Source organism: Myotis nattereri (genome assembly GCF_964212035.1).
Source record: "Myotis nattereri genome assembly, chromosome: 6".
Classification (NCBI taxonomy): Eukaryota; Metazoa; Chordata; class Mammalia; order Chiroptera; family Vespertilionidae; genus Myotis; species Myotis nattereri.
Genome location: NC_138081.1, coordinates 21,497,700 through 21,627,696, shown reverse-complemented (window position 1 = coordinate 21,627,696; position 129,997 = coordinate 21,497,700). Strand labels below are relative to the sequence as shown.

The 129,997-nt window shown below is 40.7% G+C and overlaps 1 protein-coding gene across 1 annotated transcript; it reads right to left on the bottom strand.

The window, feature by feature from the left end:
- Positions 1 to 47,891: 47,891 nt before the first annotated feature.
- Positions 47,892 to 99,807, bottom strand: TFAP2D (transcription factor AP-2 delta; the record flags this gene model as incomplete). The annotated part of the gene is made up of 7 exons (XM_081093593.1): positions 47,892 to 49,228; positions 67,483 to 67,596; positions 72,045 to 72,186; positions 85,398 to 85,516; positions 85,685 to 85,850; positions 95,714 to 95,774; positions 99,259 to 99,807. The coding sequence occupies 7 exons, from the start codon at positions 99,805 to 99,807 to the stop codon at positions 49,009 to 49,011; spliced, it is 1,371 nt and encodes a 456-aa protein (XP_080949719.1). The 3' UTR covers positions 47,892 to 49,008.
- Between the last annotated feature and the right edge of the window lie 30,190 nt (positions 99,808 to 129,997).

Below are 129,997 nucleotides of genomic sequence, written 5' to 3'. Positions count from 1 at the left end.
GAGGAAGGGAGAAAGAAAAAGAACAGAAAAAATAGAGAAATCTTCTAAGTTAGCCAGATTTCAACCTTCAAGTCCCTTCTCAGAATAGCGAAGTCTCCCCCAGCCAGCTTTTCTAAAAGTTAAGAGAAAGCTGAGAAAACCGACCGGAAATCTGCGAGGAAAACAGCTTTTAAAAAAAAAAACAACACAACACAAATATATCAGTTGGGGTGTCAAGAAGCTCAAATTGTCTATCTGCAAAAAGTCTAAGATGCACCGGGGGTGTCCGCTCACCTCATAGATATCTTCGTACTTGACATTCTCCACGAGCTTCCAGAGCATGATGGCAGCCTGGTCTCTAGGAGGTGAGTGCATTCATGTGAGGAGCAGATGTCTGGCTTCTCAGGACTCCGCTGTCTGTAATGATCCATCTATAATTGGAAATGGGGGATACACACCAAATCCGACGCTCCTCTCCCATCGCAACTTATATCTGCTGCCTCAAACAATAGGCTGGACAAGTCAGCCTCAGCAGAGAGGAAAGACATGATTACACACTCAGGAGTTAGATGCAACCCACAGACAGATATATATATATATTATAAAAATCATAAACACGGGTTTACACCCAGATGCCCACATTTAGTTATGTAAGCACCCCCTGGGTCACGCAGTCCACAGACGCTACCCATGCATTTTAAAGGAGAAAAGATGGTTGATTCGTGTGATTAATATAAATATACACATTTTAAAAGCCTCTCTATTGAAAATGATGAATCATGGTAGCCACTAACGAAAGACTTTAAAATTCATAATGAGAAACCAGGGGGCCAACAGCCCCCCCCCCCATTTTTCTATCTAGATTTTAAAAGGGAGATCATTAGAGAGATTTTTAAACACAAAAGCTCCTATTCCTCTGTGTTTCGCAGGAGGGGATTTTTAAAGCTGGATTTTGGGATTTTAAGGGTGATCTCTCTGTGTGGATGGCTATGTAACTTTTTTTAAAAAAACTGTACCTCTGTCACTGTAGAACAAAAAGCCAGCTCACCGGAGTGACTGTTTCTAACATTTTTTTTTGGTCATTTTGATGAACACAATGGGTAACTTAAATGCTATATGAACACCTCAGTCCACAATGTTTGTCATTTTATCGGTTGTTTGTATTTTCAACAGATCCCATGAGCCATTTTTTTTTTCTTGGCTGGAGTCTCCATTTTATGAAGTTATTTTTTTCTTTTTTCAGATCTTGGGAGCAACATAAGAACATGCACCCATCTACACAATGAGTGAATTTGGAGCCTTCTTTGCGGAAAGGAGACAGTACATTTTCCATTTACAGCTGTTTGTCTATAACTAACTTTTAAGTGGTTTTAATCACGGAGAATCAAAAACAGTCACCTAACCCTCTGGAAGGTTTGAGCAGAATGCTCTTTTAAGGCATCCTGAAAAATATTTGGGGGTTTGTGGGTTTTTGTTTTGATGTATTTTTTCCTAGTAAGGTGATTTGTATAGTGTTTTTTTTTTTTTCTTGTCTTAATAAGGACAACGTAAACAACGATAACAACGAAGTTCCCCAAACCTGGAGCACGGGAGCCCTTTAAGGCACAGGGACTCTGAATTTCATCACAAGGTGAAGATGCACCTCATTCCCCTCTTTCCCACCCCCTCTATTTTTTTTCCTATTCCCTTTCAGGGTGCGGAAGGATCCCCACAGCCAGAAGGGAAGTCCAGTGGAGGATCCCCGCCTCTGGGGCAGAAATTAAATGACAGGAGGGAATGAGGAGGGACCAGGGCAATTTGGGGTGGAAGTTATTAAACCTGATAAGGATGAATCTGCAAAGGGCGGCTGTCCGTAAGTCTCAGGACTGCGGCAGCGGCCGCGCTGGAGCAGGGACGCCCCGAGGAGAGGGCTCCGGACACCCGCGGTGGACACGGCTCCAGAAAAGCCCAGGGATGCTCCATATAGCGTAGAACGAACAATTCAGCAGATTTTAAGTTGAAATTTTTAAAATGATAGGTGAAATGAAAGGAACACAGAGAAGTGCTTCAAAAGGAACTTTAGAAATAAACCCTACCTTAGTGTCCAGTTTTAATGTTTATGCTTTGCCTTTCTGTCCTCCCTCCCTCCCTCCCTCCTTTCTTCCCTCCCTCCTGTCCTTCCTTCCTTCCTTCCTTCCTTCCTTCCTTCCTTCCTTCCTTCCTTCCTTCCTTCCTTCCTTCCTTCCTTCCTCCCTCCTTTCCTCTGCTTTAATACTAACACCTTAAATTATACAAAATCTATTCAGATTTTCCACTAGAAACATGAGCAAAGATTTATCTTCTTGGCCCCCAGAGCTGGTTTAAATATTCTTCCTCATTTTATTGTGTGGTGGGACTGGAAACAGGGTTTACCCTCCCTTTCCACCCTTTCCAGCCCTACCACCAGTCCCAGATCAATAGTTTGCAAGATAAAGATTATAGATTTGGAAATTCAGATTCTAGACACAGTTTTATTGATGGGAATAATTGTCTTCTCACTTTCAAATCAATACCTCCATTATCTTTTTTTAAATCCAAAGATCATTCTTACCCAAAATGAAAAGCATTTGGAACGGTCTTAATTTTTTTCAAATGCTTTAAACAGATTTTTCATTTCTTTTTTTTGGTATATCATTGATTAGCCTAAAATAAATAGACTCTAAGGGTTAAACCAAAAAAACCCTGAGAGAAATACTTCATAATAAAACTATTTAAAAAATACATTGGCATAAATGCTGTATAGCCTTATTCATGCATAATTTCAAATTTTGCACATGCAAAATTTGGGTGGGTGTTTTTAAAATTAGAAAGGTCTTGAAATATTTCACTAAAATATATATAAATTCTTTAGGAAAACTGAAAAATAACCAATCTAGTTTTATTAAGAATGAAACATAAATTTAAAAATATATACAAACATATAAAGAGATAGCCAAAGAAATACATAACAATAATTAAAACCGAGTCAATTTTTCAACCTGGGCATTATTCAAAAAATCTGAGAAATTGCAAGGGAAATCGTTCCTAGGGAGCCTCCTCTGTCATTGAACGGGCAACAGCGCCCTCTGTCGGGATTTTGTACAAGCACATCATGCAAGGTTGTTTCTACAGCAATTTTCTTTCCGTTCTTGAAAACCTGTTATTGCTAAGAGCATTTGAGTTGAATTCTATTATATCTACTACTTTTAGAAACGATTGTTTCGGCATCTAAAAAGCTTAAACGCCTTTAAAAATGTACAAATAAAAGCTCAATCTCTACTGAGAACATTTTCCTAATTTGAGCCAACTTTTCTTGCCCTTAACTTTCTGTTGTATTTCGCTTTAACCTTCAATCACATAATGTAAGAAAAGATTCCCCCAAGAACTCAATTAATGCAAACGCATATGCGAAACAAACTCTGGTTTCGAAGTGAAATTAGGAGACTAATATGCATTTTCACCATCATTTCGTTTTTTCATGTCTTCTTGTTTTGTGCCCGTATTTTATTTTATTTTTATTTTTTAGGGCACGCACAGGCTTGCATAAGTCCAAGCGTGCTGGAGAATCCTAGGCACTTATATTCGTCTTTTCACTTTCACTTATATTTATGTCCGTTTATAACAGCGGACGGGAGAGTTAATAAATACCTTCCTTTTCTCAGCCTCGGATAGAGGGAATATTTTAGGATGAATGTCAAAGACACTGATGGAAAGCGATACGCTAGCATAGTGCCCTCTGCTGGCGATTCTTGGAGTAGGTTTTAAATAACAAAAAGTTACCGAAAAATATCTTACATTCAAACAAGGCCAACTATTAGCACTGCCATGTCTGATTTCTTATTTCTTCTAAAAATATAATTATGGAAAAAGAATAACTGGAAGGGAAGGGCCAATTTAGATGGAGTTCGTTGAGGAAGCCACATTGATGCTGATACCTGACTATTGAGATTGAGATGCAAACTGTCATGCAAAGAGATTTGGAAGATGCCTGGCCAGTGTAGGTCAGCTGGTTGGAACGTCATCCCGGTCACCAAAAGGTTGCCGGTGTGATTCCCGGTCAGGACACATGCCTAAACTGTGGGGACTTAAAAAAAGAATTCAAGCCCAGCCAATGTGGCTCGGTGGTTGAGCATTCCACCAATGAACCAAGAGGTTATGGGTTCGATTCCTGATCAGGGTACATGCCCAGGCTGGGTTGCAGGCTCAGTCCCCAGAAGGGGGCTTGCAGGAGGTAGGAGATCGATGTTACTCTTTCATCGATGTTTCTATCTCTATCCCTCTCCCTTGCTCTCTCTCTCAAATCAATAAAAACATACATTTTTTAAAAAATTAAAAAAATAAATAATTTAAAAATATAAAACTAATTATGAATTACCCAAATTTCTCAGACTTCCTTTCCCTATTCCTATGAGGTAAAGCTTCATAAACTATCTCCCTTTGAGGTTGCCTGATGGACTGCCTTTTCTTTTATACATTACATGCTTGGCCAGGGTTTCCCTTTTTTATCTTCCCCAAATATAAAAATAATAAAATAGCCAAAAAAAAAAAAACACCCCCAAGACTTAGAATTAGGATTATTGTGTCAAGTCCGGACGCTGCTCCTTCTCATGCTCAGGGGGGATAGGGCAAGCCTCTTAATAGCATGAACTTCAATGTACTGAGCTATGCACTGGGCATGCTTGTGAGAATTCACCGAAACAATGCTTGAGAACGACTATGATACTGTCACTTTGCACAACAGTTTAACTTCTCAGCATTGACATGAGACACTGGAGCTGGGTGTCAGCAAAGTGAAAACTTCCTCAGTCAGGGAACTTGCTAAGTTATCCTGGGGAATCCCATTTGAGGTCTTTCCACTGTGCACTCGGCAATTCCCCCACAGCATCAGGGTGCTGTCTGCCTGCCTTCATTCTGAAATTAAGAGGACAATCTTTGACCCTGCTGGTGTGGCTCAGTTGGTTGAGTCTTGTCCCATGCACTGAGATCACCAGTTCGATTCCCAGTTAGGGCACATGCCTGGGTGGTGGGCTCCATTCAGAAGGAGGTATGCAGGACGTAGGCCAGGTGTTTCTACATCAATGAAAGCATATTAAAAAATGGAGGCAGCATTTAGGGAATATAAGGTTTTTCCAAAGTTATTTCCCCTTTTCCCTGGATCTATAAACAAGCAAAGGAAGAGAGAAAGGGGAGCACTGACTTCTTCAACTTACCCAGACACTACGTCCACCTCTTACCCATCAGAAACATTATTGTCCACTGAGTTGATTAATAAGACATGACAGCTGCACTTTTTATTGTGATGACCTGACTCTATATTTCTCCCATCTTGACCTGACTCTATGTTTCTCCCATCTTTCTAAGATCAAGGTTTTTCATCATGTTTTGGGGGAATCTTGGTTACGTATTTTTATCATCAATTTGGAAAAATTACTGTTGAATGTGTGAAACTCCAATTCAAGCACCTGCGCTTGGATTTATAGGGCTTGGCTACCACAGAGGTTTTAGTGATCTGGGTTTGAGGAAACAAAATAGGAGCAACTCCTTGCCTTATCCGTGTTTAAAAAATTAAACGACGGTGGGCATCTCTAGATTGATTCTTCATGATCATACAGACGGAGGCAAACACTGCAAAGGAAATCACATTTCTTTCTTTAACCATAGGATTTAATCAATGAATTTGCAAAGCGGAAATCACTCGTGAGAATGAAAATCATTGTGACTATGGAACTCCTACTTTCTCTTGGACTTTTGGGGAGCAGGAGTAATTTTACCACATATTTGGGGTGTTCTGAAGTGCTTAGGTTTTTCTGTTTAATCGTGGGGTATACAATTGCCAAGTGGACAGTTTTAAAATTTCTGCTTCCTGGCGATAAGAAGGTTAAGGAATAGAAGATTGGAAGGGGGGAGGGTTGGTTAAGTGATGCAAACAGCCACAGAACAGTGGTTTCCAATACCAATGGATGCTTGACATACAAAATGTGAGAGGTGCGCTTCTCTCCCGGCGTGACTAATGCAGGCGGACAGGTGTGTTCATCACTGTGGACATTTCCATGTTATTGCTTTAAGAAGAAGCAATCTCAAAGGGTGAGAACACTAAACAATCTGGTTTCAAAATGCAACCAATAGACCAATACATATCCGTGAGGAAAAATTTGCAAATAAAGACGTCGGAAGATGTAGAGCAGAAATATAACCTTTAAAGCATGAATAAACACATACAATGTACAACACCAGAGCTGAAGCGTCTCTTAAGTACAAGGGACGTTTAGGAGAAATTAGCGTTATATTGGAACTACTTCCTAAAACTCACATCTGTGAATTTTGATAAAAATAGAGAATGATACTCACTTTATGACCCTTTTTGTTTCTTTAACATTAGACGATTCTTTCCCTTACCAGCTATGTTATGTTGGGCAAGTCCTTTGGCCTTTCCAGGACTCACTTTTTCATCTATAAAATGAGGTTGGTTTACTAGCTGATATCCAAGATTTTTCCTTAGAAATGGACTTGATGAGTCTTATGAAAGCATCAAATAGAAAATAATGAAAAGTTTAAAACAGAGGTGTTGCTTTTTAAATTTTTTTTATTGATGAGAGAGAGAAAGAGAGAGGGAGAGAGAGAGAAGGAGAGAGAGAGAGAGAGAGAGAGAGAGAGAGAGAGAGAGAGAGAGAGAGAAACATCGATATAAGAGAGAAACATCTATCAGCTGCCTCTCCCCTGTGAACCCGCAGCCTGGGTGTGTGCCCTGAACAGGAAACGAACCTGCTACAATTTGGTATAAGGGATGCGGCTCCAACCAACCGAGCCACACAGGCCAGGGCAACGTGTTCCTTTCTGAACATGTTGTCGCAAAATCTCAGCTCTCTGGGCCCCTCGGTGGTGGTGGTGGGTGGGTGGGGGGGGGGGGGCAAGCAGTTTAAGAGAATTGACTCCCATCTTTTGGTAAATGCTAATCACACACAAAAAGTTTTTAGGAATAGCATCATAGAAGAAAGCAAACAAAGGAAAGATAAGAATACAGCTTGAGGGAAGAGGATATCATTTTAACAGTTAGTACCTCATAGGCACTTTAAAGAAGTCAAAGCATCTAAGTCTAGAAGAATGACATCCTATTGCAGTAAGAGGGTTTGCAGTTTTGATCTTGACATTATGGTCAGTAACCTTTGATAAAGTATGTGAAAGGGAGAAATGTCTACTAGCAGAGGCTGGAAAACACTTCATTTTCGGAAAGAAGGGAAAAGATGGGAACTGGAAACAACAGATGAGGAGTCATGCTGTTGCGCCACGCCCCTCCCAAATGATAATGTAGGTTGTCAAAGGGGTTAGTCCTGCACTCTGGGAGGGAGGGAGGAGATGCCTGGACACCAGCCTGGACCCAGGAAGAACAGACCATCCGTGTTCTCCTTTCCTTTTGTTTTGGATTTACTAGGCAGGGGACACACTAGGCAGGGGACACTACGTCCCTGTGGATCATGAAGACTCTTCAAAAATGTCTCTCCGGCCCTAACCAGTTTGGCTCAGTGAATAGAGCGTCGGCCTGTGGACTCAAGGGTCCCAGGTTCGATTCCAGTCAAGGGCATGTACCTTGGTTGCGGGCACATCCCCAGTAGGAGGTGTGTAGGAGGCAGCTGATCAATGTTTCTCTCTCATCTATGTTTCTAACTCTCTATCATCCCTCTCCCTTCTTCTCTGTAAAAAAAAAAATCAATAAAATATATTTTAAAAAGTCTCTCTGGCTCCCAGCTGAATGATAACATTTGGGAGCAGTCTGCCTTTTGACCAAGGACAAGAGCTTTGGAGTGGACAGATGGGTGTGAATTCCAGATCTGTCACTTACTCTCCTGGACATTTGGGAAATTACTGAACCTCAATTTCCTTATATGAAACATTTGAAACATATTTCCATATATGAGACATCTTTACTATATGAAATATGTACACAGCAATAACCATTGCATGGGGTGGTCATAATCCTATCTAATAATAGACCAACAGGGTAATTGACCATACCTTCGCTATGCCTCCCATTGGCTAATCAGCACGATATGCAAATTAACCACCAACAAAGATGGTGGTTAATTTGCATATGTAGGCTCCAAGCGGTGGAGCCAAGACTGAAGGCAAGCCAGAGCAGCCAAGATGGAAGATGGAAGGCGGCTCTGACCAGAGCGAAGGCCTGGGTCCCGGGTGCCGGAGGAAAACCAGTGCCTGCAGCCAGGAGAAGGGAAGGCCTATTGCGCGAATCTCTTTGTGCAACAGGCCTCTAGTGAGGAGATAATACCAATGAAATGCTTACCACTGCCTCCAGCATAAGGAAACCACTCAGTATATTGAATCTACTGTTACTATCACAGATTTGCAGCTATTTGAATAATACTCCCCCCCCCCCAATAAGTTGACTGATTAATAAAAACAGATTTGAAGCAATTGCTTTAATAGTTTACCATGGAACTCTGTTCTTAGTCTTATTCTTTTTTATAATATTAAAAAAAAAAGGTGCCTCAAAAGAAGAATTAAAAGATGTGTTCATTATTTTTCAGGTGCTAAACATTGGCGGGCAATAGTCAGTACACTGGATTACAGAATGAAGATTCAAAAATATTTTGACAGGCTAATACTCTGGAACAAATCCCCAAATCTAATTTAACAAAGATACAAGCAACAAAAACATAACTAAAAGGGAGGACTCCAGACTGGCAGAGAAAGACATGAAAATACCTACAGTTTTCCACTGCTCAGGGTTCTTATTGTTTCTGGAACACAATACTGTAGTCACATCCGCTTCATACACAGCAACTTGTTGAGACTGATAAGCACAGCTAGTGAGTGAAATCCCAGGTTGCATTAGTAAGGATTGTATGTTCAGGTCCAGATAAGTTGCAATCCCACAGTCAGACTGGATTTCTGGCATTGTGCTCAGTTGGGTGGCCTGCTTTAGACTGTCCCTGATAAACCAAAAGGTCTCTAAAAGAAAGTGACAGGATTAAAGAAAGTCCTAGAGGCCATGTCAAGGGAGAAAGGGTTTAGAAAACTGGAATAGTTATCCTAGAACAGAGAAAACTTGGGGATGTGAACTCTGTCTTCTACTACTTGGGGTTAATCTTGGGGAAGACAGAGTAGAGGAAAAAATTAGCGTCTGTCTTATTCACTGCTATATTGCCTGCATAGAGCAAAGCGGCTAGCCCAAATTCAATCAAGTCATTTTAGCTAAAATCATTCTCTTTCCCTCTAAAGCAGGGGTGGGGGACTACTGGCCCAAAGGCCATGTAAGGCCCGAGAAATCATTTGGTCTGGTCTTGCCAAGGCATTAGGGGTGAGTTAATTAAATGTTTGACCAAATATAGCAGGCTAATGTTTAAGTTGATAATTTTGTACGGCCCACAAATGATGTTATATGTAAATATCCAAATGGTGCTTGGCAGAAAAAAGGCCCCCCACCCCTGCTTTAAAGATAGAGGATAAAGATCAACAGAGAGAAGTTATTAGGAGGCTGATTTAACTCAGTGGGAGAAAATAATTTTCTAAAAATGTGAAGGACTGGACAGGCAGCTTTGATTGAGGTCTTCCAGGATGCCAGCAGAGCCTGGGAGGCCTCTGTCTGGAGTGGGGTAGCGCTGGGCAGGAGGTCCTTTACAACACCATTTTGAGGTTAGCAGATTAGTAATGGTAAAGGACTGGCATTGAGATGTGAGATCCCATTATTTCTGCATCTGTATAAGTATTATCTGTTTGGGGAATTGTGCAATTGCTGAGCCCATGTCTTCATGTACTGCATGTACTATCTGATTCCTATTAGTAGAAATAACATCACACAGTAATTATACTCAATAGCCTTACTGGTCTGTCAGTTTCTGATTGTTTTGCTTCTGTCATTATCACTTTTTCCCATATTTAATAGGATTTCTGTGGGTGGCTTTATAGAATGAAAAAAAGGGACATTTATTTATTTAGGGTATGGATGAAGGGCCTTTTAGGCTTTCATTTGCAATCATTTTTGAGGGGCATTTGTTTGATTTCTAAAAGAAATAAATGAAATAAATCTCTTGCAGAAGATATGTCCAATGATCACAATCCAAGCCAGACTTCCTTTGAGCAAGTTTCAAAAATCTTTAAACTATTAGCTAGAGCTTTGTCACTCTAAACAATGAACAATAACTTTGATTTCTGGGTTCTTTTGTATAAACAGACATATTTGCTCCTTATACTACAGTAATACTGTGTCACTACAACTCACAGAAAGGTATGTTAAATAAATAATTTTAAAACAACAAAATTTTTTTAGGAGATTTAATAAGTGCACAATTAACAGAAAAGCAATTCTTTCTAAATCTTTTCTTTTTTAAAAAATACATTTTATTGATTTCAGAGAGGAAGGGAGAGGGAGAAAGAGATAGAAACATCAACGATGAAAGAGAATCATTGATTGGCTGCCTCCTGCATGCCCCCCACGGGGGATTGAGCCCGCAACTCAGGTATGTGCCCTTGACTGGAATTGAACCTGGGACCCTTCAGTCCCCAGGCTGATGCTCTATCCACTGAACCAAACCAGCTGGGGCTCTAAATCTTTTCTTAACTGCAAGGAAAGGTAAAGATTCTTTATTAAACTTTCACTATTATTTATAAAGAAATTGTGAAGTATTCTGTATTGTAAAATATTTTTATTAACTCTACCATCACAACCTAAACATAGAGTGAAAAAATATTTTAAGACCCAAATAAGCATGGGCAGTCAGTTTGAGTTTTTTAAAATATGTTTTCATTGATTATTTTTATAGAGAGAGGGAAGGAGAGAGAGAGAGAGAGAGAGAGAGAGAGAGAGAGAGAGAGAGAAACATAGATGAGAGAGAAACATCTATTGGCTGCCTCCTGCACAGCCCTTACTGGGGATTGAGCCCATAACCCAGGCCTGTGCCCTGACTTGGAATCAAACCAGTGACCTCTTGGTATATGGGACAGTGCTCAACCAACTGAGCAACACCAGCTGGGCAACAGTCAGATTTTTTTAAAATATATTTTTATTGATTTCAGAGAGGAAGGGAAAGGGAGGGAGAGGTAGAAACATCAACGATGAGAGAGAATCATTGATCTGCTGTGTCCTGCATGCCCCCTACCTGGGAATGAGCCTGCAACCTGAGCATGTGCCCTTGACCAGAATCAAACTCAAGACCCTTCAGTCCTCAGGCAGATGCTCTATTCACTGAGCCAAGCCAGCTAGGACAACAGTCAGCTTTTAGTCTTCTTTGTTTCATCAGTTTCCTTCAGAATTTTGATTAATATATGAAATGTGGAATTTTCAGCATGAGACTATATGAAAGCCTCTAAGGAACTGAAATGAGAACTTGACTTAGGACATATTTACAGCTTCTGAAGCCACCTGATGCTTTTGTGGGGCTCATTCTTTCAATAAATACTTAGTAAGAGCCTATTTTTTGCAATGTATTATGCAAACATAAGGATAAATCAGAAAAGAAAATTTCTTAGAAAGATTCTGTTGTCTTAGTAATGGAAATGAAATATAGGATGAGAAGAGTTTGTGATCTTGAGTATGAAACTATATTAAGTGGAATTTTAGTTTCTAAGTTAAATGTTAAGTAACATCACATTCTATCTAATGTTTAGAGATCCTAATACTAACAAATGTTACTTTTTAGGTTAGGAGTTTTGTTTTATTTTAAATAAAAAACATGATTAGTGATTGGTATATGAAATGCACAGGTATGTGTATGTGTGTGTGGGAGGGTCTATGTCAGTGATGGCAAACCTATGACACGCGTGTCAGAGGTGACATGCGAACTCATTTTTTTGGGTTGATTTTTCTTTGTTAAATGGCATTTACATATATAAAATAAATATTGAAAATATAAATCTTTGTTTTACTATGGTTGTGAATATCAAAAAATTTCTATAGGTGACACGGCACCAGAGTTAAGTTAGGGTTTTTCAAAATGCTGACACGCCGAGCTCAAAAGGTTTGCCATCACTGGTCTATGTGTTTCCTATCAGGCTGTAAGGTTTCTCAAACTTTAAAAAATTATATTTACGGGGCTGACATTTGTTAATAACATTATATAAGTTTCAAGTGTACAATGCTACAATACATTAACTGTGTATTGCATTGTGTGCTCCTCACCCCAAGTCTAGTCTCCTTTTGTCACCATATATTCACTCTGATAATCATCATACTGTTGTCTGTGTTAGACTTTATTTGTTTTGTTTGTTAATTTCTTGCTTTCTGTTTTCTATCCTACATATGAGTGAAGTCATATGGTTCTTGTCCTTTTTGGTTTGATTTATTTCACCTAGCATGATACTCTCAAAATCTATCCATGTTGTGGTAAATGGCAGTATTTCATTCTTATGGCTGAGTAGTATTCCATTGTATATATGTACCACATCTTTTTAAAAAATGGTTTTTATCAATTTGAGAGAGAGAGAGAGAAAGGGAGAGGGAGAGACAGAGGAACATTGATTGTCTGCCTCCTGCATGCCCCCCAGTGGAGATTGAGCCCACAGCCTGGGCACGTGCCCTGACCAGGAATCAAACCTGTGATCTCTTGGTGCATGGGACTATGCCTAACCAACTGAGCCACACTGGCCAGGGCCACATCTTTATCCAATCATCCATCAAAGGTTTTTTTCATGTCTTGGCCACTGTGAATAATGCTACAAAGAACTTAAGGGTACATAGATATTTAAGAATAAGTGTTTTCACATTTTGGGGGTAGATACCCAGAAAAGGGATTGCTGGATCATATAGTAATTCTATTTTGAATTTTTTTGAGGAACTTCCATACTGCTTTCCATAGTGGCTGTACTAGTTTACGTTCCCACCACCAGTGAATAGGGTTGTTTTTTTCTCTACATCCTCTTCAACATTTGTGATTTCTTCAGACTTTTCATTTCTTCCATATTCTGCCAGTGGTGACTTTGTGCAATAAAGTCTCACTCTAAGCATTCCCAGGACTGGATTTACAACATTAGCAATGAAAGCCTATCTTCATGGCTACCTCTCTTATCGTTTCAGTAGCTCTTGGCTCTTGGCCCAAGGAAAACAAAGATCATTCTATTGTGCACTGATGAGGAGGCTAGACTTGGCCTGAACCCCAATGTACTTTCTGGCCTTGGCCGGTCTTTTACCTCCCTAGGTCTCAGAATCCAGGATCAGGATGGTGTGAGTGGGTGTGCCCATGTTTTGAATGACAACTCTTGGGGAAAACCCGTCTTGGCAGCAAGTAGTCCATTACTTATAGCTGCTAAAAAGGATCTGTCCCAGAGCTATGAGGCAGAAACCTTCCCGATTCTCACAAATCTATAGTGCAAGTCTGACCATGATTTATTCTTAACCTGGTATCTAGGAGCAACTACTCTCTTTTATTAATGTTATTTTTGCAAATACTTTTCATTTCAGTTCTAGTTATGGGGACAGTACTGAAAAATGAGGAACACAATTTTAAACCATGTGACGATGTTGGCTGCAATGTGACCTTTTAAATGACTTCGAAGAAACAAAGGATGTTGGCTACCCAGAGAGACCAGAGGCCTAATAAATCAGGATGTTTTAAGTTTTTTCTCTAAACATGATTTGGTGAGTTAAACTATTGTTTCCAGCTAACAATTTTTGTCTTCAATAAAAGAAGGGAGCCATTATTTTGGAATGAATATTATACAGGGTGGGGCAACAGTAGGTTTACAGTTGAGTACACAAAACACAGAGTATACTCTTATATTACTTGTTATTAATTATTATACTATTTTCATTCGAACAACTGTAAACCTACTTTTGCCTTACCCTGTATTAATATATTCTAGTACCACTGACTTATATTTGAGAATGAATGCAGTTGTTCCTATATTAAAAGTCATATTACAGACACTTTGATTAAATTAGCAGGTTTCTTAATTTAAGACTAGAGGCCCGGTGCACAAAAATTTGTGCACTCGGGAGGGTCCCTCAGCCCGGCCTGTGCCCTCTCGCAGTCTGGGACCTCTCTGGGAATGACTACCTGCTGGCTTAGGCCCGCTCCCCAGGGGATTGGGCCTAAGCTGGCAGTCAGACATCCCTCTGGCAGCGCAGGAGCCCTTGGTGGATATCCACCTGCCAGCAGGGAGCAGGCCTAAGCTGCAGTCAGACATCCTTAGTGCTGCTGAGGAGGCGGGAGAGGCTCCCACCACCACCGCTGTACTGGCAGCCTGTCAGCCTGGCTTGTGGCTGAGCAGAGCTCCCACTGTGGGAGCACACTGACCACCAGGGGGCAGCTCCTGCATTAAGCGTCTGCCCCCTGGTGGTCAGTGTATGTCATAGTGACCAGTGATTCCCAGTCATTCTGCTGTTAGGGTCAATTTGCATATTTCCCTTTTATTATATAGGACTAGGGGCCCGGTGCACGAAATTCGTGCACTGGGTGTGTGTGGGGGGGGGGGGGGACTGTCCCTCAGCCCAGCCTGCCCCCTCTCACATACTGGGAGCCCTCAGGCGTTGACCCCCATCACCCTCCGATCGCCTGATCGGCCCCTTGCCCAGGGCTGACGCCTCCGCCAGAGGTGTCAGGCTTGGACAGGGGACCCCCATCTCCCCCCGATCACTGGCTCTGGCCCCCGCCCAGGCCTGAGGCCTCTGGCCCAGGAATCATGCCTGGGCAGGGGACTCCCATCTCCCTCTGATCGCTTGCTCCACCCCCCGCCCAAGCCTGATGCCTCTGACCCAGGCTTCAGGCCTGGGCAAGGGGACCATCATATCCCCCCAATCCCCGACTCCGCCCCCCACCCAGGCCTGATGCCTCAGCCAGAGGAGTTGACCCTCATCACCCTCCGATCACCAATCACCGGATCGGCCCCTTGACCAGGCCTGAGGCCTCCGGCAGAGGTGTCAGGCCTGGGCAGGGGACCCCCAGCTCCCCGCGGTTGCAGGCTCCGCCCCTGCCCAGGCCTGACACCTCTGGCCTAGGCATCCGGCCCGGGCAGCGGGGACCTGCAGTGGCAGCGGGGGGCGCCGCGATCGTGGGCTTCGCTTTAGGCCCAGGCAAGGGACCCCTAGCTCCTGGGACTGCCAGCTTCGACCATGCCCAGCTCCCATCGCTGGCTCCACCCCTACTTCCTGCTATCACTGGCCAGGGCGGCAAAGGCGCCTGATTCTCTGATCATGGCTGGGGGGCAGGGCAAAGGCGGCCCCTTTGCCCTGCCCCCCAGCTCTTAGCTCCCCCCTGGGTTTCCGATCACTGTCAGTGGCAGGGGGCTTCTTCCTGCTTTCCCTTTCGCCTCCCTGCATTGTGCCTACATATGCAAATTAGCCGCCATCTTGTTGGCAGTTAACTGCCAATCTTAGTTGGCAGTTAACTGCCAATCTTAGTTGGCAGTTAATTTGCATATAGCCCTGATTAGCCAATGAAAAAGGTATTGCCGTACGCCAATTACCATTTTTCTCTTTTATTAGTGTAGATGGCAGAAAGACTCAAAAGACAACCATTATTCACTTTGCTCTTTATGTTACATTTATTTTCTTTAGACTAGTAGATTCTACCTGTTTTGACAACTAACAATAATAATGCTTTCATTTCTATTATAAGCTCTTCTTAAAATCTCTTCACTGTGACTAGTATAGCTTCCTTTTTTTAGTAACCTAGTATTCTTAAACAATACTTCTCACCTGTTGAAACTTACCATTCCCATGCCCTATGCTAAGCACATTAAATTTATTAGCTCACTTAATTTTTAAAAAATATTTTATTGATTTCAAAGAGGAAGGGAGAGGGAGATAGAAACATCAATGATGAGAGAGAATCATTGGTCAACTGCCTCCTGCATGCCCCACGCTGGGGACCAAGCCTGGTTCATAGGTCGATGCTCAACCACTGAGCCATGCTGGCTGGGCATTAATTCACTTAATTTAATCTTCAAAAGGTCTATGAAGAAGGTGTTATTCCCCTAGTTTTTTAAATGAGAAGATCAAGGCCCAAAGAGATTAAGCAACTTTTCCAAACTGTCATAGGACCGATAACTGACAGAAATAGGATCTGAGCCTGACTTTGACTTCCAAGTTGTTCCCTTAGCCTTATAGCCATTCTATGGGTGTTCATCCGATTCAGCTATTTTTTAACTTATACGGGCCAGTGGTTTGGACAATGACAAAGCAAAATCACATATAGTAGAGTCAGAAAACTGGAGAGCATTATGCTAAGTGAAATAAGCCAGTCAGAGAAAGATAAATACCACATGATCTCACTCATTTGTGGATTATAGAGAACAACATAGACTGATGAAAAAGGACAGACCCAAAGACCGAGAAACAGCGATCAGGCTATCAATCCCCAGAAGGAAAGTAGGGGAGGGCGGGAGTAAGGGGAAGAGATCAACAGAAGGACTTGTATACATGTATATAAGCCAAACCAATGGACATGGACAACGGGGGGATGGGAGCATGAGTTTGTGTGTGGGGGGGGGAGGTTGGGGGTTAAAGGGGGGGATGAGGACACATTTGTAATACCTTAACTAATAATAAAAAAAAAAGTTAAATTAAAAAAAAAAAAAAGAATATCAGAAAGAGAAAAAAGAAATCAAACACAGGAAAGGAAAGAAAGATGAATGGAGAGAGAAAATGGGCAGAAAGGAAAGAAAACAGATGCAGCATGTGGTGAGGTATTGAGTTTCTCCAGGCGTCCTCAAACTACAGCCCGTGGGCCACATGCGGCCCGCCAAAAACATTTATCCGGCCCGCCGGGTGTTTTTGCCGCCGCTGCCTGTCCTGCTTAGCAGCCGACTCGTCCTGGGCCCGCAGGGCGCATGTGTGGAATGTCTGAGGGACAGTGAACTTGCCCCCTGTTTAAAAAGTTTAAGGACCTCTGGCTTTAGGCAGTGGTCCTCAACGTGGGGATGGTCTTGATCCCCAGAAGGCATTTTTAAATGTCTGGAAACATTTTTTAATTGTTACAATTTGGGGTGTGGGGAATGATACTGGCATCTACTAGCTAGAGACCAGTAATGCTGCTAGACATTAAACAATGCATAGGACAGCACTTCAACAAATAATTATCAACATAACAATGGTGCAATTATGGTTTGCTGGTTCAATGATTAAGATGGGACATTCGGAATAACCTTGTAATTTTCTAAGGGAATTTAAATCATAATCCTCAAACAAGTCTGTGGTACGCAAAACAGAGAAGACTTACCTGTTGAAACCATGCACCATGCCCTATGCTAAGCACATTAAATGTATTAGCTCACTTAATTTTTAAAAAATATTTTTATTGATTTCAAAGAGGAAGGGAGATAGAAACATCAGTGATGAGAGAGAATCACTGATCAGCTGCCTCCAAATGCATCTCCCCCCCCCCACAATATTTGAGAGAAAAAGACTGAATAATGTTTTAGAATAATACATTTTATATTTTTAATATAAATAGAAAAATACATTATTTAATACATAGTTCAATTCAACTAAATTCAGTCAACTCTATAAAAACAGAACTGGGTTGAACAATCAATTCTACTTGTTCTGTGTGAGGACTTTCGAAGACCAGTGTTAGAACTGGGAGCTATTATGCCAGGCCCACCCTTTTACAGAGAAGGAAGATAAGGCTCAGAAAGGTGAAATGATTTGCCTAAGGTCATACATGGGTCAGAACAAAACCCCAGCTCTTCTACCTTCTAATTTTCAGGGTTTTTTTTCCCTCCACCAAGTTTGCTCCTGCAATTCACTACTACCTCTCACTGTGGAAACAACTCAAACATGTTTCTCTTTAATTCCTCAGGTCTATTGGTTACAAGCACATACCCTAACATACACATATTAACATTTAAGGACCCTCTTAAAAGTTTTGTGATGAGTGACAAAATATTTGCTCTGTCTTCTGAGAATAGAAATGAAAGAATAATGAAGCACTGCATTTGATAGAACCAGATTATAGTTTTGCTATGAGGGTGTTTGTAAACTTTTATAACATACAGTAACTAAGGAAAACACTACTAATTCACTATTTCTCTTCCTTTAATGCAGTTTTCAGATGTATCTAACTTTCTTTTTTTTTTTTAATATATTTTATTGATTTTTCACAGAGAGGAAGGGAGAGAGACAGAGAGTTAGAAACATCGATGAGAGAGGAACGTCGATCAGCTGCCTCCTGCACATCTCCCACTGGGGGATGTGCCCGCAACCCAGGTACATGCCCTTGACCGGAATCGAACCTGGGACCCTTCAGTCCGCAGGCCGACGCTCTATCCACTGAGCCAAACCGGTTTCGGCTATCTAACTTTCTTATCAGCATAACTTAACCATGGAAGAATGGAGCACAACAATGAAAACTAAATACATAAATAAACCATGCACTAATATACAAACATTTGTTCGGTGCCTGTTTCTTGTCTTTAGCACTTTAGGTGATGATAGTGATGCTAACACTTAATAGGTCAGGCAAAGTTCTAAGTGCATTTGTTGTATGTGCTATCTCATGTACTAGCCCACTGTACCATCTGGAGATGAGAAGAAATTGAAATAATTTCCTTTGACTATGTATTTAATCAGGGAAGCGATGTATACAAGGCTAAAACCCACTTATATATGGAAACTAGAGGCCCGGTGCACAAAATTTCTGCACTTGGGGGAGGTCTCTCAGCTGGGCCTGCGCTGTCTCGCAGTTCAGGAGCCACCGAGGGAATGTCCGACTGACAGCTTAGGCCCGTAAGCCAGCAGTAGGATATCCTTAGTGCTGCCGCGGAGGTGGGAGAGGCTCCTGCCACTGCCGCTGTGCTGGCCAGCTGTGAGCCCAGCTCAGGGCTTCTGGCTGAGTGGTGCTCCCCCTATGGGAGCACACTGACCACAAAGGGGCAGCTCCTGAGTTGAGCATCTGGCCCCTAGTGGTCAGTGCACATCATAGCAACTGGTTGTTTGCATATTAGCCTTTTATTATATAGGATAGGATACCTGACTTAGTCTAACAATGAAATGGATAGAAGGGAAAGGCAGTACTAGTTGGAACATGACTTTAATCAGAGAGAGTTTCCAATCAGAAAAGGTGGGTGTACAGCTAAACTTAAGGAAAGCAGAGAAGGAAAAACACAGAGACACAGGAGGAATGGGTGCCAGGCATTGTGAAAATGTAAAGAAACCTCCTCCCAGCTGCAACTGGAAAATCATGTTAATGATATTGGAAGGTGCATTTGACTGATAGATATTTGCCCATGGTTATAGTTGAAGGTGGAGTTCTAAAGCCAATGAAATGACTCAAGAGGAATTGGATGCAACTTGACCCTCCTGAACCTGGTACATGAAGATTTTGTGAGAAGCCAGCCAGAGCTAGGTGGGGCTCTGAGCAGAGGATCTCTCCTGGGAATGAATGAAATTTTCCTTGGTGCTAAGGAGTCCGTCCACACCTCCACATGCATCTAGTAGTTTGTTTCTTCACCCAGCCAACAATCTCACTCAGGGGAGTAAAAAAGAAAAGAAGATTAATTTCCTGGTGACAGAGATGTGCAAAGGATGGTGGATAAATTGGTTCACTTACCTAGTCAAATATTTTTGTTCAGATGTGTAATTCATTTAAATATCATATAGAATGAATTAACTAAAAACAAAAAAGCAGAAATAACACCACCTTTGTTTTACTAACAGTACTTTAAAACAATATTTTAGAGAAATTGTAACAAAATACTAAAGGCTAGGTACAAAATTTCATTATGTGGTTCATTAAAAATATGTTAAGAACATATGCTAATTTACCATAATAATTTGGTGGTGGTGGGGGGCTACCTCTAGTTGAACAATACAGGGAGGCCTGGTTATTACCTTTGGTATATAGGGAAATAGGGTCAAAGGATAAGGTTAAGAGACCATCCTGAGTCCGTGCAGTGAGTGAGAGACATCGCTTGAATCATTAGGGAGTAGATGATTCTGTTTTGAAAGCAAGTCCTGCCCTATTTTCACTTACTGATTTTATGTTTGCTTTTACCTCTTTGATTTTTTTCCTCAGTGGTTTTCATTTGCCCTGTTCCTTGGATCATTACTCATGTAATCTTTAAAAGGAGGTTATTAGAAACTGTTGATACTCCCTGTCCACAGGATTTGATGTTAGAAATAAATTATATTAAAAATCATATCTTAAAAGTTTTACATAAAGGGGATCTGTAATTAAAAGCACACATTCCAGATTAACCCCTGATACAAAATGAAACCAATAAAATGAATGAGATATGGTAAAGGAAGATCAATAACAAATGCTGATAAAGAAAACATGTTTCTTTTCATTACCATGTAACTTGGCTTTCATAAGGAATGAATCCTCTTCTGGCTCTGACAAATTTTAATTTTGGCATTGGTTGCTATTAGACAACGGGGGGAAATATAGCTTTCATTCTCTATGCAAATAATTGCAATATTATACTTTGGACATTCATGGGACAGGAGACAGAAAATTTATCTTAACAATACTTTAAAATATATTTTTTATGATATTTTGATCTGAGTGAAGAAGCCTAAACCAAATTTAGGAATTGTTTAAAAAAATAACACAGTGAGCAATATTGTTCTCTCTTTCACATTCTGCAACATTGGATGGGAACTAAATTTTCCTTTTAAATTTCCAGATTCTGAGTCTACATTTCTATACACAAAGGAATAGTGAACTATTGTGTATCTAACATAATTAGTTTGATACAAAGGATGAAGGAAGTTATAGAAATCCAGATGTGACCATGAGTAAAAATAATGTACTTGGTACTCTAGAGCACTCATCCTCTTTCGCGAACTATTTAGATCTTGAACAAATAAGGTGGTTGACCTCAGTACTTACGATTATAAACACACATGGTTCATCATGTAATTAAAACAGATAGATGAGGGAAGTGTGGAAGCCATTTTTGAATGTTTTTTCATGTTACAAGATATAAAAGAATTAAATTAGACTTGGCAGGACAAGCATAGAAATGGTATGTTCTCATTGTATCATGTCAGAAGGCAAATGATGGCAATCTGTCATGGTTGGTGATACTGATGGATGGCTTGGCTCAAATAGTGTCTGCCAGGTGTCTCCTCTCTAAAGCCACTCTTTTCCCCTTATGAGGAGGAAACACTGGAGAAATGCAGTTTGGTTGATAGACTATGAAATAATTGCTCGTATCATAAAAGACTGAGCAATTGGTCTATGTTAAAGGAGATTAAAGAGATATGCCAACTGAATGCAATGCATGACCTGGTATTTTTGCTATAAAAGATGTTATTGGTATGATTGCGAAAACCTATATAAAATGATGGATTATAAGTAGTATTTTCTCAATACTAAGTTCTTGATTTTGAAAATCACGTGTGGTGATATAAGAGAATGTCTTGGCATTTGGGAAACACACATGGGAATATTTCGGATGTATATGAGGCGAGAGGTAGAATGTTAATATTTGGAGAATCTGAGTGAGTGTAAGTTAACACATTTCAGCAATCTCTAAGGCAGAGTACTAGGCTCGCTCAGTTTTGGCAGCTGGTCCTTCTTCTGATTTCCTGTCTAATCCTGAGCAACATACTTAGACAATCTTGGTCTTTACCTACCTCAGCCATCACTCTCAATATTTTTCACTTTGTTCTGTTTTCATTTGGAAAGGCTTTGTATTCAGACTTTGAAATGCAGTTGCTTTATAGCCTTAGTGGGCTCGGTTTTATAGACCTGCTAACAGGCTGTCTTTCCCAGCCTCTGATGGTCATAGAGTCGTATGGCCGGGAGCCCTCTGTGCAGTGTAGTGGGAGACTTCAGGAAGGGCGCTCGAAGAGAGCCTATGCAACTGGGAAAGGCACATTTATACTTTCTCAAGTCCCTTCCCTCTTCCTCTTGCCTGCATCGTGGGTCTGATGGCAGTCACCCTGGACCACGATTTGAATCTTAAAGAGGGAAGCCAGGGTTTGGATGGTGGAGCTAAAGGATAGAAAGAGCCTGAACCATTGACAACTGGAGTCACTACAGCAACGCCAGGCTGCCTACCTCTGGGTGGTTTTTTTGGTGTTGTTTGTTTGTTTTGTTTTTATATATGAGAGAAGTAAACTTTCATCTTACTTAAGCCATTTATACTTTGAATTTTCTGCTGAACCTTTTCCTATCTGATTCGCCAAATTACTTTGAGATTCTCAAGAGCAGTCTCTCCAGTCATTCACTATATTAAGGAATCAAACCTATATTAATTAGATTTTCACCAGTCTTTCAGTTTGCCACATCTTACGAGTATATGGCTGAAGGCTACAGAACTCTTCTTTAGCTTGATAGAGGAAGGTTGAGTTGAAACCTTTGTTTCACTATTTGGATCTTCCCAAATAGGTATAGGTGGAGGACCAGAGGTATATTGATGATAGTTTTCTTCTGGGACACAGGGGTACATATGTTTCTTCCCTTCTTCCAAAATTTCAGAATTTTTACTAGATCTGGAAAGTGAAGGATTCTGATCACTGGGAGAGGCTGAAAATATGAGGACATGCTTATTCTTAAGAGAAAATTATGGTAGAATCAGCATCCAGCACAGACCTTCCTAAGACAACATCTCTCCTTTATGAGTATTTGACTAGCTCTCTATTGCATCAAACCCTCTTCTGGACTTTAAGAATTCCAAAATATTTTCCATTCCTTTTATTTGGTTGATTATTTTTCTCAATCTCATCAAGCCATTTTCACCATCGTGCATCCATCTCATCATCCCAATGTCCATCTCTAGACTTTTCTAACTTTCTAATTGTAATATTACCTCGGACCCAATCCAAGTTCCAACTTCTTCCAGAATCATCCTCCTGTTAGTTGAGTTTTACTGATTCCTCCAATTGCAGTTAGAGTCATCTGTATACAGTTTGGTAATTAGTCATCATTATCTCTTTCTTGACCTAGCATCTCCTTGGGCAAGATGGACACTTTTTTGAGGCTAGACAACTTGGCATATCCCTCAGTATGCCCCATAGGTGCCTCTTACATTCTTTTGTCTGCATAACTTCTTGTATCCATGCTGTTTTATTAAATTTCAAAACAGTTAAATGAGGTGCTTAAAAGATATGTTAAGCCAGGTGGGTGTGGCTCAGTGGTTGAGCATCAACCCATGAACCGGGAGATTGTGGCTCAATTTCTGGTCACGGCACATGCCCAGGTTTTGGGCTTGATCCCCATTAGGGGGTGTGCAAGAGGCAGCCGATTGATGATTCACTTTAATCATTGATGTTTCTCTCTCTCTCTCTCTCTCTCTCTCTCTCTCTCTCTCTCTCTCTCTCCCTTCCTCTTTCTGAAATCAATAAAAAGCATATTTTTTAAAAAGATATTTTAAAAACAATAATCTAATAGGAAGAACAGCTGTGAGGCTAGGAAAAGTGAAATGTTTAAATTGGAAAATAAGGATTAGAACCCAAACCTCTTATTTCCTAGATCTTTTTTTTCCATTACATAACACAAGTTAGAATGTAAGCACCGTGAGGATAGCAACATCAGGCTTTTAAAAAAATGTGCTGCAATTCACCATAGCTAAGATCTGGAAACAGCCTAAGTGCCCATCAGTAGATGAATGGATTAGAAAACTGTGGTACATCTACACGATGGAATACTATGCTGCTGTCAAAAAGAAGGAACTCTTACCATTTGCAATGTCATGGATGGAACTGGAGAGCATTATGCTAAGTGAAATAAGCCAGTCAATGAAGGAAAAATACCACATGATCTCACTCATTCATGGATAATAGAGACCATTATAAACTTTTGAACAATAATAGATACAGAGGCAGAGCTGCCTCAAACAGATTGTCAAACGACAGCGGGAAGCCTGGGGAGGGTTGCGGGGCAGGAGGGAGGGGGGTAAGAGATCAACTGAAGGACTTGTATGCATGCATATAAGCATAACCAATGGACATAAGACACTGGGGGGTAGGGGAAGCCAGGGGATTGTCAAGGGCGGAAAAAAAAAAAAGAGACACATATGTAATACCCTTTGTAATACTTTAAGCAATAATAAATAAATAAATAAATAATAAAAAAATGTGCTGGTATATCCCCAGTGTCTAGAATGTCTGGTCTTCAATAAACATTTATTGATTAACTGAATGGGGATTTTTGAGCCTAGACAATAATTTTTTTTTTAAAAAAAAGGAGCATAGAAATATAACTGAGAAGTTAAGTCTATCTGATTGTAGGAAGAAAAAATATATAAGGCATATTTATGACAAAGAAAAATATGCATAAAATATACAAAGCATCTATTTCTTTCAGGTTCTTAATTAGCTAATAAAATGAGCCTTCCATAAATAGGTTATTAAAATTGTTATTTTTTATGTTTGTGAAATAAAGCCTATATTTTTAAAATAGTTGAAGAGATCATTTATAAAAAAGAAAATTGATAATGTATTTTGAGAAGTGAAGAATTCTCTATAGATTGGGACTTTATTACTATATAAATTTGTGCATACATGTGACAGGTTTGCTTGAAGTATGGCAAACTGATAATGTGGGAGTGAGGACCAGATTTTTTTTACCTGTCAACCTTCTACAAATATTACACCTGTACTAATCATTCCTCATTACTGACAGATGGTGGGATTCCTAGGTGGAAATGTTTACAGGAGTAAAAATGTATGTGTTTTTTTTTTTTTAAAGAGAGATATCCCATGCCGCTGAAATGTCCTAATTAGTACCATGGAATCTAACCTGAAGTTACACGGAAACCCCCTCAAAATTTTCAACTTAGAATCATAAAAGCCTCTTTTACCAGAGGGTTTATGAGCGAACCATATAATTTTGCGGCTCACAAGTAAGGTGTAGTAATGACGCCTTTCCATTTGTTATTTACTTATACAGGTTAGAGCAGCAGACACATGAGGAAAGATCTGAAGAATAACATTGCGATCTTTTGGAGAAACCACATCAATGGTCCAGGCAACCAGGGAGTGTAAACACTCTATACGGGAGGAGACATTATGGAATGGTTCAGGGAGTAATCAGGGCTGAAGACATGCTGCAAGGGAGCAAAAGACATCTCTCCTGAAACCTGGAGACGGCGGGGAGGACACCTGTGTTGCCTCATGATGCTCTAGAGTCAGGAACGGCAACTCTGCGCTCTCTCTCCTGCGGTCTCTGGGTTGGACATTACTTCTAAATAATGACTCATGAGAATACATTGATTTCCACCTATCCTGTGCATCTTGGACTTGCAGATGCTTATAGTAACTAATTAGTTCAAATAGAGTGGGCTGGTCCAGATCTCGGTAAATTATGAAATTGCATCCATCATTAAGTCAATCATGTTGAAGCTGTGAGTGCAGGAGGTAGAAGGATGCCGCCTTCATAGCCACCCTGATTGTGTACAAAATGTCAGTTAGGTGGGGGAAGTGCTGTGTCTACCCAACCTGGTCATGGATGGGTAAGGGGACAGGAAAGTGAGGGAAGCCATAGGGCATGGGAAAGAAGGGTGTTTTCCTCCCCCTTCCCAATGCTCCATGCGCACTGAATTTTCTCCCAGCTGGCCACACCTCATGGGTCTCCACCACCTTCTCAATTAGCATTTCCATGTCCCGGCCCCCATCTTTCTTTTAGCGTGGACTCTCTGGCAGTGTTTGAGCTACCTGAGGAAGACAGGAGTGCTTTTCTGTGCTGCTTCTCCTCGGATTCATTTTCTCAACACACTGGCCAGAGAGGAGTCCTTGAAACCTGCTGACCCTACAAAGTCCTGAGATGACCTTATTCTGGGTGATTAACTCACCTGGAGCTGCCTAGTGATTTCCATGGAGATTTGGCCAGTTTTAGAAAGGAATTATGATTTTGAATCTAAATATGTTGCTATAGCCCTAGCTGGTTTGGCTCAGTGGGTAGAGTGTTGGCCTGCGGACTAAAGGGTCCCAGGTTTGATTCCGGCTAAGGGCACATGCCTGGGGTTGTGGGCTCGATCCCCTCCCCAGTAGGGGATATGCAGGAGGCAGCCAATCAATGATTCTCTCTCATCATTGATGTTTCTGTCTCTCTCCCTTCCTCTCTGAAATCAATAAAAAATATATTTTAAAAATATTTAAAAAATAAAAATGTTGCCATAAATTAAGAAATGTGATTAAAATCAACAATCCTAGCACACACTTATATACATCCATAAATACTGCTCTGAAATTCATAGACATCTAACCTACATAGATCCTATTTTTGCCAAGAAGGGGAAAGGCAAATAGGAGAGAGAGAGACACTATGGTGGGAGGAGGTGGAGAAGAGGTAGGAGCAGAGAAGAAAGTTGGGGAAGCCAGATTTCTCAGTCCTGGGAATGCAGGCTTCAGAGGTGTACTATACTGCCCCCTATGTTTGACTTTAGTTATCTGCTCTAAGGTGGTAATTTTCAGACTTTTAGGTGCTTTAGAGGGGAGTGCACAGTTAATAGAAATTCTCAGGCTCCACTCTTAAAATATTGATTTGGCAAATTAGGAGTGAGGCCTAAGAATTTTCCTTTAAAAAAAGGCTTCAGAAAATGTAGGTTCAGGTGGTCCTATGAAACTTTTGAGAGAGAGAGAGAGAGAGAGAGAGAGAGAGAGAGAGAGAGAGAGAGAATGTGTATGTGAAATGAAACTTCCTTTGAATAAATGTGATCATACTGGAAATTCAGGGTTAAGTTATTTTGATAGAGGAGAAAGAAAGGATGTCTGAATCAAGGAAGGAAAGGGGAAACCTTTATCTATGAGATGCCATGAGGTCTAAAACCTAACAGGGGAGATGTCCTGTCATTATTTTTCTGTTGCGCTTCTTTAACTGACACGTGTGGTTTGATTAGCTTTAAGATCTGACCCAAAACAGGGCGGTCTAGCCATCCTCACAAGACTTTCAGAGGTGGGGATATTCAGACAGCAATCTCTACCGGGGGAAACACAGAGCGACAGAAACCACACACCAACCTGACAATGAGGAGGTCCAGGGTCCGGTTTCGATGCTTCTTGGGACAAACCTTTTATGTTCTCTAGGCATCATTATTCTTTCCTCTAAGATGAAGGCTCCGGGAAAGATGGTCTGGGTTCTTTTCCAGGGCTGCATTCTGCAGGAAGGCCTGGTAATAGCCTTACTGAGTGAATCATTGCCGTTAAAAACTGGATAAATGTCAGGTCGTCTATAAGCACCAAGTCATCAAGGGACAAAATACTAGCAACAACATTATTCAGTTCCTCCTGGAAACCAGGATTGGTGTTTCATACTTTATGTGTGTTTTTCCCAGTCTGCCCCCAAACGCAGCAAGCTGAGTTTCTTTACTATCATTTTATACATGAAGAAAATAAGAGTCAGAGAAAAGAGGTGGCATAATATTAGGGCTTAAGAGCAAGGATTCCAGACCCTTGAGCCACGGGCTTGAATCCTGACTGCACCACTTTCTAGCCCTGTGAGTTACATGTGTGAAAGTTACTGAGCACTCCTTGTGCCTTAGTTTCCTTATTGGTAAATGAGGATGATGAGGGGCCCCTCCCTTGTGGGCTCGTCTACATGGTACATATTAGGCAAGTGTTTGCTCCGACAGTCATTACATGTTTTCTTAGAGCAGAAATTCAAACCCAAGTTTGTTTGAATCTGAAACCCATGCTAGTTCCTTGCTCAACAATTGGAATAACATTGCTGAGCCAGCGTTCAAGCCCAAACACAACCCCAGTGAGTCAAGATGCCTCATTCAGACATGAAAGAGAATGTCAACAGTACCTGGAAAGGGAGGTTACAACATGTTCTCAATCTAGGAGCCATTAAACTTTAAGCCATTATATTTCACATACATCTTCTGCAAACTTTGAATTTAACCTAAGGTTCAAATAAAATGATGAAATTAAATATAGCATGTATTTTAAGAAAATTCACACGCACGCACACACACCTGTTTGTCACCCTCAGTAAACTTGTAATGTTGGAATAAAACTTTTTCTTTAAAGGTGGATGAACTAAGGCACAGAGCAATGCAATGAGTTACTGAATGTTGTTATTAAATGCTCTTATGGACTTCATAGTTCAGTAGGGCTCATAGTGAGTAGAGAAACATAATGAAGAATTATACGGCTGCCCTGGCAGAGTGGCTCAGTGGTTGAGCTTCGACCTATGAACCAGGAGGTCATGGTTCAATTCCCAGTCAGGGAAATGCCCGGGTTGCAGGCTGGATCCCCAATGTGAAGCGTGCAGGAGGCAGATGATCAATGATTCTCTTTCATCATTGATGTTTCTATCTCTCTCTCCTTCTCTGAAATAAATAAAAATATATTTTAAAAAAGAATTATACAGTTGTGATAAGTCTCCTTTACTCATCCATTTATTCTTTATTGATTTGACATCAATTTCCTGTTTTAACATAGATCTTTCCCCTCTACTGAGCAGCTTCAGTTCATCAATTATCTGCACATAGGTTAAAATCAACTCCTTCCACATTCCCTACTTGTCAAATGCTTATGATTTTTAAAGGAGTATACTAATTTTATTTTTCAATCTTGTTGAAGTTTAACTTAGTTCTGTGAATAATCTAATATAATCTAATATAAATTGCAGTCTTGTCTCTGAATATTCTATTATCTATCATCTATATATCATCTATCTATCAACCATTGTCATAATATCTATCATAATATCTATCATAATATCTATCATCATATATCTATCATTTATAATAGGTGGTACATTGGCTGTCAGGTGATATGTAACTATTTGAATGAATTATGGAGAGAGCAGCCATTTCTTCCTCTTGCTCTAGCAATCTAGTTGATGGGTGATAACTCTCCATCTTCCAGCAGAGGGCAGTAGAATACACTCTCTAGTTTACCAAGGCCTTCAGAGTCACTGTTGATATTTTGAAAGGAAGTACCGTGTTCAGAAGAAAGCCTAATATGAGAGTTTTGGGTGAAAAAAAAAAGTGGGGGTTACATTGATCCCTTTTATGAATCAAAATAAAAAATTATTTCTCATTGTAACTATTTTCTTCTTCAGCAAAGTGGCAATTGGTGTGTGACTCAAAAGCATTCATCCCCATATAATCTTATACTTTTTTTAAGTATCTTTGTTAATTATCTTTAAATAATATCCTATCCATATTCTATTTCCTCATGAAAGGGCCAATAAATCTGCCCCTATGGTTACTTATTTATTTAGAAAGGTAAGTCTGTACCTTTTGGCTACTAAAAATATTTAATAGTCAGATATCTGTGCTCTATAATTATTAGTTTATTTATTAGTCATTCAAGAAACATTTTAATGTAACTTTAAAACACTTTTAGGGCAGAGATCCTTTTCCACAGCCCCTTTTCCACAGACAGTTTTTTTTTTTTTTGCAAAACTTGTTTGTTTCTGGCACATCTATCAACATGTTAGGATATGCAGAAAGTTCTCCCAATCCTCGCCCTTTGATCATACAAGCTGTTTGATCATTTTTTTCATCCCCTGTCACTCCCATGTACACATCTCTGTTAGCCACAAACATCCACACTGCTCTGTCCCTCCTTCCACTGTGGTTATCACTGTCTGTGCCAGTTTTCAATTAAGAAGATAGAAAGTAAAGGGAGTGCGAAAATCTAAATGTTCCTTCAGATCGCAACTCCTCCAGGTGTCCTGGTGCTGGAAATTCTCAGCTGCTTAGTAGGCATGATGAAGTGGAAACTGGAATTTGGAGAAACAACAGCTAGTGGAGTAAAAATGGGTCACAACAGAAGCAATAGGAAGAGTTTGCTGAGCAAATTCACATACATGGTTTTTGTTTTTGTTTTTAAGATTGTTTTTATTGATTTTTTAAGAGAGCTAAGAAGGGAGAGGGAGAGAGAGAGTAACATCAATGTGAGAGCAGAGCATCTGTTGGCTGCCTCCTGCATGACCCCTACTGCAAACTTTCCCCCCTCCCCACCTCCCAGAACACGTGCCAGGACCAGGAATAGATCAGGAAATCCCTCATTGCAGAGTACTGAGCCACATTGGCCAGGGCTACACGGCATTTTTAAATAGCTGTACTGGATAACATTTAAAGTCTATATCATCTCAAATATTGTATTAATTCTTATTTTTAGGGCTAAGAAACTGGATTGTATTGCATCTTTGGTTCATTTCAACTCCAAATTCTCTCAATAGTTCCTCTTACCTGAGTGTTCGTCTGAGTGGTTTGATGTAACAATCTTTTAAATATATATATATTAGAGAGGAAGAGAGAGAGATAGAAACATCAATGATGAGAGAGAATCATTGATTGGCTGCCTCCTGCAAGCTCCACACTGGGGATTGAGCCTACAACCTGGGCATGTACCCTGACCAGGAATCGAACCATGACCTCCTGGTTCGTAGGTTGACACTCAACCACTGAGCCAAGCCAGCTGGGCTGATGTAGCAATCTCTCTCTTTTTTAAAAAATTTATTTTTATTGATTTCAGAGAGGAAGGAAAAGGGAGAGAGAGAGAGAGAGACAGAAACATCAATGATGAGAGAGAATCATTGATCAGTTGCCTCCTGCATGCCCCCTACTGGGGATCGAGCCCAAAACCCAGGCTTATGCCCTTGACTGGAATCGAACCTACGACTCTTCAGTCGGCAGGCCAACGCTCTATCCACTGAGCCAAGCCGGATAGGGCTTTGCAATCTTTATCAACAACTTTTTCTGCTGTCCCAGACATTGTAAGAATAAAATAGATGAGATCTCTTCTCTTGTGGACTTTATAGTCTTGTAGAGCTCATAAATGAAAGGAGAAATGTAATAAAGAGTTATAATGTCCCTCCATTTAGCCTTTGTTTATTTGAGTAGTACTTATTGATGACCTACTCTGTGTCACGTACCCTACTCCCATGAAGGCAGGAAATAAATCACTAAACAAATGAATAAGATAATTTCTGAGAGTGATAAATGCTAGGGAAGAAGTACGCAGAGTAATACAGTGTGGAGTGAATGGGAGAACAGTGTGCTCTGACTGAATCTAACCCGGGTTTAGATGGCAGTTTTGGTCGTTGTGCGGGACACCACAGAATGTTCACCAAAGGGTGTGATATGTAAACTAAGACCAGTGGGTTCATAGGCGTGAGAGGTAAAGGGGAAGCTGGTGGGTGGAGAGCATTACAGTATGTGCCAGATCTAGACAGTATGACTTGCCCTCTCAGGTTGTTGAAATAGTTCAGAATCTTCCCAGGAGCTCTGAGTGAATGTGGTGAGGCTGGAGAGAGGCTAATGGGGCATGCATAAATAAATAAATAAATAAATAAATAAATAAATAAATAAATAAAATTAAAGGGGCCCTATGCCTTGTTAAGGTATTTGGACTTTGTCACCAAAGTAGTGGGAAACTAATATTCATTTAAATGGAATTGCTTAAAGTTTTAAGAAATATTTTCTGAATATGCTTTGGTACAGGGTGACATTTTTCTACTTTGTAAACTCTTACATATGGAATAACAGAATTTTTTTTTTGTAAGGACCCTGTATTAAACATGTGTTGTCCAAAGAATACTTTTAATTTCATTCATTTATTTATCAACTAGAAGCCCGGTGAACGAATTCGTGCATGGGTGGGGTCCCTCAGGGTGGACTGCAGAGATTGGGCCTCAGCTCATGCCCCCCAGCCTCACAGCCCTGCAACCCCGCCTTGCACCCCACCTTGGCCTGGCACTGCCCCCTGACCTGCTCTACCATCCCACCTGTAGAGCGATCGATCAGGGCCAGGGCCCCCCTCCTGGCTCCTTCAGTGACTGGGAGCCCGATGGTGGCTCCACCCTGCACCATGGCTGCTGGTTGCCATCTGCGGGGCGATCGGCAGGGCGATCAGGTCCCTGCTCTCACCTGCCTTGACGTGGTGCCGCCCACTCACCTGCTCCACCATTCCGCCATGGTCCCGCTCTTGTTGGGTCACATAGGGGCCAGTAGTGCCTCCATTGCTGCCCGGAGCCAGCACCACATTGCCGAAGCCCGCCATGTTCCATGCCGCCCCCTGGTGGTCAGTGCAAATCATAGCAAGCAGTCAAACTCCCAGCCAAACAACCGCCCGAGGGGATAATTTGCATATTAGGCTTTTATTATATAGGATATTTAAGTGAACACTTTATGTCAGGCACTGTTTCGAGTGATGAGGATATGTCTGAAAAAACAGATTAAATTTCCCCACTATTGGAGGTTCATTTAAAGGCATAAATTAGAAGAGAATTCCTTAAGGGGTGGTTTTGTCAAGAACTGTGAAGAGTCTGAGATTTTACCTTACTTGCAAGCTAACAAGTTGTCCTGCTGAAGCTGTTGGAAGACATGAGACTCCTAGGTCAGGGACAAAGGAGTTTATTACTCATGGTAATAGCAATAGCTAGAGTTTAAACATCTGCCCAGTTCCCACAGGACAATGTGAAGAGAGCCAGATGATACCTATACATACAGCAGGTTGTGTTAGAAGAGAGGAAACCTGAGCTTATGGAACATAAATCTTTAATTAAGGGCAGTAAACAGAAGCATGACTGTTCCCTGCTCCAGAGGTAGATATCATCTCTACCTTCCACGGTGGCTTACCACATAAACGTCCTTGAGGAGATCATTCAGACCAAAGTAGTCAGTGCAAAAGACATGTAGACACAATAGAGACCCGCGGAAAATTGTCTCCTGACAGGTTGATCTTTGTTTTACTCACACATGGGCCATAAAATCATTACATGGCCAAAATGAGACAGAAACTTCTTTTATTAGAAACAATATATCTGGATATATGCTTAGTGGGTCTGCAAGGTGAACTTTTGTAAATAGTTGGCCTCAGTGTATTTGATCTGTAAGTTTGGTTCTGTCTACAGATATGTACTCTCAGTGGCTGGGAGGCTTGAGGATATGATGCACTACCTTTTATGACTGCTTGAAGTTTGTTTTACCTTTTAGGACACTTCAGAGCTGCCATTTTTGTTTATGTTGAACTTATATAAACACTAGAGGCCCGGTGCACAAATTCATGCACAGGTGGGGTCTGGCTGGCCTGCCTTGATTGGGGCCTATTGGGCCAGGCCCACCAGGGGGAGGGGCCATGGGCAGTTGGCCAGCTGGCCCCACCCCCTGGTCGAACTCCCGTTTGAACTTCCCCCGGTCAAACTCCTGGTCGAGGGAACAATTTGCATATTAGCCTTTTATTATATAGGATTATTAAATAGGATAAGCATATGAAAACTTACCGTATTTTTCCGTGTATAAGATGCTATTATTTTCTAAAATCGTTAGACTGAAAATCAAGGGGCATCTTATACATGGAAGTTAGCCAAGGAGGGAGCCCCCCCTGTGCATAGCTGCACATACCTTGTCAAACAGGCTTCCTCCAGTCACGAACCTTATTGTTACTGACGTCAGCTGATGCCGTAATTGGAGGTGGAGGTGGAGAGTGCGCAGATGCAACAGGGACAGGAGCATTCTGAGCCCATAAAGGTGTCAAAAAATAAAAAGACAAATACCGGTAAGCGATTGTCTTACTCTGCAAAATTCAAATTGAATGTAATCAGCTATGCAAAAGAGCATGGAAATAGAGTGGTAGAGAGATAATTTGGATCTCCTCCCACTGAGTTTAGAATCAGACAGTGGAAAAAACAGGAAAAACAACTCCTTAAGATGCCAAAAAAAAAAAAAAAAAAAAGGCCTTAAGAGTGAAACCAGCAAAATGTTTAAAGTATTGATTTCTTTTTTTTAAAATATATTTTTTTTTTTATTTTTTACAGAGAGGAAGGGAGAGGGAGAGTTAAAACATCCATGAGAGAGAAACATCGATCAGCTGCCTTCTGCACACTCCCCACTGGGGATGTGCCCGCAACCAAGGTACATGCCCTTGACCGGAATCGAACCTGGGACCTTTCAGTCCGCAGGCCGATGCTCAATCCATTGAGCCAAACCGGTTAGTATTGATTTCTTAATTTTGGGTTGAAAAAGTGGGGGGCATCTTGTATATGGGGACGTCTTATACATGGAAAAATATGGTCTATAAGTATATATAAAAAGGTAAGAACCAGGTTTAATAAAATATAGTCAGAAATAAATTTCTCCTCAAAAATTAATTTGTAGCCCTAGCCAGGTGGCTCAACTGATTAGAGCATCGTCCCATACACCAAAAGGTTGTGGATTTAATTCTTGGTCAGGGCACATACTCAGGTTGTGGGTTTGACTAAGTGAAGCAACTGATTAATGTTTCTCTCTTCCTCTCTTACTAAAATCAGTAAAACATATACATAGGTGAAGATTAAAAAATAATTTAATTTGTAAAACTATCAAGGTTGTAGCACTTAAGAAATTGTCACAGAATTTTTTGGCCAAAATTGAGGATCCTTTTTGGTGACTACTTGCCAGTGACTTTAAGGGATTTTCAATCACATAAACAATATTTTAATTATTACTTATTACTTTGAACCCTAGTTAATTTGAAATTTAATATTAAAATATTTTCACAGAAAATATATTTAGTTCCTTATGTAATGATTACTATGAATTTTTAAAATGAGAAATGCTTGTCAAACATTCAAAAACATCCAATTTTGGGGTAGCATGGATAAAAAAATTTTCAAAATAGCAGTGGAGATAAGACCAATGGCAATGCTTAGGTAGGCATAAGATTTTTTAGAAAATAAATCACACTTGAAGGATTTACTTTGTTTATTGATTAATCCAAAACAACATTCAATTTCACATAGTGATTTTCCTTAAAATTCCATGTGTTCTCTCTCTTTGGGAAAAATAAAATTACCTGGTAATTATATCACTTTTACCTCAAGGATTTAAATGGAAATAACTTTTTCCATTCTCCTCTAAAGGATGATAAGGTTGGCATTTTTACACAGATGTCATCAATATTTATATTTCTTGATATCATCGGAATGTTCATAGTTCTAAAAACTAATATATCGTGGGATGGAGTTCCTTAAGGCCGTCTCAGAGTTTTCATGTTTATTTTGCACACCAATTATAGTAACAACCTCATTCATGTGAAAACTTTACCTGAGCCCTGTGTTCTTGAAAAATAGCAACAGTTAAATTCTTTCATTCTTCTGTGATTGGCTAACTGCAAAGAAACATCTTCTCCATAGGACTTAGATAAGACCCAGATGCCCTCTTTCTGACCTATGACAATGACAGATGCACACCCTCCCAAACCCCATTCCTTATCTCATAAATGATTAGTTGACTTGTTTGTACTTACTAACTAATCTGAACCAAACAGCTGACTTGGCCAAACTGAACTTAAGCTGTCTCCTTCCCCTTCATCCCTGAACTTGAATTCACTCTCCTCAGGAGCCAGTGTACAACCCTTTCTCAATGACCATCTGAGAATGGCTGACCAAAAAGGCAAGCCATTCCTGGGTATGTCCTGTTTCTCTACCCACTCTCCCACCCAGATTCTTTCTAGCTTTGTTTACCTCTCCATATTAAAAAGTCCTTTTCTGCTTGACCTTTGAGACCCTACAGGTTTTACATGTGGATTATTCTCCCTATTGCAATAGGATCTCTCCCCTTCTTGCAATGACCCCTTTGAGTGGAGTTTCCCCATAATTAAGCTCAGGTTAGTTTTTATTTAACACACTAGAAGCCTGGTGCACAAATTCGTGCACCAGTGAGGTCCCTTGGCCTGGCCTGTGGAATCGGGCTGAAACCAGCTCTCCAACATCCCCCGAGAGGTCCCAGATTGAGAGAGGGTGCAGGCCAGGCCAAGAGACCCCACCAGTGCATGATTGGGGCCAAGGAAGGATGCAGGAGGTCGGCCAGCTGGGGAGGGATTGTGGGAGGGCTCCAGGGCATGTCTAGCCCATCTCACTTAGTCCCGATAGGCCAGACTCCAGCAGCAAGCTAACCTACCAGTTGGAGTGTCTGCCCCCTGGTGGTCAGTGTACATCACAGCGAGCGGTTGAGCAACCTTAGAATTCATTAGCATATTATGTTTTGATTGGTTGAATGGATGACCGGACACTTCGCATATTAGGCTTTTATTATATAGGATGTTAACAGTATGTTAACATACTGTCCTTTTCACCACTTTGCAAGAAAACTGGTGATCTTGCCTGTATGGAAAATTAAGTTCAGCTCACAGTTCAGTTCAAAACACTTAACTAGACTTATTATGATTATTTCTCAACATAAACAAATATCTAGTCATTATGCTGTATACCTGAAACTAATAGAATGTTACATGTTGATTATGACTCAATAGAAAAACAACAGCACATGACTATTGTTTTCTCAAATGCTTGGCACACTTCTAAAATGTCAGGTTCACTTTCAAAAGAATCCACACTGAAGATAAAACATGACACAGGTAATGTGTGAGAATCAATTGGTTGTGAGGTCCACTATCAACCTCTTTCCAGGCAACTAGAAACCTTGGGCACTGAAGGAGTGGCTCCATGGTGATCTTTGCTTGGGTGTCTTCACTGAGGGCGTCAGCAACCCTTGCTTTTGAAGATGAGGTTTATCATGCTCACCTCTGTGGCTGAAGTTCAGGGTGGGTGCTGGGAGCAAAACAAGGTCTAGAGCCTCCCCTCAGGATCTTGCCAACACTCCTTGTCTACCTGGTCATCTTGGCACACACCTGGTTCCTAATAAGATATTTTGCATTTGCCTTATAGCTGGTGAAGTTGAGCAACTTCCTAATAAGATTTTAAAACATTTATTTCCAAGCTTCCCAAATCACCCTCCTGTCCCTCAACTAGAACAGAGCCTGAAGGGGAAAAAAAAAGGAGTGGAACAAGAAGTCTAAAGGTCAGATCTTAAGCGGTATTAAGGACTGAAAACCCCTAATATTTCATCACTCTCTGAATTAAAACCCTCATTGACTCCCTATTGCATTTACAATAAAATATAGGATTGACTACATGATCTGAAATATTTCTGCAGCTTCATCTCTACCATCATCCTTGGCTCAACTGCTCCTGACTCATTGTATGGCAACCTCACTGACCTCTGACAAGTCCTACGAGCTCCAAGCTCTCTCCTTCCTCAGGGGCTCAACACATGCTGTTCCTTCACCAGGAATGCTCTTCCCTTTCTCCTAAGACTGGTTAAATACTACTCATCTTTCAGGTCATTCTCCCTTTTATTAGAGAGGTTTGCCCTACCTCGCCTTGTCTAAATTAAATCTCTGTCATTTTGTCTTCATAATTGCCCTTATAATTTGTGTTTTTGTTAATTAATTTAAATAAAATTATAGATAAAGAATGAGTATTTACTGTGAGTCAGGCATATGCTAAGTACTTTACATGGTTTTATCTTCTTTAATTTCCTATTTAATTTATTCTACTTTCCGCAAGTTTTAGAGAAGTTGAAGAAAGCAGTTGAGCCCAAATTCCAACTGAAGCAGCTTGACTCCAGCATCTTCTCGGATCCCGACTCTTTCCAAAACTGCCTCTAAAATGACTTGCTCTGTGCTAGGCGATCTGGTAAGCAATTTGCATGAACTCATTCAGGTAAACCTTACAACAAACCTGGAAGGTAGTGCTGTTAGCATAACCATCCTCATTTTACAGACATAAAAAACAAGACATGGAGAGCAATTTGCTTAAGGTTATACCCAATTTGCAAGTACATATTTGCGCAACTAAGGGACACACTGGAAAGTGACCGAGTCAAGACCACCACCCAAGCAACTTGATCCCAGTCTTTGCTTTAAACCAGCCTTGCACATGGTCCCAGTGCTGCTCTCCTGTCTGGGGCCATGTACAAGGCTGGTTTAACACTCCATATCCAGCACAGTGCTAAGGCACCATGAACGAATCCATGTACGTTTGTCCTGTGAAGGAAGACAACACTGGTCTTTTCTATTGTGGCTGAAAATTTTGTTTGCTCAAATAAAAATATTTTATCATCAGAAATTATTCTCCAAAAACTTACTAATACATTTGTCATATTAAGCTGTGAGCCACTTTTCCTCCTTTGATCACTGGTCCAATGCTTTTTTTTTTTTGCGGGAGGGGGCGGGGTATGTGGGGAGGGGGGATCAAGCCTCAACCTGGGCATGTATCCTTGATCGGAATCAAACCTGGGTCCCTTCAGTCCGCAGGCCGATGCTCTATCCACTGAGCCAAACCAGCTAGGGCTGGTCCAGTGGTTTTGATGACTATTGGGAGCATTTTCTGCAGACAGAGTCAGCTCACTCAGAGCAAAGGTGAGAAATCCTACATTGGCCCCTCAGTTTTTCAAGAGGATGTCAACCTGTTTCAGTATGCCAGTGGTTAATTGGCACCTGTGTCAGTTAGATATTGCTAGGTAACAGACCACCCAAAACTTAGTGGATGTAAACGGCAACCATTTGTTATTTTTTGTAAGTATAAGGTTGCATGGGCTGTTCTGCTGATCTGGGTTCGGCTGTGCTGTGCTGGATTAGTCTTGCTCACGCATCTATCTCGAGTGGTTGGCATGCGCAGACGATCACTGGATTATTGGCTGATAACTCATCTCTTTTCCATGAAGTCCCTTCTCCTCCCACAGGCTAGCCTGGATTTGTCCTCTTGGCAAAGGCAGGAAGAGGGAGAGAGGAGGTAATGAAAGGAGAAAAAAGCCTCTGCTTGCATCAAGTTTGTTACTTTTCCATTGGCTAAAGAAAGCCACATGGCTAAACTCAAGAGTTGGTGTGGGAGGGCACTATCAAAGGGTGTGGGTTGTGACAGGAAGGTGGGAAATTAGGGCAATCACTTCAATCAAAAGCAACTGGGAACAGTATTTACCTAGAAGGACCATCTGTGTTTTTTTAAATTTTAATTTAAATTCTTTATTGTTGGAAGTATTACATATATCTCCTGTTTTCCCCATTGACCTCTCCCCGGCCGCTCCATAAGGACAATTTTGAAGTTACTGCAATCCAGTACCGATCAAAAGTTTACCTAAGAGGAACAGTCTTCTTAAAGTCCTGACTGATTCATATCAGTTTGTTTCTCTAAATATAACCCAGAATTGTTAGGACAGTAGCAGACTGAGTAACTGGACTCTTGTTCTGACCCAAAAGAGCCTTGTTTTCACTGAACTGTGTTTTGCTATAAAGGCATTTATTTAAGCCACGGTGTTTCTCCTTGATGGATCTACTCCAGTGTTCTTAATGGGCAGGGCACAGTTGAGGTGGTGTGAGATTTTAGCTTCCAGGAGACATTTAGCGATGTCTGAAGGCATTTTTGATTGTCACAGCTGGGGGAGGGTGCTACCATTATCTAGTGGAGAGAGTCCAAGAGTTACTGTTCCAGACCCTACAATACACAGGACATCCCCTCCACAGCAAAGGGTTACCCAGCCAATACGTCAAAGGTGCAGAGGTTTAGAAACTCTAATCTACTGAAAGAATGTTCATAGTTCTTTTTCCAATAATTCTTTTGAAATTTTTCTTTTTTTTTTCTAATCTAAGTGTCAGAAATAGTTGTATTTCTGCTGAACAATTGTTTTAGCTTAGTCTTAGGCACAAACACAAAATTGAATAAATGATCCTTTTGCAGTGGCTATTAGAAAGCTCAGAGTTAAATTTGTTGCCCATCTGTATGTAGCAAATACAACCCTATTTTTTATTAGTCCTATTTCCAGTTCTATTTTATAACTTTACCATTAATTTATTTTTATTTCTCAGCTATTTCTAATTTATAGTGTCTTATTATTTGTATAAGAAAGCTGCATTAAATCTTATTTTTGAAGACTCTAGGAGCATAAAGAAATAAATGCATAAAATAAAGTATTTCTAGTCTGTGTTGAAGCACTTAAAAAAAATAACATGAGAATTGCTATTTATAGCTACTGAAAATGAGCATGAGCTCCCAGATCTAAAATTTGAAATTAATCTGAATTTTAAAGAAGCAAGCCAATGAAAACAAAGGATTCAATAAAATTTAAAGTTCTAGTGCTGAACTTATTCAGCATCTTCTATTATATGTTTGGCCTTGTGACAGGCATATACTAAATTTTAAATAAATATAGGGTGTCCCAAAATATATATGTATATACTTTGAGTTATATATACATTATATAAAGTCAGTGTTTATTAACATATAATTCATTTTCAAAATTTAAAAGAATCTACAGAAATGAATACTTTTTTTTGTGTGTCAATGCCTGTCTTCAAAACTGATTACTGTTCTGGTCCAGGCACTGCTGATAATGAGAAGCAATGGAATTGCAAAAATAAAGAATCATTTTGTTCAGTATTTGTGTACCCTCAATTCATCAACTGTTGCAGGTTTTTCTATTATAAACTGTATTTTTTATGTATCCCCATAAAAAAAAGCCTAGTAGATAAATTTTCTTTGTTCAAATCTTAATCTGCTTCACCCATTATTTCAAATCAGTTAAACCTAAAAAGGAGTGAAAATTAAGTGAGTTACCAGCTGTTAAAGTGTGTATACATTTTGGGAGGAACACCCTGCATTTTTTGAAAAGTGAATGAAAGAATGAGTGAACTGATTAGTCTTCATTTGGATAAAGTCTGTGAGAGGATTTTACTTTTAAAATGTCTGGGTTCAAGAAAGTCTTTTTTGATTAAATACTATTTGGTGCTAATGGTAAAAAAATTTTAGCTTGACCAATTTGCAAAGAAATCTGGAATCTCGAAAGTTACTAATACACGTTCTAGGAGCTATATGTTCATACAACAATTAAATACATGCTTTCTTATAGGGTAAGTGAAGCCAGGCAATAGGGGAAAACTTAAATGTTTTCTCTGCACATAGTACTGCTTTTTGCTCCATGTTCTAAGGAAGTCATAGGCAATCTCCTCCAAAACCCTTTCAATGAAACCATTATAACAGCCTTCTGTCTCAAAGTCATTATAATAGCTTTATAACCTCTAGGATGAAAGGCTATAATTTCCAGTGGAATTCTGTCATTCATTATGAAAACAAAAACTTATCTACTATAAAATGGAAGTTAACTAATTAGAGAAAACATTTATGAAGCCAGAAAAGAAATACAGCTTTCCACATCCCCTCAACCACCCTCAGAAAAAAAAGAAAGAAAACCATCTTAACTGTGTTAGTAAATAGGCTTCAAATAGATAATTAGGATAATTTGGAACAATAAGCATTTATGCCCATTTCAGTGCTGTTTGAGGATATAATAATTTGTACAAAGAACATGTTGCTATAGATGAGACAATAAGTTGTCAGTTTTATTTTCCATTACTCCTTTATTTAAAATCTTGTTTTAACAATGTACTTACAAGATTTATGCATTGGAGCCTGTGTGATAATGACTTTCTGTGTTAATGCATGAGATATTTTGTGCCTATCACTTTTCACTTGGCACTGTGAATCTAAAAACACTTCTTGGGATTCTAGTAATTTATGACTGTCTCCATTTCTTTAAGAGAATATTTCTCTATAGACTTTTGGTGAGCCCTTGAATTCCATATTCATTTGCCTGTTCCTGCCAGATAGAGATACACCAGGTAGGCACGGGGCTAGCTGTTGGGAATGCAATGATGGGCAAGATACCTGGATTCCCTCTTTAAAACCTAATAATTTTTAATACTAGCAATTTCAATATTACAATAATATTAGCAGATAACATCATTTGAGCCCCAAGTATGTCTCAGGCCATGTTATTATTGTTTTACACGGAAAAGTTCATTTAAACCTTCTAACATCTTACTGATGTAAATGCCATAATTATCCTCATTTTACTGTTGTGGAAACTGGAGATCATCTGTATTAAGCAAATGATTATTCAAAAGTCTTTAACAAGCGACACAACTGGAATAAATGATGGTAGGGGGGCACAAAGGAGAAAAAAGCACCCCAGTTTAGAGAATCAGAGAAGGCCTCTGTGATAGGTAGAATTCTGAAGATGAACTCCCAAGATTTCTGACCTTAATCCCTGGGACTCTGAATATAATGTGGTATCACATTTATAATGATGTTACCTTAGGTAACAAATAAAATTGCAGATGTAATTACTGCTACGAATCTGTTGACGTTGAGTTAGTTAATTGAAAGGGAGATCATCTTGGTGGGCACAATACAATCATATGAACCCTTTAAAAGCAGAGCTTTTTTTCGACTTGGTAGCAGAGGAAAAGTCCGAGAGCTGCTTGCTGGCTTCACCACCGTTGCTGACTTTGAACATGAAGGGAGCCATGTGGCAACGACCTGAGCGCTGAGTGACCCCTGGCTGACTGCCAGCAAGTAAATGGGGGCCTTTTCCATCACAGGGAAGTTAACCTTGCCACGGCCTGAATAAGCCGCTCAGCTTGGTTCTCATCTTGAGCTCAGCCTCATGGGAGTCTAAGCAGAGACCCAGTTGAGCCTGGCTGGACTTGTGGCCTATAGAAATATGCACTAATAAATGGATGCTTATTTAAGCCACTGAGTTTGTGGTAATATGTGATGCAACAATAGAAAACGCATACAGTTGCTCATCAGTGACTTTTAAGATGACTAGGAGCTGGCTTGGTGAAGGAGGTGAGATAGAACATAACGTTCCTAGCTAAAAGAACTATATAGGCAAAGTCTTAGGTCATGGAGAGTTTCAGGAATTCAAAGGAGATTATTAGAGTGTGTAGGTAGTCAGGGGGGACAGAATGTGATGGGGGAAGCAGGGATTCAAGATAATGCTGGGGAGTCTGGAGGAGAGAACAAAGGCCAGGTCAGAAGGATATTGTAAATCTTCTAGAAGAGTTTGCCTTTATGTTAAGGGCAACTGTATTTTTTATAACCTGCCATTATTTCTAAATTTGAGCCTTATTTTAAACTAGAGGCCCGATGCACAAAATTTCATGCACTGGGAGGGGGTGGGCAGGGTCTCTCAGCCTGGCCTGCACCCTCTTGCAGTCCAGGACCCCTCAGGAGATGTCTCCTCAAGGATGTCCTTGGGAAGCAGGCCTAAGTTGGCAGTTGGACATCTCCCGAGGGTTCCTTAGTGCCACCATTGCTGCACTCGCCAGCCATGAGCCTGGCTTCTGGCTCAGTGGCGCTCCCTCTGTGAGAGTGCACTGACCACCAGGGGGCAGCTCCTACGTTAAGCGTCTGCCCCCTGGTGGTCAGTGCGCATCATAGCGACCAGTCATTCCACCATACAATAGATTTGCATATTAGGGTTTTATTATATAGGATGTGGCAGATATTTGATCTCAGTCCATTTAGGGTCTTCTTGAGTTGCATCTATGTCCCAGAGTTGGGTGGGGAAGGATTTATTTAGCACCAAATTGGAGTGGGGGGAGAACATGTGGCTTGAATCTTCATCTACTGATGCTGGCATTTGCAGAGATGTTGGAGCTGGAAGTCTGCAAACTACCTTTCTCATAACCCTTCATCCCCTGGCTTCTAATTGGGTTCTGACAATGGAAGACACTGGTGGGAATTCCAAGGAAGAAGGAAAGGCAAAGGATGCTCCACATATCCCAGTTCCTGTGAGCATTCCTCAAGCAAAAGAGGAAGGTCATGCTTCCAGCCTCTAGCTCCTTTCATACTCCTGGCATTAGCCATGCTCCACCCTCTCAGAGGTGCCACCAGCACCAGTCTCAAAAGTTTGAGCAACAACAATGGAAGAAGGATGCTCTCCTCCCAGCTTCCAGATGCGGTAACCTCACCTCCTTCCTTTTGTTTTTCCCTTTCTAGGGATGGTCACTATTTTTTTCAAATTACTAATATTTGGGTGATTCAGTGTCTCATTTTTGCTCTTTCAGTCTTTAACACCTGTTTAACCTATTTTCTTTATTAAATCCTTTCTCTTGGAAATACCTAGAGAGGCTTCTGTTCTTCTGACTGGAGCCTGATACACCCGAATTCCCATCTGGTGTTTGATTGGCATGTCTCAGGTTTCTCCTGTATGTACTTGTGTCCAACCTGCAGGCACTCTGCATGTTTGTCAGCTACCTGGGTTGCTCCTGGGTGGGCCTGAAATATGCTTTTGCTGCTGCATGCCTCTGGGTTGCAGGAATTGCTACTTCTTTGTGATATGTATATATGTGTGTATATATATATATATATATATATATATATATATATATATATTTATTTCAGAGAGGAAGGGAGAGAGAGAGAGAGAGAGAGAGAGAGAGAGAAACATCAATGATGAGAGAGAATCATTGATCAGCTGCCTCCTGCATGCCCCTTACTGGGGTTCAAGTCCACAACTCAGGCATGTGCTCTTGACTGGACTCAAACCCAGGACCTTTCAGTCTGCAGGCTGATGATCTATCAAGTGAGCCAAATCGGCTAGGGTGCTGTTTCTTTGTTTTGTGCTTGAACTCACCGCATCCTGGCCTCTCCATGCCTTGCGGATTCTTGGGAGAAACCCCATGAGGCTGTGTGAGAACCATCTGATGGACACACACCACATAGACATGGCTTCTGCTCCATCACTATGCTGGTTGTTCTTCCTGCCTGGGCTTTTATCTGAGATGGAAATATAGGTTCCTCTGTCTCCAACCTTTCTCCCAGGACATTGCCCCTTCTCAGAGAGATGACATAATAGCTAAGCTTTCTTTAATTAATCTTTTATTTTCTCCTTCTTTTCCCGATCTGGGAACTATGGTCTCTACTGTGTGAGTGTGTGTGTGTGTGTGTGTGTGTGTGTGTGTGTGTGTGAAAGAAAAGGTCCTGACAGAAAAACTTTTAAACCTCAAGTCCTCCTTAGGGCCTGGGATTTTGAAACTGAAAGAAAACTTGTGCAAAAGTTCAACTCTTGTTGTCTGCATTCCACTGGGCCCCGTTTCTGCCCTGAGGCAGGCAGGATGAAATGCTAGCTGCCCAAAACATGAGGGAGGAAGGTAGGAATGACCAGAAATACAAGGTACATCTGTTCGTTTTCAAAATCGCATCCTGCCCCAAATGTTTTTATTCACCCGGAACTATAAAATCCCTTTTTTCCCTGATGTTCACCTTCCCATTCCCTGATCACAATCCATTTCCCTGATATTCCTCTCTGTCCTCTACCCTTCATGCCCTCCCCAGATTCCCTGGACCTGGTCTGGTTTGTGTTGGGGCAGCTTGTGCACATTTTTATTGTGGCACTTACTGGATGCTAATGTCTGGGATCTTCGTGGGAGACTGTGAGAAACTTGCAAAAAAATTTCTATTCCACTCTGTATCTTCAGTCTCTAGGACAGAGCCTGCCATACAGAAAGGGTTCAATAAACTGAGAAGAAATTGATATCTAGGTAAAAGTGTATTTTGTCCAAGTATTTAAGATAATAACTAACACATGGCACTAGTTCTACTCTTAGCAGTTTAGATACATTAACTCTGATTCTGACAGTAATTTTGTGAGCAGGTACCTATTATAACTCTCATTTTACAGAAGGAGAAATGGAAGCACAGAGAGGTTCAACAATGTGCCTACAGTCACACAGTAAGAAGTGAAAGAGCCATGATTTGAACCCATGTAATTTGGTTTCAGAGTCTATGTTCTTAGCCACTAAACCAGCGGTTCCCAACCTGTGGGTCGCAACCCCTTTGGTGGTCGAACGACCCTTTCACAGGGGTCGCCTAAGACCCTCCTGCATATCAGATATTTACATGACGATTCGTAACAGTAGCAACATGACAGTGATGAAGTAGCAACGAAAATAATTTTATGGTTGGGTCACAACATGAGGAACTGTATTGAAAGAGCCAGAAGGTTGAGAACCACTGCACTAGACCATGGCACCTGTCTGTCCTATGTTGACTTGGCTTTTGTAAGGAGATGGCATGCTCATTGCGCAGAGCATTCTGATACATGTTAAAAATTGTACTGGTCTAACATGCCTCCAAAGAAGCAGAAAAGGCAAAAAAAAAAAAAATACAGGGAAATGAAATTATATTGTTTTACTCATTAGTAACAAGAATAATTTATTGACACATTTACCTTAAAAGCACCAGGTAACAAAAGGTCAAATTCTTATCACTGTCACACTAGGTTCAGGATGCTCATAAGTGCTACAGGGTCATGTGATGTCCTGGACATTGGAGAGAACATACCCTCAAAAAATAGTGGTTGGGGGGAAGGGATAAAAGAACTTAAAGTCAGAAAGAATTATTTCTATTTTCATACCATCTCAAAAAAAGTGAGCAGGAGAATAGATGAGGCATCTTTCCAGTGCTCTTGTCTTTCTAGAGAAGAAAGAGTAGAGTGCTACAGAGTTTTCATTGATTTTTCTAGAACCGCCAACCTTACGTCAAATGTAATGCTGACAAAATAGCCTTAGAGGTGGCCCTGAAATTGATTATTGAAACAGCTTTAACACAAAAAATTCTTTTCATAGGAATTTGACCTAATCTTTCACAAGTTTAAATATTGAAAATTATCCATTAATTTTGTGTAATTATGAGAAGTTTGCACAGTTTTCTGGGCAAGTAATAGTTAATCTGAAAAGCTTTTTTATTGTTTTATTACCTATTATAATACTGAAAATAAGGTAGATTTCTATGAACTACTTTCCATTACTATAAACTATGATACTAATAATGATTATAACTTTACTTTTGCTGAAATTCTGATACTTAATCTAATTTTCTTCATTGTTCTATATTAACTACATCTACTTGCCACTAATATGAGATAATGAAAATATTTCCTTATTCAAATAAAAAAGAATTATCTATAAATGACCATGAAAGAAGCAAGCCAGATTGAAGCACTGAGTATTAAAAAGAATAAAAAGTAAACTGTCCTTTGGCCCATTTTGGACAAAGAACACACACACATTTATTTATTCATTTATTTAAAAAGTGTTAAGTACCTATTATATACAAGGCAAAAGTTGGTATGTTAACAATGTCTATTAGGATATGATAATAAATAATGACTCTAAATATGACCAGTCCATCAATTCATTTATGTCCCAATGGCTGGTTAAGTTAAATGATGGGTGCTGTCCATTTAAGGCTCTGAAGACACCCAAAATCCTGGTAAATAATATGCACTGTAATTATTTAGTTATACTTTTGTTTCCAATGTTAATAAAAAATACCCCACTGAGGTGTTAAGAACCCCAACTAGTAACAACTATGGGTGGAGAAACAAGCTGGTACTATAAGCCAGATCTAACTTTTCATCTGATTATTGGTGATCATTTTACATGGTATATAACTACATTAAATCCGTAGCAGATATGCATATCAAAATGCCATATTAAATACATATGTATTGTTAATAATAAAAGGAATAAAAGAAAATTAATGTGGAAATTTTATTAAGGAAATATTAGTGGTCCACATTACCTGTATATAGCTTTCCTACTATTTATGAAACTGAAATATTCATCATTTTTGTGTATATATTACAATATGGAAAATGTCATGAAAAATGGAATAATTTATTTTGTGATGAAATTTGGAACTGCAGAATCTTAGCTTTATTCTATTTTATTTAAAAAATTTTAAAGCCTTGAATAATGGTAAAATTTTAAAAATGGATGAACATGAACCCACAATTCATTTCTTTATAGTAAGCTTTTCTACTAACTATAAAACCCCTTTATTATAGAATTCCTTAGTAGTGTCTCCTGTTAATTGAATTTAGTCTGGAAAATTTAGATTTTTATTGGTATGGTTCCCCTTTTCTGTACATGACTGAAGATAAAGGTCAAATAATTTTAAGAATTATTATTAGATAAAAATATTTTTTTGATCTCTACATAAAAAATCTTGAGCAATTAATTTCCTTCCAATTAAAAATAATACTAATCTTTCCCATGGGGTTATATTATGGCAGACACTTAGTGAACGTAATTGAAACACGTTAACAAGAGGATAATATCTTCATGCTACACGTGGTGTCAGGTGTGTCCACACATTATTAAACTATTTTTTTCATAGATGATGACCGATATATTGATTTGCTTAGAAGTTGGAAAATGTTAACAGTAGAAAGTTTAGAACAATGTGGTACCGGTCAGGTTTCTTGACACTTTCAGGTTTAAATGGTCCTAACTATCATTCAGTTAGTTTCTGGCCTTTGCAGCCCGGAACCTCTTGTCTTCAGTGTCTTGACTAAAGGACAATGAACTGTAGGAACAAGCTATAAACAAAGGAAGCATCTTAAAAGCAAAAGTCACCTCCGATCATTCTGTTTTTGTTTTTATTGAACACAGACCTGAACGCTTCTGTGCTTCTAAATGGTTAGGACACGGCTATCGAGCAGGTAGAAGAAGCACAAAGGTAGAAGAAGGAGGGGATCTCACTCTAATCATACAATCATTGGCCACCAGCACATCAAGGGACCTCCAGGGGCCTCCTGGGGTCCTCTCCTGTCTCTGAGGGGCAGGGCTTCCTGGAGAGATCGCTGCTCCTATCCCAAAGCTTTTCTAGGCATCACAATCCTACTGCTTTCCATCGGGAGCCCAAGAATGGCAAAACTACTGTATCCATCCTGCCCTGACCCGTTAAGTGCAGTCTGTTTCCTTGAACTGCTGGGTTGGGCGTGTGAGGAGAATGGATAGAGGCGTTCACACTTGTTCTTTCTTCAATATTATGCTGACTCTCTTCTTAGCTCTTGGGCAAACATAAAGAAGGACCTAGGGTGAGGTGGGAATAGGCATACGTAAGGGGGACAGCGTTTTCTGGAATTTTTAAATACCACCAAGGCACTGGTAGTTAAGTGGGCTGGAGGGGGGGTGGGGGGGCGGTGACCAAAATTTTAGAATTTCTGTCAATTCACAGGACAAAGATTCGTGACTGCCCTTTTCAGTTCCCAAAGTATTTATTGAGGGATTCGTTGCCAGATCGGTCTACTTATTGGAAAGAGGCACTCTTGTTACAGGGAGTTACGTCAAGACTGGAGCTGTCAGCACTGGTGGTGGAGTCCAGTTGGGTCACGCTTTCTGATCCCTTCCTACAGAGCAGGGTAAGAAAGTGCATCAGTCAGGTGGGAAACGCATGTGCTGCCTCTCCAAAGTCCAGGAGTGCTTAACACTGTGATGTCTATCATTCAGGACAATAAATTACGTGCACGAAAGGAATTTATCATAACAGGAAATTTTAAAAGTGACAATTTCATCACACGGTTACACTGCTGTTTTCCTTTTTTTCACTTTTTTTTGTGGTTTTGTCCTTTTTTGTTTCATTTTTTCATTTCCATTTTTGTTTTTTATGGAGGTTCAGGGGAGAGTCAAGATTTGATCCACTGAAGTGTAATCACCCTCCATGATATATATGTTAGAAAAAATATCAGCAGCAAGACTCTCTGGAAGTAGGTTGTTTGATGTAGCTAGTCTGTCTTTTCTGTTTTGCCCTCTTTCACGGCGGCCTCTGAAGTTTTCCGCAGGGGGGTTTTCTCCGAGTTGGCATGTCCTTGGCCAGAATCCGCCGCTCCGCCATTTTTGTGGGTCGTGTGTTTTTCCAAGTAGTTCAGCATTTCACTGAGGACTGTTTGGAAAGTGCTTAGGGCTGCACATATTGCTGGAGTCCCAAAGCCATGAGTGATCAAACTGGAAACGAGAGGTGGTAGGAGAAAGATGAGCAACATACAGTATGAAATAGGACAATAAATCCCCCATTTGATCCAGAACATTCAATTCAATAGGCATTTTTTTATATTCCTAAGTGGTGCCAAGCATTGTGGAAGATAGAACACAAGTCAGTGTATTCCTTTTTGACCATAAGAAATTTGGAATGTATTTGGAAGAAGGTTTGTCATTAATAGAGTTGACATGCATGAATTATTAGCAAGTCTGAATATTTAACACATGACTGACTCTCTGTCTCATCAGGAAAGTCAGAAAATACAACTTTCTGTGTGTGGGAATCATCTCATTTTAAAGAATGATATCCATGCTTGATTGGGCATAGATCATATAAGAAGAAATCAAAATTGGTTGAGTATGCCTGATGGCTGTTTCTCTGACTTCATTCTTTTCTTCTTCATAGTAATAGGGTTTTATCTGGGCAGGTGGCCATCCAGCTGGGGACTATATTTCCAAGCTTCCCTTGCAGCTAGATTTGAACAAGGGACTAACCCTCCCACAATAAAATATGAGGGGCTGTCTGAGACTCCCACCTGCTTGAAAGGAAATTGAGTGCCCTTTGTGTCCTCTCAAAATAGTTATGCAGCTATGCAGCTGAGGATAGTCACCTTGGCGATGGAGATGGAGCAGCATAGAAGGGACCCCCTCACCTCTAGTCTCTTTAGCGAGAGGAAAATAAAATTCCACCTTATGTACACCACTCTGCATTTGGGTTTGAGCAGCTAACTAATGAACTAATAATCATAACTAATAAGCAAATGCAGGGTGCCATTGCAACCTCAGTATAGGTAGCCCTTCCTACCATGACAGATATTTCTAGTTGAACAAGTAAGTGCGTATTCACTCTTCTTGTGAATAAAAGCCATCCAGATTGTCCACTTGGTCAACTGTCTCTGAAGTAACACTGCCAGGTTGCTCTCCATTATTCATACTTGAAATAATATTGAAAAATATGCTTGACATATATTATGCATGTTATAATATGTATACAACATGATATATATATATATATACCTATATCTATCTATCTATCTATTATTAAAAAACCAAACTATCAACTGCTTACAAGCCCTAGGTTGTTAAAACTTTAGAAGTTTTTAACTATCCTTCATAACATGTTAGCTAGTTACCTCTCTTAGGGTATGTAATCTTTAAGAACAAAAATAGTGAAATTTTTTTTTTATTATTTCCCTTTGTTGTTTTTTTTTAAAATATATTTTATTGATTTACAGAGAGGAAGGGAGAGAGATAGAGAGCTAGAAACATTGATGAGAGAGAAACATCGATCAGCTGCCTCCTGCACATCTCCCACTGGGGATATGCCCGCAACCCAGGCACACGCCCCTGACCGGAATCGAACCTGGGACCCTCCAGTCCGCAGGCCGGCGCTCTATCCACTGAGCCAAACCGGTTTCGGCAAAAAATAGTGAAATTTTAAAACAATGAAAATGAGGGACTTAGGGTCTAATGCAGCCTACCCATATCACCCCAGCGGTGATGATAATAATAAGATAACATGGAATTGTGTTTATATTAATCCATTTAAAGGACTCAGAATAGTGGCTTTGGGGCTTTAATGGTGAGGGTAAAATTTTCTGTCTGTCTCTCATTACACTGCACAGGTTGCTAGCATCCTTCATCTGAATATCTTGCAAAGATTGCCTTATGTCTAGGACATAATTAACACACTCAATAAAGGAAAACAACTTCGGTCTCCAATTAATAAGAAACAAGAATGGTCAGTGCTTGGCCAACTATGTGCACCAAATTTGTAATATAAGACATCATCATAGTTCGAGCATATGCATATCTTTGCTGCAGTATCTTGCGCGACTGAGTAGGAAAACTGACTTTCGCTCCATTTCTACAATGAGAAGAATCCATACGCTTTAGGATCTATCAGGGAGTCTGGACAACAAATGGAATTGATGGGAGCGGTGGAGGAATTAAGCATGGTTGCACCCACACAAAGAACTGAGGGAAGCCACCCATCGATATCTAGATGCTTGGACCTGGGTACAAACTATCTCTTTTCTTGTGTTTTTCTCATGCTTCAGGGATCCTTACATCATTAGATGAGATTTATTTTCATCTCTACTGCCATGTCCTCTTTGGTTATGACTGCCTTCTTCATCTATAACTGAATATGCAGAATTAATTTTGCTAGGTTAAACATTAAAGTTAATAGCCAATATTTGAGTTCTGACCATATGGAAAGCCCTATTCTGGGTACTCTATCCTGTATCATCTCACATAATCCTGGCATCAACACTAAGTAGGTATTTTCTCTGTTTTATAGATGAAGAAACTAATGCCAGAGAAGTAATAATTTGCCTGAGAAATCTAATATTCTCTATTGCCTCTACTTATGTTATTCTCGGGCTAAGGGTGGGTTTTAGTCTTTTTCTTTGCCAAATCACATTATGTTGGCAGTTTCGGCTTAGTTTCTCTAATTTTGTTCTGTGGGCAGACTTGTAGGCCCAGAAGATGTTACTTCTTTGTGTTCAATTTCCTGTCTAAGACCAGGGTTTTTAAAAATCAAGTACAAAATGGGTAGGTGTATATAAATGCTTTAATTCTCCATGTCCAGAAGAGTTGTCACCATAATGAAAGATTCTTAGGCTGGTATCCTTCTTGGCTGAGGGCCTTTCTTGCTTCTGAAATATGTACCTGCTCATTAGCAGGTTGCATTGTCATCTCTGCCCTGCACTGAGAACCAGGTGTCCCAAGCCTTCACAGTGGCTCTGACCTTAGGCAATTTGTGATTTGGGGGAAGTGACTTAGCCTTGTAAGATGACAATGGTCTAACTAGAACATCTGCATGGTTCTTTCCAACTCTAAGCTTCAATTCATTATTATCCACGCTTATGGTGCTCTTCTTAAAATGCAGGCATGAACAGAAGGTTATGGAAGTTGAAAGGACACCGAGCTCAACAGAGAAGTCATAAATTGATTGCGGAACATTCAACATAAGAAAAGTAATTACTTGAACTGTTATCTTTCCACATGAAAAACATTATGCAAATTTTGTTGGTTTCCTTAATTTAACAATACCTTCACATTGAAAAGCATGCATCTGCCTGCCCCCTCCCTAGGTGATACTAAATGTAAAGCATAACCTCTGTTCTAATAGCTTTCAGTGAGGTTTATGAAGCCAAGTAATTAATCTAACATTGTTTTAGAATAGCACAGAAAAATGTGAAATCACAGGATGATCAAAAACAACAACAACAACAAACTTCTGGGAATATCATGACAGTCTCTTGGCCCCAACCACTCCAGAAAAACAAGTGTATATCTCACTCTTAGTGACATACAAAAAGGAGGAAAGTAATAATGTAGAACATATAGAAAAATAGAAGAAAAACAGAACTGGTAATGCTGACTTTCAGTCCTAGAAGGAAAATAAACTAAGGTCATCTGTAATGTAATACACTATAGTCCAATCTTAAAAGGCTTTGATACTGGAGATTGCTTTTTTTCTTTCAAAAATATTGGTTTTTAACCACAGACTTAATATTTGGTTATACTTGGCATTTGCATGCATTTTCATAAGATAAACATCAGAGAACATTTCCTAAGTAGATAGCAAGTATTACCTGGGTAAATAGTTGCCATGATGGTTTGAAGTAGGTAGTCAAAATCTAGAAGTCCTAAATTCAAATTCATCTAAAAGTTGACCCTCATGAGACAAGTGAAAGAGACAGCTAGCAATGTATCATCTTCATGTCACATTTAAAAAATTTTTGCTGAAGAATGGCAAAGGATACAAATGTTATATAGATTTCTTAACACATTTGCATTTCCTAGGTCTCCTTCCTTTATCCTTTTGATCATGTGTTCTATTACTTTATTTTAAAAAGGCTAATCTTGGCTGGTGTGGCTCAGGTGGTTGGAGCGCCACCCTGAACACCAAAAGGTTGTCGGTTCGATTCCCAGGCAGGGCACCTGCCTCGGTTGCAGGTTTAGTCCCTAGCCGCCCAGTCGGGGTGGGGATGAGAGGCAATTATGGATGTTTCTGTCTCATATCTCCTCTCTCCCTCTCTCTCAAAAAAAAAAAAAAAAAGGAATAAAAACATTAAAAAAAAATAAAAATAAAAAGGCTAATCTCAGGCATATGTCCTCTCCATCCCCAAACCTATGATGGTCATTCTTAGTTGTGTATCTTTGTTTGCCCTCTTTCTTCTTTTAAGCCAATCAAAGTCTACTCGCCCTTCAAAGCTCTTTGGATGTTACTGAAAATAGGGAATTAGTTTCCTGATCCCTCGATTAAGATATTGAAAAAGAGGTGCTCCTGCCACAGTGATGAGAAGACTTTAATAGAATCCTGAGGAGAAAGGAGTTACATTCCATCCAAAAATGTGAAGTAGAGCAGAGAGAAGACAATGGGAAGAAAATAGACCCATGAGAGTAAGATCTCAGTCATCAAAGTGAGGAAGAAGAATGGGTGGCCTTACAGCAAAAGTGATCATCAAAGTCTACACAATTTAAATGTAAGTGGCAAAAAGGATGCGATGTGTCTCTGAAAATGTGTGGTTTGGGCTCCTACTATAAACTTGTTACCATAATTATAGTCTAATCTTAAAAAATAAAGAGTGCTAAAACAAAGGAAAAAACCCCACAAATCAAAAGCAAAAATAATAAAACAAACAAGGCTGAGGTGGGGCACTGCTGTCATTAGCCTATACTACTCTGCTGCTTGCATTTGGGTAAGAGTCACCTCCAGGGGGCAGCAGCCTTGGGAGAAGGAGTGGGGACTTCAATGTATGGAATCATTGCGTTAACAAAGGCTAACATTTCCTTGGTTCCATTTGGTAGTCTCTGATGCAGGCAGACCTTAAAGTTCAAGAATGAGGAAGGCAAATAATGCAGGGATAGGCCTGGCTTGGGGAAGATAGTGCTATGTTTGCATATAAAAGACTAAATGGTAATTAAGATGCTTTGCTCTTTTTAAAATTTTATTGGTTTTTTACAGAGAGGAAGGGGGAGGGATAGAGAGTTAGAAACATCGATGAGAAACATCTGTCAGCTGCCTCCTGCACACCCCCTACTGGGGCTGTGCCCACAACCAAGGTACATGCCCTTAACTGGAATCGAACCTGGGACCCTTCAGTCCGCAGGCTGATGCTCTATCCACTGAGCCAAACTGGTCAGGGCGCTTTGCTCTTTTCAAACTGTCAATAGAGTTGAGACTTTAAGTATAGGAAACTCCTATTTCAGGATAAAGAAAACACAGGACTGTTTCTGAGACACTAGCATGTTAGGTAATCTTTGAAAAATTATGGGAGATGAGAAAGGATGTAGTGAGATGGAACAGAGAAACATGCCTTTATAATCAAAGTGGGGGGAAAGAGACAGATTTGAGAAACTACGTATTTAAATTACATTTAATTAGTCCCTTAACAAATTTCTTATAATGGGATATTTTTAAAACAAGTTTATTGAGTTTGAATTTACATAGGGTAACAGTTAGTCTTTTTAGGTATATAGTTTGCTGAATTTTGACAATCTCATAGGGTCATATAATCACCACCATTATCTAAAAGTGTGGTCGTGCTCCTTTTCAGTGCATTCACTCTCCTCGCCCCCAGCTACTGAGAATCAGTGCTCCAATTTCTATGCCCAGAGTTTTTGCTTTTTCCTCTAAATACCATCTAAACTGAATCATAAAGTCTATAGACTTCTTGTGACTGCCTCATTTCACTTAACATAATAAATCTGAGATTCATCCACTTTGTTGTGTTTATCAATAGATTCCTTTTATTGCTGTAAGTGTTCCAGTGAAGGGGTTTATCACACTTTGTTCATGTAATGGATTATTACAAACCTGAAATGTTAACATAGAGGTGATCACTGAAGTGCTGTCTGGGTTTCTGAACCCAATAAAGTAGCTACTATTTCCCTCTATAAAAGTCTTATAGAGCAGTAGCAATGCAATTTACTGTAGGATTTTAGCAATGCATCTGTCAAATTCTCCCAAAATACCATGTGATAAGTAGGGGCGGGTGGAGGGGTGGCAGGGGAAGTGAGCTAGATGACAGCAGAGTGAGGAAGAGTCACAGCTGGTTGGACAATGAAACCCAAAGTGTGGACTTAAGGGCAGTTGTCAACCTTGAAGGACATCTCTGGTGGAGCTCCACAGGCTCTCTCATTAATTCCACGCTGCTCGACATGTCAATTGACAATGTGGTTGAAGGCGTCATGGATTTGTAACTTAATGGCTGGAATTAAAATGGAGAGGAAAATTCCTGCGTTGGATAGCAAAAACCAACGTGCAGAAATACCTTAATGTGGTAAAAAGCTTAGTTGGTGGCCAAAATCAATGATGTGAAATTTAGGGGAGATTAAGGAAAACATATCCACTTGCAGTACACTGAGAGATCTGACTCAAGAGTAATTGTTAGGAAAATGTCTCACCAAATCAGTAAGTCTAAACTAAAAAAAGCAAGGGTCAAAATTTGAGGTTTGAATCATAGCTTGTCAGGCTCAGTAGCTATATTTATCTTGAACTATTCTTTCTGTCTCTAACTAGATTCCAGCCCATTGATTTCATTTTCCTATTACTAATTTCACACTGAGGAGCAGGAAGTTTCTGACAACTGATTGTGAGCAATATAATCACCTGCTGAGAAAAAGCTAGACTGACAGTTTATAGCACCTGATGTTAGAGAAAATGTAACTTATACTTAACAGTCATCTTCTTAATTTTATTCATGGTTTTAAAAACTCCTATTTTGCTAGATCTCCCAATTAACATTCTCTAGAGCATCTTTCTGCAACATAAACCATCTCTTCAAATTGGCTGAGTTCAGGAAAGGAGTAACTGTTTGCTGGATCTGTTACCACTGTAATTAGCTAGTTGTTAATATTTATAATAGGAAGAAGGCACACCTGCGGACTTACAGCTTTTGCCTTTTTATAAGGTGACTTCCTAACCTCTTCTTGACCAATGACTTGACCTGAATAAGTTCTGATGCATACTTTAACTTTTTAAAGGAGAATATATTGCAACAGTTCAAACTTTATTCTCTATCAGTGGCATTACAAACAAAGAAACTGAGCCAACTGGTGTTGCTCAGTGGTTGAGCCATGAACCAGTCTACCTATGAACCAGGAGGTCATGGTTTAATTCCCAGTCAGGGCACAAGCTGGGTTGCAGGCTCAATCCCCAGTAGAGGGCGTGCAGGAAGCAGTTGATCAATGATTCTCATCATCGATGTTTCTATCCCCTCTCCCTTCTTCTTTGAAGTCAATGAAAAAAATACTTTTTTAAAATGAAGAAATTGTGAGTCAGAAATAAAAAAGGTAATGGAGGATGAAAGAGAAGAGATTTCTAATGGAAAGGAAATAAATTACAATCATTTTTCTTTTACCTTCTGCAGTTTTGCTAATCCAATGTTAGTGACAACCAATCTATATAACTCAGTGTTTATACACATAAACTACAGTCATGTGCCACATACCAATGTTTTGGTCAGTGACTGACAGCATATACGATGGTGCTACACCATCTAGGGTGTGTAAGTATACTCTATAATGTTTGCACAGAGAGGAAATAGCCAGGGATGTATTTCTCAGAGACACATCAATGTTTCTCTCTCCCTCTCCTGCCCTCTATCCCTTTTACTCTCTCTAGAAATGAATGGAAAAAATATCCTCAGGTGAGCATTAACAAAGAAACAAACAAGCAAAAGAAATTACCCCCATAATTAACGTGCCACATGACTGTACTTGACATTAATGATGATGACTATCAAGAAACTTCCATAGAATAGAAATGTCAAAAACTTCTCTTTACACATTGTGATCCTTGATTAAGGGCATTTTTTTTTCTCTTGGGGCCAAGGTCTTATGTGTTTATCTTTAAAATCTCCAAAACTTCAGTGTTAACTTGAAATGGAAGTTAATATAAGATTGTGAATGGACAATCTACCAGAGGGACAAGAGCTATTTTACTTTCCTTAATCTGAGTAAATATGGTTTACATTTCCCTAGCTTTGTTGTATCCTAGACAAAACTGTTTCCATATTGCTCGAATTGTCCTTCAGAAGTGCTTTATCATTACTTTAATTGATCTGTCTAAACTAATTTAAATTAAACCACTAAAGCAATTTTCTAAAACGTAGCCTAAAGCAAACTCTTGTGGAATCTTCCCCTGGATTCTTCCTCTATTGGCAAGAGATGGGCCCGGACTCCAGCACATTCTTTCCACCTACTAAGCGAACACTGATTTAATATGTACTGAAAAGAAAACAGAAGCCTCATTAGTATTTGCCACTGAAGACTGGGTCACTCAGCTGTGTCTGCCAACCATGGATGGATTTTTCTAGCTTTCTTTCGATATACCAAAAGCTGGAAGTAATAGATACTATTATGCTACAAACTAGAAGACTGAAAGTCAAGAGAAAATAGCCAACTGCCATTTTCTCATTTCATTTTGTCAAATTTCAGTTTTCTCCCTGGACAATGTTTGACAAGCCCACTTCTCTTCCTCCATTTCTTTTGGTACGTGTAAAGGTTGAAATAGTTTGGGCTATTATTGCTACTATTTTGTTATGTTGCATTATTCCAATGGATGTTTGCTAATGTGTATCTTTGATTTTCTGAATTGCATGCGGATGCCACTGACATCAACTTCAGTTCTACTTTTTGGCCTCCAGGAGGCATTCAGGTAGCAAGATTTAAAGGGAAGACAAATCTCCTTTACCTTCCTTCCTGGGTTATTCAGCTACTGCAGGCTGAGTTCCAAATACAGCCCCAGGCTCAGTCTGTTCTCCCTACTCTAGTTTTTGGTGGCGGCCAGAAAAGCGCCTTCTTGCTCTCATGAGAACAGCTGTGAGAGCAGGGGGCTGGGAAACAGACCCTGGAGAACACCAGCAAAGGATTGTGGGCCTTCTCAGAAAAACCTTCCTTCTGTTCATCTCTCTGAAGCAGCACAACCCTGAATATAGGCCAAAGAGAGAGAGATCGCACCCGGAGGAAAGTAGCTGGGTCCTGTTCTTCCAGAATTTGATGGCATCTATCCTAACAGGTTGAAGAAATCGAGGAAATGGAAACTGTCTGATTGTACTTATTTTCCACGTAGATTATATTATCCCATGGCCCCAAGTAATTTAAAATTGAGTTTAATCAAGGTGCATATTTATGATACATTTTGCTTTGGTGGCTACACATCATTGAAATGTACTCATTAGCAAGGCCTTCACAGCACTTAGAGTGGTCTGTGGCTCCTTCAGCTGCTGTGGTTCTCAAACCTAGAATCACCCAAGGAACTTTTTGTTTTGTTTTAAATACTAATGTGTGGGTCCCACCCCAGAGATCCTGATTTCATTGGTTTGAGAGGGGTCCAAAACATCAGTATTTTTAAAACAGTTTAAATGCAGCTAGGGAGTTGGATGTGTTTTCTTAGGGCCAAGAAATAATACCTAACTACCATGACTGCTATCCTTTCTGGGAAAGTGAAAATGATGAATTTCTTCAGCATTTCCCCCAAGAACTTCGGCAGAACCTGAATTCTATGGAATGTCAATAAGTATTTTGAGAAAACACACACACACACACACACACACACACACACACACAAATAGTTTCTGTGATCAAGTTTTGAAAACAAGGGACTAAGTTTTCCTTTCATTCAAAAACGGGTTCCATTCAAAAGGTTCTGGGAGCCTTTGACATGCTAATGTGCACTGGCGCACTTCAAGAGAGGTGTAATAGTCAGTCAGGGTTTCTTGATCCGAGAAACACTTGATCATGAGACAATTTCAAGGTGCATCTCATGGACTAATGCTCTATGAAACTCAGTTTGGAGAAATGTGTTTGTGACTGCCCCGAACCTCTGCCAGATTGGGAGACATGCTGCCTCCTCACCCCCCTAAGGCCACATTCCTCCTGCTCTTCTCAGCCACTTATTCTGAGGTCCCAAAGGGGAATGGGTCCTTGGGATTCCATTTCATTTCAGTCCCGATCAATGGTCATCTGGGCAGTCCAGCTCAATGCTAAGGGTACAATCATTGCACACCCATTAGGAGAGAACAAAATCCAACACGGACAAGTCAACTTTTTTAAGATAAACACTTTTTCTTCTTTACTTTTATCCTATTTTTTTTAACATATGGGAATAGAGCTTTTGTGGATAAGTGAACCATTTCCTTATATTTCTCCCTACTAGACCATTAATATTTTCTATAGTATAAAGGAATGAAGGCACTAATCTTAGGACTGTTGTGCTTTTTTAGCTAAACCCTATTCAATTGTTGACTTAAAAATAAATGAGTGGCTAAAGCATAAAGAGAAGAAATGAGATCGTATGGAAATATAGCATAAATAATGATTTAAAACAGAGCAGTCAACCAACAATGGAGTAAAACATCATTGGTCTAGAACAATGGTTCTCAATCTGTGGGTCGTGACCCCTTTGGGGGTCGAACGACCCTTTCACAGGGGTCGCCTAAGACCATCGGAAAACACATATATAATTACATATTGTTTTTGTGATTAATCACTATGTTTTAATTATGTTCAATTTGTAACAATGAAAATACATCCTGCATATCAGATATTTACATTAAGATTCATAACAGTAGCAAAATTACAGTTATGAAGTAGCAACGAAAATAATTTTATGGTTGGGGGTCACCACAACATGAGGAACTGTATTAAAGGGTCGCGGCATTAGGAAGGTTGAGAACCACTGGTCTAGAAGGAGCTTTAGAGATCATCCAGCTAAACTGCATTGATTTACAGATGGACACCCAGAGGCTGGACTGGTGAAGTGCCTGCCCTCGATCCACACGTCCAGCTGGTAACCGAGACCAGACTGAGCTAGGCCTCCTGACATCCCCCTGAGTGTTTCCCATGATCCCCTGCTGTCTCCCTATGTCTGTTCCCCAGTCCATAGCTCAAAAAACCAGAAATTATTTAAATAAAAATTCACTGAATTTCTTCCCCAGTGTATGCATTCCCACAAATCAGTTATTCACACGTAACTATTGTGGGCCATTTTTGCCAATTATTATTAGAAACAATTGCCTCTGGTTTCTGTTATTTTAATTACTAACCTCCTCCCTGCTGAACCTAAAAATCCATGAAAATGTCATCAAATGACCCGCTTTTACATATGTACCTCTTGTAGCATTTAAAACAAATGCCACACAACTTGTGAAGTACAATAAATATTGGCAACTGATTGAATTCTTTAATTTTCCACTTAGTATTCAATTAATGTAAGTGATTTAATGTTGATTCATATGAGAAGAGCATCGTGATTCCATTTTTCTGCTGAGGAAGTGAAAACTGTTTTAGTCTAGTCAGCATTGCTGTTAGTGCAAGGTTTACTTCAAGGGAGTCTCCTTCCTTTTGTGTAAATACAGATTACCCTTGCCCACTTAACTGGTGAATAAGACCTGGTGAGTATATTTTTCTTTGCACCTGGGAATGGCACTCACTTGTGAAGTTTACCTTTTAAAGTTTAATTTCAACCTTATGTAAAGGAGCTTAAGTTTGGGAAGGATTTTTTTTTTTCCTTCACAATTCAGGCTCACTATTTCCAATATTCTTTTTTTTAAAAATATATTTTATTGATTTTTTACAGAGAGGAAGGGAGAGAGATAGAGAGTTAGAAACATCGATGAGAGAGAAACATCGATCAGCTGCCTCCTGCACATCTCCTACTGGGGATATGCCCGCAACCCAGGCACATGCCCTTGACCGGAATCGAACCTGGGACCTTTCAGTCCGCAGGCCGACGCTCTATCCACTGAGCCAAACCGGTTTCGGCTATTTCCAATATTCTTAAATAAAATGGGCTTAGATGTCCCCTTGGACTAGGCAGAACATCCTAAAGGAAGCTTACTATTTTGATTTCTTAAATGCTAAGCTTAGTTGTGTAATTTATTTCATTATGCTTTCTTTTGGGATTAGAGACTGAATTTAAATTTCTTCATTTCTCTTCTGGCCCTAAAAATACTTGTGCAAGATTAAGAAATTCACCCACTGTACCCTGAGCAGTTCGGCTCAGTGGATAGAGCGGTGGCCTGTGGACTGAAGGGTCCCAGGTTTGATTCCGGTCAAGGGCATGTACCTTGGTTGTGGGCACATCCCCAGTGGGGGGTGTGCAGGAGGCGGCTAATTGATGTTTCTCTCACATTGACATTTCTAACTCTCTATCCCTCTCCCTCTCCCTTCCTCTCTGTAAAAAAATCAATAAAATATGTAAATAAATAAAAAGAAATTCACCCACTGCAGATTACCTCCCCTGCCACTTTCCCATGCCAAGGGAGGGGGCCTATTCACACTGTAGGCTCCTCGGAGAGGACCAAACATGCTCACGCTTAAGTAAAGAGAAACATCCTCTCTTCAGCATGTGGCCAACCACATAGCACTCAGAAGATGCTGGTTGAGTTGACCGGGATGCATGACATATGTGGATGAGTAGCCCAGGAACAAAAAACTCAGAGAGGCATGAGAGCTGTCTTTAGCGGCTGGGAGGGGAACAGGATGGAACTGAGTCAGCAAGACCCCCAAGGAGGGGGGCTTTAGGGAGACAGATGTTGCCTCATTGGGGAAAAAAAAGGCATTTCTAATAGAGCTGTCAGAGATAGGAAGATGCTTACTCGAGCAAAGAACAGTCTATCATTGCAAGTTTTCAAGCCTGGAACGGGTGACAACTTGACAGGGATGCTGAACAGAAGATCCAAATATTGAAGAAGAGTGGGGAATATAAGGGAGCTTTCAACAGTGAGAATCAATGGAAAAATTTAATCACCAGCAGGCACACAGGTATCTGGGAATGCTGTACATTTCTTATTTTCAAAGCATTATGGGAGTAGCAGGAGCATCTAATTCTAAGGTGTGGTGTCAGCACACTTTCTGACTCAAATAGGAGAATTACTAGTAAGCACGTTGATCATTCCACTTCTTCAGCCCATGGCCCTGGGGAATGAATCAGTGGCAGATTCATCTAAGACCTAACATAGCTAGCATCATTATCTTCATTTATTAACGTATATTTGCTGGGCACATACTGTGTGCTAAGTACTGTGGATGTAAAGATGAAAGCCTGCGCCCTGCTTAATTCTCTATTATAAAATCTCTCTCATATAAGTCTTTGAATATAATTGTGTTCCACATTAAAAGTCCCTAAAGAATGGGACAGTCCTTTAGTTAGTTATCTTTCACCGTCTGCCATTAGCACGGTAAAATATTAGAAACAATAACATTTCAGGCTGCCAACTGAGTGCGAGAAAGAAAATTTCCTCTGTTTCTGATAGACTGTTCTTCCTAAACTGAGTGAGTGTTAACGGCAGTCTAACCTCCTTCCCTATTCATGTTGCCAGATGCTTGACTTCAGATTCAATGAGATTATGAGAACATAAGAGGTAAAAAGGGGAAAAGTTTGTAACATTTCCTGAGACCTCAGAGGAGAATTCCTAACATTTTGAAAAATTAGGGCTCTGGGTTTCTATCTTAGTAGAACCTGTTCTGTCCGTGGAACCCGATGCCACTGATCTCACAGCCGTTGCCATTCCTGGGAATTGTCTACAGGGTCTCCTGCAGATTTCATTTCATTTTCTTCCCACTTCCAGTAGGAGCTGTGGTGTCTACTGTGTTCTCTACATCAAGACACTTTTTTTTTTCACACTCACTAAATTATATATAATGAATAAATCTGCCTTCTGTTATTTTGATGGAAACAGCAGTCTTCCAGGCTGTGAAAAGCGAGGAGGGTCCCTGCACGCACGGGGTTCCAGAGCACCCTGATATGTCAACTACTCTGATCACATCCTCGCTTTACCGGGACATATTCAACCTGCCGAAAGTAAGCCACAGTTCTTAAGGAACCAAATCAAGCACGCTATCAGGTGTAATTCAAGTGGTCTGCACTGGGAAGGAGATTTTGACTAAATAAAGTAGTAGCACAGGTGATGTTACTAATTATTCTATATACCCATCCAATCATGCTCTCTTCTTTTTTTCCCAGCCAGCACTCACCAAAAACTGGAAAATAAGACTCTGCCAATGGACTGTTTTCAAAGTTAGGAATCTCTTTGATATGTTAGTGTACAGGACAGAACTTTACATAACTCTCGGCGTCACTTTAAACATGAATAAGAATTGTTTTTCCAATAGTCTAGGAATATCCCAGGACCGTGGTTCTTAATGCTGCCTCACTATCAGAATCAGCTTCAGATCTGCAAATAACAGATGCCTGAGTGCAATCCTAGACTTGTGAATCAGATCTTTAAAGGGGTACTCCAGTTCTTAAGAGTTTTAAAATGCTCCGAGAGAGAGAGAGTCCACTGTGAAGACAGGTTTAAGGGCTGTACTTGTAACGTGTGGAGTCTCTTTCAAGGTCAGGAAACACGCTGACTTTTACAGTCCTGTTAAGATAATCTATCCAGGTTACTTTTAATACATGCACAGTAAAAACAAAAACACCCACTTAAATCCAGTCTACATTAGGAGAATTCAATCTGGGTTTTCACTGGCAATGTTTAAGCCATGTTTAAACCTTTTGTTTAAAAGGATATACAAAGCAGGTCCTGCAATAACATAGTTTCAATATAGTGTTGATGAGATGTCATAGGAGCTTAACTCTTGTTTGTATCAATTAGCCTAGAGTAAAATTGGTTTCATTATCCAACATTTTGCTTAAAGTTGCAGAACCTATGGAGGATATTAAGTGAGACCTAGTGTAATTTATGACATGGAAAAGAATGCAGTCAGACACTTATCTTATATCATATGCAAAAATTAACTCAAAATGAAGCAAATACCTAAACACAAGACCTAAAACTATAACACTCTTACAGGAAAACACAGTAGGCCAAAAACTCTGTGACATTGGATTTAGCAATGATTTCCTGGATGTGGCACAGAAAGAACAGGCAATAAAAGTAAAAATAGGCAAAATGAACTACATCAAAAACATCTATGCATCTATATAAAAAGGGCACAATCAACAGAATAAAAAGGCAACCTACACAGTAGGAAATATTTACAAATCATGTATCTAATATGGGGTTAATGTCCAGAATATATAAAGAACTCGTAAAAATCAACAGCCAAAAAGCAAACTGGCAGATTAAAAAGCAGGCAAAGGACATGAATAGACATTTCTCCAAAGATGACACAGAATGGCCAACAAGCATATGAAAAAATGATTAATATCACTAATCATAAGGGAAATGTAAATCAAAACCATAATGAAATATCCCCTCCCACTTATTAGGATTAATACTACCAAAAATAAAATAAAATAGTACATAGCAAGTGATGGCCAGGATGTGGAGAAATGAAATAAAATCCTGGGCACTGTTGGTGGGAATATAAAACAGTGCAGCCACTATGGAAAACAGTAAGGCAGTTCCTGAAATAGAGTTATAATATGACATAGTGATTCTACTTCTGGGTATAGATACAAAAGAATTGAAAGCAGAACCTTGTAGAAACATTTGCACACCCATGTCCACAGCAGCGCTATTCACAATAGCCAAGAGGTAGAAGCAACCCTAGTGCCCACTGATGGATGCATGGGGGTGTAAATAAGAATATTTAAAGCTCGTTTAGGTAACATTTAGCTCAAGTTAGAAGTGAAATGTCACATATACACACAATGGAATATTATTCAGTCTTGGAAGAAAATTTAACACATGTTACAACACAGACAAACCTTGAGGACATTATGCTAAGTGAAATAAGCCAGTGACAGAAAAGCAAATACTGCATGATTCTATTTGTATGAGGCATCTAAAGTAGCCAAGTTCAGAGGGACAGAAAGTAAAATGGTCATTGCCAGGGGCTGGGGGAAGCAGGAAATGGGGAATTGGTATTTAATAGTCATGGTTTCATTGGTAAAATGAAAAAGTCCTGGAGATTCGTTGCAGAACAATGTGAATATACTTAACACCACTTAACTGCTCACTTAGAAATGGTTAAGATGGTAAATTTTATGTTATGTGTTTTTCACCACAATTTTACAAAGATATAATTTAGGAAATTTGCTACAAAATGAATTTTGGTTAAGAGACTTCTAACATCATACTGTTTCCCATTATAAAATCAAAAGATTTCATCTACATAATTAATCTGGAGTGTAATTAAAGAAAAATAAATTTAAAATCCAGCAAACATTAAAAAGAGTATAATAAGTGGAATTCATAACTTTCTGATATCAAAATACTCAACATATAAGTAACACCAAAATTTTATGGATCAGACTTTTATAAGTAGATACATTAAATGTTTTAAGGATGGTTATGTGTCTCAAATGGCTGTGATTGAGAATCTGCAGCCACAGATGATCTTGAGTTTTACACCCCAAATTTAATCTCTCTTTCCCTTTTTTTAAAACTGAGAATTGGGGAAGCAATTTACCATATCTTTTGCTCTTCTCTGAGAGATACCAGACTAACTTGTTACCATATTCTGCATGGGGGTGTAAATAAGATTATTTAAAGCCCATTTGGGTAACATTTAGCTTAAGTTAGAAGCTAAAGTTTTCTCTAAAGAGTTCTGTGGCATTAAGTTGTCAAATGACTAAACTATCAACACATTAGCAGTTTGTGCCTATACTGAGCAAACCAAATGACTTGGCTATTTATTTCACACTGTAGCTGGTATTAGATTTACACATTGATGCTGTATTTTATTTTGAGCTCACAGATGATGAAGGCTGCAGCATCTATAATTGGTTATAACCTAGTAGACATGACATAGAGATCCAGTTCTCTGTATTTGAACAGTAAGTTCCTCCTTAGAATAAATTTGTACCTTAAACATCCTAAAATCCATAATTGAATTAGTATGAAAAGTATTAAGTTTTGACTTAAACTTTTGTAAAAACTATAGATATTTTTAGTATGTACACAAATAAAAATATGGAAAATATATGTACAGATACAATAGTGGAGCAATCTGTACCTTTCAAACTTGGGTCAGTGATGGAGTAAATAATACATCATTTATTGGAATGCTTACTTTATATTCATTTTTCTCATTTTAGCTCACTACCAGGATACAATGGAGGGGTTCTTATTTCACTTACAGCTAGAGAAAGAGAGGCTTGGAAAGAGTGTAAAAGTTACCCCAAACAACCCAGATCCGATGTGTAAGGTTCTAAATTTGAAGATGTTTCTATTGACTCCAAAGTATTTTGTTCTACATGTATAGGCATTGAATTTCCTTCCAGTTTTAGAACACTCACCTTCACTAATCCAGCTGAGTCACAGGAGAAAAGTCCTGTGAACTATAACCTATATTTTCTGCATTTTTGGAAGATAAATCCTAAATTTAGTCTTCAGAGATGTGTCTATTATATCTTGAGAGCCTTGTGAACTTATGGCAAAATATTCTATTTAAATGTTTCTGATGCCACAGATAAAATTCTAATTTATTTAAGTATCTATTTTTTATCATAATGTTGTATTCTCCTCAACAGCATTATAATCACTGAGAAGTATTTAAAACTTTTAAAAATTTAATGTGTATTACTCTTTCCTTAGCATTGTATTTAAGCTAAATGATACTAATTAAAAGAGAATAAACATTTTTATATTGATGAGAACTCTCATGTGGCATAGAATCCTAAAATTTTAAATTGGAAGGCACCTAAATAGTTATATATTCTTTTCCACATTGCATTCAGGGCATAAGTTAACCAGGAAAAATATTCTATTCTTCTCCAAAGTCTCTCAAAAATGAAATTCAAAACATGCTTTTAATAATACATTCTAGGCCCTTTAAATATGTTGGTGTGGACTAACTTAAGAACCATTTGCCTTTCTAGTTGTGTAGAAATTATACTCCTGGAAAATCAGTATTTTATATAATATCCCATTAATTTGTCATATCATCTGTTCATTCAACAATTTACCTAATTAAGGGAAAGAACTGTTTAACAGACTTCAAACTCCTAGTCCAAAGTGTGATTATTTAAAATAATAGTGGCTACTTTTAAAGCCATAAGTTCTTGATAATCACCAAACTTTAAATCTTCTTATCTTGAATGCTTCATGTATTAATTATTTTTACAGTTTTATCTTAGATGCTTGGAATTTCAAAAACTTCAGTCAGTCACCATATACATATATGTCATATCTCTACATGGAATTGTGATAGGAACACAAAATGTCTAGTACAGACAGTTTGAGCAATTAGTAAAGACAGTTTGAACAATTTAAAAAGAGAGTCTGAGCAAATTAGAAACCCATTCTTACCTGAAATGTGTTAAGTGCCTCTGGATGTCCAGGTCTAGAATTGGAGTGGGTCTGGAGGATCCCAGGGGTGATCTATCTTGGCTCAAGAGGTCTTGGAATTCTTTACAAATTTGTCTAAAATAAAAGGTTCAAAGTTGAAGTTGAACTCGTGAAACGGGAGCTTTAACTTCATCCCATGGCATTTTATTAAAGGCTTGTTTTCTCTTTTACTAGAGGACTAGATACAGTTTCATAAAGCAACCTGCGAAGTTTCATCTGCAACGTACAGATGAGGTGCACAGTGGCAGTGCTGCTCTTGACATAGTGTGATCATACACTTCTTCAGTGAGCAACAGTCCAGGGGCACTGATAAAACCAAGGTTAATGTTACGGCAAATATTCATAGGTTAACCTCAGGACAAGGGGAAACCTATGTGAAAGGATTATGAGCGATCGTTACTTTTTAAATTAAAATATGATGTTGAGGTGATATCACATCTGTAAAGAAGTTTAAATCAAGTTATAGGCTTATTCCAGAGCCATGATTCAAGTGAACTTTGGAAAATCCCCCTTTTCCCAATATTTCGTTATAATTTGGACTCTTGTAGACTAAATTCGTAGTTTAATATTGATGAGGTTACTTATGCACAATGTCATCCACTAGCCTCACAGAAATGATTGTCATGCTCCATGTAAGGGCATTTGCTTGCTGTTTTCCTTACTTTAAATGATTATGATTTCGGATCATTGGTTTCAGTTTTAATTGCCGCATTACCATGTATGGTGTATAAAAGTAAAGGCTTTGCAATACATACTCCAAATGATATATTCTAAAGAAGCAAAACATACAGAAACATTTTTTAAAACAATGGCAACAAAATGCTAGATCAACGCAGTAGCTAAAGAGTGAAAGAAAGGACTTCCCGGAAGTTGCTGAAAAGAATATATTTTCTAAAGTGAGGCCACTCCACATTCAAAGGATAAAAATGCTAGTGAATAGATTCACTTGTCTGGATTAACAGTGGGTAGTCATAAAATGTAATCATGTAGCCCTGACGATAATTATCCATGTAGCCAAAGACAAGTATGAAAGGGCCAATTTATTCCAAGTGATTGTTATTCCATGGTCCCAGTCACTAATTCCTGTCCAAAGCATTTGTGTCATTAACAAATAACTACTAGAAAATGACAAAATATCTTGTTGTTGTTAATCCTCACCCGAGAATATTTTTCCATTGATTTTTAGTGAGAGTGGAAGAGAGAGGGAAAGACAGAGAGAAACATCAATGTGAGAGAAACACATTGATTGGTTGCCTCTTTCACGAGTCCCAATCAGGGTTCGGTCCAGGAAGGAGCCTACAACCAAGGTACGTGCCCTTGAATGGACTTGAACCCAGGACCCTTTGGTCCGCAGGCCTACGCTCTATCCACTGAGCCAAACTGGCTAGGATGGAAAATGACAAAATATCTTGAAGCACACATAATTTATCACTGAGTTAAAATCAGTGGAGTCTTGTTTATTATTAGGTGCCTAAAATATACTGAATTCTTACAAAGATTTTTTTTTAATGAACAATGAGCTTCATGTTTATAGCCAGTATTCAAATATTGCTTCATTTCACAGAATATGCCTTGGTCATTTTGAACACAGGGGGAAGTAAAGAGGATCATGGGGAGAGGAAAAACCAATGAACAGAGGTAAGTTCTTATTTGCCCTAAAGAAAACAGGATCCTCCACAGGCCCCTGCAGATATTTGGCTGAGTCTCTGGCATGTTTGTACTTCCATTGAGAATATTTGATCTGAAGTTCTCATTTTCTCTGTTCTGAGTTAGACTTAGTTGGCTGACTTTCAGGTATGTAAACTATTTTTAATAGATAAATAGCAACTCAAGGTAAGTGTTTAATGGCATCAAATGATGACATCTGTGGGCATCATTATCTGTTGTGTTTTGTGTTACTTAATAGTTGGTTATATTATCTTTGTTTTAAGGAAATTTCTAACTAAAAATTTAAATACAGACTGATGCTATCATTTTTCACATTAGCAAAATGAATTGCTATCTGGCAGTCCATCAGTATGATCCATTATTATAAAAACATATTGGAGTTGTTTAAAGATATGTTTTTAAAAATTTTCTATTAGGTTTAGATATATTAAAAATTAAACTGAAGGTTGAAACATTGCTTTAGTTCTTGTGTTATGATAAGGGAAATATTTGGAAAATTGAGTAAACTAATTTATAAGGTAGTAAATCAACTTTCTAACTATATTAACAATACAACAAGTTATGATTAATTTTTAAGTTGATAAAGAAATGAGGAGCCGAACCGGTTTGGCTCAGTGGATAGAGCATCGGCCTGCAGACTGAAAGGTACCAGGTTCGATTCCTGTCAAGGGCATGTACCTTGGTTGCGGGCACATCCCCACTGGGGGGCGTGCAGGAGGCAGCTGATCGATCTCTCTCATCGATGTTTCTAACTCTCTATCCCTCTCTCTTCTTCTCTGTAAAAAATCAATAAAATATATTTTTTAAAAAAAGAAATGAGGAAATGGCAAAAATGTGGAAAAATTTAACTTTTGCTAAACAATTCAATGACACCACGCATTAAGCTATACCAGGAGTTTCAGAATTCTCAGTGTTAGATATTTGAATCCGCTGCTTAATTCACTGACTTAGGAAAGCTTCTAGACTTAAAAAGAGATGATAATTTTGTAGATATCCTCTCGGCAATTATCATCATCATCTCATTATGACACAAAGTTATTATTTTTATGCCTAGTTTCATTCTTATTTAAAATTTTATTTATGAAGCTACAATAAGAAATATTCTTATTTCTTCAAACAGAATGTCACATTATGAATTATGTAACAAAAGATGATCTTCGATGAATCATAAATTCTAACTTTGTCACTTACGTCATTGTCCTTAAGGACACAATTTTTAGCTGATGTCTGAATTGAAAGTTCTATATTTCCCCTGTTGATGATTAATGGTATGGCAACGCTCAATTAAAACTTGTTAACTATTTTGCTTTACCTTTATGTAGATCAAATGTTAATCATATTTAGTTCTAAATTTAAGGAAGATGTTTAAATGTGTTTCCATAAATCAAATACATGTTTTGTCTAGTACTTTTTAGATTTCACAAATTTTCTAATTCAGTTTCTATCTCTCCTCATAAATAACTATCTAATTACACCAAAGTATTTTGGTTAATCAACTAAGCACAAGAAATAAAGAGGAATCAGGAGGCTAATGACACTTAATCAATGGACTTTCATACAATTACCTATTTGGCAATATAATTAAATACAAGTGAATCTGTTATTCACAGAGATAAAAATAAATATGTGAGCCAATGCAGGTCAGCAATTGGATCTCTCATACAAAGAATTTTGAATTTTGTACATATTTTTGACACAATTGTCACACTCTTAGGAATTAAGGGATTTGTGAGAATGTCTATGTAGGCTGCTTAATTTCAACTCTGAGTATTTTAATTAAAAACAGCCAATGCTTTACCACTCAGTAGAAACCACTCATAATGCATGTTGGATCTATTGTTAAGTTGCAGAAAAAGTGTTATTCCTACACATCCTTTACTTTATCTGCTTAACTTGATGACTACTAGTACTGTATATGTTGGCTATAACTGCGTTGTCTCTGATTCTTCTTTTTTAAATATATTTTTTATTGATTTCAGAGAGGAAGGGAGAGGGAGAGAGAGATAGAAACATGAACGATGAGAAAGAATCATTGATCAGCTGCCTCCTGCATGTCAGGTGCCCTGACTGGGAATCGAACCATGACCTCCTGGTTCATAGGTCGACGCTCAACCACAGAGCCACACCAGCCAGGTTGTCTCAGATTCTTAATTCTCATTTCACATTATCTAATAAGAAGATGGATGGATATAAATAACCAAAAAAGAAAAAAAAATTATAAAGGCTCTGATCTAATTTCTAGACGTTTATGGCCTGTACACTTCTTGTAAAATAAGGTCATTGAAACTAGAGAAATTTTTGCTTGATATTTAATGTCTGCAAATGTTCAGCTATGGGCAGAAGAATCAAAGAAAAGTACATGTTTTCACAATATTTTTGAAGTCAAAGGTCAAAATATCACCTACATAATATACATGATTTAGATCCCAGGTAGAAAGAAAATACAACTCCCAAGTTGAAGCTACTACTCTACGGCAGATGCCTCAGCATAACTTTGACAAATATGGAAGTACTTCTCTTCTCTCAAGTTCTTTTAACATTTATTCATGTGAAAACAAGACCTCCGCATCAGTTTGAATACACCAACTCCCAGACACTTCAACAGAGTGACAGAAGGTCCCAAGAAAATGGACTTGTGTTTGGAATGTTAACGGCGGCTGTGGTGGTAGTGGTGAACAGTTATACAACCATTCCTGCAGAAGGAGGACAGGGAGAAGGATTTCTCTGTTTTAGAATACGCACCATGAAACCATAAGAAATTATGAAGGTGTTTTCTCTTTCTGAGTGCCTCCCCACTTCATAGAAAATGGAAACACTGAGAATAAAGCGGCATAGGGGCTTCCCCGTTGGCTTACTTGGTCGCTAGGATCATCTTTTTTCTCGCTGTCTGTTCTTTCTGTTCCATATGTTGTCTGGCAAGATGCTCTCCTACGGCTTTGGCTGGAAACTCTGTCTCACAAGTGTAGCCAAAATCCCGCGCCAAGTGTAAAGCCTCCCCTGTTGGCAGACAATAAAAGTCAGTTTCTCAGGATTGACCAAACTCAGGAAGAGAAGTACCTTATATTTTCCTCACGCCTCATTCCTCACGCCTCAGATGGATCATTTTTCCTGTTCATTCTGAATAATCCCAGGGAAAGGACCTTTGGGGGGATGGAGTAAGATGGGTATGATGAGGAGAAACTGAGGCACAAAAGCTACTTACCAGGTAGGGGTATGTGGAAAATCAAGGGGAAAACCCAGAACCGCAGTCTATGAGTTTTGACTCCCCTTGAGGCGCTGGCAATTAGGCCAGACTGACATCATCTGAGATTCAGGGGCATTAATTAATGGCCTGGGGAACAAGCTTCGTGGGTATGTCATCTTGTTGCTGCTCAACCTACAGCCCATTCTCAGTATATCTGAAATATTCAGCTATCTTTTCCAGGGGACCTATCAAAATATTGGCAAAGGGTCTAAATGATTTTCCAAAGAAGCTGGAACACTTGGGAAAGTGAGATAAATGAATTCTATTGGTTTCATATCATTATGTTGCTAACGATGCTTCTTAAGTACATTACAAAACATTTGATGCTTCATCAGTATAATAAATCATAAATAACTTTGGTTCTTTCATAAAATCTTAAACCCAAGCACATTTTTAAGACATGGGGCAAAAATGGTTTATTGGTAAAGATTTGCTGATGGACTTTGGTCTGGAAAACAACAGTATTTTTAAAGCTCAATCAAGCCAACTCTTACTCAACCATTAAAAACATTTAAAAAGCAAGCTTTCACTACCTACTTTGTTCAAGGTACAGTGCTAGGTAAGAGTAATGGGGGATACAAAAGGACATCAAAGATCATCCCTGTTTATAGGAAAGTGACAACCATACCAAATACTAGTTACAGCAATAACAACAAACACAAAAACATTATATTAGCACTTTATAATTTATATTGCACCTATAGAAGTAATATCTATAATCTGTACATGTTTGTTGACATAGTTGACATTATATATAATACAAGCTGTCTTACAAGTTTCAAATGAGTGTTAGAGATAAAATGTTTCAGGTAAGTTCAAAGGAGGTGAAGGTGATCTAACAGCCATCAGGTCAATCAAATTTTGCCATGAAAAATTTTCAAAAGTCAGGCTTGATGTCCAAATCATATGATGTTTGTATGGTGATTAGCCAAAGTAACAGTCTAAGACAGTGATGGCGAATCTTTTGAGCTTGGTGTGTCAGCATTTTGAAAAACCCTAACTTAACTCTGGTGCCGTGTCACATATAGACATTTTTTGATATTTGCAACCATAGTAAAACAAAGACTTATATTTTTGATATTTATTTTATATATTTAAATGCCATTTAACAAAGAAAAATCAACCCAAAAAAATGAGTTCGGGTGTCACCTCTGACACGCGTGTCATAGGTTCGCCATCACTGGTCTAAGATGTAATGGATTTAATCCTGCTTTATACTCATAGAATAACAGAGTAGTGGATAATTTAATACCAGAAAGAAGTAAAAATGGTTAATATTATTATAGAGTAGGAATAGTTTATAGTTATACAAAGTAAATATACAAAATAGGCTAGTTAATATTAATGAAACTTTCATATATTTTGCTCAGTAAATATATTCATTTTCTCTGGAAATGAAAAATAATAATTTTTCAGGTTGGGAAACTCATTTATAATTAAGGACAAAGAAAATTACCAATAATAGAAAACAGGAAAACATTTTAGGATAATATAGAACTGAGAAAATATAATCCTAAGAGTAATTTTATCTTAAATTATTCTTGGACACCTTGTCTTTATTACAACTAAATTTGCTACAGGGGAAAAAAGTAAATACATTCATAAGAATTTTTTTTAAAATATATTTTATTGATTTTTTACAGAGAGGAAAGGAGAGAGACAGAGAGTCAGAAACATCGATGAGAGAGAAACATCGACCAGCCGCCTCTTGCACATCCCCCACCGGGGATGTGCCCGCAACCCAGGTACATGCCCTTGACCGGAATCGAACCTGGGACCTTTCAGTCCACAGGCCGACGCTCCATCCACTGAGCCAAACCGGTTTCGGCCATAAGAATTTTTTTCAAACATTTTAATTATAAAAAAATTCAAACATATTGCAAAGTGAGACTTTGACAGTGAATTGCCTTCTGTCCACCCTTAATATTTTACTTGCTTTATCAATAGCCACTCACCTTTCTTTATCTCTACTCATTCATCAATCCATATTATTTTTGATGCATTTCAGAGTAAATTATAAACCTCAGTATACATCTCCCTAAAGACTTCAGCATTATGCAATTAAATCGGTTCAATATTTGTTTATAGTCTTTTCCTTAAAGCTTTTATTTCAAAAGTTTTCCCTGATGTATATTAACGAGGAACAAGGCTAAAAACTATTGAATGCTGGTTTATTTCTATGATTTATACCAATTGAGTAAAGAGAAACTGGTGGGGGCTTTGTCCTGTTTATTTGACAGAAAAGTACATTTATATGCAGATTAGTTAATATCCTGATATGAAGTTTCTATGTGTACAAATTAAACAAGCATTAAAATTAGACTCGTATGTATGCAAGTGTGTTTAATTTTTATTTACGTTACCAATAGACACTAATGTTGTCATTCGTTCTTTTTATCCATTCACTGAGTGTTTAACAACTTTTTAAAAAATCATTATTTCTGCAATGTGAGAAGTCCTGTTCTAGGTCTTAGAAGAGTCTAGTTCAATACATAGTATAAATATTACCATGAGGTAAACATGTTCGATCAGACAATGTTTGGCGGACTATCTCATCATGATCCCCCCATCCCCCCCCCCCGCCCCCCGCTGTATTCTGTTTCAACGCAGCTGCAACATATAAATCTTAGTTAAGATTTTTATATTCATGTGCTAGAAAACATCATTTTCTTTCCTCCATCTTAAATAGAAAGGTGACATAACTAAATGGGAAGGGTCTCTATACCGATTAGTCTGGGTGGTGCTAGTCATTGAAGGGCCGCAGTTTTGAATAACACTGCAATGTACAAGCCATATTTTTAAAGTGCTTAATACCAGCCGTTTATCACCCTAACCAATTAGGGGAGGACATGTGTGCATATTTGGCAAAAAAAATGGCACAAAGATATTTTCTTAAAAGGATGTTATAATGGCATGTAGTATAGTCACTTTTGCAGCTCTGGCCCATTTTATGCAAAGCTCTCACCGTGTGGTCGCTTTAAAAACAGTTTGACTGGAACAGCTGCTATTTACATTTATCCTGACAGCCAGATCCTTCCTTCTTCAGTTCTGTTTACTGCTTCCTCCTGCTTGTGATGCAACATTGTTACTGGATGTACAGTGATGCTGCATCAAAGGAGGTGGCAAGTGAAGACACTCTGCTATGTAGTCAAAATGTGTGCATCGTGCCACCAAAGCTTCGTGTGTTGAGGACCCAAGAATGAATGAGGAAGTGGATCTGTGAGTTAAAATACACGTGATGTTCAGTAAGGATGACAAATCTATAGTTAAATGCTGTACAGCAGATATATTAGAGTCAACAGGTTTAAAAAAAATAGAAACATCAGGATCACAAAAGCATAGGAATAAATCGCTAGGTTATTTGACTGGTTCGTGAAAATAGAGATCTACAAGCATCCCTGTCTCTGTGGTGGATCAAAACGCCCACATGGGCCCGTCTGGTGTGCCTCGGTGGATGAGCCTCGACCTATGAACCTGGAGGTCACGGTCAGGGCACATGCGCGGGTTGTGGGCTCAATCCCCAGTAGGGGGCGTGCAGGAGGCAGCTGATAGATGATTCTCTCTCATCATTGATGTTTCTATCACCCTCTCCCTTTCCCTTTCTCTCTCTGAAATCAATTAAAAACAAAACAAAACAAAAAACACCCGCATGGGCAACAAGCAAGTACAGTAACTTATAGTGAAAAGTGTGGTCCATAATGGGCCCAAAACATTTTCCGGTCTACCCCTATACGTATTCACAAGTACAGCTGCTCCCACCTTATTTCTGTGTGAGACAAGGTGGAATGCCCTGGTTCTTCTATTTTTTTTCCAGAACAGATTTAAGCTATTCCTTTATTTCAGTGCACTGTGCCACCTGACAACCAGCCCCCACTCCGTCTTTACTTACTCAACTGAACACGACGCTAACTTTAGCAAGTACACCCACTGTATTTCATGTCATTCCAAGAACACTGTAGAAGGAGGACACATTTGAGGAGGACGGTTTGGGGACTGGTGTTAATGCTTAGACAGGAGTATTCCGAGTGCAAGGCTTTAGGCTCTATGTGGCTACACCCCCACTTCTGAAAAAGTGGAAACCATGAAGGAATATTCAACGTTTCCATAATAAGAGCACCACTTGATGGCACGTATTGAGTAACTCTCTCAAAAAGCCGGCACAAGTAAAATGACAGAATATGGAAGAACATAAGAAGAGGGTTTGCTCCCTGGTTTCAGGGCACTCATATTTCCCACTCAGAAACTAAAAGTGAAAAATGAAAGAAAAAAAATAAATGGCAATAATTGATGCCTCCTGGAAGTAGAAAGTGAATGGGAAAATGTTTTCTGAGGAGAGTTGATTGCTCATTTTGTTGAGATTCTGGGTTCCCACAGTATTTTACCAGAAGCAGATCTAAATGCATTTTTAACAACAAGGAAATACACCTGATTTTCAACTTTTTATATGGTCATTCGGGCTTATTCCTTCTTTTAAAATTATTGTATTTTAGGGGAAAGTGTACTTTAGGCAACTAAATATCAATATCTAAAACTAATTTGTACTAAAGGACATTTCTACATTGTTATTCACTAGATAATTCTTACCAACTATCACTATAAATATTGCCTTAAAGACAATTCAGGTTTAACTTAGTATTGCACTACCCAATGTTATTAACTAAATGGAAAAATTCATATGTGTTTAATCCCAGTCACATATTTCTGATTTCATTCTTATTTACATGTACTAGGCAAGAGCACAATTAAGTCTACCTTTGGGATTATTCAAGAAAGTACCTATTAGAAAGCAAATCTGAGAATATGTTTAAACCTGGATATTACATTAAATAAATTATCTTACGTCCTGTCCGGTTAGCTTGGTGGCTAGAGCATTGACCTTGGACCAAAGGGTCACAGGTTTGATTCCTGGTCAAGGGAACATACTTCAGTTGCAGGTTCAATCCCCAGCCCCAACTAAGGTGTGTGTGGGAGGCAACCAATTGCTGTGTCTCTATCACATCAATGTTTCTCTCTCTCTCTCCCCCTCCTCCTGCCCTTCTATTCTACTTTAAAAATCAATGGAGAAAATATCCTCAGGTGAGGATTGAAAACAAAAAAATAAATTATCTTATGATATCCAGCTACAGTAAACCCTAGAGCTGCAGGACAAAGTTAATATATCTGTTATAGGTTTCCCCAAAGTATTCTGAAAGCAATGTACTCTACAACACTATATGTCATACAGTGTAAAATATAGACAGGTGCCTTATTATGTGGCAGGTTCCCTAGCTTAATGATGATTTTGTTTGAATGCCAACACTTAATTTTTCAAAGAGATAATTTTGTTCACCATTCCACACTTGGCACAGCATCTAATTCATAATAAGTACTCAGTGAACATTTGTTCAATGAAAAAGCTTTGAAATATTTTTTGCTTAATTGAAATAATAGTCTTGTGAGGCACCCTTTCCAAAGCATATAGTGAAAAGGTAGAACAAAAGAGAATTGCTACAAAGAGCAAAATACATAGCAAACCCCAATAGAGTATATTGTCTTATTAGTAGAGCCACTTAATAGACTATAGTTGAAGGCATTGTTTTTCAACCCTTGCTACTTCCATAACCTGAGAGTTTATGGTTTATGTGTCTTTTAAAAAATATATTTTTATTGAGGAAGGGAGAGGGAGAGAGAGATAGAAATATCAATGATAAGAGAGAATCACTGATTGGCAGCCCCCTGCATGCCCCACACTGGGGGTTGAGTCCGCAACCCAGGCATATGCCCTGACTGGGAACTGAACCATGACCTCCTAGCTCATAGGTCAACATTCGACCACTGAGCCACTGAGCCACTCCGGCTGGGCTATGCGTCCTTTCTTTTTTAAGTCAGGGTTCTACCCCATATCAGTTATTCTCTGGAGTCAGGGCGTCTGCATTTTTTGAAAGCTCCTGCAGTAATCACAAGCCAGTGTTGAGAACCACTGCCCTAAGGGAAAGCATTATGTAGGAATTGACTATACGTCTCCCCCAAATACAAGGAATCTGTGGCTTATTCAAAGGGAAGGCAGTCATTACGGAGGTAATATTAAACTGTCCATGCCTATATCTGGGCTCTTGCATGAGAAGTTCTGCCTTGTTATTTGGCTGATAGAGTATAAATTCTAGAAACAAAAAAAGAACATGTGATGGTAGAAGTGGAGACAGCAATATCAGGGAAACAAAGCCATCAGTCTATTGAAAAAGTATATTTGTGTAGGGAGATTTTGTGTAAGATTAAGTTTGCTTTTCATACTAGTGAGGAAAAAATGGATTATCAACACCCAGTGTGTTGACAACTGGGTGGCCATATGGGGAAAAATAAAATAAAATTGGGTCTATAACATACATCCAACAACAAAACAAAGTCTAGATACATCAAAGATTTAAACATAAAAAAGAACCACAAAGTAATTAGAAGATGAAATGGGATTTTTTAAAAAAGGCCTTTTAAAGTATGATAATAAAAACTAAAAGCCATGGAATGAAATAGATGAGAAATATGATTATATTAACATCAAAAAGTTCTGCAGGACATAGACATAAACAAATCAAACAAACAAACCAAACAGACAAACAGCAAACAGATAAACCAAAGCCAGGAGTGGAGAAACTTTACAATTCATATCAGAGACATACAGCCAATTTTTCTGATATATAATGAGTATTTATGCATCAATGAGGAAAATATACAAACTCATCCCATAAGGATAAAGTAAATGAACATATAGAAAAGCTCATAAAATTTTCCTAAAAATATACACAACTCATCTTCCTTCATAGTGTAGGTAGCCTTTTTTATAATCAATCAAATTAGCAAAAATTAAAAAATTGACAGTATCCTGCTTGGATTATAGTAGAGGGAAGAACTACCATATCAATACTTCTTACCCCCATTGCTGATGGGATTCTAAATTTAAAACCACTATGGAGAACAATCTTCCATAAGCTTCTGAAATTACAAATGTAAATATCTTTTAGCCCTGTAACACATCCCTAAGAATTTATTGAATAGATGTGCTGGCATATCTGCAGAATTATTTACATTTAAGTGTGAGGTTACTCATTGTACAGCACTGTTTGTAATAGCTGAAGATTAAAAACACCTATATGAAATTCAGTAGGGCACTGGTTAAATAAATTACAATGCACTCAAACAATAGAATACCATGAGTGTTTTAAAGAATGGACAACTTATAATCACTAAAAAAAAAAAAAAGAACACTAAGATAAAAAAAAACTCAACAAGCAGAAAGTGCGTATAGTAAAAAACCCATGCATATACTCATATGTCATCGGAAAGGAATAGAGTAACTGATGACATTTGTTTTCTTCCAGGAGGGGAACTGAATGATTGAAGAACAAAGAAAAAAGGAGGTAATTCACTATATATTCTTTTTCAACTTTTGTATTTTTTACCATTTGTATAAATTATCTATTTAAAATGATATGAATTCAAAGCAAACTTACTCTCTGGCCCTGTTCTTACATTTAATTCTAAACTCAAACATCTGTTGTAAATTAAAACATGAGCAATTCCAAAACATCCACTGCTGCTCAGTAGGAGTTAGACATCAATAATAACAATTGCAATTTTATTAGAACACGTAGGAATGTTGATAAATGTGAATACTGGGAGAAAAGCAGAACAGAGTGGTTGAAAAGCGTATTAGTTGAGGCATAAAGTTTGAATGACAGTAACAGAAAAAAGAAAATGAAATCACAAGGAAAATAATGCAGAGACATGTCTTTAGTGAGCATTACAGCTTACAGCAATGTGTAATGAGCTGCACCAAAGGGGGCAATAGTGGCTTCAACACATTTGCCTTTTCTGCCACAGTTACCATGAGAAGCGGGAATGTAAGGACACTCTATCAAACACAAAGTCATATGCGTAGTAGCCTATTTCCTCTGCCTCAACCTCTTCCCCCTAAAAATGAATGAAATCATAGATTCCGGTAATATTAAGAAGTAAGTAAATGGTTTAAGATCATCTAAGAAGGTGTCTATTTGTTCATAACATTGTATGATACAATCTCTGTTTCATTGTGATTATTGAAAATTCTGATAAATACTAGTTCTTACTAATACCATTTATCAAAGCAGCGTCTCTCAGATAGAAATTATTCTATAACTTAGAATAAGAAATTTATAGCCCGGCTGGCATGGGTAGGTGGTTGAGCGTCGACCTATGAACCAGGAGGTCACGGTTTGATTCCTGGTCAGGGCAATTTCTTTTTTTGGCCAGGCCAGGAAAGACTCTACCTGGGAAGTGCCCAGTCGGCCCACTGGGTAGGTCCTCTGGATTCCTAGCGCTGATGGTTCTGCTTGGAGACTTGCCCTTATCAGATGTTTAAATATTTTATAAAGCTACTGTGGGTAGTTATCTTGACATATGAGAACTGAAAGTTCAGGAATAGACCCAATTATGTGGAAGCATTTGGTAAGTAATGATGGCGGCCTCTCGAATGAGAGTGGTCAGATTGTTCTTGGGAGCCACCGGGTCCCTGGCAAGACCACGGCTGCTGAGGGCAGGCAGGTTGCGAGCTTGATCCTCAGTAGGGGCCATGCAGGAGGCAGCTGATCAATGATTTTCTCTTATCATTGATGTTTCTATCTCTCCCTCCTTCTCCCTTCTTCTCTGAAATCAATAAAAATATATTAAAAACAAGAAAAAAAATTTACAGATGAAATAATACCTATTGGCCTGGGGGGGAAAAGCCATTTTCCGAGACCTTGAAATGAATGTGTAACACAGGCTTTACTAGCATTATTTTATTGAGCCCAATTCCATTGACAGCTGTGAAATGCACAGCCCAATGCTAGAGCGTTTGGGTGCCAATGGGAACACCAGAGACCCTCATGACTGAGGTGTTCCAGGGGATTGTCTGACTAAACAAGCACCAATTAGAGTTATGATGACAAAGAGCCCATTTATTATCCTGTTTATATCATGTATAGTTTTAGAAGAAAGCTGAAAATCTTTATCCCAAAGGAAGGACAATGTGGGATGTGATGTCTGAAATGGGTAGTGGAGGAATTATTTGGGGATGATAGTCCTTTCAGACCTATAATTGCCATGAGTCCCTGGCAACTAGCCTTAAGCTCCACAGTCCATTAAACACCCACTGTGGTACCTATATACAAGGCAATGAGACTATCAGCTTTGTTCCCAATCCCTTGAGAAGAGCAACTGATGGTAAGCATGCGCTGTGCGTGCATTATCAAAATTCTTGGCAAAAGAATGTTAGTGTTTGAATCCTAGAAGCCTCAAGCAGTGAACAATACCTCTTCTTAAAGTAAAAAGCCATGAACTAATCACACATCAAGCAAATGTGAGGTACCTCCACTTGCTACTGCCTCTTCTATGGGAAAGAATTCATTGTCAAGTTGGTTGTTCTTTTTCCTGGTTTCCTGGCAATGCAATTGCATAGGCTCGGTATTAAAGAAAACAGGGAAATAGCACCAAGTGATAGCATTCCTTTCTCTTACCTTTAGTTGGTATGTTTGGACTAGAAAAAAAGGGTTTGTAGGGTAATCTTATAACTGACTGAATGAATGACTAAATGGACGCCCTATTGAAACTACATGAGACACAGTTGATAATCAGAAAAGAGAAACAAACTAAGATGTAATGTGATCCTAAATTCGGGCAAGTAAGTTGTGTCAGAGAGTTCAAGTGATGGCTTGCAGGGATCAGGCCAAAGCCTACTCTCTGACATCCCCCGTGGGATCCTGGATTGCGAGAAGATGCAGACCAGGCCGGGGGACCCCACCAGTGCACGAATCTGTGGACTGAGCCTTTAGCGAATATAAGAAAGCCGAGGGACCATTTTTGATGAATAGAAATCTAGATTTTTAAATTTTTTGGAAAAAAAAATCTAAGATGTTGCTGGCTTTTACAAAAATGTTTGCTTGAAGAGGAACAATATTACCCAGAGACATGATTAATTCAAAGCCTTATATTCACACCAACTAGTAACATGGTGAGGTTTTAATTTACGTACCACCTAACACTGCACAACAAAACAAACCTGAGGTAACAGAATCAGACCCATGTTAGCACAGAAAGAATCAAGGTCACAAAAGAACTAAAGAGAAGCATCAACTATTTCAATATCCCAAGAGATTGATAAATGGGAGTTGGGTCACCATTATTCTGTATACAGCTGGCATCACCCAGAGGATCCCAAGGACTTTGAGCCTAACGCAGCACATGGCATCTTCCTGGCTGGAAAAGAGCCATCAGTTGTCACCACTAGCCCAATGAACCCTATTTTAATTTAGGTTGAATGTCTTTGTTCTTCAAATGTAAAGCTCTCTTCATGTTCTAAAATTTGTTTTTTTAAACTGTGGGTCATGACCCAAGATTCAACAGTCTTTAAATAAATTTAGTGGGATTACAATCAGCATTTAAAAAGAAAGCAAATATATGGAATAGAATAAAAATATCAGAAAACATAGCAGTTAGTGATGAAACTTAAAACGTGTGTGTGTATGTGTGTGTGTGTGTGTGTGTGAGTGTGTGTAATACAGTGTGCATTTGAGGATCATAATGTAATATGTGAGTAGTTGAGTAATGGAAAAGGTCCCTTTGCTCCTAACTCTCTTTTCCTCAGTTCCATCAAAGTGCCTGACATTCAACAACAACAACAAAGATATATTTCTTTACACCATTAGTATTTTGGGGACTTCAAATGTATCTAATTAATTTGAGTTGTATCTGGGAAGAATAAAATCTTAAGCTTCATCAGCAAAGGTTGATGTGACTCCTCTGTAAGCAGAGACCAAATGAGTAGAACACAAGTTAGGCACTTTTGTGATAGTTAGGCCCTTTTGTGAGAGGCAGCTGAAGGAGTATATGGCAAGACCACGAGATCATCCTAGGATCTCACATATTTAACCTGCATCCTCTGTGTTAGCATCGATCGACAATTCCCACACGGGATACTCCAGTGCTTTTGGCTACTATAAAAATCAATAAGAATTGCGAATATATCCTTTTATGGCTCTTCAGTTTGTACTGCCCAGTATATTCACAGACACCATGGGGGAAAGTCTTTCTTAAGGCCTTTACTTTTCACATCAGTTACAAATTTCATGAGAATTCATACTCAGTCCATCCTATGTGGTGGAAAGGATCTCAGGAAACAGAGCAATGACCCTTAAACCTCATTAAATCAGAATCACTGGGGGTGTTTTTAAAAAATATAGATGCCTGGGCCATACCCCCCGAGAATGATTTCAATTGATTAAGGGATGGGGTCCAAGCATTTTAAATAAACCTCTCAGTCAATTCCACTGCAGAATTGGGTGTAAGAACCAATCAAGTCCCACTATCCATGAGATTCCTATGACATCGTGAACAATTGTTGTGTTAAATAGCTATAATTTTAATGATGTTCTCACTTAAATTGAGCAGAAATCTTTCTCCTTTTAGAATCAACACCTTCGTCATTTTTTCTACTTTGCCCTTCTTTCCAGTCCCCCAACCCATAGGAGTGGATGACTGGTCAACTCCTTGTACCATATGTCATCTTGCAGTATGAACTCACTCCAGCAAACACAGCACAGCTAGGGAATGCAGTAACAGTAATACTTAGTGAATGTTAGTGGCCAATAACATTATTGTTGTAGTTGTTATTATTACAATTAGAGAACAATGCAAATATAACGGTTAACAGCAAAGTCACCAAAGCAATTTTGCCAAGACAAATGTCAAGAACACGCTACTTCACAAAGTTGTACAATAAGTGGTATGCATTGGTAATCCGTAAAAATACAGGATGCTTGTTTTTGTGTGTCACTTACTTTTCACCTCCTACAGCGCCTGGTAGACAAGTGAGCAACCAATGCAAGAAAAGTGCCATAGGAGTACTTAAGTGATTCTTGGAAAAAAGCCTCTTTGCTCATATTTAAAACAATAGCATTCTGGGTTACAGAACTCTCCTTTAACATTCAAAAGCTCCCCCATAGAGTTAAAACGAAACTTCAATAATACCTCTTCTTAGAAGAAGATTGAATGAGAATATGCAAAGTTTAGTCCTCATAGAAGAAACAAAAGATAAATGGGGGCGGGGGGGGGGGGAAATAACTTCTGGGAATATATTTCTACCTCTGTCTCTACCCCACTGGTTAACCTTAACTTTTCTGTAATTCAGTTTCTCTACCCATAAGCCATGGAACTGCACGGTACTTTAGGAGATAGATGTCTGCTAGGATTCAAATGATGTGTCCTCAGGCTCAGTATCATGCCTAGCCTCCCCTGAACTCTTTATAAAGAATTATTATTTACCCTATAGATCATGTTGCACTGAGTTACAATGATTTAAGTCAAATTGATCAGAATTCTAAAACAAACAATAATAAAAATGACAATAGTAGAGCCAATTTTTGATGCTGTTATTTAGGGCATACTTGTTAAAGTACCTCAATCTTCCATTGTTGCATTCTTCCCTATTATTGCTGAGATCCATAAATTAAATAATGTTATGAATTATCTGATCTTTATATTAAGTGCAATTTAGCAATTATTAAGATGAATTGGAAACTTTGCTTGTAACTGTTCACTATCCTGCTTAACAGTATAGACCAGCGATTTTCAACTGGTGTGTCACAAGAATTTTTAAAACACGCAATACCTGACTATTCAGTCAAGGGCACTGACCTCTTTTCCCTTAGATTGTCAAATTAATAAAACGACAATAGCCAACACAATAATAGCTGTCTGGTGTGAGTGAACCAAAATTATGCCTATTTTTTATCAGATCAGCAAAAATATATTTTTTGGTGCGCCGCAGAATTTTAGTAATGAATTTCTGTGTGCCATGAGATGAAAAAGATTGAAAATCACTGGCATAGACAAAAATTAGGCAGCATAATGTAATAACCCTGTACTTCAAAGAATTGCTAACGTTCCATTGTTACTCTGCAGAGCTGAAAAGCCATACCTTCAACTAAGGAAGTGAGGAGGGTAACATTGGCTGCTTTCCGTCTTCCTGCGGGTAAGTTCAGGCCAAGCCTATCCAGCTTCTCTCTCAGGCAGCGGCCCCCATTCTTGGACTTTGCTCTGTCCAAACACAAGCAAACACTAAGTTTTGACAATTCACATTCTGAGGGAAAATATGAGAACTCTTGACTACCTGAGGAATTCAACATGGGACAGAAGATGTAAGAGTTGAGGGTTGGGGAGTGTGGTGTCGGAGACCCACAGGGCTGGAAAACAACTTTAACATACCTTCTCAAAATGCCTCCCAGCAGTGAAGCATTGAGACATTCGGGTGGTGAGAGGCGCCTCTTCACCTCCGCAATGGTCACCTTGTATTTGGAAGTAGAACTGAGAAGGGACAGCCGGCCAGGGACAGAGCAAAACAAGTCTGTGGGGTTGACCACACAGGTACCACCTTTGGAGGAAAAAGCATATTGTATATTAATGACAGTGAGAGATGATGACTGCATGAAAGACAGTTAACACCAAGGCTCTCTTCAGGATTCAGGGATGCATCGCACACCTTCCTTACACGCACATCAGCTGAATCATCTCAGAGCTGCTCTGTAGATGTCCTTTCAAATGACACTCAACATTTTGTCTTTCAAATATCTACTGGAGATGTTTATGATAGATTATCTTAACTTAAGTAAAAATTAGCATACTGTGGAGTGTAGGCTGATCCATCAGTATTCATTTTGATATCATACATGCCAAGGAACACTTCAATTAATTAAAACCTCCAAACTCCACCAATTAATCACGCAAAAGGTAGGTATTATTTACCCATGGCTGTGTGTATATGTATGTGTGTGCACATAGATGGATTTATTTTATCCATGACTTAATATATAGACAAAATTTTTGAAAGCTCTTTTCCAAAAAGCTTGAGAGCTGCCATCTCCTTTCCTGTATATGTCTACCAACTACAGGCACCACTCAAATTCATTTGCCCACTTCCAGAAACTTCCAACACATGTGGGTGGATAATAGGTCAACCCTTGGGATCATCACACACAGTCAAGCACAGCACATGACCTAGCATACAGGAACAGGAACACGGTAAATGTGAGTGGCCAATAATCTCCAGGAAGCCCTGGAGCTCTGCTCTCCTCCACGAACAAGAGCACATTTCCTAACCTCAGGCAGCTGAAGTGGAGCTGAGGACCCACGATGGTCCTTGCCGGGGAGAGTTTCCTGCTGCTCAGTCCTCCCTTACTGCATAATTCCTGAGCCAATGTCCACACTGCTAACAAGGTGGCTACAAAGCCCCAGGATCCAAGGCTGCTCTCAGCTTCCCACCCCCCAATTCACTGAGCCAGCTGAGGGAAGAGCTTCCTTGGCAAAGTCAAATTCAAAGTTTGCTTTTCTGAACATCCATTTGATTTCTTCGGTTATGAGCTATTTTAGACTCATCTCCAGAAAAGGCTAAAGTTCTATGACAAAAATGAAGGGGGGAAAAATGTAGGTAGAGGGAGAAAATGCTCAGCAGAGTGTTATCCAAAATCTTTTTACTCAGTGGGTGGTCCTCAACTGGCATCTCTGAGGAGCTCGTTAGAAATGCAGAATCTCAGGCCCAAGCCCAGACCTTCTGGGTCAGAATCTGCATTTTAAAAGACCGCCAGGTAGTTCGTGTGTGCATTAAAGTTTGAGAAGCACTGGTCTAGTACTCACCACTGGCCTCCCACATACTCCTGCCCTCCTACTGAGCAGCTCTGGAGTCTCTGGTATTTAGATTCTGGGCACAGTTACTAAGGAACCTGGGAGGATGTTTAAAAAGGCAAAGGGGTCCTGGATCTGGGTGGAGAGAACAGGCTAACCTTGCCCTACTCTTAAAGTGTTTCTACCCCTGTACTTTCTGGAATTCCTGCTGGCCGTCTTACCATTATCTGAATTTCCCCCCAAAGTGCTGGGACTAACGTATTTCTCCCTAAGCATTCTGTGGCCGGTGATCACCCTGCATGTCCCTCAAAGGCAGAAGCGGGGATAGTGAAAACATCAGAGGAGCTAGCCCTCTCCAGGCCGGAAGGTGGGCCCTGTACACTAGGCTAAATTGCCTGTGCTCATGCCTGGATACCTGCCCTCAGTTAAAACCTGAGGGGCCATCATCTTAATTGTCAAACTGAATTTTTTTTATTATTAGACTTGTGGCCAACACCATGGGAAATCATGCAAATGCCTTCCGCAGGAGCTAGAAACACACATTTACCTGTGCTTCCCCACCTGTCATTCTCAGAAACAATTTTAAAATAATAGCACAGTATTCCCCCCTTATGCACAGGGGATATGTTCTAAGACTCTGAGTAGAAGTCTGAAACCACAGATAGTACTGAACCCTATATATACTATATTTTTTCCTATATATACTCACACTTTGCTGCTTCTCTTTGGCATATCCGAATTGCCAGGATCACTACTCTTGCACTTTGGAGTCATTATTAAGTAAAATAAGGGTTACTTGAACACAAGCACTGTGATTAGTCGTCGATCTGATAACCTAGATGGCTACCAAGTGACTAATGAGTAGACAGACTATGTAATATGGATATACTGGACCAAGGGGTGATTCATGTCCAGGGCAGGAGTAAGTGGACGGCACAGGATTTCATCACACTACTCAGAACGACATGCAATTTAAAATTCATGAATAGTTTACTTCTGAAATTTTCTGTTTAATATTTTCAGACTGCAGTAGACCTTAGGTAACTGCTACTGTGGAAAGTAAAATTGAGGATAAGAGGGGACTACTATAATGATAATAATAATAATACAGTTCTCCTAGATTTCTGGGCTCAAAAACAGGACTATACTTTTGGTTATGCTCTCACTTTAGACCTACAGATGCAAAATGCATTTTAGAAACAAAGGTGTGACTTCGAAAGCATTGAGATGAACAGGAAAGTAAGCTAGGTATCAGTGAATCTGGGCTTTAGTGTCATATTATGAGAACTGAGAACCTGAGAACCTTAGAATTTAGGTCACTGTGAGGTCATCTGAAGCAAAAATATTTTTAAAAAACCATAATGATATCTATAGTCAAAATTCACCCAGCCCTCTACTGAAAATGGGCCTCCACCCACAGCCACTATGAATCATAAGCAAATGCATATTCTTACATAAAGCCCCTTCTCTTGTACACTAGCCAGTACACAATTGAGGGCACAAGACCGCTCACCCAATGCGTCTCAAGTTTATTATGAGTGAGAAAAAAGGGTCTGTACATGTGTTGTTTTCCTGGTTGCTAAAGGAAAGGACACACTTTTAGACCTTTCCTATCTTTACTAATGTACAGTGGGTTTAAAACCTTATTTAGAAAGATTCAAAATATTATAATTTTTGTAAAAGGAGCCAAATTAGGCGTTCTCCTATAGGAAGCAGCACTCTTTGGGAAAGGAAAACCCCATGTGCTAAAAACCAGCTGCTCCCAGGGAAGCCATTGTTCAGCTACCTAGCTAAGCGCTAGCTCTCTGGGCCCTTGGTCTTTCTCCCCTGCATCCAGGTTGGGTTTCTGGCTTATGCTCAGATAAGCATTTAGTAGGTAAGTCATACAGGCTGCATATTAAGAGTATGCTTGATGCACACACAAATTGCCTGGAGGATTTATTTTGTATTCAGATTAGCCATCAACTCTAGAGTCTTTTGTTTTTTATGTCATAGCATCTTTAAAGGGAATTTCTGTTGCTTTGATACTTGGCATTGCTGCAGCCTTAGGGAACTCTCTTGTCCTGGCTAAAGATTTGGCAACTTGTAAAGTTTACAGCAGCATGGGGAACCTCCTGTTATTCTCCCCAGTTTATTTTGAAGGGAGGAATTAAAAAGCAATAGGTCAACATAGCCAGAGTTCTGCATTTGGAATGAAGGTCCCAAGGAGGTGGGGAATTCTAGAAGGGGATCCAGACAACTGATGGCCATGGTGAGATTTCAAAGAAGGAGCGTCATGCAAGAGTCAGCCATGCCCAGCCATTTACAGCGTCCATCCCCAGTGTTACTAGTTGAAATTCCTCACGTGCCTGTGTTGCCTGCCAGCTCTTACTGAAATTATGTAATATTCATTCTAGATCCCGCGCTCCGGGAAGGGGTGTCTCTGCTGCCACAGCCAGGTCCTCACGCAGAACTCTTGGAGCACATCTCTTTTCCGTTCATAGTGCAGAGAAGCGATACTTCCATGAAGGTCATGGTTTTTTAAACTGAAACCTGGAGACAGGGTGTCCTATTTCCAGTGCTGCTGTAAACTTAGATGTGTAGCTATAGTAACAGCCTAAGACATCAGGGACTATCTACTCACATGGCCACTCGCCTAGGACTTGGCTATCATAAAAGGGACTCACTTTGCCACCGCTATAGGAAAATGTCAGCCAAGGGCTTAGTGTGTGTATGACAAAGTCATGCACAAAAGAATAGAAGCAGATCCTTCAGCCAGCAGACCTTGTTAGATCCCAGGCCTCTAGAAGAAGCAGGGGGCTGGGGCTGCGCCCTCTGTGGCCTGGCTGCACAAGTCTGGCCCTGTGTCTGCAGGCATGGTGGGGGCGGGGGGAGTGGAAAGAGGACTGGGCTGCAAGTAACAGGCTGGCCTGCTAGCGATCCGTTCGATTGTAGGCGAGTAACTGTGGAACTCAGTCTGGCCATCTGAAAAATGGGGATGCTCACAGCTGCTCTCCTTACTTTCCCAGGCTGTGAGGCGGTGCAATGGGAAACGGATACACGCATGCTCAGCGCCCTGAGCAAAAGCCACCCAATCCCACCATGGCGCTGAGCAACTACCACGTCACTGGGTGCGAGCTGTGGAGCGTGACAAGATCCCCACCCACCTTTCCGGCGCTGCTTCGGGATTAGAAAGCCACGTGCCAACGCGCTTTTTCCTCTTCTCATCCCAGGCAATTAGGGCAGAGGAAACAGCCACGGTCGTCTCCAAGGAACCGCGGCTCCCCTGGCGCCCCCAAAGCTGCCTCTAAGCCACGGGTGCCCTCTGAGTGGCCCCCACCCGCCTCAAGAACAGAGCGGGTGCCGGCCGGAGGCCCCGCGCGTCCTCCAGGTGCGATCGATACCTCCTGCCGGGCTTCCGCGCGGCCGGTGCGCGCAGCCTCTCCAAAGCCGCCGCGCCGCCCGCTCGCTGCCGGTCGGTGTTGACATAATTAGACCAAATCTTGAGAGCAAAATAAATGTTCTGTTCGCCTTACAGCCAAACAGATGTTTACAATTCAAATGAAAGAAATACAAACGGCAGGGATTTTTTTCCTCCCCTTCTTCATCTCCAGTGATCGCTGGTGGTTTTTTGATTTTTTTCCTGACACGTTAAAAATGTGTAAGCGATTACGAGAGTTTCCTGTCCCAGTTTGTTCTGCTGGTGCATTTCTTCGAGGTACACACGTTTAAACGGGATGGGGTAGGATCATTCCCGGCGGCTTCCCTTCTAGCCTCTTGCCCTTTTCAATCGAAATCCCCCCGGGTAATCCCCTCACCCCTCCAGCCCCAACACACACTCAGTCCTTGGAAGCAGATACTAATTGTAATCAAATAACAAAGGGATGGGGGCTTCATTGTAATCAAACAGGCCTCAGCTGATATTTGAGCTGCAAAGCGCACTGTTTGGGGGAGGAGATGCCAGGTATAACTGGATTCCCAGGTTTGAAAAGCGCTCCTCCCGGTGCAGGTTCCAGGCAGAACAAAAGAAAGGGAGGCCTGCCAGGGGAGACCTACTAGTTTAATGTGGCGGTGGGTGTGTAATCATGTGTGTGTGTGGGGGGGGGGGGGCGGTGTTAATCCCCATTTTCCAAAGATAGAGTGCTTTGGCTTTTGGTGATTTTCAAAGCAATAAGGAAATTGGGGAGAAGGCATTAGGCTTTGGAAAAGCAGCCCCCCCACCCCATTCCCACAAAATAGATTTCCAACAAACCACATCCAGGTCTTTTGGTATCTGAATTTTAGACTTCACGGAAAGGTGATTGAATTCGGAATCTGTATGTGGGGACTAATGAGCCAAGCGAGGCTCCAGGTGTTTTCCTGGCCTTATTTTCACAATAGATAAGCCATAGAAATGAGTTTTGAGTATTGAGGTAGAGAGAGTTCATAAGCTCTGACAAAAGAAGAGGCACAAGTCTCCCCACCCTCCTCCAATCTTACTCCTTCCAGGAAATGCTGAAAGACCCAAAGGCTGACTCAAAGTTCGGGGGCCTGGAGAAGTCGGGAGAAAGCTGGTCCTCCTGGCCCCGCAGCCTGGGGGCAGCCGTGGGGGCTTCTGGAGGGAAAAGCGGTCAGATCCACCCACCCTGTTATTGGCAGAATGGGTGATGGATGCTAAGCTCCGTTTCACCGAAGCATTTTTTTTTTTTTTTAATTAAATCGGATCTGACAATGTTTGTGCCGCAGCCTAAATGCCTCCGCCTGGCGTGCCAGTCACCTCTAAGCGATCTGACAAACTCCGGCGCTCTTAAAACGTGCAGAGTTCAGATCATATTAATTCCCCAAAAATGTTTTGATTCAAAGTAGTTTGTATTTTGTGTAGCCACAGGCAATCCGGAAAGCGCTCCAGCCTGCCCAGGGCCGGCCGCTCCCTCTCTACGTGGCCCAGAGGCTATGGCGGTACTTAAGCTTCTGAAATTAGCCTGGGGCATCGAGGCAGAGTGATCACAAAGCGAAACAAGGGCGCTTCCCCTCTTCACTTTTTTCTTTTTTTTTTTCTTTTCCTTTTTTGAGTTTGCCATCCCGATTTCACACAAAAAAAGGCCAGGGCCAATATGACACTTCCCACCCAAATATGGAAAAACTGGGTTTTCTCATTTCTCCTCCATCCTGTTCTGAAGGCCACAGCGCCCAGCCCAATGGAGCCCCCCTACCCCTGCGATTCCAATCTGGGTCCCCTCATTATTAGCTTCATCATCACCGTGGTTCTCATTGTCATCAACATTGTTCTCTTATTATTAAATTCTCAGGGCGAGAAAAGAAAGGGGCCAGCGCCTGCCAAAGGGGAGGGGGCCATAAGGGAGTCTCAGAAGATTCCTGGGGAAAAGAAGAGTGGGTTTTCCTTTTTTTTTTTTTTTTTAATGATTAAAAACACAGCCGACTCCTGTAAATAGAAGCCTCATTTCTTCAAGAGATGCCTTTTGAAATCCAGTATCTGAATATTCAACGAAGGCAAAGCTCCACTCTGTACGTACAACATTAATATGATCTCTGCAGAATTTGCTACTCAGAAATATTAACATATCAAAGCCGACGCCCGGAGGCGAGAGAAGCTATCGATACCCGAGGACTGGGTAAAGTAAAGATTATTGGTTCTGATGGTTCGAGTGGCGGAGCTGCGGGCAAAATCGCGCACACCATTAACCGAGAGTGAGCGCGCGGGGAGCTGCACCTCAGAGGCGGTGGCAAATATTTTATCTAGGTGGTAATTACCTTGCTGCTGCCCCCTCTTCCGCGCTTTCTTTGGTGATGGGGCCTTCATTATAGGCAAACACAACGTAACTGCCACTTACCAAAGTGAGTCAGGAAAAGGGTATTTTGATCTTTCCCTATAGAAGTGGCCAAATTTTAACTGGAACTCCCTCTCCCCACCAACACACACGCCACTGCAAAACAGGATACCTCTCCCTGGAGAACTCCTGTAGGGCATTTAAGGATCTGCCTTTCTTCAGGGGTCTTTGGAAGTCAAATCCAATTTTTTTTTCTCCCACAGTAAATTCTAGAAATCACTAGAAATGTTAAGTTTATCCGAGAGCTTAGCAGGAGAAGGAAAATGGTGAAAAGTTGTGCTTTTCAAGAAATTATGTTTCATGGGGAGAGTTACCTGTAAGGCATGGGTTAGAAGAGAAACGGGCATTCCCATCTAAGCTATTACACAAAAAGGCAACATGGCAGAGAGCATGAGTTCATGAAGAACAAAGGTGACTAGAGCTGTTGATATTAGGAACCCTGTGCACTACTGTGACAATAGAGACAAGAGGCTTCCTTAGCTTTTCTTCAAAAACTGGGAGTCCTGAGATGATGCGCTGGGCGTGCTCTGGAAGGATCTACACCACCTTTTAATGCAAGAATTCCTTGATACCTTTGCTATCCGTTTGTAAATTGTCATGCACATTGATCTGTTCAGAGTAAACAGAGAGCACACCCTGGTCTCCAGGGCTATCCCAAGTTAATTGGCCTATCTTTAAGACACATAGGAAATGAATAAACTCAGCAGTTAAATTCTGAACTCCTTTTGCAGGGCGGGGGAAGACAGAGAGAGTTAGTCAAACAATACAAACAAACCCCCCAAGTTATCTCCCCTTTTTCTTTGGAGCCAGGCTGTACTCCTAAAAGATCAATATTAGACTTAAAATAGCAGATTCGGAGCTGATATGTTAGGTGAAGTGAGTTGGCACCGGATCCTAGAAGAATACGAAAACATCACCCAAGGAAGACCATTTCTGCGGCTCTGATAGGACAGGACCGCAGCTCCCTCTGACCTTGTAGTTACCCAAGAGCGTTGGTCTTTTGGGGGCGGAGGGCGTGGGGATGTCCCCTACGACTCTCTCCGAAAATTCAACTGATTACACAGCCCTCTCCTATCTAGCTCCCACCTTCGAACTCGAATAACTCCCACCCTCTGTCAGGTATTGTACAATTTGACGCAATTTCCAAGCAATTGAGAGGGTGATCAAGCTGAACTCAAAAAACCGCAGTAGCGCGAGCTGGGCTCTGGGAGGAGCCGGCTCCGGGCGCTAATTAGTGGCGCTGTCCTTCAGCACCACCGACATGTTCGTGCGTCGGGAGAGCTTGGCCTCACCTTTGGTGTGACCGCCCCAACAGACTGCAACCAGCTCCTTTCACCTGGCCCTTCTTTCACTCTGCATTTTTAACCCTTCTTCCCAACAGGATGTATATTTTTTCTCAATTTTCACTAGTCTTGGGCCTATGTCATGGCATGTCAATATGACAGTATTGGCCTGGCTGACAGGTTTAATATTGCTCATTTTAAAAAAGATATTTATGGAGCAACACTAGTAATTAAAAAACAAAACTTCTCAAATACCCATTGGGTGAAACAACACAATTAAAGAGCTATTTTACATTTAACGGAAGTTTCAAGCTTCCACTATGACAATATTCAAGTTCCCAAAGGAAACCACTCTTTGTTTTTTGCCTCCTCAGTTTAAATGGAGTTTCACACTGGACATTGGGTTGCAAAACCTGCAGTTTAAACATGAAAGAACCTGCTGCTGTCTATCAATACATTTCTCTCTCTCTCTCTCTCTTTCTCTCTCTCTCTCTCTCTCTCTCTTTGTTTTTGGAATCTTTAAATGAGCTTTGAAAGAGAGGGAGAGTGACTGAAGGACATTTACTTGGTGCCATCAGAAGTGACTCAGTGTTTAGTGGTTCAGCTACTAAAGACAACTGCAGCCCTGGAGCAGGAATTAGTCCTGGTGAATAGGCCACATCTTATTAATTCGTATGAAGTTGGGATACCAGCTGGTCCCCCTTGCCTTGTATGCTCCTCGGGTTACTCAGCTTGCTAGGAAAATAAGCTTCAGAGGCACTGGATACAGTTAAGTGGGAAGCCAGCAAAATCTGCACTGCCTCCAGGCCTTTAAAATGTCATAGTTCAAAACCTTTTGTCAAAATGGAACATCTGAGGTGCAGCCCCCTTCAGTGTCTGAGCCGAAATCAACAGCTTTCTACTCTTGTCCCCCCTTCCAATTCCATGGGTATCTCTGGATTCAGATGTTTTCTTCAACAGATGGGAACAAGAAAGCTTTATCCAGTGCGGTTAACACCACCTCCTCCTCCCACCCTCCCTTAAAGAAAGAAATGTTCAGGACATTTAGAAAAATAAGGGCAGCTACAACATTGGTGTTTCATTAGCCTTCACTGCAGCCTCAACGAATCCAGCCTTTCACAGAATCCTTCAAAGCCTCAAGCTAACACCATCACCTCAAATAGCCAGGCTGTGGCTGGCACATTTAGGACTAAAAAAGACCAGAAATTCTGCTCCAGGATGTGGTGATGGGGGAAGGAGGTGTGAGAAGGATTTTTTTTTTGTCTTGAACTTTGATTCTGTCACTGTTCTGTGAGAAACAGCCAATCTCTTCTATCAGAGGTCTTAGGGGCACAGGCTAAGTTCAGGCCTCCGTGGAGGAAGGGAGGCTTCTTCAAGTGGGTATGTCTGTGTGGGACAAGAGTAATTGACTAAGAATAATTGTTTTCTCAATCACCATACAAGGGATCTGATGTTTAAAAGCACCACCAGATCTTCAAAACAACATAATAGATAAGAAAAGAATGTTTTCACATGTCCTTACTTACCTCTTCTTATGACTCCACCTTGGCCATTGAGAACAAGCCCACACTGGGCTTCCACGGAGCCCTTAATAAAAGGAAAATACATAAAATCACTCAAATAGATATTAATAAGTATGACCATATGAGTTAAGTTTTTCAATCTGTCCTGTCCCTGAACCTCATATCCACATAACCTGATCATAGACATTTAACACAACCATTGAGCTACAGCAAGTTTGGCAGCATGCATAATAAGGGGGAAAAATTTGCCAGAAAACCACAATCTAAAAGTTGTATAAATCTTAAGGTATGCATTTTACAGCACCATGAAATATTACACTTCAAAGGGCCTGAGTGCCTTTCATCTTGGCATAAGAGAATGAGAAACCCTTTGAGTCCCCATCAAGGCACATATTACAGTCTCCATGGCAGTTTCTGCATGAAGTAAATTACACCAAATGTGTCAAGTTTGGCACTGTGGATTTCTTGGGAGCTCAGAGGAGTCATTTCAAGTGGGGGATTTAAGTTAACTAATGAAAGTTCTGCTTTACCCCAGTTGGAGGAGCATCCTATAATGCTACCCAAAATGGGTCTTATAGAGGAAACACCTTCAGGTTCACTCACTGTAGATCTTCAGGAGCCTAATGGATTTGGGGGTCATTTGAACTGGGAAGGAGGAAAGGGTTTGCTGATTTTTGATTAAGAAAAATAAAAATTTCTCTCTATGTGTCTTCCTCCCCCTCCCTGAGTCCAAATGTGTTAAAGGCTCATTTTCCTTTACAAACAAACGAGGTATTGGACATGAAAGAGGCCTTGAAGGGTGTTAACCTACCCAACAGCCCGTGAAGAGTTAAGTAAATGCGGAGAGAGTCGGTGCATAATAAAAACCCACTTTACAAAACAACCTTTACAGCCCTGGCTCCCTTTCGCTTCCCCATTTTCACCATATTGAGGCGGGCCTGTAAGAGCCCCCTTTTCAACCAGTTCACGAGCTCTTTCTTATTTGAACTGTTCTGCCTTAAAGTGATTATCAAATCAATATGGAAAAAAAAACCTTGGAAACTGAGCATAAATTAAAGCAGTGATGGGAAAAGGTGTGACAGTTTCCTTTGTTGGCCATAGCAAATCTTTTTAGGGGACTCAAAGATGGAACTGAAGCCACAAGACTGTTTGCATCTGTTAGGCAGACTTAGACCGCCCTCCAAACCATTGGACTTTCACTTAAAATTCTGTGCAGGGAAAAGCATATTTACATTTGTTGCATTTGAAATGAGGCATATGCTGATGAATGTTTTAAAAAGAAAGAAATAAAAGGAGAGAGACGGGGTTTCTCCCACACATCCCCTCCCCAGTTCTCGTTTTAAAAGTAGCTATGACTTTTTTTCTTTCTTTTTCATTCTGCTAAGTCCAGGAGGAGCGGAAAAAAATGGCTTGCCAGATTTACCACTTGCTTCATATGTACTCATATATAAAATGATATATATGTTTATCTATAGGCATCGATATATAAATAGACCGTATACCACACTCCTCAATTTCTTCTAATATCTGGGAGCGTTTCTCTCAGTATGAATATTCCCTCAGTAGGAGTAATAAATGGAAAAAAGAAGATTAAAGATAATTTAAAAAACCCACATAGGCTGGGGGGAAAAAAGGTTCAAAATATCTGAAGTGAGGCAGGTAAAAGGCCACAAAGCTCTCCCTGAGAGTGAAGCCTTTCTCTCCCACTCTCGGGCGTACCGCTAAGATGTTTACTTTCTTAGAAGAAACGAATCTTGGTCTCTCCACTTAACAAACTCCCCCCCCCCCATAAGTAAAACGTTGTTTGGTCAGATGACATTGCATAAATGGCCAGTTGGATGGCACTAAGTCGAAAATTGGATAAACTACGGTGTCCTTTTGCACGGGAGTCTTTCTTTGTCTGGTGCTTGCAAATGTTCTAATCCTCTCTTTTGAAAAATGCCCCGCTTTGTGCCTCGCACAGAAAAAAAATTTGTACAGATACAAAAAAATCAGCAGCAGACGTGGCTATTAAAAAGAGTAAATAGGTTTTAGTTGAGCAAAGCATTGAATGGCAGATTTCTTTCCCCCTGGAGACATAAGGGGATCCTTGTGAAAAATGTAAAAATGCCCTGAGCGTATAAAATTATTTTGTGAATACAAATGTAGAAAGTCAAGGTTTATGAAGCCAAATCTTTTTTCTTGTGTGCCGATCTTGTGGCTATGACTCTTTGCTGGGATTGTAAGGGCTTTCACTTTAATGTTAAAATGATCTTTTGCTTGGAGGTAAATGAGGGGGAAAGATTTTCCGTGCGCAACAAGGGTTCTCTGCCGTCTCCAACTTGGGCTCTTCCAGTATCTCGCCTTGCATTGTGGCGGCTGTGGAAAAGCTGGCCAGCGTTGTGCAGGCTGAAAAAGTAGGGACTCACAGATAGAACTAGCTGCACCTTCAGGCAAAAGAAGTTACAAATTCATGTTTCCTGGGTTCTTTTTTGGACATGCGTGGGCTTATTTGTTTGAAACGAGGCTGTGACGATATGTTTATATAATTATAAATTCTATTGTTGGAAAGAATACACAAAAAATGCATTAAGAAAGTAGGAGATATCTAATTGAGTGATGGCCTCCACAGTATCTGATTTCCTTCCTTTCTCACTCCCTCCCTCCCTTCTTTTCTCCCTCCCTCCCGCTCTCTTTCACCTTTTTGTTTTTCCTCTCTCTCTTTCTTTTCTCCTTTCTTTCTCCTTATGTCTTTTCTCTCTTTCTCTCTATTTCCTCATTTCCTTCTTCTTAAGCAGTTGCATCTTACATAAGTTAATGGGTTGGAGAAGAAAAATAAAGTTGTAAACCAAAGGGGTGATGGGATTGGGTGGGCTTCAGGCAAAGAAATTAGGCTCAACCCGACACCCCGGCGAACTGCCTTGTGCAGATTCTTTCATTGGGGCACACTTTTGAGTTTTTCATTTGTGATTCTTTGCTCTCCACATTAATCTAGTATCTTTGGTGAAACTTCTGCTAGAGCTCAGGGTCCCAACAATGTCTCCAGAACAAACCAGCTCCCCCAATTCATAGTAAGCTCCCCACAGCTCAGTCCAGGACAAACACCTGAGACCCAGCAAAGCGCCAGACTGAGGTTAGGATGGGTCATCAACTTATCGGGTCTTACTCTAAGTCCAGGAGTCTCAACCCCAGCCTCCCAGATCTCCCCTGCCCCATCCCCTCAGGGGCAGAACTGTGGATTCACAAAAGACTTCCTTGCAGACCTACGGAAAGTGGGGGCCGCCGCTAGCCGGACTCCGGAGCGTGCAGGTGAAATGCCTTGATCCAAAGAGAGGAACCGGATGGCACACGCCTCCTCTAATTGTTTTGATAACTTTCCATAAGTGCTGTGTGTGTGTGTGTGTGTGTGTGTGTGTGTGTGTGTGTGGAGAGAGAGAGAGAGAGAGAGAGAGAGAGAGAGAGAGAGAGAGAGAGAGTTGGAGAGCCGGCTTACAGTCGGAGCATCGACTGGGCGGGAGGGGGAGGGCGAAGAGGGGAGGGCCAGGCAAATCCACTGCATGCTTATTTACCTGCAAGTCGTCCGCTCCCGCGGCGGCCAGCCCCAGGCTGGGCCCTGGCAGGAGTCTTTGATCTGGGTGCATTCCATACTGAGAGCCATGACTCATGAGGGACAGGTCGTGGCGGCGGTAGGCATCGAGGCAGCCCAGCTCCCGCCTCTGCTCGTCCAGGCAGGACGACTTGAGCGCCCGCGCATTGTGCAGGTTAATAAAGTCGGTGGGCTCCCCGTGGTGGATCTGCTGGTAGTACTGTTGCGAATGGTGGAGCGAGTTCAGAGAGTAGGCGTCGGGGGTGACGGCCGGGTGGCTGTGCTGAAATTCGTAATGGAAGGACTGGTGGTGGAGCGGGGTGTACTGGTGGTTAGTGGAGAAGTAGGGGGACGCGAACTCGGTGCCAGTGGTGGAGTAAGTTAAAGGAGAGGAGGAGGAATAGGCGACAGTGGAATTGGCTACGGACTCCAGACAGCCAAGCTGCATCAAACGGTAGCTGTTTGATCCGTCGTGACGTATCTGGAAGGAAGAGGGGGAAAAGGGAGAGCAGAAAAACTTGAGGTTTGTCATTGTGCCACGGAGGCGCCGCTCTCCCGGAGCCAGGAGCGTTCCCGGGCTCTCCAAGGAGAGCGAGCGCGCACGGCTCGGCCCGAGCCGCCGCCGCCCGGGTTCAGCGCCTTTGCCAGGAAGCCTTCGCGAGCAGGCGGACTGGGGGTGGGCGGCCCCGTCCTCACAGTCAGGAGAGGGGAAAAAAAATCCCCCACCCTATATAGGTGCGGTGACACCACACACACACACACACACACACACACACACAGCCCCTGCCCCACTCGCGCAGGGAGCTGGGCTGCGGGAGCCAGGTTTGCCACTGGCTTGGGGAGCCAGGGGAGCAGAATGAGCGTCCGCCGGCTCAGAGCGCCTCTCCCCTCCGGCCGCGTCCCAACCCCGAGATCCCGCCGCGGTCCAGGCCGGAATGTCTGGCCAGAGCTGTTCCAAAGCATGGTCCGTGTATTTAAAAAAATCGGTGCCCATCGTTCCCCTTGCTCATTTCCGTAACCAGTTGGGGCAAAGCATCCGAACCCCCTTTCTGCTTCACTTTCTTAGAATAAGCCCATTCCAAAAGGGGCGAGCTGCACCCCCCCCCTCCTTGTCCACCTACCGGCTCCCCCCATCAATCTCTTTACTTTGCCTTCTTGAGTATCTTCTTTCCGTATCTATCTCTTTCTCCACACCACCTCCTCCCTTTCTTTATTATTAGGATTATGTTGTCCCCCTCATTATGGCAACTATTTCTTAGCGGGGCACAGTTGCCCTTCCTGGCGACAGATGTCATAACGAACTTTCTCCCCTTTCCTTCCTTAACTTCTCCCGAAAGCCAGATTATAATTAAACGTAACGGTCCAACATAGATTAGAGACAGGGGAAGCTGCCACCGCCGCGCCGCCACTGCCGCCACACACACGCGCGCTCAAAAAAAAAAAAAAAGTAATAATACCTCGGCATCGTGGACTAGTCCCGGAAAGGTAGTTGACATGTTGGGTTTCTCCGAAAGCTTACGATGCAATTTCCCCCTCCAAAAAAAGAATCGGGGAAAAAAAAAATCCAAACTTCTTGTATTTTCCAATTTTTTTTAAAGGAAAAAAAAATGTTCTATAGATAGAGATCTAAATTGTAATGGCTTTGCCCGGATCAGATAGCTCCTTGCCTCGTACCCACTTAAAAACCTGTATGAACAAATTTTTCCCTCTGCACAAAAGCAGCTCCCTGGAACAGATTTTGTACTTGCTGAGTATTTCTTTGGCTGATGTCGTAGGTCCCTTGGTAATATAGAAGTTTTGAAAATTAAGCATCAGCACTGCGAACTGGGAGGACAATAGGCAGAAGAGATTTATCCCAGGAGACAAGGAATAAATATTGTATCTTCGCCTAATAAGGAACTGGAGGTTCTTTCAACATTTTTATCCATTTTTTCCAACCTTTATCACGCTTTTCTATACCGACTGAGGTGGGGACTCGTCGCTGCAGAGAGAATTTGCACACATTTTATTGTCAAGATAAAGACCTAGCCCCCATACGTGTACATTAGAGATAGAAACATATATTAATTAAAGCTTCCTTTTACACGAGTAAGTGTTCATTCCTATTGGTTCCACTCCCTGGATGCTGGAAGCTGGTGTTTTTGCAACAAGCACCCGAATCAATTTCATCCAGATTGGGGTTTCTGCTTTTACACAAGTGGAAACAATACTGCTCTTCCCATATTTATATTGAATTTGGGTTCTTTCTACTCTTTTGGAAGGAAACACCCGGCGGTGGCTTACACTTTCTGCTGCTTTTAAAATAAATAACCATGATGGACAATCCCACATTCCCATCATAAAGCAACATTGTAATTGGCAATATATTTGGGAAAAATACAAGAGAATAAAGACTTGTGACAAGATTCCACATGTAGGTAAAATGTCTTTCAAACCCCAACTCTGCCCACTTTCCCCCTCTTTTGTGGGTGTCCCTTCCCTTTGGGAAACATTGCTGGGTGAGGAGTGGGGGTGGGCCATGGAGCAGGGGCACCAGGTATTGGAACACCATTACCCCAAATAACCCTTAAATGTTTGAAAGTTATATTTTACAAAGAGGGGGGAGCACACAACTGTCTCTAGCTCTGCCGTGGGTTTCTCGACCTTCAAGGAGTATTTGAGCTTTACTTCATTCAAAATGTGGCTTCTTGCTCCAAGCTGTCTAGCGCCTGGAGGGGGTATCGGTGGCTACATGCCGGCAATACTGAGGCTGTGCAAGGTCCTCTCTCCAGACTCCTCTGCCTCATAAGAACTGGCTGGCCCCGCAGAGTCATCCCAGAGATAGAAGGGGTAATTTAGTCTTAATTGCCATTTCATTTGGTTAGCTTTTAAGTGTTTAAGCTGAGAAGGTGTCTTAATCATAAGCCGCAGGCAAACAGGCATGTGGTTTTCTTTTTCTTTTCTTTTTTTTTTTTTAGGTTGGGGTTTGGGAGGGTTTATTAGGATCTGCTCATGCAGGCTAAGTGGGGCTGTCACTCAGCACTCTCTGCTTTATATAAATGGACAAAGGCACACGACAAGAATTGAAATGCACTGTCTGAAGTGGAGATCCGTGATGCTTCGGCCCTGCACAAGGGTCAGCAGCCAACACTTGCTCTCCTTTTCCAAGGTGCGCACGCGCCCCCACCCCCAACTTCTTGAAATTCCATATTTTGGTCGAATGAAGTCAGGAGACAGAGAGCCCGATGAAGATGAAAGGAAGGATGCCTAACTTGATCTTTAAGTGGGAGGGGTAGGATGAGTGCAGTTGGCACTGAGGGGCTGAATCCCAAAATGCTTGCAGCGAAATCTTTTGTTTGCCAGGATTGGGTGAGGCCTCTATATTCTACTCATAAATATCGTCTGTGGGAGCTGGGATTTCCCACCTTCCCCACTGACTTTATCCAGAACACCTCCCCCCCCCCCCCCCCCCCCCGCCCCTTGAAGAAACAAACCTCCCGCAGAATGTGTGGGGCCCGCAGGTTATCTTGGGAATTGCCAGACGGGCTTTTTTGGGTGGATGATGTTGGTCTCCCAGTTAGTCCAACTCAAATGGAAAGGATGACCCCTCCCCCAACTCCCCTGCTGTCAGATACATCTTCATTGAAGGCAAAGGGACCTTTTTGCCTCGGCTAAGGTCCAGGAGGCAGCCGCAAAATCCTCTCCCCTGGGAAGAACCGGGAGGCTCAGGACGTCGTGACCGCCTGCTCTGTCTGCAGTCCCCGCGCATTTGGCCCGGTATTTCTCCCTGTCCAGGAGGACAGGCACACGCAGTCCCTGAGCTTCTGATACTCTCGGTAATGAGCTCGGGCCTGGCGCTGAGTATAGCCACCCAATGACCTCTGGTTGTCTCCTCTGCATACCTCAGGACATCACCAAAGAACTGGCAATGGTATCTCTCCATTCCACTCCCTAGTCCAACCCTGTTTTCCCGACTCACTTCTAGGTACCAAGATAAGAGGCGTCCAGGGCTGCCTTTAACTGTGCTTCTCCCCCCGCCCCATCCCCAGGAATTAGAGGAAACTAAAGATAATGCATAAGGAGAAAAACTTGTATTTAGAGGAGGTGAAGCAGGGAGGGTAAAGTGCATCTTTTGAAATGTAGGGATCTACTTTGCCAGGGCACCACGTCTCCTTTGGGGAAGCACCTCTGCTCCCACCCTGGTGTCCCAGCTTCCCACACCAGAGGCTGAACTGTAAGGAAACTCCATTTGGCCAACTGCTCCCTGTCGCCTCATCCCAACAGCAACAACAGAAAAATCTGTTTGTCCCTGAAAGAGAAGTTGGGGAAAGCATCCGCGCCATATGCACATACTGGTCAGCACTCCCTTCCATCTGCTCTAAGGTTGCTCAGCGCGCCCCTTCTCTAAAGAAACTCATGGAAGCAGGTGTGTAGTGTGCTTGGGTGTCTGTGTGTGTGTGCGCGTGTTGTGCTTGTGCGCGCGGGATTTGTTTCTGACAGACAGTCCCCCTACTCCCCCACCGTCTCCCCTTCCCATCCAATTAATAGTCCAGAGCAATTAATAAGTGCCATCCTGCTTGGCCCAAAGGCTAATTTCTCTTTCTCTGCTTTGCCCCTTTCGGAGCGCGATTGGCCACACATTCTCCAGCGGGCGGAGTAATTGAATTAACTGGCCTAGGCGAGTGGGAGGCTGGTGACAATCGCCTGGGGCTCCCTCCCTCGGGGAAACCCGCAGTGAGCTTCCCAGCCTAAGCCCCAGGCCAGAAAGGCGCCCGCCCACTCGAGATAGGTCGTAAAAGGGAGTGACCTTGCCAGCCCCGCACCCTGGAGAGGGCCTCCCTTCACACCCAGGGCGTCTGTTTCTCCTTTTGGTCCCAGGAGCCACACTCCAGGAGGGATTGTTCTACCGAGCTTGGCTTAGGAAACTGCAGAGAAGTCTTTGTATCTATCATGACTGTTTTGGTTATGATCCAGAGCTAGAGAAGAGAGTTTCTGAATTGTTTCCTACAGTTCAGCCGCTGGTGTGGGAAGCTCAGGTCCCTTCTTGAGCTCCTAGGCTGATCCTGTACAAAACCCAGTTTTTATCCAATCTGAAACGTCTGCACTGAAAGGGTCTGTTACCACTGCATGCTTGAGGCTGGTGGACAATTACCAGCAAACAAGTGCTGGTCCCTAGTTTTAGTAAACATATATTTCTCCCTCTCCTCCTTATTCCTACTTGGAATATCATTTTCTTCTCCAAATGGATTGATTTGTTTATATGTAGCCTGAATAGATGTTTCCCACAAAATGGTCTAATACTAAGTGAAGTGGAGTAGTTAAGGATTGTACTTTTTTGGGCATTTTCAAACAAAAATAGTTCCTTAAGACATATTCACATACATTGATCTAGCAGAGTGTCTTCCGTCCTCCCCTTTTACCTTTCTTTTTTCCTTCTTCTCTTCCCTCCCCCGCGCCCTCCCTTGCTTCCTTTCTATCTTCCTTCCTCTTTAGAGGAAGCTAGAGATGAGGTTGAATCCATTAAGCTTATGGCTCAAAGAGAGCACGTGCGTATATTGTCTAAGAGCGAATTGTTGTGTGCTCTGCTCCAGTGGGGCACGCAGTTCCCTAACCAGACGTGAGTTTGCACAATAGGAGACAATGTTCCTGACTGCAAAGACCCCGGCTTTGTATGGGAGAACAGTGGAGCACCGGAGATCCACTATTCGGAAGATGTTCTTGCCACAAAGCAAAACAGGAGTTGTAGATCTGAACATCAGTTCCTATCCTAAGGCTCCCAAGCCTCTGCCCCAAGCCTCTGCCTTCCCACGGCTTATTTGGGACACACAGGGAGAGCAAAGATACCTTTAGAGAATTCAAAGGAAGCCAGTGGATGTTGTTTCCTCTCTTAGTGGTGTTCTGGTTCTATTGCCCGCAGGCACCCTTACACCACTCTGTGAATCTCCTGGCCTCTGAGGCCTCCGCCCTGGATGGGCTTCTAAGACAAGCTCAGCCTGGAGCCTCCAAGAGCCAACCACACAGGGAGCTCTCAGGGCCCTCGTCCCACAGTCACTTTGGAAAGGTCTTCTTATCCAAGGACCTACTCTGGTGTGCTTCTCCTAACCTCTTCCTGTTCTTGCTGCTGTGGGTGGGTGAGTCGGGGCAATCCTTCAGGCAGTGGAAAGGCAAATAGGTTGGGTCCGCTACACAGTATCCCAACCCCTGGTTCATTCATTTTTTTAAAAAAAATATATTTATTGATTTCAGACAGGAAGGGAGAGGGAGAGAGAGATAGAAATATCAATGATGAGAGAGAATCATTGATCAGCTGCCGCATGCACCCCCCTACTGGGGATCAAGTCCACAACTGGTCATGTGCCCCTGACCAGAATTGAACTGGGGACCCTTCAGTCTACAGTTGACCCTTCAAGCCAACGCTCTATCCACTGAGCCAAACCGGCTAGAGCTTCATTCATTTTTTTTTACTCATTAGGCAAAGTGGAGAAAGAAGAGCTCTTCAAACACCAGGAAAATGCTGGGCAGGAGTCAGGAATCTAAAACTTGACCCAGCTAAAGGAGTGTAATAGTTGAAGAGAAAAGGCATGGCAGCCTAGGTGTTCATGCACAAGTACCCGGGTCAGATCCCCTTCTCACCCCAAATGAATGCTTGCCTTTCTTACTCGGATTAGCCCTCTCTGATGCTGCCTCTGTCTTTCTGAAGGCCCATCCACTCTCCTTTCCAATTATGATTTGGGTCATTTTTCCATCTGCCTTCTTCTAGGTAATCCACCCCCAGCTCCCAGTCCACCTTCATCAACAGAAAGGCCACTTCGCATAAAACGTTACTAAATTGCAAAAGGAAAAATGGAAGACCACTCTTTAAAAGAGCTTTGGGATATTTAGAGAAAAATTTACATTTCTGACAGACACTCCAGTCATTTCAGTTTAAGTGTTGCCATTGATTTTTAAAATTCCTTTCTCCACCTCCCCCCACCCCAATCCTTTTTTTTTTTTTTTTAACCTCTTGCATGACCCTATCTCTCCCTCTGGGCTGTTTGTCAAAAGCCTAATACAGGATCTGTATACTGTCTTAGCCTTGCGGGCCGACAGGCAACACGGATTCCATAATCGTACAGAGAAAATGCATTTGCAAGCAATTAAGAAGCCTTGCGAACATATTAGTGGAAAATTAAATGGAAGAACTCTCTTGTCTTAAGATTTCTCTTTGATAACAGTAGAACCTGGAGCTGAGGCCCTCATCTGAGAAGACAGACTCCTCGCCCGCCTGCAACAGCTGTGGCGTTGGAGGCTGGCAGGGCGCGCACTCGCCCACCCTCTCCCCCCGCCCCGGGCGCCAGCACCGCAGCCTCGCCAGCCTCGGGCTTGGGCTTGGGAGGGGGCTCACCCCGAGCCCAGGAGGCGGGGCGTCCGAGTGTTCTCTCCGCCGGCTGTGCTTTCTGCGGCGGGAAGCCGTCCCTTTGGCTAAGGTCTTGCCCTCCCAAGGGATACTTGCCTCCTTTAGCTAAGACACGCGTGCGCTCCAGAAGGGCCGCGCGAGAGGCTTCGGGAAGTTCACTTGTGGGCATTCCGATCCTATATGCAGCCTTGGGTTGCTGGGCACTTTTTCACGTATTGGCTCATTTGCTCCGGACAACACTCCTCCCCATGACTCAAGTAGGGAGGACTGTGTGATTAGAGGGCCAAAATACTGGTAACAGCGAAGCCAGCAACAGCTAACACTTAAGGAGCACTTACACGCGCCAGGCCTCTTTACAAGCAATGTGCCCTTCCAACAACCCTACGAGGTATGCATTATGTGGTAGGTGTAGTACGTATTAATATTGGCACGAGGTAGGTATTAGTGCAAACGGGGTCACAGAAATGCTTGTGAAAGTGAGGTGCAAAGAAATATGAGTGATTGCTAAGGTCATGTAGGGCTTTGAAATCGGTAATTTGGGCTTCAAATTCAAAAAGGGTTTTTGTTTTTTTTTTCCTAGGACAGCTCCTGGCCTCTGCTGCTACATATACTAGTAACTTGTCCTCCGTTTATCCCACGTCTCCATTCCTCTCCAGAAGCCTAACAGGAAGTACACACATGGAGGCCCAATAGGTTTCTTTTGCAGTAAGGGATTTGCCTTGAGCGGAACTTTTCTGACTCCCGCGGCTTCCCTGATCGTATCCCTCTCTTTTCTGGTGACTGACTGCGTGCGGGGAGGGGGTGGCCGGGGGTGAGGGGGTGGGTGTTCAGAGCTTGTCCCTCCTCCTCTGGCTGGTTGCTCTCCGACTCTATCCCCCCAGCCCTGTAGTCAGTGCTTCAGCCGCCCCTCACGGATTGGATCTTTGGAGGCTGCAGCATGCACCCCGCGCCAGGCCTCAGGGGGACCAGAGGGGCCACCAGTCTCCTGCGCCAGCTCCCAGCCTGGCCTGGGCGGCTGTCACTTTGTAGATCCGGTGCTGGCCTCCGGGACCCCACAGAAACTGAGATTAATTGTTAGGCTGAATCTAGATCCACAGGTCCTGCGCTTCAATCCTGATTCTACTGGATTTCACTTATAAAAAGGGAAAAATAGTACTAACAGCTCCTTTGGCTGTTGTGAGGTTTAAGAGATTGTGTATATGTTGTGTACATACATCAGCCTGGACCAGAGGGAAGTATTTGGAAGAAGGGTGTTGTTAAGGAGGCAACCAAAGAAGAGGCCTTATTAGGGCATCCTTGCCTCTCTAGGGCTCATTTTCCTGGCCCTTGGACAGATGGCACCAATGTAAATAGGGCTGGGCAAGACTTCAGAGGCCATGAGATCCTACCCTTTACTGAAAGGTAAGGTGTAACGTCACATGACTAAGCAGTGACAAGACTGGAGCCAGAACTCAGATGCCTGCATCCATTCATTCCAAAGCCTCTCCTTCAGGACCCAGGGAATGGACAGCTCGGTCTTCCTCCCAGAACTCAAATTCAATTTCTTCCTTTTAAAAAAAAAATCTGCCGAAGCCGGTTTGGCTCAGTGGATAGAGCGTCGGCCTGCGGACTGAAGGGTCCCAGGTTCGATTCCAGTCAAGGGCATGTACCTGGGTTGCGGGCGCATCCCCAGTGGGAGATGTGCAGGAGGCAGCTGATCGATGTTTCTCTCTCATCGATGTTTCTAACTTTCTATCTCTCTCCCTTCCTCTCTGTGAAAAATCAATAAAATATATTTAAAAAAAATCTATACTGTATCTATATATCTACATCTATATCTATATCTATATCTATATCTATCTATCTAATTGATTTTACAGAGGAAGGGAGAGATAGAAACATCAACGATGAGTGAGAATCATTGATCGGCTGTCTCTTGCACTCCCCTTACTGAGAATGGAGCCCACAACCTGGGCATGTGCCCTGACAGGAAATCAAACCATGACCTACTGGATCATAGGTCAAGACTCAACCATTGACCCACACCCAGGGGGGCTCAAATTCCATTTCTTAAATGGCTAATTACTATTTCCTCCTGGCTTAATTAACATTTTGGTCTTTTAAATTTTGAATTTCATTTCTTCTCTCTCTCTCTCTTCTCCCCTCCCTCCCTCCTTCTCTCACTCCTACTGTATCCCCCCCCCCCCCCCCACACACACACATGCCTTCCTGAGAGTCTGTTCTGTTTTAGCTCCCTCCCTTTTACTTTCCAAAGATTTATCTCACTTTTGCCTCAATATTCTGGAAATCTTCTCAGTGACATGGGGGTGGGGGTGGGGGTGGGGTGGGGGAGATGCTTGCCCATCTGCAGTATTTCAAGTTCTGATCTCCTCCCTTATCTTCTAACCACCCTGTGAATCTGTCTTGTTGTCAACCCCAAGCCCCTGCACTTCTCCCGGATAGCAGCCTTGTGGAGCATTGTGGCAACCAAGTCCTCCAGTTACTTTGTGTGCGTGTGTGTTATTTTTTTTTTAAGTGAAAGAGCTGTGTCTGCCTCTAATGTCAATTACCCCAGCAGCCTCTCAGAGGTTCTGTTTATTTTTCCATTGACCTTCTCCTTCCTTATGTACTGGAACAATGCCTTATAATTTTATTTATCTTAATCTCTGGTGCAATCGCCCTTTCATTCTTCAACTGGGCTGTGCTAGTGTTTGCCTTTACACTTTCTTGACTTCATTATGTAACCTTGCCGAATCTCCTCGCTCTGTGCCTGCTGTTTAGACCTCATGGCTGTCTTTTACTTACCCTTGAATAGTTTTGTTTTGAAACTCCTGGTCCATCCCTATTTACCTTATTCCTTTGTTTCTTTCAATTTCTCTGCTGTCTGGAATACTCGGGGATATTGTCCAGAAATTTGTACCAGTTCTGCTTAATTACACATCTTACCCAACTGGACATTCCATTAATTTTTTTTCTGCTGTTTTTCACTTAGAACCCTCTTTCGAAGTGAGTTCTGGATATAGGCACCATATGGGCATCAGATAATTGCTAGGATGAATCTCCCTCTTTTGATTTATCTTTAATGGTGAAGAATGCACATATTCTGCCATTGATTGGCTTTGTGACTTCAGGTAAGTCACTCAACCACTCTGTTCTCTCTCACAGCCAGGTTGGATTAAATGGGGGTAAATATATATGAAACAACTTGCAATTGATAATGTGCTTTTAAATGACTACTAGGGTAATAGTTATTTTGTAAATTACCTTCCTCCCACAGGCCAAGCCTTCTCATTGGGTCTGTAGCCCTAATAGTGATGAAGAGTATCGCTTCTCTTCCATGACCAATCCTTTGCAACACTAACTTCTGGTTTATCTGTCTTCATTGTAGACATTTCTACTGATTTCCATGTCAGAGGACTGTGTTTTACAGTCTAGATTCTAAAGGGGACATCTTTTGCTCAAGCTTCTTCTTTATTCCACTGTCATGAAACCCTTAAGGGAAACTATAGATACCGCTCTCCCCCCACCTCCCCCACTCCTCTCTATCTCCCAACAATCTCAGAAAAAGATGGAGGTTTCAGTCCCAGAAACAGCATTTCACCACTCCTGCCCTTTGGTAATCCTCTCTCCATCACTTTCCTCTCCCGCTCTTAACAACTCACTCGCTTTCTCTATCTTCACACAGAGTATCTTTACTGAAGAAATGGCCATGAAAGAGACTCTTGACCATGAAAGAGACCATGAAAGAGACCCCACTCTATTGACTCTTGGAGTCTCTTCCCCTTAGGGGTATCTGTTGGGGTCCAACCCCAACAGGTCCAGGGGTTCCCAAAGGTGTGGACGGAGTCGGCGAAGAAGGAATGACATGGAGACAGCGTTCAGTTGATCAGCATAGAGAAGTTCTCCCTTTTTTCTCCTGTTACATCTGTATTTATACTATTTGATTTTAATCCTATCCATTCTATTCCAAAGGTTAGGACGTTTGTTATCTCCATTCCAAAGTCAGTACTCTATTGTTCTGTTAAGCTATGAGGAAGTAACTGAAGGAGATTATCCTAAGTGATTGTTTGTAGTTAAAGTGATTAATTACCCGCCTGGCATTTAGTTAAGGGGTTTTATTCCCTTCCTTAATCCTGTTAATCCCTAACTTTAGGGAAAAATTCCACCTGGGGAAACAACCTTTCTCAGAGAGGTGATCTTGGTTCAAACACATAGCTCTAAGAAGGGGAGCAAACATATTAAGAACAGTATGCCATATACGCCAGGTCCCTTGAAACATATGCTGTGCAGATGTTTCTTCCCTGCAGCGACTGTGTCAAGCAGCAAGGATGGACCGGCTTTCGGCAGGTATCCTGCCAATTTGGCTGGAAGTAAGTCATGCCATGGAATATCCATTGTAAGTATTGTGAAGTGGGGCAGTATGGATTTATGCTTTGCTATCTTTTAGATGTAAAAATGACATCTTTCAAGTCCTCCTTTTAGGAGGAATTAGGAACTAATTCTAGCATTGAGACTTCTCTCTAGAACAGGACATTGAAAACACGTATAGGCTGTGATGTATTAAATATGCACCATATATTAGACATATCTGTAATGAATGCAGACATTCTGCTAAATAATACAGTGTAAGGTTCTTTGTATGAGTGAACACTAACTACTTCTCAAGTATTTATGTGCTAGAAGGTAAAGAGAACGGGTTTCTTTTGCTAGTTAAATACGTTGAAACAGTATTAGTCTTTTAGGAGTGTGTTCTAATAGAATTGCTGAAATTTACGTGGTGACAAAACTCAGCACATGTAGGTGTTCTGCCCTCGTACATTCAATTTGGACTTAGAGGAGGAGGCTCTCCCATTAATTACCTGGACTCTTTCGGTGGAGGAGGAATAGTAATGCAGAATGTTCGGGAGGCATCATTTAAAGGTACTATTCATGGACAAAGTCAAGTGTGTCTCAGATACAGGTGAAAGCAAAATTCAAAATCCTTGAGATGTAGAAATGGTATACTTTGACAACGTGCTTGGTTACCATCCTCATATAGATGATGGTAGCCGAAATAACCCACGCTTTAAACAGCTCTGGGAGCCCTAACCGGTTTGGCTCAGTGGATAGAGCATCAGCCTGCAGACTGAAGGGTCCCAGGTTCGATTCCAGTCAAGGGCATGTACCTTGGTTGTGGTCACATACCCAGTGGGGAGTGTGCAGGAAGCAGTTGATCAATGTTTTTAACTCTCTATTCCTCTCCCTTCCTCTCTGTAAAAAAATCAATAAAATATATATCTTTAAAAAAAACACAGGTCTGGGATTTCAAATTGTTCACTCTAATGTTTTTTCCCCTTTTTCAAAATCAGCAAACCAAAGGACACTCAAAAATTTGTGTTTTTCCAGGGAACATGAGACCTATTCGTACTTCCACAGTTAAATAAGACCACTGGCCTACTAGGAAATAGGTATAGAAAGTTCATCCTATTCCTCTCTAAGTTAGAATATCTGACATGAGACAGAGGCTGTGTTATGACTCTTACTAGGTTGGGAAGAGTGCCAGTTAGATGGCTTGGAATGACAGAGTTAGGGTTCTTCTGACACCATAAAATGTATTTTTAGGAAGTGATTCATTGACTGGACATTAAAAACTGCTAAAGGGCAGGGAGATGTTTCACTTACTTAACTGCTTATGCAACTCCACCCCAATGCAGAAAATTGGGCCATCTTAATACCTAATTAAAGAACTCTTTACCATGATATCAGTACATTGCATTACAGGGAAAGGAGATAATGAAAAGAGAGACCAAAGAAAATCCAGAGCTCCTTTCTGAGTAGTGAAACTTCACAAAATCTTTTTTATTCCACTGAGAAATATCTCCACTCAATATGAGTCTCTAGCAAATAGACACAATCAATTTCAGATTGTCTATACCTGTGCTGTTTTATGCAGAAATGCTTAGCAACATGTGGGGATTGAGTACTGTTGTGAACTAAATTGTGTCTCCTCAAAATTTGTATATTGAAGCCCTGACCCCCAATGCAACTGTATTCGGATATGGGGCCTTTAAGGAAGGAATTAAGGTTAGATGAGGTCATAAGGGTGGGGCCATAATCCAATACAATGCTGGTCCTTATAAGAGGAGGAAGAAGCACAAGCAATATGTATCCACAGAGGATAGGCCATATGAGGACATAGCAAGAAGGTGGCCATCTGCAGGCCAAAAAGAGAGGCCTTTGGAGAAACCAAACCTGCCCACACCTCAACTTCAGGCCTCAACAACTATAAGAAAAAAACTGCTGTTATGTAAGCCATCCAGCCTGTGATATTTTGTTACTGTAGCCCTTAGCAGACTAATATAAGCACTTTGAAACAAAACAAAACAAAACACCAAAGCACAAAGGAAATGGCCCATGACATCCAGGATTTGGACTTGTATTATCAGCTAGACCAGTGGTCGGCAAACTGCGGCTCACGAGCCACATGCGGTTCTTTGGCCCCTTGAGTGTGGCTCTTCCACAAAATATCACGTGCGGGCGCGCACGTACAGTGCGATTGAAACTTCGTAGCCCATGCGCAGAAGTCGGTATTTTGTGGAAGAGCCACACTCAAGGGGCCAAAGAGCCGCATGTGGCTCGCGAGCTGCCATTTGCCGACCACTGAGCTAGACCATGGTGTTGCTGCAGGCTGGCCTGACAGTCAGATCTGAGTTTCTGTTGAAAACCATCCACCTCTCAAAACATCCTCAGTGCCATCTGTGACCATAATGGACCAAGACGAAAATAAGACTATGTTGTAACAGGTCTGAACACAGACAAAACATGAACACAGACAAAATACCAAAACACATTCTTTTCCCAAATGCTGCTTCTTTAGTGATTATAGCTTCAGCTTTAGTATTTCCTCTCTAGAAAAAGTATACTGAGATAAACTTTCTCTGAGGGTACTCAGTCTAGTGTGAACCTCTGCTTTTTGTACCATCCTTGAAATCATCCAGCCGAAGTGCAAATCCTATAACAAGTCCTTTGTCACACTGTTTATTGAAATGTTCCATGGCTCCCCATGATGGGTGTCCTTCACTGCTGCAAGTTATGAGTCTAATTTTTTTTCAGCTATCGGTGTGCATTTGGTGGTCTTTGGCTAGAAGGCTGGCAATTTGAAGTGAAGCTGGCAGGGCGGGGGCAGCCGGGGGCAATTAGGCCGGCAGGCAGAGGCAGTTAGGGGCAACCAGGCTTGCAGGGGAGCAGTTAGGGGAAATCAGGCAGGCAGGCAGGCAGGCAGGTAAGCAGTTAGGAGCCAGCAGTCCAGGATTGTGAGAGGGATCCTGGATTGGAGAAGGTGCAGGCTGGGATGAGGGGACTCCCCCCCACCCCATGCATGAATTTCATGCACCGGGCCACTAAAATATATATATATATATATATATATATATATATATATATATATATATATATGCCTATGCAACTGTTCTGAATGATCGGAATGACTGGAACAACCCATCGACCAGTAGCTATGACATGCACTGACCATCAGGGGGCAGATACTCAATGCAGGAGCTTCCCCCTAGTGGTCAGTGTGCTCCCACAGCCAACCTCCCATGGCCTCGATTGACCCCAATCACAGGCCAGGCTGAGGGACACCACCTGTGCACAAATTTGTGCACTGGGCCTCTAGTATCTCATAATTTTTATTGATCATATTTATAACATTTTTGATGTATTAATGAATATATTATTAAATGTGCAATCATCTGTTTCTTTCTAAAATGTTGATACTAGAAAATTTAAAATTACTTATGTGGCTTCGGTTTCATTTCTGTTGAACAGCATATAATGTCCCATGACAATTCTGATCATGAGCAGGTTACTCTTTTTTTTCTTATAAAGGAGTTTATTAGTCAGATTAGGACATACTGCACTGTGACAACAATCAATTTAAAAATCTCTGTGGCTTACCACAACAAAAGTTTGTTATGTTATCAAGCACACAATCCAAGTGGGTTTGAACACCTCCCCAGAGCCCCTACCCCCTGGAAGCTTAGGGATTTAATGAGATCTTTATCTCTGCTTTAGCACAAGATGGAGGTTGTTTTTTTTTTTTTGTTTGTTTGTTTGTTTGTTTGTTTTTGGGGGGGTCAGGTTGAAGGGTTTTGCACAAGAAATAAATCCTTTGTTCCAGAAACACATTAGCCAGAACTAGTTACATGTCTCTGCTTAACTATAGGGCAGGGAGAGAGAGTGATCTTTCCATATGCCCAGAGGAAGGGGAGAACTGAAAATGAAGAACCAATAATGATATTTACCATAAGGAGGAAATGTAAATACAAATGCATGTTCTAGGTCTTAGCTTAACATAAATGTATGACTTTTGATATATGCCTAATATACTTTATTAGGGGACCTAGATTCGGAGGATATCAACACTTATGTTGAACATACTGTCAAAAAGATCCTTTCATTTTTCCAATTTATATTTATATGACATTTTCAAATGAATTCCATGTGTAATTACCAATAACTCATAGTTACTGACATCTTTTTCTACCAAGATGAACTTTAAACAAAGTTTGGACTTTGTTTCAAAGAGATATGTACTTGGATTAAATAGAAAATAAACTTTTCAAGCTCATTGATAATTTTAAGTTGGTTGATCAGGCTGTTTATATTTACACGTATTTCTAGCTCTACACACACACACACACACACACACACACATATGTATGTACACACATATATTACTTTATTCAACAAGGTTTAGTAACATTAAGAACAAATGTGATCCTAGAGATTTCATTAGTTAGAATCTTACCACTGCAGGAGGGATTCCTAAAATGCAAGTGAACTTGCCTTTATCTTCAAAGGTCTCCTCCTAGAATCAGAAAAGTTGTTTGTAGTAAGCCCAGGGGAGGGAGGAGGGACTGACCAGCTTTCTCCTCCCCCTTTGTGGCTGAACTGAGAAAGCTTCTAGTTACAGATTACAGATACAGATCAGGAGGTTAATTTCTGGAGGAAGCAAGCCTATGATTGTGTGGGGCATAAGAAAGAAGGGGACTCAGCCCTTGAACTCTTTCTTTCCTCCCTGCCCACCGTCTGCACTGCCTCATAGACCGTATGCCTCCAGCGCACAGCCTAAGAGAAAGGAGCTGTCCGTTCAGTACCAGGGCCACGTGCAACCTGCCCGCCAAAACACAAAGAACTGAAATATTAATTAAAAAAAAAAAAAAAGCCAATCTGCTCAATCCTCCGCCCGCAGGCAGGCTCTCATGGAAAACCGCATACGCTTTCCCTGTCTCCTCAATAAATCTTCATGTGGGCATTAAAATACCTAAAAGGATTAGTCATTAAATGCTTGTACATTTGGCTTTAATTCGCAAGAAACTGTATGTCACAGGGTTCCGTTGGAACTGCAGTTTAATCTAATTTGCAGTGTTTGCGTAAATGCTTTATTTCTTTTGCTGATTGTTACAGAGGATAATATTAATGTCCCAAGTGTCCAGAGGGAGCAGGTTAACACACCAGCACAAAAATGAGCGGGATGCTGACTGATGTGTAAAAATATCAAAGCTTCTTTTAAGGTAACACACAAAAAAGAATAAATGGAAGTGTGGCTTTTCCTTCTCAAGCTGCATTTATTACTATTATTTACTATTTGATCTTAAGGTAATAAAATGTGTTTTTAAAAAGGATTTTTGCACTTCAGTTGGATATGCTGTCCTACATACTGCATTCAAAAGCTGTCTATATGGAAACAGTGAATATATTCTTCAAAGGATTTAATTGCAGAATCATTCTTATTTCCTTCTGAGGAGTGTCTGTCTTCCTTTTGCTGAGTTGTATGAGTTCTTTATATATTTTGGAGATTAACCCCTTATCAGATGTACCATTGGCAAACATGTTCTCCCATGTAGTGGGCTCCCTTTTCATTTTGATGATGGTTTCTTTTGCTGTGCAGAAGCTTTTTTAGTACCATTGCTTTCTTAGTAGTCAATCAGGATGATGACAATTTATTTGTCATCAGAGTTTTATTTTAATTTGAACAGACTAATTATACAAAATTAAAATGATTCTGCTACTCAATGCTAGTTTTTACACTTCTCTAGATGGTTTAAAATAATTCTCAATAATTTATTTAAATTTAAAATAAGCAATTAAATAATCAGTAAGCACCCATTATATATATATATATATATATATATATATATATATATGATCTTTATTATTGATAGTATTACAGATACCCCCTCCTTTTTCTCCCTATTTCCCCCCTCCACCTGGATCCCTCCCCACTTCAGGCCTTCACAATCCTATTGTCTGTGTCCATGGGTTATAAGTTCTTTGGTTAATCTTTTCCCACCCTCTCCCTCCTTCCCTCTGAGATTCTTCAGTTGCACCTATTATATTTACATCCATTATTTTATTAGATAGTGAAGAAGGCATTAGAAAGTGATCAAAACATGATTTCAGTATTTGGGGAACTAGTTGAGGAAGCAGTATTCGCATATAAGAAAAAAGTTGATTAATAATACAAAACCAATTATAACGATTGACAAAATATGGTAACAAAATGTGACATCATGACGTGTAGCAGAGTGTGGTAGGTTAGTTTACTTGGACTTGGTGAAGAGGAACATTCTAATATAACACAGTCATAGCCTAGTCATTGATATGTGCCATTAAAAATCATAGTCCTAGAATTATAAAATTTATTCACATTTTCAACCTATAATTCTTCTTTACAGAAAAAAATCCCCTACTTTTATATTAGAACATGGCTATCATTTTGTTCTTCATATGGAGCTTTTTTCTTTTCAGGAAACTCATGCTTTCTTTGCTCTACAGAGGATATGATACATTCAAAGCATAAACCTGAACTTCCCACAGGACTGCTTGGGTGATAACTGGATAAGAGGATTACATTAGGGCAGAAGTTCGGGTCATATCATATCAAACCTGATCATTTTCAGACCAGCTGTGCAATTTAAAGACTTCCCTAAATAAGGATAATATTCTAGTCACTGAACAGTAAGTTGAGTTTCTTTTGAAGTAAACTAGCAAACAGAGTAGCATAGACTCAGAAATTAGACTGGATCTGGAAAAGTTGAGGTGAATAACTCTTACTTACAATATTGACAATGAAAATAAGTGACCAATAGAGCCTGGTCAGTGTGGCTCAGTGGTTGAGCATCGACCCATGAACCAGGAGGTAACGGTTCCAGTGTACAATTCCCGGTCAGGGCACATGCCTGGGTTGCTGCTCGATTGCCACTAGGGGATGTGCAGGAGGCAGCCAATCAGTGATTCTGATCATTGATGTTTCTATCTGTCTCTCCCTCTCCCTTCTTTCTGTAATCAATAAAAAATATTTAAAACTAAAGTAAAATATGTGAACCATAGAATTGATTATACAAGCTTTTAGGTTTAAGGATTCTGTTGGGTTTTTTTAAAAGTATATTTTATTGATTTTTTACAAGAGAGGAAGAGAGAGGGATAGAGAGTTAGAAATATCAATGAGAGAGAAACATCAATCAGCTGCCTCCTGCACACCTCCTACTGGGGATGTGCCTGCAACCAAGGTACATGCCCTTGACTGGAATCGAACCTGGGACCCCTCAGTCCGCAGGCCAACACTCTATACACTGAGTCAAACCGGTTAGGGCAAGGATTCTGTTTTTTAACAAACACATCATTTCAAATGCACTGGTAATTCTAGGGAGAGAAGTTTTCTGGGAAAATTATCTACAAGACTATTTAATATCATCTGTCGTCTACAAAAATACATAACATTTACATCTAATTTGTATTTTTAACAATTATTTTGAGAAAGTTCTTGCTATGACAAATGGTTTTTTTGCTAATATATTCTGTCTGTTACATTTGATACATATTTACAAACTCTGTAAAGAGAATTTAGGGTAAAGGATGAATAATAATTTTAAAAATATTTATGTGCTATATAATAGCCTTTTAAAAATAATGTTTAATCTGTAGTCATAGATTTCAAAATATGTGGTGTATTCCCAGACTCAGTATACATCCATAAAAACTTAGCACCCGAGTTCAGGAATATAACAATACATAATGTGAAGGTCTTAAAACTTGTTCATGAAATCCTTTACATGCTTTCCATCAAGAAGTGTGTGTGTGAGTGTGTGTGTGTGTGTGTGTGTGTGTGTGTGTGTGTATTGCTTATTCTTGAATCTAGGCTGACTTTACTGATTCTTTTTAACTAATAGAATGCTGTGAAAGTGATACTGCATGACTTCCCAAACTGAAAAAAGTTCTACCTTGTAGACTAGGACACTTGCTTTAGAGCTTATTAATTTCTTGTTTAGTCCAAGAAATCCTATAATGTTCCAAAAAACATTAAAGTTTGGAGGAAGTGATAAGTGATTGCTAGAATTTTGTCATATTCTCCATGAAAAATTTAAAAGTAGTTCAAGGGGGTCATTTCTCTTCTATTTCTTCCTACTTTTGTGCATTTGTGTCTCTTTCTTTGGATGCCCTCTACTCGAGAATTTAAAGTCTCTATTATCATCCTTGGTTCAGGTGAACAAAAGAATATGGCTATCTTCATGAAGTTCAATGCTACTACTTTTAAACTATTAAGTCCAACAGCTGATCATGATGGTGACTATCATGGTATTCCACTCCAACCTTCCTTTCTTGGGAAATAAATGGACCTATCTTTTCCTTACTTGACCCCCCAAGAAATGTAATTCTTAAAATAATTGATTTGACACATACTATATTCCATATACTGGGCTAACTACTTTATATAAATACTATAGGCCCAGTGCACAAAATTCGTGTGTGTGTGGGGGGGTCCCCTCAGCCCGGCCTGCACTCTCTCCAATCCGGAACCTGTTGGGGGATATCTGACTGCCTCTAGCAATCCAGGACCGCTGGCTCCTAACCACTCACCTGCCTGCCTGCCTGATCACCCCTAACTGCTCCCCTACCAGCCTAATTGGCCCTAATTTCTCCCCTGCTGTCCTGATCACTCCTAACCGCCTCTGCCTCACCCCTCACCCGGGACCCAGGATTCCCTCCTCCAGCCAGTCTCAGGCACCCATGACCCAGGCTGGCTTTGCCCAGGCTGGCCGCAGCCACAGGCGCCCAGGACCGCGGGGTGGGCAGTTTGTCCCTCTCTTGGGCCACAGCCTGGCTGGTCCCCATTCCTCTCTCCCCAGTGTTGAGTGTCTGAGCCATTACAGTGTGATGGCATGAGGGCATGATGACCATATGCATATTAGCTCTTTATTGTATAGGATTGTTGTTTTTATTTATCAGTAAAATTCTATGAGGTAGTCATTATTGTTGTCCATAATTCATAGATGAAAAACTGGCTTATTCCAATCAATGATTCCCTCTCATCATTGATATTGCTATCTCTCACTCCCTCTCCCTTCCTCTCTGAAATAAATAAAAATATATTTTAAAAAAAAGAAAAGAAAAACTGGCTTATATAGGTTGTCGCTAGTCCAAGGTGACCTGTACAGTAAGGGCAGGAGCCAGGATTCAAAACTAACTATCTTACTCCAGAATCTGTGATTATTTGTGTTTCATTTCCTCAGAATCTTGTTAAGCAGCACACATACTAGTACACACACAGCCATTGCTACAGCAATTATGGAAAACAGTATGGAGATTCCTCAAAGAAGTAAAAATAGAACTACTATATGATCCAGCAATTTTATTTCTGGGTATATATATCCAAAGGAAATAAAATCACTATCTCAAAGAGATAGCCATAGTTCTTTGTTTATTGAGCATTATTCACAATAGCCAAGATATGGAAGCAACCTAAATATTCGGCGATGTGTGAATGGCAAGAACAAGATAGCAAGAACATGGGTTGCTGAATGACCGCACTGAACAGACCTGCTCTAGACTGATGGTGTGAGCCACTTTTTATTTGGACTATTATGTGTAAGAGAAGTAAACTACTCACTCATTGAAACCATTGTGTTTTTTACATTTCTTTGGTACCGCAGTTTAGCCTATAAAAATCATCAGTTCAGTCTTCTAAGGTTAGCTTTATTACCAACAGAGGGGTGGGGGACTAGAGAAATTAAGTGATTAGTCTAAGATACACAGATCTGCCAGTCTGCTTGCTTTATGGCACCACAATAGTTCCAGACACAATGGGAATGATCCTAGGAGCTACAGTGAAATAGATTTTTGGGAGTTCATTGAAAACCAGACACTTATAGTTCAAAGGGGGAACCTTTGGGAGCTTTCCTGTTACCATGAGTTCAGGCCCATCTGAGAACTTGTTGTGTGCTATACACTTTGTTAATCGCTGGGAGCAAGATGCAGCCTCTGTCTTTGGACTACCATATTAGACAGGGTGAAGGCAGGAAAGAGACTTCAGCTTAGTTGAAATAAGCGATGATACTTTAATGATGTGGCTAGGGTTAAAAGAAAGAGGATGTTAAGTTATCCAGAGAACAACCATATAGGAGGCCAGAGAAAAAGTAACAGTAGGAGACCACTGCTAGAGCTGAAGGGGGAAATCAAGGAAATGGTGTTATTCGAGACTGGTGAGAGCTGAGACATTTGGAGAGTTCTCTGAGAAAGAGCAGAGGTCAAGGTCAGACACAACTCCTGCCAAAGATATTGTATCCTAGTTACCATCCATTGACCAATCCAAATAAACAAACAAATGGCTGTAGAGCCCAAATTATGGTCTACAGGGGAAGCCTACTGGGCATAGAGAAGGAAGCAAAGGGTGGGAAATAATCCTTTTTATCTCATAGGAAGCTAGTTGAGATTAACTAGCATAAAAATTTTACAGTCTATTTGGGAGGTGGGATTGGGGCAGCAATCACATGTGTGGGTAGATAGAATATAATTTTAGGAATGTATTTTAAGTCTCTTAAATCTACACTCAGAACCTAAAATCTACATTCATTATTGAATAGAAGAGGTAGGCAGGCTCCAAGCTGTCTATTGAGCCAATAGGTAAAGGTCACGGTGGAAGAAGCATGTCAAGGGAAAGCTATCCATTACTTATTTCGTTTAATTTTAGAGTGACCAACAACTCCTATTTTATTAAGGTAATTCTGACTAAGAGATTGGATGCCATGGTTCCCTCAAAGATTGCCATTCACCACAGCTAGCATATTTCATAACTTGGTATCTTACCTGCGAAGACCTAGGTTTCCATCATTCATGGAATGGTGCACTAGTCAGGATTCATTTACTTTAAAAGTCTTTATTGTTGAAAGTATTACATACGTCCCCTTGCTCCACCTATGACCTCTTCCAGCCTGCCCCCACCCCCCGCCCCAGGCCTGTAGCACCCCACTGTCAGTGACCATGGGTTATGCATAGAAGCATACAAGTTCTCTGGTTCATCTCTTCCCACCCTCCTCCGTCTTCCCGCTGAGGTTCCACAGTCTGTTCCATGCTTCCGTGTCTCTGGATCTACTTTGTTCGTCTGTTTATTTTATTCATTAGATTCCACATATGAGTGAGATCATGTGATACTTGTCTTTTTCTTAGTCAGGATTTACTGTTACAAGCAACCCAAACTGATTTCAGTTGATTATGCAGAAAGGGGAGTTATTGAAAAGATTTTGAATGGCTCACTGAATTGCCAGGAGCCTGGATAATTTGGCCTGGAGAACAGGAAAGGTAAAGAAGTGTAAACCTCCGCCATAAATGGCGAGGGCATGTCTGCTTCTCTACTTGGTGGGCACTGGACCATTATAACTGTACCATTAGAACTGCCTCCAGCAAGATCCTCTACCACTCCTGAGTTTTGTTTTACTGGTTCCTGAATCAAACCTGGAGCAGCCGTCTCTGACTGGCCAATCCTAGTGGGTGTCCTGCTTAGCTGTAAGAGAGGCCACAAAAGCAAGTGTCTAGATTTTTATAGTCCTCCTCCCCAGGACACAGATGTACTAAGACCTATATAGTGAGGAATTCTTAAAATATAGGAATGGGATGAAAATACTGGGAGTCACACGTTTTTTTAAAAAATATTTACCTCCCCTCAAAAGATTTACCAATGTAGTTTTATTTCTTCCTTTTTAAAAAAATATTTTTTTACTGGTTTCAAAGAGAAAGGGAGAGGGAGAGAGAAATAGAAACATCAATGATGAGAGAGAATAATTGATTGGCTGCCTCCTGCATGCTCCCTACTGGGGATCAAGCCTGCAACCTGTGCATGTGCCCTCTACCGGAACAGAACCTGGGACTCCTCAGTCCACAGGTCGGCGCTCTATCCACTGAGCAAAACTGGCTAGGGTGGGAGTCACACATTTTAACTTCACATGGTACACATTTTACATCTATATCCTATATATAATATATAATGAATATAAATATAAACATATTCCTAGAATACATATGTATATATGTTATATATATGGCTCAAAAATGTATTTTTAGGGGTAAAAGACAATGACAATTACTAAATGATGTTCGGATAGCTCTAAACATATTGATCTATCAATGATAAGCTTGCTCTTTTTATTTCTTTTATTTTTAAGAATAGTTTATTGATTTTTAGAGAGAGGAAGGGAGAAGAGAGAAACATCAATGAGAGTGCAACATCAATTGGCTGCCTCCTGCATGCCTCCCACTGGGGATTGAGCCAGCAACCCTGGCATGTGCCCTGACCAGGAATTGAACCAGCAACCTTTCAGTGCATAGCATAATGCCCAACCAACTGAGCCACACCAACCAGGGCAAGATTGATCGTTTTTAAAAGTCCACAATTAATATTGGTGCAGAGCAAATCAAATCATTTAACACTTATATAAGTGTCTATATCTAAGTAAAGAGAGAAATACAAATTATGGCATCCCAAGTCTTTCTTAGAAGGTACATACATGATTGATAAATTTATGTAAATTTTATCTTAAATCTCCACATCATCTATTCAACCAATAGTATAGATTTAGTTTTATACCATACACATTACATATCTTATACTTCTTAAGGCACATTTCAACAACTATGCCTCCTAAAAGGGCTTAATTATCAATACACCAGCAAAATTTTATTTGTTTTCCAACTCAAATTAATTTATGAAGATGTAGGTTTTCCCATGTTATCTTGGGATCTGGGACTGAAACCAGGACTTCAATGTTTATTTTTCTCATGATCTGTTTGAGGAGTAATTGCTAGCACTATTTTTCTTTATGTGAAGAAAGCGAAACTTGAGTTATATACGCCAACCCCTTGCAATCATGGCTAGGATCACACAATAGTAAGAAAATCTCATTTCTTTTAAATAGGGTAGGCAATGCTGAGGTTTTTAAATTTCATTTTAAGCTGACACTGAAATATACAGAGAGTAGCTTAGATGCAGACATAATATGTTGGAAAAATTTGTTTAATTTTATGCAAATTAACAAGGATATCTGCTTTGGAATAATGATTCAGGAGTGATTTGCTGGTTAGGGAGACAATATGCTTCCAATATAGGTTATTCAAGTTTGGAACAGCTTTCAGAGTCCAGTTTTAAATTATTTCTGAGAATGTCTGGTGGAAAGAAAATGAATTAGAAAGAATATGATGAGGAAAATTCATTTGCATCCCATGTACAGCAGCAAATCTGTTGAATGACATTTAAAAGAGGATTAAAGCTGATTTCTTACAAGCTGTAGGATAATCAGATTTCTAAGCTAAAACAGAATTAGGACTTCCAATCCATTTATAAAGTATGATCAGAGCCTTCGCAATGCATTTGCTTCTGGATGTGGGATTCCTCGATCCTTTTATCCGCTTCTTTCCAATAGTTTTTAATGAGAGGGGGGCTAAGGATGTGCTGCTGTTCTACGTTGTTCCTGTGGTTGACATACAAACTCTAGACAAAGTAGGCCACGCCATGGCTCGGCAGGCTCTATTTACTTGAAGAGCATGGATCTTTGCTATAATAAATATTAATTTAAAGGCAGAAGTACACTATTGAATGGAGCATATTCCTTGAGAGAGAAGCAATGAGACTATTTTCATGATATCCATGAAACGTGTCCTTTTGAGATCCTACCACTCCCCTTTTGGAAGCTCCAGATGCTGGACTGCCATGGATCTCCTTGGGAATAGCCTCATGTTCCCGTTATGTTTTCTCTCTGTATTTGTCAAGTGTGACTTTGTTCATTTTAAGTAAAAAAATGAATCTTAAAGTATAATTTCTGGCTACCTTCTTTACAATGAGAACCGTTAACCACACTCTTCCTTTTTAAATTGAGGTACAGTTAGTATTGTGTAAGTCTAAGGTGTGCCGACATGTTGGTTTGATACTTATATATTGCTGTATGATTACTGCCTTAACATTAGCTAATCCTTCTATCATGTAATTATCATTCTTTTTTTTGTGATTAAATCTAATCTCATAGCAACTTTAACCCTTTGAGTGCCAACCAATATCCTAGGAACTATGCTAAAATTGCCAAGGCATTTTTGCTGATTTTACAGCAGTTTAGGAAAAAAATTATGAATCGCAAGTAAATGAAGTTTACATATTCAAAAACTTAAGAAAACCTTTACTACATTGACATATTTAGCAATATCATCATCACTAATAAAAGCAGGCTTAGAACTGGACGCCATTTCAAAGCTCTGATAGTGCTCCCAGCACTTTTGGCAAAAGACAGGAGGAGCACGATCACACTCCCTGGCACCCTAGGGGTTAAAATTTATAATACAGTATTGTTGACTATAATCATATAATGTGCATTAGATCTCCAGAACTTATTTCTTTACTAGTCACAGCTTTGTATCTTTACACAACTTGTCCCCAATTCCCCCACCCCTCGGCCCCTGGTAATTATCATTGTACTCTCTGTTTTTATGAGTCTCGCTTTTTTAGATTCCATATGTAAGATATTACATATCTTCTATCTGTCTGACTTATCTCACTTAATATAATGCCCTCAAGGTCCATCCACATTGTCACAAATAGTGATGTGTTGTTTTTTTTCCATACCCTTCCTTCTTTTAAAATTTTCACTTTCAATATCAATTGGTGTGACATGATTATTGTTCACCACATAGTCACTCCCTTTTCCCATTGAGGGAAGAGTGTATTTTACTGCCCCATTTAATGTTGGCTTTGGCCATGTGATTTTTTTTAAAAAAATATATTTTTTATTGATTTCAGAGAGGAAGGGAGAAGGAGAGAGAGATAGAAATGTCAGTGATGAAAGAGAATCTTTGATCAGCTGCCTCCTGCACACCCCACATTGGGGATCAAGCCTGCAACCTGGCATGTACCCTGATGGGGAAATCAAACTGTGACCTCTTGGTTCATAGGTCGATGCTCAACCACTGAGCCATGCTGGCTGGGCTGGTTGTGTGACTTGCATTGACCCATGGAATGTAATAAACATCTAAAATATGCACTCACAGTTTTGCTTTGCTCTTGCATATGGTGGCTGCTGCCTTAAGCTTAATCCCAAATGAGACCCATCGAATAGGCCTGACCAGCCAAGCCTGCCTGGAGTCTTCCTGAGATCAGCAAAACTCCAACTCCCTTGAATAAGAAAAATAAGTATTTGATGACTTAAGCCCCAGGAGTATGAGATTTTGTGTTATGCAGCATTATTATGGCACTAACTGATTATACAAATGGATAAAGTAATTTATTTTATGATAGATACATCAAGACAAGGAAAAGTAATTTCCAGAGTATAAATGAATCATTAAGAAGACATTGGGACTAATTGGTAGTTACAAAATAGGCATGAGAAAAAAGCACAGGGAATATAGTTCATAATCCTATATAATAATAGGGAAACATGGTAATTAACCATAACTTCGCTACCCTTCCCATTGGCTAATCAGCAAGATATGCAAATTAACTGCCAACCAAGATGGCGGCCAGCAGCCAGGCAGCTGCAGCGAACAGGAGGCTTGCTTGCTCCAGTGATGGAGGAAGCCAAGGTTCCCCGCCTGCCGCTGCCGCCCTCTGAGCTGCACTGTAAGAAACAATGTTGCAATTATGGAAGCTGAACAAACCCCAGATACCTGCTTTCAGCCAGCCGGGCCTCAGAGTTGGAGCTGTAACAGTGTTTCAATTATAGAAACACGGTTATGAAGCCAAACAAACCCAGATACCTGCTTTCAGCAGCCGAGGTCTCAGAGCTGGAGCCGAGCCTCAGAGCTAAAGCCGGCTCTCAGTTTCAGTGACAGCCATAAAAGGTAAATAAATCCCAGAATAAAAAAAAAAGAAAAAAAGGAGAGGTTGGGAGCTTCAGTCACCTGCCAGCCTGAAAATGGCCCTCAGCCCCTCACCCAGACTGGCCAGGCACCCCAGGGGGACCTCCACCCTGAAGGGGGTGTGACCAGCTGCAAACAGCCATCAGCCCCTCATCCAGGCTGGCCAGGCACCCAGGCGGGACCCCCACCCTGATCTGGGACACCGTTCAGGGCAAACCAGCTGGCCCCCACCTGTGCACCAGGCCTCTATCCTTTATAGTAAAAGGGTAATATGCAAATTGACCCTAACAGCAGAAAGACTGGGAATGACTGGTCACTATGACACACACTGACCACCAGGGGGCAGACTCTCAATGCAGAAGCTGCCCTCTGGTGGTCAGGGCAGTCTCACATGGGAGGAGCTCTGCTCAGCCACAAGCCAGGCTGATGGCTGCCAGTACAGCGGTGGTGGTGGGAGTCTCTCTTGCCTCCTCAGCAGCACTAAGGATGTCCGACTGCAGTTTAGGCCTGCTCCCCGCTGGCAAGTGGACATCCCCTGAGGGCTGCCAGGCTGCCAGAGGGATGTCTGATTGCCATCTTAGGCCCAATCCCCTGGGGAGCAGGCCTAAGCCAGCAGGTGGTGATCTCCTGAGGGGTCCCAGACTGTGAGAGGGCACAGGCTGGGCTGAGGGACCCCTCCTCTCCTCCCCCCCACGCCGAGTGCACAAATTTTTGTGCACCAGGCCTCTAGTATTGTAATAAATATCTATGGTGCCAGGTGGAAAATTGAATGATTGGAGGGAACACTTTGCAACCTATATAAATATCTATCTGCTGTTCTGTACACCTAAAACTAATATAAAATAGTGTTAAATGCAAAACTCTAATAAAAAAATAAATTAAAGCCCTAACTGGTTTGGCTCCGTGGATAGAGCGACTGCCTGTGGACTGAAAGGTCCCAGGTTCAATCAAGGGCATGTACCTTGGTTGAGAGCACATCCCCAGTAAGGGGTATGCAGGAGGCAGCTGATCGATGTTTCTCTCTCATCTATATTTTTAACTCTCTAGGCCTCTCCCTTCCTCTCTGTAAAAAGTCAATAAAGTATATTAAAATAAATAAATTAATTAATTAATGAAAGAAATGAAAAAAGTAAAGGTGTAAAGAAAAAAATAAAACTATACAGAGAAAAAGAAGAGACTGGGTCTATAACTTTGTTTTTTGAGAGTAAATTGCTTATTTTATATTATTAGGGATATAAAATCAATAATTTTAATTTATGCCACTCCTCGATGTAATCTTTTTTTTTTAAAATATATTTTATTGATTTTTTACAGAGAGGAAGGGAGAGAGATAGAGAGTTAGAAACATCGATGAGAGAGAAACATCGATCAGCTGCCTCCTGCACATCTCCCACTGGGCATGTGCCCGCAACCCAGGTACATGCCCTTGACTGGAATCGAACCCGGGACCTTTCAGTCCGCAGGCCGATGCTCTATCCACTGAGCCAAACCGGTTTTGGCCTCGATGTAATCTTTATAATAAATTTACCACTCACTTAGGTCAGTGGTTGGCAAACTGCGGCTCGCGAGCCACATGCGGCTCTTTGGCCCCTTGAGTGTGGCTCTTCCACAAAATACCACTTGCGGGCGCGCATGTATAGTGCGATTGAAACTTCATGGCCCATGCGCAGAAGTTGGTATTTTGTGGAAGAGCCACACTTAAGGGGCCAAAGAGCCGCATGTGGCTCTTGAGCCGCAGTTTGCTGACCACTGACCTAGGTGATTTGCTTATCCTAAACATGTCTCCTTCAAGCTTCATGGTTTAGGTGTGGTTGTGAAATTTTCAGACTTATTCATAGCTTTCATATAAATTGCAAATCTTGATACCTTCTTAAATTTTATTCTTTTAAGGTTCTCCCATCTCTCTAATCACTTGAGTTATTTTTTTGTTGAATTTCCTCCAAACACTTTCTTCAGGGAGTAGTCCTAATTTTGCACCAGAGTTAAGTACCATTTTCACTTTTGTTTCCAACTAACTTTCTGGAAGGTCTCCAGAATTATTCCAAAACTTCTGGCCTTGGCCTCATCCTCCTCAGGGGCTTGTCCTCTTTACAGGAACTTTAACTGACCTGCAATATTCAGCAGCACTTAGGCCACATTTTACCCATGACACTTTACCTTTCCTAAGATAAGCTTTCTATCAAATTACAGTGAGTCAACTGATGTTCTCTCTGGTAAGGGCACCTAGAGTACAACAAGATTGTGTTGGCATGATGATGCAAATAAATACAGAAAGGGCATCATTAAATATCATAGGTACTTTCGAATCACTTCTGACAAACATCATGTAATAAGAGGACTGTAAGTACATCCTCATCAGAGGGTATGTTTGGTGGTGGTCAATGGTCAAGTGAAAGTGCATTGTTTCTGCTTGGCTATTGTCATCTCTCAGCCATGACAGAAACAAGAGAGGACATAAATATCATGGCAGTAGTCAGGTGAAATTCATGTTTACTTGGGCCCATTAAAAGCAATTATATAAAATCGAAAGCAGAGCAAAATCTAACATATAGGTTGGGTTGGGCTGGGACTTAGTTCAGGGTAGGTTCTGTGAATTGTGATTTATCTGACTTTCTGTTGCTTCAGTGGCAATGCGTTGGGGATTTTGCATAGTGATGAAGTAGGCCTTCCAAAGTGTATGAGTAGAAAGTAGCAAGATATATGTAGACTCTCCCCTTCACTCCCAAATACACTTGGCCCGTGTTCCCTGTCAACTGGACTACTTATGTATACATTTATTTCCTTGAGCCAAGTTTTCACAAGCTTGTGATTAGGATCTGAAGGCTTAAGACCAGTCATGTGATAATATCAGCACACTATGTAGATTTTCTTTTTAATCCTCATCCAAGGATATGTTTTAGAGAGAGGAAGTAGGGGAGGGGGAGGGGAGGAGGGGGGAAAAACATACACATTGATGTGAGAGAAACAACAATTTGTTGCCTCCTGTACATGCCCTGACTGGGGATCAAACCTGCAATCTAGGTATGTACCGTGACTGGGAATAGAACCTGCAACCCTTTCATGTACAGGATGATGCTCCAACCAACTGAGCAACCTGGCCAAGGTTAGATATTTTTTTGTGTTTTTAAAAAAATATATATTTTATTGATTTTTTACAGAGAGGAAGGGAGAGGAATTGGGAGTTAGAAACATCGATGAAAGAGAAACATCGATC